General features: G+C 40.7%; 3 protein-coding genes across 5 annotated transcripts; 2 read left to right on the top strand and 1 right to left on the bottom strand.

Annotated features, from left to right (window-relative positions):
• The first annotated feature begins 51,319 nt into the window (after nt 1-51,319).
• Nucleotides 51,320-94,086, top strand: LOC148831527 (FERM domain-containing protein 5-like). Its single transcript, XM_088920033.1, has 16 exons — nt 51,320-51,389; nt 51,599-51,708; nt 54,921-55,025; nt 68,782-69,008; nt 69,320-69,417; nt 72,113-72,236; nt 75,481-75,568; nt 75,931-76,019; nt 77,274-77,337; nt 77,627-77,718; nt 80,361-80,435; nt 81,166-81,234; nt 81,968-82,074; nt 82,919-82,977; nt 83,714-84,080; nt 86,796-94,086. The coding sequence occupies exons 1-16, from the start codon at nt 51,320-51,322 to the stop codon at nt 87,392-87,394; spliced, it is 2,343 nt and encodes a 780-aa protein (XP_088776159.1). The 3' UTR covers nt 87,395-94,086.
• A 1,580-nt stretch (nt 94,087-95,666) lies between these two features.
• Nucleotides 95,667-106,507, bottom strand: wdr76 (WD repeat domain 76). Of its 2 annotated transcripts, XM_088921186.1 has the most exons (15): nt 106,343-106,507; nt 104,947-105,093; nt 103,498-103,590; nt 102,833-102,925; nt 102,420-102,466; nt 101,918-102,044; nt 101,283-101,378; nt 100,785-100,825; nt 100,075-100,228; nt 98,711-98,869; nt 98,176-98,291; nt 97,872-97,970; nt 97,251-97,406; nt 96,657-96,710; nt 95,667-96,033 (listed from the first exon to the last, which is right to left on the bottom strand). In XM_088921186.1, the coding sequence occupies exons 1-15, from the start codon at nt 106,424-106,426 to the stop codon at nt 95,778-95,780; spliced, it is 1,722 nt and encodes a 573-aa protein (XP_088777312.1). In that variant the 5' UTR covers nt 106,427-106,507; the 3' UTR covers nt 95,667-95,777. The 2 variants fall into 2 exon arrangements, with proteins under 2 accessions (XP_088777312.1, XP_088777313.1); XM_088921187.1 differs by lacking the exon at nt 104,947-105,093.
• A 7,811-nt stretch (nt 106,508-114,318) lies between these two features.
• LOC148831525 (uncharacterized) lies at nt 114,319-137,946 on the top strand. 2 transcript variants are annotated; one of them, XM_088920885.1, is made up of 5 exons: nt 114,319-114,463; nt 128,645-129,657; nt 133,674-133,842; nt 135,000-135,166; nt 136,140-137,946. In XM_088920885.1, the coding sequence occupies exons 1-5, from the start codon at nt 114,319-114,321 to the stop codon at nt 136,287-136,289; spliced, it is 1,644 nt and encodes a 547-aa protein (XP_088777011.1). In that variant the 3' UTR covers nt 136,290-137,946. The 2 variants fall into 2 exon arrangements, with proteins under 2 accessions (XP_088777011.1, XP_088777012.1); XM_088920886.1 differs by lacking the exon at nt 114,319-114,463 and adding an exon at nt 122,349-122,691.
• The last annotated feature ends 6,233 nt before the right edge of the window (nt 137,947-144,179 follow it).

The raw sequence follows: 144,179 nt of genomic DNA, 5'->3' as shown, positions 1-144,179 counted from the left end.
TGATTTCACATTATTTCCACATTTTTCTGTAAGTGTGTCAGTTTCTTAAATGCAGACATTTCATGCAGATTTACAGTCCTCATCGTCCATAGGCCACCCTACCGTCTGTGTTTATGCCTTCATGTTGTAACCCAAGGTTCTCATAAGCATGACAAGATAAAAGAAACAGTGAAAACCCCTTGTCTGGGGAGCGCCACACCATTTCTGGCAGCATCCAATTCAGAAACAAATGAGAAAAATTGAACCCTCCCTTCCCCGACTTGTAAATACCAAGTGTGATTGTTTTAGAATAGAACTCGTCTGTTTTGAGATTTCTTCTTTCAAGTTCTTCTTATTAGTTGGACTAGCCTGCCTGTACATGTACCATCCATTTGCAGTGCCTGGTATCATGAAGTTTTTATGGGTGTTAATTACACAATTCACTGTACAGTTTAATTCTTCTCTTACATGTCATTTTCTAATCAGCCAGGGTATTTAAGATTTGCCATGATAACTGTTAATGTTTTCTTCCTTGGTTTGCATGACAATGTATTTTCATGAGCACGTGACGCCCGGCATTCTCAGGGCCACAGTCTGTAAACTCTATTACCAGAGATGTGCCTCTATCACATTTTCTTAATTACGTCACATGCATAAAACATGCCCAGTAATTTCCCGACACTGAGATTGGAAATAGTCCTTAAATGTGCAAAAGACCTGAGAGTGTGTGAGAACAAACAACAGTGGAGTGGTGTGAAAACACAGGGAGGCGGAGAAGCAGGACAGTATTCAAGCTGGTGTGTTTTATAATGTAAGAGTGGTTTGACCTTATCACAGAAACTTTTCATTGCAAAAATATCTATGTGTGGGATTCACTTGGCTAAGTCATATGAAAAAGAGGACTTAGAATCTAAGCATTTGGAAATAATTACAATTCAATATAATGTGATTAACTGGGTGAAAAATACGCAGGTGTATTGTATTCATTTAACAGCTGATTGATAGCACTCGCTGTTTTGATAGCTCTCTGATTGATAGCTCTCACATATTTGCTTAAATATTTAATTTAATTAAATTAACTTGCAAATTTGTTAAACCTCCAGTCTCATGTTGTTCATGCTTTCTGCATTCACTGTTTTTGCCTAAATGTCAGCTCTTGATTTAAATGAACTGTGTAACAAAGAATCTTGAGAAGCAGACTTATTTGCTTGTATAATATTTCACTGAACTTTTAAATTGGTGGCAGTTGGATTCAATTAATTAAAACACAATACAATGCAATTAATTGTTTAAGAATGCTCAAATACTGGTTTTCTGACTGGCTGTCTCGCTGGCTGTAATTACTTCACCTTTCCTGAGTCTTTGATACATGTTTTTTTTATATAAGTACATTCTTTCTTGAATAATGTTGTTGTGCTTATATGTTGAGTTCTGTATGGCTTAAAAACATTTTAATGAAAGTTTTCTTAAAGGTGCATAATAAGTACATAATTTTGATATGACTTAATTAAGTACATCCAGTTAATGCAGTGCCTTGCAAAATTATTCACACCCTTTTAATAGTAGTTCTTTTTCTTGAATTTCAAAGGATTTACGCAATCCAGGAGAATATTGTCAAACAGAAATGCTCGGACTGAACAGTTATGACAAAATAATTTGTCAGCAAAACTACAAAGACAAATTAAAAACTAATATACATGTATGTTGATGGCATACATATTCACCACCCTATGTCAATAGTCTGTAAAAACCCCTTTGGCAACAAGTAAAACTAAAAGTCTTTTTGGATATGTCTCTTCCAGCTTTGCATGTTTTACTTTGTTTCGTTTATCGTTTATCCTTCCTTTGTGATAAAAAATATCTTTATGGCTTTTTGGGGGGGGGCTACAGTTGTTTCACTGTTGCAGATCCATTAGCAAAGCAGTTAGGAATTACACAGTTGTACAATAATACAGTTACAATGGAAGCTGAATACTTTCTCTGTGGGCAGATTGTCAAACTGCACACTTGCAATTTGCTTATAGGTTGCCGGGAGCACAAAAAAAGATAAGTTACTCGAATGAATCATGTTTGTGGTGTAATGGTAAATTAAAACGTATCACTTGAGAAGAAGAATACAAATCCTATGCTAAAAATATTTTTTCTTCTATCTTGGATATTGCTTAGCGACACAGTATTTTTGCAGGTGTAGAGTGTCTTTAAAAATACACCAGAACTTCCTTGTCAGCTCTCTGTTATGTTGAAAATGCATTTATTGCAGGGTGCCTTTGTGGTAGGGCATGCTATGATCTGGCCCTGGTTTTGTGCTGTTGAGTTGTGGAAGAAGCAGCTCTTGGCTGAGTGTCTGTCAGATCCTTGTCCTTGGGGGTGCTTGTGCTAGCAGGCAGTGATTTCTGTCTTCTTCAGCAAGAGAGGGAGTCCAGGAGAGTGTTTTGCATCACTGTGGACAAGGAGCAGCTGGCTAAATGCTCTCACTTTGTATTGGTACCATCTGTGGATGTACGTATGTGTATTTCTGTGCTGTGGGAATGCCTTATCAGGGTTTTAGCTACTGTGTCCCACTGGTTAACGTGAGCAGGGTATTGCAAGATAGTTTGGATTGCTGCAGATTTACAGTAGGTTATTGTCATTACAAATAATAACAAGATTTGTCAATGAAAAATGACCCATTAGTAAAGAGCATGCATTCAAGAGTTATCAAGCCCTTTGCCCTTGGACAGCACTGCTCTCAGTTATTTACTTTCCTATTTCCGGGAAATGGAGGACTCTCAATGTGTAGCAGTTCAATCCATTTCTGATTTTCTGAGCAGGTGGCTGTTATGTAAGCCAGTGACAGATGCTGGATATTACAAGCTTGTGACTGTATGTTTGATTAATTCTAACATGGACACATGAAGTTAGAGTAAATGTTAATATTAGGCTTCGTTTCATCATCAGCCCAATTTGTACATGAGTCTGGGAACTCCTAAAACACAGCAGTCGCATGGGCATCTGAGCCCATCTGTAGAGAAACTGGGGTGGGCAGGAGATGGTTTCATGACATCTTTTCATCTCTTCCTCTTTCTGCCTCCCTCCCTCCCTCCTTCCCCAGCTTAGATCCTCTTTTCATCCAAGGGTGCAGGCTCAGAGATTGTCCAGACTAGTGTCCCCAGAAACAAAGGAACGCAATCTCGGGTCTAGCTGTGAGTGAAATCATAGCTGTCACACTGTAAATGTATTCCGGTATTGCTGAAAGTGTGGCCTGTTAACATGTAGTTTTGGTTCTAATATTCTGTAGTAAAGAACAGTTAATAATAGATCCCAAATTGAGGGTCCTTTTGAGAGGCATTTTATAACCCCCCATCAAGTCAGAAAGGGCAGAGATCTTGCTCTGTATAAGAAGAAACATCAGGGGTCAAATGCTTCCCTCCAGTCTCTGATGAATGCTGGGGAAAGAAACAATTTTCTTTTGGTTTTTCATTTTATCTTTTCATTTCTCAAGCACTTGTTGGAAAGCCTCGTGCTCTGTGACAGGAATGATAAAGACCCGGGGAGGCCATTTTGGAGGTGAGCGGCACCACTGCTGCTTGTTTTCTGGCAGAGCACTAAAGCAAGGCTGTCATTCTCGTTCGATAACGCACGACGGAAAAAACGTGAAACGTATCGTTTTCAGATTGGCAGCGGCAGAGGGGCTGCAGCAGTCAGGATGGAATTGATTCACGTTTCAGTTATTGTTAAATGGTGTGTATTAATTTGTTTTTGTGAGATGAAGACTCCTGTTAGCACTGCACAACGGGTTTCAATAACCTGTCTCTTGGCTGAGGGAGTTACATGCTATCGATAACTAAGGAATTAACATGCTTTTTCCTGTTTGCTTCTAGACAGTAATTTTCAATACTGAAGGTATTATTTCAGTAATAGAATACTTCAGTCTGTATTGAGGCAATAGCTTCACACCTGGGTTTTGCAGCTAGTATTTTGCAGACTAACGCTTTGATCCTGTGTAGCTTGTGAATGAAAAACCAGCAAAGAAATCCATTAGCAGGTGCACAATGCAGAGAAACACGTTTTCCTTAGCACGTTTTTGCTATTAATGAAGTCTTCTTTAATAGTAAGAAACTCGTTTTGCTTTGTATAGACGCGAAAGGAGGTGGAGAAAGCTTTTCATGACACATTGAATACACTTCATGACAAACTCCCCTAATCCATCCATCCATTTTCTAACAGCTTTGTCCAATTCGGGGTCACAGGGGAGCCAGAGCCTTTTCCAGCTAGCAGCCATCGCAGAGCGCACACTCACACCAGGGCTAGTTTTCCTAGAAGCCAGTTAAGCTACCAGGTTGTCTTTGGAGTCAGGGATGAAACCAGAGCACCCAGAGGAAACTCAAGCGAGCATGGGGAGAACATACAAACTCCTTGCAGACAGCACCCCAGGCCCAGAATTGAACCCAGGACCATAGCACTGTGGGGCAGCAATGCTTACCACTGCACAAGCATGCCTCCCAGCACCCCAGATAAATTTGAAAAGTTGGCACCTGTGTTTGCATTCTTTCGTTTACTGGCCTAATTAGTGCCTCGAGAATATGGGAGGAAGCTGTATAACTTATTTACTCTTGATGGCGCTGTATCTTTGATTGTCCCACACAGAATACGTTTAGCAGCTTTTTGGATGTGCTTTGTGTGTACATTGGTGTTTTTGAGAGGCACAAATTAATGGAGAAATAAGCTGAGCGAACCGCACGAACTGCGAGATTTCCCCTCTGTGCTGCGGGCCTGGCGCCTGTTTTCTGAGACGTGTCATCCAGAATCATTTAATACACAACAGAGAGAAACAAATTATTTGAAATATAAAGCAGAGAGCCGTAGATCTGAAATGCAGCAGAGCAACCCTTCCCGTCCTTTACCTTAGACACACCCGCGTTGAGATGCTGAAGGCCTCAGTGGGCCAGTGTGTAATTCTGTAGAACAGGAGGGCATTTTATTTTTCCCAGCAGCCCTCACAGCTGGCCGTTTTCCTTTCTTTTACAAAACCGAGCTTTTCCCCAAACCAACACCCAGCTAGTTGCAGCAGGGTAGTGAACCAAATTTGAACACGTACTTATTCAAATTAGACTTATTTGGTTGCTGCTTATGGTAGTGTTGGTGATGTGCACTGGGATGCTGGGTATTTAATGGAATGGTTTGAGAAAACCTTCTGCCTACATAAGTATGCAAATCAGCTTCAGTATGGAAAGCATTAGTGTGTTGTTGTTGTTTTTTCTCCTGGGAGGATTACCTTAAAGTAATGCAGCATTTAAATAAATGCTTTCAGAAGTGTCCTATAAGTAGGTTGTAGCAGAATTTCTATAACATCACAGTGCTTTGCATTTTTCTTCTTTTTAGGTGCAAAGTGCAATTGACTAAAATAGCAGTTACATTATCAGAACAGCAGACATCCCACATAATTCCAGAAAAATTCACTTCTTCAATTTTCCACAGATATCTTACACATCTCAGTGCTGCAGACTCGGCTTGCTCTCTATACATTGATGTGAGTTTATGTGGAAAAACGGATTTCCCTTCATGATTTTGTAGCCATACAGTATGCAATTAATATACTTGCTTTTTTTGGTAATGCTATGTGTTATTTATGGGACATAAATAACCTTGTACTCAAATGATTATGTGTGGGCAGTTACCCATGAATAATCATATTGCATAGTAAGTGTGGTATAATTGTGACTATTTTTGTTCCTTAATTTAGCTAAATGGTGACACCATTGTTGAAGGTGCTTAAAATAAACAATTTCCCAGTGCCACATAAAAGCCTAAATAAAATAACAAAAGGGTTGATATGCTCCACTACTAACTTCAGCCGATATTTTATTAGACTTTTATTTCCCTAGTAGCAAGAACCTTAAAGTGTGGTGTTAGGTGTGATTGTGTTTTGCTGTCCTTGATTTCTCTTTTTTTTGCCCAGCTTAATCAGAAATAGTCTTGACTTCATTTAGCTTAGCGCCATATGTTAAGACTGGGAAAGAGGGTGGTTTTCAGACACCCCTTGAGCCTGGGCATTTTGTTCTTGCTCTCAGAAGGCTTTGACACTGACACAGAATTCATTTGTTCTTGTCCTTCAACGCCTCGAGAGTTTGTTCTGGTGAATGAAGAAAGTGATAATGGAGAAGATGCATAAAGTCACCCAACTGGGACTTTCATTTCCCTGCTGATTGTCTATAGCTGAAACCTCTGATTGATGGCTTCCTCAGCTTGCCCCAATTTAGCCTCTACTTGTGTGCAGACCTCAGTCTGACTCTTCTATTCTGTGCTGCAAATTGCTCCAAATAAATCATACCTTTAGCTGTCGAAATATCTCGTCTTCAAAGAAAAAGAAAACAGCATTTGTATCCTTATCAAGAAAGAGTAATTCCTCTTGGAATGCTTAATGTATTCTGTATGTCAAGTTGTCTGAGTTCTTCTTTGTAAGCGTCTTAAACTTGTGCCCTGATTTTACCTAAATGAAAAGGCACGGACTTGCACAGTCTCTGTTGTAAGCTTAGTAATGAATCATGGTATTGCTACAGTGATCACTGACATCACCACAGCATCAGGCATCAGCCTTCAGCAGTGTTGGAGACTGAGAGCAGTACCAAGGAATCTGCTTTGATTTCTGCAACTTTTATTTGAAGCCATCAATGGATTTTTACATGTCTTGTTGTATGAAGCATGCTGCACAGAGGGCTGAATTGCTTCTCTCCTGTGGCTAAATTAGACAGTGTTGTAAAATTTACTTCCACACTGTGTTTGGTCATGTGAAAGTGTCCTTAGGTCACATGAGCTTGTTTTTGCATTGCGTGCAAACTGGGGAATTAAAGAATTCAATGGAAAGAGTTCAACTTTCTCTGTTTGAGCTAACGAGAGCAGCCATCACTGATCCTTGCAGTACAAAACTGAAATACTCACTAATGGAATTTAACAAGCTCAGATGATGGTGTCCTTAATGGAAAGGGACTTGCTTTCTCATTTGATGAGCTATTGTGTGCAGTTAGCCGTGCTGTCTGGAGATACACAAGCCTTTCCACTGGGAGTGCAGAAACCTGCAGAAAAGCTGAAGAGAGTTACCCCACCTCACCCTGTGCTTACAATCAGATTCCAATCAGCAAGTATTGAACAAGAATCCGGAGAACATTTTGTCCCTCATGAAAGTAGATAGAATCGCCTTGCATCTGCATAGTCATTGCACTAATGTACCCTGTTTCCTCTGTGTTTCTCTCCTCTGTCCTTTACTACACTAGGCTGTTGCAATACCTTGATTTACTATAGTAAATGTTCAAAAGAGTAGTATTGCCTAATACTGTCACATCCTGGTACAGTGTCACTACAGTCTGGTATAGTAGTGCACATAAAAAAATGCAGTGGGAAAAAAATGATAGTGTAGAGGAAAACAATAATAAAATGGCAGAAGTGCACTGCAGTTTTTCAGGGTATCCCTTTCACTAGGGATAGCCAATGGTAATGCGGTAACTCTTACTGTACACTGGCACTGCCTCTAAATCATTTTGTTGAACTTCATTTCAGGAGCTGTGGTGACAGAATAGTGTGTTAAGTCAGGCACCACTGACGTCTAATTCTGATTGCTGCTGCAAAGCGCTGATAGCTGCAGCCCGGCAGGGAGCTGAGCCACACAGCAAGCGCCAAGAGTGATCCCCCCGCTGATGGTGCAGTGGCAGTGACATCATCACTCCGAGACTGCCAGGCAGCGAGCTGGGACAGGAGCTGGAGGCTGCAGCATAACACTTCCTCAGACACTGCTGTCCAGGGCCCACTTTCTTAAGCTGAAGAAACTGACTCTCCTCCCTGCACAAATAAGCCTCAAGAATAATGTTTTGGTCCTGCACTTTAAACTCACCGTGCTGCTGTTGGGTACATTCAGCCTCTGAGTATAAGTATTGTAGTGTTTAGTGCTTGACCAGTCAGGCTCTTTTTTTCCTTCTGTGCTATGAGCGCTCTTTCTCTGCTCCTGCTTATCCTGTTGGGTTGAGTTCAGATCGACTCCCTGTGCTACCAAGGACAGGGGAATCAATTAGTTAAAACTAATTAAAAGACGTTGGACACAGTTGCAACCCTAGGGAGGGGAACAGACCTTAAAATAATACAAACACATATGCTGAGCATCCCTGTTGGAATTGATTTGTCAAAAATAAAGGGTGCTACCTTGAGCTGTGCAGTTACGTTGAGGGCAGAGGAACTGTTTGTCCAAAAAAACAGCAGAACTAAGAGAGTGAGCAGCAGTAGAGAAGAAGAAAGGACAGTATTTTCCCTGAGCTCTGACCTTGTCTGCAGTTGGCACAGGTGCTCCAGGGGCTCAGTCATATGGGCTTTTTATGGGGCTTATTCAGTTATGCATGCTATTTCTAATCAGCAGACTCAGGCTGCAGGCCCCTCTCTGAATTTATCACCTTGTTCTGTTTGAGCAGAACAAAACGTCATGAGAAAGCCAGGGACACGGTTAATAAAGGTAAACAATTTTTTTATAATCCAACAAGCTACACAAAGAGAAAAATCACAGAACGTCATTTCTCGGTGCACTCCAAAGATGATTTGTAAACTATAAATACATACTGTATTTACATGTACTAACAGAGAAGAGAAATGAACAAGACAGCAGAAAAAATAGCTGCAGAGAAGACTGGAAGGATGATATTTGAAGAAATTCTGAAGGACTGCCAGGAGGCACATCTCTAGCTAATTCTTTGCAAAAGGTTTTATTGGCTACAAAATGATCCGGTGACATCTGAAAAGGGGGAGAAATCAAGGAGTGAAAGCAGCCTGGATTTCTAAAAAGCTCTCCTAACGTAGTCAATTACCATAAACTTCACATTTTTCATCAGAGAAGAGTGGAATGAATTATTAACTGCTCTGGGGCTCTTTATTTTGTGAAGATGCAGCGTCTGAACAAAGTGCTTTATGTACTTGATTTTTTTAAAAAGCATGGAGCATGTATCTTTGACAGCAATGTTTGTTTCTCAGATTGATGGAGTTAATTGCTCAGGTTATCTGGAAATAAAATACATTTATGTTTCACTGGCAGGTTTATAGGTAAAATGAGCTTTAAGCCCCACTGGCAGTTTTCTACATAAGATCTATTTGCTTGTGCAGTGAATGCACATGATCTAGGTTTGTGCTGTGATCTGTTCAGATTTCCCAAGATACAAAAGACAGATTTGTGAGTTTCTGCTTTGATTTTTTAAAAATTTTGCCTAGAAACTCTTGTTTTAAAATATTGAGTGTACGTTTTCCCTCCCCATGTCTTTTCCCTGTGTCATCTTTGCACTTACAAAATACTCACACTTAGAGTAGAGAATAATAAGAGAGCAAACTGCAGGTGTGACATCACTTGAAGAGTGAAGAAACTAAAATGCCAATTGGCTGGACACACAGAAAGGTCCCTGGACTGGGGCCAAGTGTTGGACCAAGAAAAGCCTGCATTCGATTGAATCCAAGGGGTCAAGAGAGCATGCAGAGCCTCATGGGAGAAGGCCAAGAGGAGGCCAGGCTAGTTGTGGATTGAAAAGCACTGTTGAAGTGTTTGTAAAAGATATACTCCATCCTTGTGCCTAGTAGCTCATCGGGTTAGAGCTCATTCTCCTTTATGTAGTATTTAGAGGACTGGGAATGGGTTGGACACTGCTGCCTGTATTAACAACAGTGTGGGTTTCATTTCACAACAATAGTGAGGAGCCTTGTGCCCCGAACACTAGTGTTTGCTAGATCTGGTAGTGAGAATTACAATGACAGAGCAGCAACAAGAGCATAGTGTAATATAGCACAGTTAAACTGTGGTAAAAGCATGGTATAGTGCGGTGTAAGCCATGGCAAACAGCAGAGTGCATAGACTGAGCAATGGTGAAAAACCGCTGGAAAAACCTAGAAATACCTGGAAACCTGGAAATACCTGGAAATACCAGGACCCTCTTGCAACACACAACTTAATGGTGATGACTTCCACCTTCTCGCCACTGTGTGCTCGAAGTTGTATTTCTCTAGTTTGCAGAATGGCATGTATAAAAAAACCCTGACTTAGCTGAATGCTAATTTGCCAGGAGATTTTGCTGAGGAGACTATTAAAAATGATACAATGATAAGATTTTAAGTGTTGAAATCAGAACAAGGTGCCTTAAATTAGCGAGAGATGCACTGAAGTGGAGATGAAAAAAAAAGAGAGATGAGGGTTATTTTATCGCCTCTGCCTGTAACACATTCAGAAGTTCCTCGGTATGCCTTGCTTGTTTTGGAAAAACACTGGAAACAGGTGATCAAGCCCACCTCTATCAAACAGTGAAATTTCTCTTTTTGTTGTTGTCATTGAAATGACGTGTTCTCAAAAAACCAGTGAAGAGTCAGACCTCATCTTCCACCTATTCTGGCTTTGACATTAGTTTAGGTCCGGAAGCAGGAATCTACAATCCGGCAGATTTGTAGGTCTCCATTGTGATCAAATAAACAGGTGATTTTAAAATTAAGTAATTTAGAACGATTTAGAGCTAAAATCTGAGTGTTCTTCAGCCCTCAAGGAACAGAGTTCACTTAATTGAATAGAAGACGAATCTGATTCATCAACAGGACACAGGTGTTGCACACCTTTAAAAACAGGTAAGACTAACTGGACTTGGGCTGTCCAGGACCAGTGTGGAGAGCCCTGCCCTTGCGAAACGTTTCCCCAATTCCAGCCTTCATAGCTCATGAGTGTGGCTGCTTTCCATTCCAGCTGAATGCTTAACGTCCTTGATTGAAACTTTTATTAAAGTAATGAGTTACTACAGTCATTGTTTCAGCTGCTAAAAGATAATGTATTTCAAATATCATAAAATTCTACGGGTGTCCAGAAAATGTCAATAGTTTAAGGCCTGGAAACAGTCCTAATTAAACAAATGATAATTTGGTTATAGGTCAACTTAAATGACACTCTGAATGAAGCAGGAATGGGGTGTCTTCCAGAGATTGATATGATTTTTTTTCTCTATAATGGTGGTACGTTTTTCAGACATAAATGTTTTGGGAGGCATTTCTAGGTATCCTGCTGACAAAATTAATTTTAAATATGGCTCTCCATGAAACTGGGTGGGGGACAGAATTGAAACTATCCAGTCGGACTTCAAACCTCACCCGGCACCTCGTGGAGCAGGGCTCTTCCCGGAATGGGCTTGGAGGCGAAATGAGAAACCTGGTGCAGGGGCGAGACGAGAAGTAATTATAAATAAGTACCTTATGGAGGAAGAACGATGATGTGGCGGCGCTCGTTCATGCTGTTAACTTCCGCCACCTCCTCGAGTCTATTTATTGCAGAGCCACTGCCGAAAACCTTCTTAAAATGCCTGCAGCTCCAGTATTTCCAATCTGTTTTCAAGCAAATTCACACTCCAATATGGCCTGCAGTTTAGAGACTTGATTATGATTACAAGATTAGCGGCATAGAAAAGGACAGAAGAAATAATTCTATAACTCTAAGACAGAAGAAATAACTTGCCGCAGATTTCTGTGCTTTCTTTCACCGTTCCGTCCTTTGTATTTTTTTAAGAATAATTATGGCATTTAAAATCATCTCAATTATATTCTGATAAAAGATAAAACAGATTTCTGGAATGAGATGAAGAGGGAATTTATTCTAGCATTAACTTTGTTTTTTATTGCTATCGTCATAATCTATTCACAATCAGATTCCTCCAGGAGGCAAACGTATGCAAAGCATTTCGCAAGATAACTAGGATGTAGCAGCCAATATTGTTTTTTCAAGCGGTTTTGTGGTACAGTTTATTGAATATGATGAACTGTTGTAAGACAGATATAGGTATATTATTAGGCTAAAGCATGAATTGTGATTTTTCTAAATTAAATAAGCCAAGTACAGTTAATGATATTCTTCTTTAATGAAATACAACAGTGAAGAATATGGTTTCTATGGATTTAAAGAGATGGAGTCAGAATACCACTTAGACTTAATTACTTCTGTGCATACAGTGGAACTGCCTAACTACTTTGCAGATTTCAGTTTTATCTGAATTTCTGTCATAGCAAATTTAGTGCTCTTTTATTATTTAAGTTTGTCATGTAACTTTCATATTCTCGATTCAACATTCAAACCAACTCTGGCTGATCATCCATGTTTCTCTTAGAGTTTCGAGAATGACAGAACAATGATTTTCTTTGTACATTGAGCGTCACATTGGAGGGTTAGTTTCAAACCTACAAGGAAGCACAAACCAGTTTATGGAACCAGAGTAGCTTGAACCTATTTGTATTGACTTCATGAGATTGTCTAGTTTGTTTCCTGTCAGATGACAAAAACTGATAAGGTCCCTTCCACTAAACAGCTGGTGAGCAGCTGGTGTGTTGCCTGTTGTTTTGGGTAGAGTTGCAAACAAGAAGGATGTATTACTTCTCAAAAGAAGACAGGGAAGGCATGATACAGTTACCAGCAAGCATTATTATTATAAATAATGAATAGAAATATTTTCAATGTGAATTTTACTTTTTCAAATACCACTGAATTTCAGAGCTACTTTGTAATAATAGTACTGTATATGTTTAGCAAATTTGGTATAAGTCTAATTTTAACAAGATAATCAAACCTCATCAAAAGTCCCATGTAGTCCGCACCAGTGCAAATCATCTGGGTCATGTGGAGCCGCACTGCTTGGAGTCCAAGTCTGGCTGGGGAACCTGGATTGGTCAGATCTTAACACATACTTGTTCAGGAGCCTAGTGCATAAGGAATGTTCCATGCTCAGAAATGTTGGTGTAGGGCAAATGTAGTTTTTTAGACCACATGACATACAGGGGTTAATGCTAGTATCCCTCAGATGATCTTTAGGTTATGATAGAGTGGGTGCAAACCACAAAAATACCCCATTGCACCCCATACCCCAAGAAGAAGCGATTCTCATCTTTACAATCCCATCAAATTGATGTCGGTGAAATTGGTCCATTGCTTTAAAAGCATTGCAATGCGCACATATGCGGGAGCTTTTTAATGTGAGCACATCAACATGAGTCTCTTTTGAAGGAATTTAGCTTTATCGCCATCCACAGAAGGGCCACTTACAGACTCCTGGTACCTGTATATAGTCATCTCACAGAATGAAATGATTAAGCCCGAGGAGTGGATGAGCACAAGAAGAAGGGAATTTTGAAGTCAAGATTGCTTGAATAATGCTGTGAGGATGTAGCCTAATCAATAGCACAGCAGAAGCATTTTTAATTTTTCTTATAGGCATTTTGCCTATAACTCATTGTCTCATTAAAGAGTCATTTTTGGAGTCAATCTGAAAAGTTCCCTCAGTTAAATATTGCCAATCCAATTAAATAAATGCAAGAAGTTTCTAAAACCTATGAAATGAGTTTGTTTGTCCAAGTACCATGCATCGTAGCCAGCTGATGTGTTGGGTGTAAATGTACTGTACACTAACTGGAGCAGTTTTCTTTGTTATTGCAATTCCACACTTCATAGACAAGTTGAATGTTCTTCATGGCTGAAGAAGACATAGATGCAGGGGTGTTGCTCTATAGCAGTTTGCTAGAAAAGTAATCTACCAGTGAGAGATTGTGAAATCTGAAAACAGCACGAGGAAAGGTCTTCAGTCAAGCTATGCACTGTGCTATTAATGGCAGTGATGCTGTTTTCACTGGTGCATTTTAATTTTGGTTATTGTTGTTATTGGGGCATGCTACTGTATATACAGTACAGCACATACCAGATGTTACACATGAGAAAGATTATATAAATTGTGTAGGAGGCTTTTGCAAGTTTGATCTGTAATGGAAACTTTTGCTGAAGGCAAGGAATGCCCTTCCATGCCCTTCAATGAGGTGCACGATACATGCAGGACTTTATCCTACTGTAGAGATAAGGGACAGTCTTTGATTAGTAAGAAAGCAGCACATTTTCTTTCCCTAAGCAGCCTCTCCTATAGATTGCTGGTGGGCAGAGAATCTGCGCAAAACTTCACTGTAATAAGGAATATAAGAAATTGCTGTGACAGTCAGCAGCAATTGGCCCAAATGATCATCCCCCAGGGCATTTCCACTCACCGTTTTGTCAGGTTGAAAGAAGTGGTTAAAAAAAAATGTTTTCAAAATGTTCTCCTGTTGTGGAGGTTTGCCTCGAGTTACAGTCAAGGTGTGTAGCAGTGTGCCGGAATGCGCTTCGGTTCCGCAGGGCCCTCACAAGCCTGCCCCGTGTGAATCAGCATCACAACCTCCAGTTCTTGTGTTCTGGTGTGTCGGGTCCAGACTGTACTGAGATCTGGGGCATCCGTGTCGATCTCCCAAAGTCCTACAATTACCTTTAGAAGTGCGTGTCAGGAAAATGATCCAACTCATGTCGGTGATGTTTGAGTGTTTCTGTAGAGACTACTGTATGTTTCTGCCTGAACACCTGGCTGAAAACAGGTGCCGCAGACAAAGCACAAGGCATGATGTAGCCATTATCTGGCACTTCTTCCGTGTTGGATCCGTGTGGATCCAAATACTGACTGATATTTATTTCAGATGTTTGCTTTTGCCTTGTCACATTTTATGTTCTCTTTCTGCCAGTGCGAACATTCCCCAAAAAAACGACCATGCTTTGAGCCAATGCCAGGGATTATTATTAGCTTTATTTTATATAACACCTTTAAAAGTTTAAAAGTTAAAGGTACTGTAAGTTCTCAAAGAGCTTTACAGTTAGAGAAAAAAAGTTAACAAGGAGAAGAATAACAAAATTAGCACAATTAACAATTGACTGCGTGTAAAAAGATGTTGCAACTGGAGGAATCTTAATTTGATCATCTTGTAGGCTGATTTGGAGAATCAGTGTATCACATTGCAGTGTTGCGATGTTATAACCTACATGTGTACATCACACACACGTGCTGCACAGTATGAGCTGGCTGTTAAAGGTTTCTTCCTTTTTTCTTGACTAAAACTTTAAACTGCATGGAAGATTCATGCTAATGGAAGTGTGGCAGTCAGGGAATATCATGCATTAACCACTGTGACTCTGAAGTATTGCTAATCCCAGGAGAAATTCCTGACTTTAATAACACATGCTGTAGAAAAATGGAACGGACAAAAGTCTTCTCAAAATAAAAATAAATAAAATAAAGGCTAATTCAGGGTGACAACCACCACCCGAAACTAAAAGAAAGGGAGGGCTACCACCACCTCTCCCTTAAACAAACAAACTCGTGTGCATTCAGACATATTCAATTACTTTGTAATTCTATGATGCACAACAGCACTATTGTATTTCTGAAACACTTGCGGCCGTCTCCACAGCAGCCACTAGTGGGGGTCTCATTGTCATTGCTCCCCTCAACCCCCACAGAAGTAACACCACTGTGACAGAGCTGTTTCTCTGAGAAATAGACAGAATGATGTGGAGGACAAGGGCAGGAGGAGTGTTTGGGGGGCCTTGCTGCGTTTCTACAGAGTCTCTTAATATCTGCTTTGAATTTAATGAACTGGAAAGGGCTGTAAACTATCACGTGTTTCATCTCTCCTTTCTTGAGCACACATTGTGTTTTTGCTGTTACTTGACACCATCTGCCCCAGACATAAATCAGAACAAGTTATACTATGAGATAATCCCCATTTCCCACATATCCTGTGTCTGTGTTCTGCAGAGAACTACATTTTGAGAGCAGTATACTTGGTTCCCAGAGAATGAAGGGGGTCGTTTTTCTGTGGTTCTGTGGAGTAAATCCAGATCCATTGTCCCAGCTACAGTAATTTATGTTCAAAAACAGGTTTAATGAGCTGCAAAATAATTGCTAACTATTTTTTTTTGTTTTAACCACAAAATGTTTTTCTCTGCGTTTTTAAAGTCGATATGTGTGGGAAGCGGCCCACAAAATCTGTCAGTATCACTGATGTTCCTCATATTTCAGAGCTCACTTTAATTCTTATGGACAGATGTAAAACTTTCAGCTGATGGATATGTGTGGAAGACTCTGCTTTTCAATACTGAACAGAGAGAAACACAGATATCCAGGAAACACTATATGGGGATCTGAGGAAATCATGAGGATTTGGAGTAGAAAATGATGTGCAGTACAAAATAGGGCTGTGTCAGGCTAAGCTTTTTATACTATCTGTATTGATGAGTCAGAGACTGAGGTTTCTCATCCCTGCAGTGCATAGACACCACTCTCCTTCGTCCTGGATCCTCTGACAGGGTCAATTGTCTGTTGCTGATTTGAACTGTAGTGCTGCCTCTGCTACTCTGCCTCTGGACTGAACTGAACTAGTTTTCAAAATTGTGTCTGTCTTGGCTTTTCGAAGCTTTTTCCTTAAAAACCTGCAAGGCGCCAGCAGGACAGGTTTCCTTGCTCATGTGAGTAGTGATGAGGGGTTGCAATAGAAAGGATGTCATTATCCAGTGCCATCATAGCTTTAGCCTTCATGAGAGGTGTGTGCTCTACTATAAAGATAGTAACTAAGCTCAATTCAGGACATGACTCCTGGAGATGAAGATGCCCTGTATTTACTATTGTCAGATGCAGAGGTACTGTAGCTGGACCTAGGAGAAGCTTCTGTATTTGCATATGTATTTACCTATGTACTGTTCAAAGCTTATTTGCCTGGGTGATCGTGACAGAAATTGCAGTCATTTTGTATGTTATTTCGTGACATATATTCACTCGCTACCAGGTGCAAGACAGCAACCTTGTCTTGTAGACGAAGTCGAGAATAAAATAAAAAGAAGATGCTACACTTCCTCTTCTTTCTTTCTTATTCACAAAAAGAGCATCCCTTACCTCAATCAAAGCTCCCTAGAGAACGTAATATTAAATGCATGGGAAAGACCAGGGCTGCATTGATGACAATGTAAATCACTGATGTTTGCTTCCTTGATTTAAAATGAATATCTTGTACTTCATGCATTAGGTGTTACTATAGGTTAAATGCTACTGCAAGGTTCACAAAGAAACCCCACAGAGAGCTATGTAATAACAAATCGTTCAAGATGCTTCCCAGGTAGAATGGCGTTTTCCCAGTGTCATTTATGGATGTAACTCGTATCCGTTTCTCTAATGCTTATAGCGAAGGATTTAAGGTAGAGCTTGAGAAGTTTCGAAACTAAAAATACCCGATTGACTTCCCACACTTGAGCTGTAATTTCATACGATGAATGTCAGTGTGTTAGCTACCCATGGCTGTGTACAGTAATGTTCACTAAAACAAACATAAAATCAAAACAAAACAAGACCTCCGGGTTATGGGTTATCAAACTGGACTGATTTGAAAGGTGGATATACAGTGGAGTGCTAAAATTATCAGCATGCATGACAGTAGTCGAGGTTATCAGCACTAACTGATTTATTTAAACACATGGCATCAACAGCAAGGAGGCAGAGTCCTAAATCAAATAACTGATGGCAAACACCAAACAGAATTGGCTCCTTATTTGCTGAAGGTACAGTAATTATGAAAGTATAAAGATGATGTACCAAAACATAATGTAGGTTTGGGGAACAGGAAAAAAGTACTCTTTTCTTAACCCTGTGGATATTTAGGTGGGTTTCTGTTGCATGTAAAACAAAGTCCTGAAAAGGGTATTGTAGAAATTTTGTATTTTGCAGGCATGAACTCTAGTAGAAAATTTCCCCCTATCTTATGATCAAAACATGTAAGGATCAAAACTCTGGAGAATTATAAAAGTCCACTTCCACTGACTTTTAGATCCAAACTAATTACATACCTGCACGAACGTGGTTACTTTGCATTCTTATAGTGCGTTTTTTTCACATTGTAATTGTGTTTTTGCTGGTTTGCATTTTTATTCTAAAAGTTGTGTGTATGTGGGGGGGGGGACGTACTCCCAACATTTGCAGATCAGTCAAATGATGATAATGAAAGCTGAACTGTTAGCTCTAATTTCTAATGTCACCATCAAACTACAAATGCACAATCTGCTTTTAATGGCCATTATCTTATCATGGGCTGTCTAGCTTTAGGGTAGTGTGAAGTTAAATGAAAAGGATTTTGAAAATGATTAAAGTTAAAATTATAGAGCTGAGTCATCATGGGGGAATGAGGACGGGTGGGGGCTGTTGTTTTGAAAGATCTTAAAACTTGTGATGAATTCAGTACGATAGGAAGGTGTTTCAGACATTTTTAAAAGTGCATAGATTCACTGCATGAGGCATGCATGAGGCATGCATAAGGCAGACATTGTATTCTGTTGGTCTGTGTGTGTGGCTGAGTACTTCATATTAGTGTCTAGCGCAGGTGCTTGAAAGGAGAAATCTTCTGCAGGCTGAGACGAGGGAAATGTTTCTCTGTGAGAAGAGGGGGAAGGCAGCTCTTTCTCCAGTTCATCAGAAAATCGGGATTAGTTCCATCTCCCTGCTCACGGACTGGGTCACTCCAGTGTCTGTGTGGAACCCAGAAGCCCTGCACTCACAGCCCGCTTTGTGCCACAACCGTTTGTGCAGGAATCATCGCAGCCAGGGGTATAGAGCCATTAGAAGGAAAGCAGTCCCTCTGGAAGACAGGGCAGCGTCCCCGAATGGCTTTTGAATTATAAATAAGATCGATCAGATCGATCTATTGAGCTGTCCAAACCTGCCCTTTTGGTTATTATGGCTACAGAGTGACAACATATTATGTTTTCACTTAAAAAAACACCACAAATCCATGTTATCCATATTGTTTTGTCCTAGTTCAGCACAGAGCTTTCATCCTCTGCTGTCACTAGCTTGACAACAACAGGACGTTCAAGTTCAAGTTTATTTGTCATTCCAGCCATATACAAGTAAACAGAGGAGTGAGTTATCATTCTCCAGGTCTACGCTGCGAATACAGACAAGGCACTGACTAGCCAATACTATCGACAATGTAGACATAGACATTTCTGACATAAAGTGCAATGTGCATAGTGCAATTTACTTTACAGGATTGTGCAAAGAATTGTGCAAAGAATACATCAGACAGTATGCCTGACATTAGGCAAAAAAGAACTAGCTTTCCAGATTTGGAGTAGATAGATAATACTTTATTAATCCCGTAGGGAAATTGATGAAGTAGGTATAGTAGGTATAGTAGGCACCAGGAGCTTGTTGAGGAGCCTGACAGCCTGTGGAAAAAAGCTGTTACGAACTCTGGTGGAGCTGGCCCGTATACTGGGGTACCTTTGACCAGATAGTAGGAGGGCAAAGAGGTTGCAGGAGGGGTGGGAGGGATCGTCCACAATACTGGAGGCCTGGTGTGTGCAGTGTTTGTGGTAGACGTCCTGAATGGACGGAAGGGAGGCTCCAATGATGTTTCCTGCCATATTGACAATTTGTTGCGGGGACTTGGGATCTGAGACAATTCCCAAACCAAACAATGATGCAGTTTGTCAAGATGCTCTCGATGGTGCCTCTATAGATGTGGAGACAAAGTCAACATCCTGTACTGTTCCCAATAAAACATGTTGAGTTCTGCAGTGGATCTGAAATCCACTTTAACAGTCTTGTAGCTTGGTGGCAATATAGACTTCACCAGACACACCACCACTGTATGGAGTGATGTGAAAATCAAGAGGTGGAAAGGATTTATACACTATAATGTCATAGAATTACATTTATTTTCTGTTTTAAATGGCAAAATATTCCAGAAAAACTATACATTTAAAAAGAAGTTCATAGCTAATGTTAAATCATCAAATGTATTGGAGCATATTTCTTAATTTTTTGGTGAATTTTTGAGTTAAATATATATAGTTTGGAGGAATGTGATCTTGGAAGCACAGGGAACAAAAGGAGATGGTGTGCCAGTCCATCACAGAGCACACAAGCACATATAGAAACACACAGAGGGGAATTTCTAGATGTTAATTTATCAGTGTCTTTAGGAAGCAGGTGGAAACTGAAGTGCCTGTCAAACCCGTTAACATGTGGAGAACGGGTATTAATTAGTCAGGAAATAAAGGCCGCGATCTAATTTACTGTTGATGTAAAATTGCTGGATTATAATTTCCAAACCTTAAAGTAAACTAGAGCTACAACACCTAAAGACTTCTATAATGAATTGCACTTCTACAAATCTCCTAACCTCAGTGCTATGTACTGCCCGGCAACTAACTTAATTGTTTTGTAAAACATCCCCTGGGCATTTAATGAAGATGTATACCACTGCAAGGGATCTCTACCAGGGAACAGCTAGGCTCTCTGCCTCATTACTCAAGCATTCATATCTGCCACAGTGGATCAACAAAGACCGTAGAAGAAGGAGAGCCCCGCTTTTGGATTCTTTCAGTTTGTTCAAATTACTTTCAAGGTCCCTAGCAACTAACTTAGAGGCAGAAGTATAAAAAAGGCTGGAGCCTAATCCATCCATCCATTTTCTAACTACTTCTCCTAATTCAAGGTTGCGGGGGAGCTAAAGCCTATCTGGGCAAGCAGCGGACACAAAGCAGGGTACACCCTGAATGGGATGGCTTGTCCATCTCAGTGAAGACACACAGACAAACACACACACTCACAACTAAGGACAGTTTTTTCAAGAAGTCTACCTACCAGTAGGGCTTTGGACTGTGGGAGGAAACTGGAGCACCCAGAGGAAACCTGTGTGAACACAGGGAGAATATTCAAACTCCACACAGTTAGCAACCCTGACCCAGGGTTGAACTCAGGCCCCCAGCACTGTGAGCAGTGCTAACCACTGCGGCACTGTGCCACCTTATTCAAATTTGTAAATTTCTCCTAAGCTATAACCTGGGCCATATCAACGAAAGCTCACCTGTATACCAATGAAAGATTAAGTTTGTGCCTTTTAATGATATAACTCTGATGGATCTCGGTGTTGTCACTGTGGCGTGATGATGGCTGTAGCTCACCCTTCTTTTATTGTGTCATGCAATGATTTGGCTTCCTCTCCAGGATGGATCCCATGAGCCAGTGCTTCCTTCCTGGGATAGGCTTTGGGCACCACAACCCTGAATTGGATAGGCGGATATTGAAAGCAATGCGATTGACCTTCCTTTTACAGGTGTGCTGTAGATATGTCAGAATATATGGAAAACAGTGGTGCAGTAATTTGCATGGCACACAGAGCAGGTTGTCTTCTTTCCACTTACAAGGCTAGAAAGATAGGGTGCAGGACTTAAGTGGACATACAAACAGACGTAGCCATGTGCAACAGACCTTCAGGAAGTACTGCAGTAGTGCCCATGGTATCCCCATCACGTGAAACAAACTGAACAAATCAGTTGCACACCATCGCCCTGTTTGATTCTGCAGGACTGCACTTTGTATTGAAGAGACACTTCTTACACTTGTATGGATTTTGGATGTGAAGTCCTGAAGACTTGCTTATGCAGTCCAAACTTTTCAGAGAGCATTGTGGGAGCTCTGTAGACTGGCGGGGAGGCTGATGGAAGGCATCCGATGTTATCTGCCATCTGGCAGCCTGTACTCTTATCAGCAAGTGCTGGAAAGCCATTTCTCATCTTGTGTTCTCTCATCCTTTTAAGAAAGGTCTGTTTATTTGTGTGTTTCACAGGCCGTGTGCTTGTAAAATCTTTTAATAGATTGACAGCGAAAATCACAGATGAATTGGCCATGCTTTATGAACATGTCAAAAAACAACACTTTACATACACACTCATCTTAAGTATCAGGGGAAAAAAATCACATAGTAATTTTCTATATAATTAATTTTATATATAATTAAAGTACATTAATTAGTTTGTATATTAATCTATGTTATATGTTAATATATGCTTATATATTAACACTATTATTCATTTATAAAATGTGCAGTTTTAATACCTGATGTCACTAAATAATTGATCTGTACCTGTACCTAGGAATAATCATTTTGTATTATAGGCTTATAAAAATGATTAACTAGGCAAAAGTACAATTTTCTGTTTTTATCAGAACGTATAAGTTCAATACTAAACTAAGCCATGTTTGAATGGGAAAAATAAAAATATGGGTACTGCAATATCCTGTATTGTTTTAGAATAAATTGTATTTTGTCCTCCAGGACAAAATACTCATACCTACCTAACGAGTAGGTATCAATGAAGTGAAGCCTCTCTTTAGAAAGGTCTTCACAGAAATACATTTGACAGTCATAGTTATGAATGTCTGTGCTGTGTGCAGGAAGTGAGTTCACTTTGAAGCAGTGTTATTTGATTATCTATTGTAGTGTCATAAAGACAGAAGCAGACATAATGGATGCAAAAACAAAGAAAAACCCCTAGAAAATGAAAGCCTGGAAGGCCTTATTTGGTCTTGAAAATGTCAGTTGGTTTTAGTTTTACTGCAAAGTGCCAGTTGCAAAGAAGGAGCACTGTCCTCATAGTAGAGCATACACTGCCTGTGCATTAACACAGCTTTGCTTGATTTTTTTAACAACATTGCATGTTAAGCTAGCTGGACGTGTGATATGGGAGAGGCTTAATGTTATGAAGCAGATGACAAATCGTGTTTCATTTTCACCGAGTTGCCTTGTCTCTTAGAATTTAGCAACCTGACGTAAATTTCCCTTGGTTGTTATCAAAGAGGGCACAGTTTCCGAAAACAAAGCAAAAACAAAATCTGGGCCATTAAACTGGCCTTTTTTGTTTCGTAGGACTAAATCCTTTTGTGTGTGACCAATGAGATAATTTCATAATTTCACAAGCACCAAAAACAAAAAGCGCCAAGCAGCCTTGCATGGTAAATTCAAAGCTGATCTGTGGAGAGAGCAAGCAATTGTTAAAGGTCACTTGGTTTAAAAAGCATTCCTTTGCACAAAAAAAGGTCTTTCTTTGTCATTGTTCTGGCAATCAAACACACATGACAGCATGCGTAAAAAATGTCAACTCAGCAAGAGGTCATTTGGGTTTCTCTTGGCTTGGCATCAAGAACTGTTCAATAATTTTCTGTACGTGGGTTCGTGTGGTGGTATAATCTTTCTTTTTTTTTACTTGACACCCAAAGAAGGCTCCACAGCCGAAATGTTGTGTTTCCTTTCTTCTCTTTTCAGCATGGAGTAAACCTATTACTTGTTCCTTTGCGGCCTACGCATGCTGACGCAGCTCCCTACTTGGTTTACTTTTTTGTTTCGTTGTAATGGACCCTCCTCGCAGATGGACGGAACAATGGAATACAAATAAATAACGACTGTATTGTTGGTGCACTGATGTGTTTCGAGCTCTTTGATACTCTCACTGAAGAGGTCTATCCTTTTTGCTCCTTTGTTTTGCCTTATAGTCAAAAGGTCCTTGAAACCAATAATTGCAAGCTGTTTGATTCGGGTTAGGCCTTAGTTCGTCTGATTGTCTTGCAGTTGTCAAGCCTGTTGTGCAGTAAAACTCTTTCCATTTCCCCTCTGTGTCACTGCAGACCTCCAGCAAGACCAGTGCCTCCAGTATATTATTTTTTGTCCTTTTTTATGTTTTGGACAGAGATTTCAAATGATCCCCACTTTCTGCAAATATATTTCAGGTCCTGAACTATATACATGTGACTTAATATGCCTGGCAGTTAAAATGCAGTGCTTTATTGATAAATGTTTTCTTCATCTGAAACTATTACTCCTATTATTTAAACTAGATGGTAGTGTATGATGTGAATGGACCTGTGCAGCAAATCAGCTGAACCAAGAACCATTTTTATCTATGATCAAGATCGGTTTTTCATCCTCATTTCTTTTAACTTGGAGGGCATCTCCTATTTGGTAATTAATTCTGTTTCTTCTTCCTTTGTGGGGGTGTGGGGTGTGTAGCATTGACACTGATTAGTGTCCTTTGTCGTTTGAGTAGACAGATTTTATTAATGCAAAGGAACTATGTCAAGACAGCTGTGTACTTACTAGGATTTTTGTTCAGTATATTAATGATGGTGTTTAGCCAAAAGTCTGTCCAGGCTTCAGGGTTGAGTATACAATAATCGCAGTTTTCCTTGAGCAAGACAGTGGATTATGACAAATTCCCAATGAGATTCCAGGAGTCTCTTGAAGATATTTAAATGGGGTTTCCTAAGATATTTTTATTTGCTGGCAATGAATAATAATAAATATCCTGAATGGACGATCTTTCTGTCCAGGGTGTATCCTGTGCATTAACACAGCTTTGCATGATTGTTTGCACCCAGTTGTTGCCGGGATAGGCTCTAGTTTACCTGCGACCCTTGTATTGGTTAGAAAATCATCTCACCATTGGCAAACTCCATAGCGGACCGTAGCGGTGTCCATGATGCGTCGCCAGCCGCCCCCATCAGCCGCCTTTCTCCAAGCCGTGTACAGGCCCATGTTCGGAGGTTTCAGGTTGTCCTCAGCAGTGTGAAGCCAGGTCCGGCTGGGTCTGCCCCTTGGTCTCTTCCAGCTGGCTGGGGTTTCTGAAGTGCCGCAGCTGTCGCGCGATGATGAAGATCCTGACACGGGGCAGCTCCTGCCATGTGGCCGAAGAAGCAGAGTCGCCTCGCATCGATCAACTGGGAGACTGGTTGACAACCGGTGGTGCGTCGAACTTCTGCATGCGTTGCGTGTCTGCTGGTATAGGGGATCTGCAGGATCTTCCGCAGGCACCACATGTCGCATGCGTCCAGCCGAGCGCATAAAAACTTTGGTCAGCGACCACGTCTCGCATCCATAGAGCAGTACTGGGACCATGCAGGTCTTATATAAACACACCGTACTGTCGACCCTGATGCGGGATCTCCAGTCGTGTCTTTCAAGCTGCTGCGCACAATCGCCAGTCGTCATAGTACTTCCATGCTGGAACTCCCAGATTCGTGAATGGTGCCACCAAGGTAGACGAACGACTCAACAATCTCCACACTCTGGTCCTCCACACTAACACTGGGGGCAAACTGCAGTCACCTCCAAACTGCTGGATTTTCGTTTCTGCCAATTGATGTACAGACTGAACTTGGCAGCTTCATAACGCATGTACCACAGTGACAGCCTCAGCCAGTCCAACGTTTCCGCCAGTAGCGCCACGTCGTCAGCAAAGTCCAGGTGGGTCAACACTTGATCACTGAGGGTCGCTCCAGCCATTCCCTGATGGACATGACGCGGTCCACGGGCACCAGAAACAGGTCTGGAGCGACCATGCAGCCCCGTCTAACTCCGCTGCGCACCGGAAACCAGACTGATCTCACGCCGTCTGCTTGAACACACCTCCATGTATCCGTATACAGAGGTCGACCGAAGTGTCTGGCATTGAGCTGGGCGGTCAACTGAACCAAATGCAGCTTTAAGGTCAGGAAATGGATATTAATAATAACTGAATATTCTAGAAAGTTTTTGTCACTTTCGAAAACTTTTTTGTTAAATCTTAATCTGCTGGTTTCAAAGAATAATCCACAGGAAACTGTATTTATTCATCTGTAGTTTTAATTCTCTTTCTCCTGCAGAAAGCCTTGCACCACTTGAAAGATATCCCTATCTTTGCCAGGAATTCAGATTACCTTGATTAATTCATTCACACTTCCTATTTGAGCAAGAATTAATAAGGAAACTGCAAAGCAGAGCAACACAAATACGTGCTGAAAATAACTGTGTGTCCTGCACTGATGTACTGTCCAGGGTGTAGTCCCACTTTGTGTCGTGTGCATTCAGGACAGGCCCTTGCCAGGAATAATCGTCTCTCAGATAATGGATGGATGGAATATCTTACTTAAAACAAAAATGAGTTTTAGGGGTGCACTCTAGCCCTGCTTTTTATTAAAGAAGATTAGCTCATTATTCTCCCTGGCAGGCCTCCAAATGCTGGTGTAAGACTGACACAACATGAAATTTGCAGAATGAAGGCGGTAAAGAAAAGTTGGAAGGAGTCGAGGAATGGCAGGAAAGGAGAGGTGTGCATATCACAGCTCACGCAGCATCTCTCCAGAAGGCTCTGTGAGACAGCTAGGGTCATGGGAAATGAATATGGGTTTTCATGAAGCTTTTTCTGAGTAGTAAGTCCTTGAAGCCAACAGTGAAGGGTGTCTTAGGTGAGCATAGCTCTAAAATCTTTTTCTGCTATATAGGTGTATAGTATGGAAATGATCATTTGTAAATGGATTATGTACAGTAATTAAGGGTACGCTCTTGTGATACAGTGCTGTTGGAATGGATCGAAGGTAAGTCTTGCTGACTCCACTTGTCACCTGCTTCATCTGTTTGACTTGGCGATGCTTGTATTCATTCATCTCAATCTGGGAAGTGCCTACAGCTCACCTCTTTACCTTTAGCAACTAGCTGAACGCCTGCGAAGAAGTGAACCCCCTCCTTTCTTCATCCAGTGTTTGTTTTCCGTTTTCAAAAAACGTCTTTCTTTTCTCTTTTGCTATTAATGTGAGATATAATCTCTTGTCCCAGGTTCCCTTTGAACCATGCCAAACCAGATGGTCTTTCAAGCTGTTCTTTACGTGAATAAAATATATGACCATCGTGTGCTTTTTAAATATATGTGATTAATAACTGATGGGCTGTTCTGACTTTGGTCATCCAAACATTCAATGGCCAGAAGTGAAGAAGCTGCACAGTTCAAGCCTGGAGACCCAGCCCTGCCTTTCAATGAATGGGCCTCAGGCTGTGACAGCACATCCAGAGTTTAACAGTTTAACAGATTGATTGTACTGATTGTACAAGTCTTTTGGACAGATTCTGAGGTAATAACTGAAAGTAATAGGGGCCAGCTTAAAACCCAGAGCAAACCAGGCATTCAGTCATTAAACCAACCACTGTTTCTAGGACTTGAGCACTTTTCTTTGGCAGTCCTGCAATTAGGCTCTGCTTGCTTGACAACCCAAGAAAATGGCCTCATTTTGTAGTAATGGGTTTGTTTAGTCAGTTGTGATGGGCCGAGATGTATCCTTTAAAGTTTTTACCGTATTTTACACGTCTTGACTTGTGGCCTTATTATATGTTAGATGTAACACATACTGTAATGACCTCTATAAAATAAAAATAAAAAATGAATGCAAGCAAATCTGTGGCTAGACAAATAAAAGTGGCAAAACAACAGAAAGGACAAGATTAAATTGGACTTCATAGCGATGTTTTCTTGTTCATCTCTGCGGTTGTGTGCTGTCACTTTGCTGTGGTGTTTGAAATGCCCGGCAGGATGTATAGTGTGGATTTTTGGTTCTGAAAATAGTGCATCTGAGTGCCGATCTTTATGAGATTGCAGAGGAGGAGAGCCCTTTCAGTACTCTAGTTAGAGCATTTCATTTCACCAAGAGTCATGCACAATATCCCAAGCATGTTCTCTGAAATTGAGAAGGGAAGGGGAAATAGAGATGACCAGAACAGTAAATAACATTTTAAATTCAGGGCTGAATACAAAACACGAGACATTAATGTCATTTCCATCTAGGAAACAAACATTAACCCTGAGGTATCTGCTCACATAATAGTGTGCCGATATCCGTATTAGTATGCTAATGTAAAATTATTTAGTTCAGCACATCAGGCCATAGGCAGTGACTAAATGTCTTTAATGGGCCCCAAAGACGTTTGTGCTTGAATAATTGTGTGTTCAGACTATAAAGCACAATGTGAATTCTGTTCCTATTTCCATGTTCAGGCTTGATAAATCACAAAATTATGAACAGCATGTTAAATAACCAGCTCTTCTGCAGTAGATACATAAAGGCAATTCTGTGCCATGCGGTCTCAGTGTTTTGAAATACTATTTCACAGTAACGTAAGGCCGATTCTCTTTTGGGTCACATTGACCAAGCTGTAGCTGTTTAATGAAGAACGTTTGGTTTAATGAATAAATATATTAACTGTATGTTGGAGGATGCTATGCATAACATGATCTTTTAAAACAGACATCACGCATCACCTGAGGAAGTGACTTTTCTCAAAGAGACAGTGGATGGTGCACTGTGAGAAGCATGAAAGATCATTCTTCCATTGATTTATGTCACATTACATAGAAATGTGTTAACTTGCTATAGTCCTGTTGCACAACACACCTGTGTTTCCTGTGTTTCAGTCTGAAAAAAGGTGGTTTCCTTGTTTCATTTGATTGTGTCTTGTGTAGTGAGAAGGCAGCGGACCGCTGAGAAGGTCCAGCCAGGTCTGAGAGGCTGTGAAGTGAAAGTCGAGGAGAGAGGAGGGACCCGGGCAAGGATTGTCACTTGGGTTGGTGAACTATGCTGCTGGGGCAGAAAATGCTTTTTTTCTGTTCTTTTCCCTACCCGAGAAACTCCATTCCTCTTTTTTTAAGTTGGTTGTGGTGTTTCTCAAAGCATGATACTTACACTGTGTTGCCTACACGTGTCTGTGTGTGTGCTGTATAGTGCATTTGCCAAGGGGCCTCATAAGAACATCAGAGTAAATGCGCCCAAATTCAGCCATTTTGAGATCGTTTGGATTTTAGTAGCTAAGAACATCTGGCTCTTGAAGGAAGTAAAGTTATACAACGTGGCTGTGTAGCTTGTTCCAGGCTCCTACAGCTCTTTGCTCATGAAAGAGTAAAATAACCCCTGCCCACACACACAATCACAGGCGGATACAGAGTACAGAGCTCGTTGAAATGACCCCTTTATCCTAAAGATGTTAGACACAGCACTATATATAGGTACTAAAAACAACATGTGCCATGGGTAGGGCACTTTGCTTGAGGTGTTTATTTTTAATCATCTGACGTCTTTTGAAACTTGCCATAAGTCGATTCTGTGTGGGCAAACTCATAACAGGAGCTCTTTTTTCATTCACACAAAGTAAAAACTTTGCAGAGTCTGCACCTTGAATGTGGCCCAAATCTTATTGTCACACAATTCACATCTGGCTGGCATTCTGGGAGACAAACTCTGGCCAGCATCCATCTCCGATTCAGTAATCTTTTGTCTTTTGACATGACTCTGCTGTCCTGCCGTGCCTGAAGTCCACATTCAGAATTTGTAGACCTTTTCTGTTGGTAGGGCCTTCATGTCCTAACAGGCTACAAAGGATTAAGTTAAAAAATGGAGTTGTACTGTATGTGGAGTACAGTGGTCCCAGTTACAAGGTTTAAAATATTTCTAGTTTGTAGTAATAAATCAACCTAAACATAGAGGACAATGAACACTGTAGCTAAATTATGGATCTATGGTTGTTAATTGTCATTTAAAAGCAGTGGGAAAATAAACAGTGGAAATGACAAGCCCTAACTATGAAATAACTATGAGGAACCACATCAAGGTAAAGTAAATGCAAAACCACACTAAATCATGAAAATACTATGCAAATATCCTATGGTAAATGGCCTGTTTACACTCTTTGACTTGGTCCACAAATTTAAGTGACTCCTAACCACTGCTTTGATGCACATGTGAGATCAGTACAAGAATGAGACTGCAGTCGAAACTCCTGTTAAATTTCAGCACAAAGACCAGTGAAGTGCAGGCTGAATTACATTAAACGTCACACAGAGATACCAATATCAGAAAAGCAATTGTTTCCCCAGTTTCCTTTCAACAGGAGAACAAAAAATATTTCTTCATCCTGAAGGCAGAGTCAGAACCTCTCTTTGATCCTGCAAGTGTCTGTGTGCTTGAATGCAGATGCTCAAACTTTTATTCCTGAAAGCAGTTCTCTGGTCACCTTTGTGCTGTGTGAGCTGCGTGGAAAAGGAGAGAAAGAACACTGTTTTCTGAACCTGCAGCCCTTGTCTTCTTTAGATTTCTGTTTTTGTACCTTTGTTTCAGTTGCACGGTAGCTGCTGTCTGCAGAGAGGCTGCTTTCCAGTTCTTAATCTGCCTCTTGTTTTTAAAATATGCACCGACACCCACTGTGGTTAATTGTTCCAGCGCCACGTCTCATTCTGCCTTGCATGATTGCAGATCTTGCTCTGCAGTTGATCTGATAATCCCCCAGTGAGTCTGCATATATTCTTCTCTGCTTCTGAGCTGAATGGTACCTCTCCATTCATAAATTGCCTTTATGTCTGGCATAGTCAGTTTTTTAAAGGCCACGTTTTCCATGTGAAAAGCTGTCTTCTTTTAAGGAAAAAGCAAGCAAGGTAAATGGAAATTGGCCGACTTTAGATTTCCTCTGAGGAAGGCTTGTAGGATGATGTGTTGAAGATGCCTGTTGTACCCTTGGTGTTGTTCCAAAAGTTGCAAAAAGTGTGAAAAGTCTTCAGTTTTTTTCTAGGAGATGGATATTGAGATAAATTGGGATGCATGATTAAGAAAGTATTTTTATATTTGGGTAAGCACAAAAACGTTTGAGCTGTTAGGATGCTCCAGAGGTGTCCATGTTGGTGTGCTAGATCTGTGCTTTGATTGATAATCTGGACCTCTGGAATGCCTGTGTTCAAATCCGTCAGGGGTTGATAGTCTCATTGTACCCCGCAGACATCAATCAATTTGATACAGTGACTCCAACTAGGGCATGTTTGCTTTAGAATGACATGATGGCAGGAAATAGTTTGGCTCAATGGGGTGGGTGACGTCTTAGCCATGGTATTATCTCGCGGTATCCCACAGTGCACAGCTACAAGCCTTATCAGAAGTAAACACAGTGTGGCTCCTCTGGGGATTTGGACGTTTCTGTAACGTTTCTTTGAGATTGTTCAAATCGAGCAGCACCATTGTGTTAGCCATGCGCTGCTTTCAAAGTTGAGCTTAACTGAGTTGTGCTTCAATGTTTGAAAAAGAACAGCATATCTTATTGTTATTATTTTTATTTATTGCTGGATTAGGCTCAGACTTCCCCTGCGACTCGGACTGAATAAGGAAGTTTAGAAAATGGCCGGATGGATTATTAAGATTTTTGTAAATGACTTGGAATCCCCAGTTTTATTTCGTACCCTTTCTGCTTGGCACCATCTGATCTCAGTCTTTGCCTCAAGGCTGTGATTCCTGTAGTCAAGTACTCTTCTAGTATGACCATGCTTCTTTTGACACTTTGCAAGCTCCACAATGCCTTGCGGGAGAGTTAGTGCTGACTGGAGGAGTGATATGTCTCCTGCTGATGTCACTGCAAGCCTACTGATGCCAGACAAGCTGCAGGCAGGGGTTTGTAGTTTTTGAAAGCCAAAATGAATCTGGTCAACTAAATCCCATCGTGCCCTGTTAGTACTTGCTACTTGTGGCTTTTGAGTGGCTATTATAGAAGTGCAGTGTGGCACTCTGGGACATGTTGTTTTGGCCTATCACTCATTTTTGGGAGCCTTTTGTCTCATGACTCGCAGTTTTCCTAAAACTTGGAGGTGTCACATAACAAACCACAAATGTGTTCTTTCACATCTTGTCAAATCTCTGTTGTAGCGGTCATGACCAAAAGAGAGAGGTTTTTTTTTGTTTTGCTTCAGCTCCATTCAAGTATTGAACAGAATTATTTACTGAATGAACTAAAGAGACCAAGGATTCCAGACCCTGGCTACATACAGTAAAACACCACACCTTCAAACACCTTAAGTATTAAATATACAGGTTGACCTCAGCATGTTTCACACCCAGAAACGTAAGGGATATATAAGGAGACATCTAAGGGGAAACTTAATTTGGGGTGTTATAAACCAACAGGGCTGTGGCCTTCAGGGTCAGAGTTGGCTGCCGCTGATGTTGTTTATGAAAACATGGTGAAAGCACAACTCTAAAACACATGGTAGAGCTCACTGGGGTCTAGAGTATCTGTGCTTACTATGGTAGCAGTAAAGGAGGAGCTTGTGTCTGCCTCACTGGAGAAGTGCAAAACCTCCATCAGCTTTCTACTGGAATGATATTCACAAGCACTTGACAAACAAAACTAAACAACACAAACACTGAAATCTAATTAGAAATGTAAGCAGTAGCGGAGAGCTACTTGACTGGAAGAGCTATTACATTGCTAATTTAATTCAAACTGCTTGTGAAATTTTGGTTGCTCTGAATTAATTTGAAGTTAAATGCCCTTTTAGTGGTCATGATGATCATACTGTTTTTATTTTGTTTTCTGTTAAAATGCATTACCTTTGTCAGTAAATGACAGAACACTAGATAAAAGAACAGCTTTTCACAATACTTCAGACAATTTAATTGCGGGATTTCTGATTGCATGGCATTGTAGATCACAAAGGAACACCTGCAGAGTAACACTGGACTGTATGTCCAGCTGCTCTCCCTGTCCACCATGTCTCTCAACAGGGTCTCTGTTGGTTAGTTAATGGCCAAAGAAAGGAGAACAGCATTTCCTACCTTATTGGAAATAAGGGGCGATATCAACTGGGGCTAGTATCTTATTTTCCTGGGAAAGGATTTAATTAATCCTGTCCCTATACAACACATTAAGGGAGCTTGCAAACAGAGGGAAATTAATCTATAATTTTGTAGGTGGCCTTCATGCTTTAGAATCGATTTGGAAAGGGCTATCTTGATGACTTGAAAGCTGTGTTCTATTGTTTCAGTCATACATAAGGCTTCTTATTGTCTTGTGGGAGCTGTCTGCCTTTCCTTGGTCCTCTACATATTGTCAGCCCAGCCCCAGCTGGTGTAACCTTGTCCTTATCTGAAACAGCAGCGCTGCAGTAAAGCAGGATGACAGTGGAGAAAAGTAGGGATCCACATTGCTTCAGATGCCTGTGAAAGAGAGATTTGATGCAGTTTGGTTCCCTCTGCTAAACATGTCCTTGGGTCTTACCACCGAGCATTTTATTACAGAGTATTTTCCTCCTCCCTGTCACGCAGAGTTACTAAGCACAGCAATAAAATGTGGCTCCTTCAAACAAAATAGGCCTGCGGTAGGCTTCTGCTCTTCCCCGTGAGGTTAAAAAAACAAAAATCCCCAAACATTTCCTGCAATATTCTGACAAATGTCATTAGGTGACTGCGTGCTGCCTGAGATGAGACAGCCTCACATGGTTCTCTTGGTCCTGAGTTTGTAGTTTTGAGTTTTCCCTGGAATTTATGACCATTTTTTCCAGATTTCACAGACAAGGATGTAGTTTCGCCTTCAAATGTAAAACAGCATATGGTTGTGTTGGATACAACTAATGCTGACAAAGAAGTAATAACCTGCATTTATCAGGACTTGCATTTGCTTTTTTGTCCATTTTCCTTATCTGCAGGAGAACAAGCAATGACATTATGTTTACAGCTCTTCTGAAGATGTTCAGCACTGTGGAGTCTTGACGGTGAGATGCTCTGTCATTGTCATGTTACACCTACACAGAAGGCTTTGTGCTTCTTAGGATCACTAGATATGATGTGACCTGACAGCATTTCACTCGTATGAGATTTAAGCATGTCTGCAACGCAAAACCAAAAAGACTCTCTGTCAGACCCCTCTGCTCTGAAGCCAAGAGATGCACATATCTGCGTGATTGGGACCAAAACTCAGACCTCATTATATGCCCTTGAGTTTCTACGCTCAGATAGCCACTGAGCTGAGCATTTTGAATTTACAGGATGAGAGTATTCCCATGTAAATTGCCTGGATAAATGGATACAGCACTCAAGGACAAAAAGAAGATGTCTGTAAGCACGAATGATGCAATAATTCTAGGAGGGGAGAAGCTGGTCTTTTTGGGTCAGAGTTAGTTTTTAGATATTTAATAAGCAAAGCATAGCTAAATTCAAAGCTCTTTAAAACAATAAAAACTATTACAAACTCAAGTGTTATGTCAACAGAACAGGCTGGTGAGAAATTTCTGAAGACATATAGGGCTGACATACAACTGTTAGCTTTCAGAAAGCCACTTGTTCTCAGCTTGGGTTGCAGCAAGCTGGAGCCTTCCTGGGCAGTGCAGAGCAGAAGGGAGGAATCCATCCTAGGCAGGACACCAGTTTCTCTCAGCCCAGTGCAAACCCAAATGTGCACAAGCGCACAGAGTCAGCTTAGAGAGCCAGTCTAGCCACGGGAGGAAACATGATTGTGGGTAGCAAGTAGAGCACCTGGCAAGAACAAGGAGAACTGGAGAACTCCACATAGAAGGGCCCAGGACACAAGAGCTGTGAGCTGACCAATACTGCACCGTGCAGCCCTGTTGTATAAACAATGATAGGTAAATAGGGATTTGAGTTCGGGAGTGCTGTCTCCATGTGCTGGAACCTTGTTCAAGAGCCTCATGAAGCAAGAGGAGAACAGAGAGAGATCTATAGAGTGAGAGCCAGGGCGGGGAAGTATGTGCATTTGATAACCATGACATTTTAGCTTACAGGTAGGAACCAGTGATTCAGAAATTGGATAAAGACGAAGGCAGTTCATTCATTATCTCATTCCTCGATTTACGTAAACGGTCCCCCTCCAAAGTGGATAATTCCCGATTTTTATGCAAGTCAGAAGCGACCTTTTCTTAGCCATTGCGTGAATAGAGAATCACCATCCGTGTCATTTATAGATACAACTATTTCCCTCTATAAAAAACATTTTAAAACCATATCATTAGAATAATCTGTGACGGACTGGCATCCCATCCAGGGTGTATCCTGACTTGCGCCTGTTGCTAGCCGGGATAGGCACCGGCTCCCTGTGACCCTGTGCTGAGTACACCGGTTTGGGAAACGGGTGGAGGGATAATTTAGTATAATTAAACGACAAATATAAACTTAAAAATAACTATTAAATAATAAATGAAGTATTGGACAGAGAGACGATTTGCAGAGGATGCAGAATGTGCTCGTGACCACAAGCAGGACTAAGATGGCGACTGTTTTACACTTGCTGCATGCCGCTCATCCACGGAAAGACCCCCACCCCCCCGCTGCCTGATCTTTTCATATCTAACATGAGCCTTCCGTGTTACGGGACCTACAGGATGTGTGACGTAAAGGCAAAGTATGCCTAATCACATGTAAGCTGGGGAGGGGTGGTAGTTAAATTCTAACTGAACCATCGAGGTCCACTCCTGCCCGTCGCTGTCCTTTTCGTGTGCTTTATCAAGTAGCCGCTTTCCCTGGATGATAAAAATGAACTCGTCCACTGTGACTCCTCATCTCGTGGGGCGTAAAGGCTACTCTTGTTCCTTTTTTACATAATGAAGAGCCCTTGGGCCCTTCTATTGGAGGAGCACCTGTGGGTGAAATGCCTTTGTGAGCTGCGTGAAGCAGAATCAAATTTTTCATTCACATCATCCATATGTATAAAGTAAATGCCATCAGAACACATTGTATTCTTACCAGACAGCTATAGCATGAAATCTATTGCTTCATTGTATTAAAAAGCAGGTACGTCTTAAGCAGGGCAGCTTTTGCTGAAGTTTCAGGTGGCTGACGGTAGATTCACATGTTCTGTGGCTTTGTGCAGATACACTCCTGGATCCTTTGAAACACATCTACACTCAGATATACTTCTACATCCTTAAATAAACATGCAAAAGGCAACTCAGTCATATTTGCTTATGCATGGTGCACAGTTGTTTGCCAGATATGCTTTAGTGTGGTATTTAAGCTCCTTGAATCTTAAACATCGGGTGTGTGTCCTGGTATCTTAAGTGCTGAGAGCTGGGTAAAAATACTGCCAGAATATATTTTTATTCTTCAGTATAGGAGAGTATGTTGAATGCAAAGGGCTGACTGCAGGGTAACTGTTCCATGCAATTTTAATATGCGTGTGTGCTTCATGCTGCCAGGTGTACTAGGGGCTAATCTTGGCATCCTCTCAAGAGACAGTGGTGTGGACATTGGCAATAAAGGATATTCTGAAGCATGTGGGATTTTCGCAGGCAGCTTTCATTCTTTACTTTCCAAGAAGACAGTTTCTGCACATGCAGTAGAGTTTCCAGGGTGTGTTTCCATTCACTGTCTGAATGAGCACGCACATGAGCGAGTTCCCCTTTCTTCTCATGCTTTTATAGTCCAGCGGGATGTTGCTTTCTTACACATATTTTTCTGTGGTATTACACACGCTGTGTATTGTGTCCCAGCATACACTTGGTGGATCCATGTTTTTTTATACACTACATGATATTACGTTTACACTTATTCGTTCGGCAGATGCTTTTATTCAAAGTGACTGACAATTGCATCAAAAAATGATTATGAATAAAACAAAAAACAGTCGGTGCAGCATGAATTAAGTGATTATATTCTGCCTAGTGTAATTCTGCTAGTGTATTATTAGACATTATATAGATAGACTGGATCTTGGTTCCAGGAAATTTAAGTATGTTGTCTTTGTATGTTTTACTGTTGTTTATTGACCTTGGCATATTTGACCTCAGCTTTGCATGCCTGCAGGACACTATTATGAGGAGTAGAACTGGTCTTCAATGACCCATATACCCAAGGACTTCTTTTTACTTTTATGTGTTCAGTGAAGAGCAGAAATAACATGCTTTTGAACATTCACAAAATAATCCATCCACAACTGGATTATCCATCCAGTTGAAAAAATATATGATTTCATCTTACTGGACAAGGTTCTTCTGATGGAAATGGGACCTGAACAGGCCTTTGTTAATAAATGCCTCTATTTACACTAATGTTATGGTTATCATATTTTTAACATGCTTTTAAAACAGAAATTCACGTCATGATCAAGAACACAGGCAATACAACATACTGTACACAAATATACATTTTTTCCTTAATCAAAGAAAGAATGCAACCCCAATGTGTACTGTACAGTGTAATGTTTTAAAATATTGTTCATAATAATTAAGCTACATTTTAATTTGTAATAGTTTAAAATGCCTTAAGAATGCAAATAAATCTTTTGGGTGGCTGAAGAGAAATCATAAGCGTTTTTATTTAGCTAGAAAATCAGTGGCTGTAGAGTTTGAGATTTTTAATGGTTCGAGCATCATTAAAGCTCCAGCAACATTAATATTGAAACTTTCTGAGTTATGCTTTGCAGTGCAGGTTATTTGATTTCAGTTTCATATGTACATAAGGCTTACAGTGATTCTGTAATGCTTTTGTGGTTATTATTTCAAATATCCCAGGTTTTTAGCTTGTCTGGATGTGTATAGTATGTCATTCATGACAACCAGTTGAGCCATAGACTATAAAGCCTAGCTGCAACCTCGACAATGGCACCTCCTTTTATAAATACTGTAATGAACATTTCTTTCATTTTAAACTTATCGGTTACAGGAATTCACAGCACTCTGAAAAACATTTAATACGTCCGACACCTAACGTTAAAAAGCAGTTTTAAAGAGCTGTGGAACAGAGAATTAGACAAGAAGAAATGCAAAATGCATTTGCCTTCTTTGATTGACTCTCAAAGTGCACACTGATAAGAATTTGCAAGTGAAATAAAAATAAAACTTTTCTCTTAGATCAAAGTACTCCAAAAGAATTCATAAAGATAAAATGCTGTCCTTTTTCAGGCAGGCAGCTTAATCCATTGAGTGGGTAATGCCGGGCTAATTCCTCACGTATGCAACTTGTATTCAGTGACTCACTTGAAACACAATGAGACAGACTCAGCAAGGCCAAGCAAGCACAAAGCTCTTGTGAAATCTATTAACTCAGTGAAGGATATTACCTTTTAAACCTCATAAACTTTAAAGAGAGAGAGAATATAACAAAGAAGGTAAAGAATGGACTGCATCTTTTTCCAGACATGATCAGTGTGCGAATTATGAACAGAGCATTCAGTGTACTTGTGAAAAAGTACCTTTATTCTAAACATGAATTCATGCCATTCTTGGTACCAGCACATTACTAACAGGTGGTGTACTATTTAACAGCCTAGGAATCAGCTCTGTAAATAAGAATTTCCTGGTTTTGAAATTCAATTATATTAGTGAGACTGCAGTGTAAACCTTTATATTCTCAAATTAGATGTTTAATGTTAAAATCAACACAAAAGGATCAATGAATACAGAGGTTTGAGCAAGGAACTGTGCTCATTGTGCATTGGCTACAAAGGAACAAATAAAGGTTAATTCCACACTAAAAACAGTTGACAAAAAGAAGACAGCTAGGGTAAATTAGGGTAAATGAGGTAATTTGAATGAGAACAAACATTACAAGTGTGAAAGGAACAAGTAATAGGTGTATTCAATCCTGAAAAGAGAAGAAAAGAAACACAACGTTTCAGCTGTGGAGCCTTCTTCGTGTGTGAAGAAGGGGTGTCCTGTGAGCCCAGATGACTGATATTATTACAAACAAAGGGTTACTGATGTAGAGAATATCAGAAATTGACCAAGTGGATTAATCAGCTAGGTTAATTAAATAGCCTCAACTTGAAATGATTTTGCCATTTCTGTAAGCACTTTTATATTCCAGACTTCACTGGAGTACAGCCCCAGTCAATTTACACTTCGTGATCCATGGGATATATCAATGTCATTGCAGGTTTCTAATACCAACACAGAAACCAGAGACAAGTCGCACAGACAGTAATCAACAAGGAGCAGAGTCATTACCGGGCAGGAGTTGCATTACCAATATTTAAAGAATAAGTACCACATCACTTACGAATTTAAAGAACTATCCACTACGTGGATAGTAGTCGACTGTGATCCTTATGAAAATGGATTGAGGTGGACTTCAGATCAGTAATTTACAAAAATGAAAAAGATGGATAAGCAAGACAGAACATGGAGCCTGACCAGTGCACACTCTGCTAGTGGTGACAGTCTAGAGATGAGTTAGCCCTGGCTAGGGCTCTGAGCCTCCGACCACTGGGATGTGGGGATAATGCTGTTGTACGCTTAAACAAACAAGACACTTCACACATATTGCTCTAGCAAGATCAAAACTTGCATGTTAAACTGTAGATTTCTTTTTTGATAACCATATCAACAACACGGCTTAGCCAGGATTGTGCGATGAACCAATGTAGCTAGGCAAGACACCAGGGACAGACATGGCTATGATCTATTGATTCTTGAAAACAGCTTTTCTTTTCTTTTGGTGTGTGTATATAACTACTTTATTCCACACTGCTGCTTCTGTTTTGAGTAAATACAAGTATGTCATTTACAGTAGCGCACAGCTGACCATGGTACAGCCTGCACACACTCCTTTTTTCCAGGCACATCTATCCTTGAGGTTCTCCTGTATGACTCTCTTCTGGTCACACACGTCTGTGGCTCAGCACACATGCCTGTGTGCACAGCACAGGTGATCTGAGGCCAAGAAGCTTTCTTTGTTCCTTTGTTTTCTTGGCAGGATTCAGAAACAATAAGTGATCTCGGACAAACGACAGAAAGAAAAAACAGTACCAGGGAATTCCTCAAGTAGCTCAGCCCTGAATCTATTCCATTTAGTAATTAGCTTTTCCACTGAATTGCATAGCTCTGATCATTACCGTTTTTCCAGGTTTTTCTAGTTTTTCCAACTGTTCTCAGTTTTTCAAACTGGACTCTCCAACCCCGATCCTCGTGACTCCAGTGTCTTCTGGTTGTGGTTCCATAGATATACACAGTGCACAGCACAGGAAGCAAGCAAGGAGAATTCATAATCAGGTCAGGTACAGTAGGATGATTAACAGAACAGATACAGCGGCTTTGTTCCGTCAGTGAGATATTTAACCTTTAACAGGAGAAAAAGTGTTTATGAATCACACATACTGCTTTTTTTCTATTCATGAACAAGCTGCCCAGCCACAGTGTTGAAGCTGAAACCCTGGAGGCCTTCAAGAACTGGCTGGAGGAAATTCTCAAATCAGTAACTGTAACTGTAGCTACGAGCAATCAATTGACCTAGATTGGACAAATGGCTTCCTCTTGTCTGTAACGGATCTTACTTTCTTATTTATGTAGAAACTGGTCCTGAGGCTCGTGAGGCCTGGATATTGGCCAGTATGAATGAAGATGGATCTGACCTAATGGTGAAGAATGTGATCATTAAGCCTGAACATAAGAAAGATTGCAAATAAGAGGAAACTATTTGGTCCATCAAGTTCATCTTATTTCTATCAGCTAAGACTGAAAGGATTAGATAAATTCCTTTTATCACTGATGGATAGTTTATAACTTTGTCAAACTGTGTCCAAAGCAAAAATGATAAATATTCCAAACTTTTTCACAGCTTCTTGAAGTTTCATGTCCTGTATCTATATAGTTATATCAATATAGATACAGGACAATATAGATCAAAGTATATCTATAATTCCAATTTTTGTTACCTGAATGTAACACATTACATATTACCTCCTTAGGGTTTTCTGTATTTTTTAATTTCTTTTGCAGTTTCAACAGTGCTAATCCTTGTATTTCAAAATAATCTATAAATTTGTTACTAACCATACTGTACCTGAATCAAGATCATTGAGGTAAAATTAAAAATGCAGTGGTCCTAATGCAGATTTCAACCCTTAACTACACATTCTGCTTTCTATCTATTAATCAGTTCCTAATCTGGAGACACGCACCATCTGCAATTTAAGGATTAATATTTTATGAAGATCTTAATCAAAGTATTTCTGAACATCTAAGTATATATCATTTCTCGTGCTCTTTTTCTACTATTGCTGCTGCTTGTTCAAAGAACTTTAACTCTTGTTAGTGAAGCAAGGTCTGTCTTAGAATCTTACTGCCTTATAGATGATCCTCTAGGTTAGTTGTAGTTGTTGTTTATAAACTTTACATCAGTCATAAAAGTATTACCTACCAGTCTATAATTACTTTGCTTGGTTTTGTCATCCTTATTATGGATGGGAGGTACTGTACATTAGCAACTTCCCAGTCGATGTGTACAGTATTACCCCTATTTGAGTGCCTGCTGGAGTAGTTACAGTAACAGTCTATGAGTAACATTTCTTATTTCCTTATGAACAATTGATGTAATAAATCCCAGCATTACTAAGGATCTGAGCAATTAAGAACAGCTTTGTATGAACGTTTGTTTTTTTTCTTGTTTATCGTGAGGTTAAGATGTTGTAACTGTCAAAGTAGAAACTGTCACTGGCGCTTTCTGTTTCTACAAAATGTGTGACTTGTGCAGACACTCCCACTGTGGCTTCCACCCTTTACTAAGGCTTACCAAATACTTGGAAAGCTGAGCTGTTGTTTCTGGGGCAAATCCGGTCTGAATTCTATTCTTGCCTTCTGTAGATGACCCAGTTACTCTGTGGAGAAGCTCGACAGTCTCTGTTTATGAAGCATATGACACTGTTTCTGGGAATCCTCCCTTCTCCCCAGAGAAACACCAAGCTGCTGTAATGTAGGAAAGCTTATGTGTTCCTTTTATTCGGGCACTATGTTATTTTGTCCAGGGGTGGAAATATGGAGCACTGACAGATGATCATGAGTTCAAATCGCAGGTGGGGACACTGCTGCTACAGACTTGAAGCACAGTGTCAGCCCAATTGCTCCAACAAACCCAGCTGTAGAAATGGGCATTGTACCTTGTATGTCAAAAACTAGCTAACTGCATTCTCTGCAGGTCAATTGTGGGTCAAATCAGTATTAAGTGAGTTGCTGAAGGTGTTATTTCCTTCCAGGACTGTTACAAGTCTTGTGTGTTCCACACCAGCCATATGTTCTAATATTCGTATCTTATCTGTATGATCGTCATTTCTTGTGCTGCACAGGGTGATTCAGAGTTACATGCCTTGGCATGTTCCCAAGTAGCACGATTAATCTGGGAAGCGAAGAGGGTCCAGTCAGAGAAGCGTTTTGTGAAAATGAGAAATGTATGCGTTCACTACAGAGATACATGTGCTTGTGCCAGTGAGGGGAAGAAGGTGATGCAGGTGATCTGGAGCTACCCTTCAGATTTCTTTGCACCAACTCCACACGCGCATGTTCTGGCTGTGTCCGTGCAGCTCTGCCTCACTGTGTGTCTGCGTTCTGCTGCAGGAGGCTGTGCTGCTGCAGCCCCTCTCCGAGCCATCTGCTCAGGGAGCTAATTCCCCAGGCCAGGCCTCTTCCTGCTCTCGGTGTCCCCCGGGTTTGAGCACTCGCCAGCATGCTGACATGCCTAATCACCTCCCCTCATGAGCCTCTTCAGGAGATGCTGCCATTATTCTTCTCAAACCAGGAACATAAGAGGGCGACAGATTCCGATTTGCTCTGGCGAGGCAGTGAAACCTCAATTTTAAATGTTTGCTTTTATATTCCTCATTCTTTTTAAATCTTATTTTCATTATGCAAGAAACAGATGGAATTTTTTGGCATTTCTGTTTTAAAATAAGGGCCATAAAATGGGTGCTCAGTTAAGAATAACTTTCCCCATATACTTGAATTTGATATACTATAAAATTGCAAAAGCAAACATGCCTTTCTTCTTTAAATAAGTTTTTCTTTCAGTGTTTTGAGATGAATGTAGGCAATATTAGATTTGAGTTAGATTTCCCATTGACAGAAAGGTCTTCTGCAAATCTGAGCTGCAAGTACAGATGCAATAATGAAATGCTATACCTGAGTACTGAAGAGGAGATACCACTCTGTTTCTTCCTGTATATTAGTCTGTTGCAGCTGATATTTCTGAATGAATTTCATATCTTAGAGGTAGATATCTAAGAAATGTCACATAGTGTATCATCCCCACTAGCTTCCCATTCCCAGGCTTTGGGTTCACATTTTCTGTGTTAGGAATCCCTGGTGGGAAGATCCAAGGATCCTGTGCAGACGCAGGCACGGGTAGTAGATGAGGCAGGCGAACAATCCAAAACGAGAGGCAAGGTCGTGGTCAATAGGCGTAAGGTAAATCGTAATCCAGGGAGAACACCGGTGGCAAACAGTCCGAGGCGAGAGGCGAGGTCCAAAGTCGAAAAGGCAGAAGGGGAGTCCGATATCCAGAATAAACGAGGTACGGGGAAAAACGCCAGGTAGAGCTCTCTAGGAGTAGACTCAATACCGAGCAGCGGGAAGCAGGTAAAGATGGTAGAAATAGCACTGCGCACCGCACGGTGGAGCGTGTGCAGGTGGTTTAACTCGTGCGGCGGCGTTTGTTAATAATCACCCTCTGCTGGTGCTGATTAGATCGCTTAAGAGTTGGTCTTGACTGCCTGGCGGTCGTGACATTCTTTAGCTTAATTATTCATGGAAACCCCCCAGTGATCTTAAGCATAAGCCCACCCTATATGCTGACAGAGTACTGCAAAAGCTTTGCTTTCAACAAAATGTCAGTGACCTTGAACAGAAGTTACTCAGCTATTATTGAGTTAATAGCCCAGAGCAAATTAAATATTCCAGCCACACATTTAGGCTCTGATGCTCTGTGTGCAGAGAAAGGAGAAGTACATTGATTTTAATGTAATGATCCATTCCAGGATCTGGGCTGAGTTAAGGCATGCTTAGGGCATGATCTTCTGCGCATGTATTGGATTGTGTAGAAACACCGTGCAGTGTTAATGCTGTCAAGGCCTACAGAAAGTTTCATTTTAAACTGAAAAAAATAATAATAGTGAAAAGACTGCATTTTTATTTTGCTTTTAGATGGCAACAGAAACCTGCATGCTGTAATAGGTGTGCAGTGTGGTCTGGATACAACCAAAATGCTGGTTTAATATTGATTTACAGACTAATTTAAAATCAATACAAACACAAGAAGCAGTCATTAGATAGATTTCTAACTGCTCTGTGTTAAGAATGGGTTATCCTTCTGAAGATCCTGCTGTGTGATTTCTGTGATACATTTCCATTAAAGATCTTTCTAAATGACCTCTCACCAAATGAGTTTTTCTACCCCATTATGCTTCAAATCGTGGATTCCTGAAGTGTCTCAGCTGTCCTTTTTTAAATCTTGACTTACAGTATTTAAAACTCACTGCAGTATCCAGTTCTATGAAATAATCCCATGAATGATTTCACAATGCAGAACATTTTACAAAGAGCACATTCTCACAATCCTTCTGTTAGTATTATCTTAAGGTATTTTTGTTGAAAACCTAATACAAGGCATCAATCGTTTTATTAATACAGGCATAACATAAGGTCAATGCATTTTGTTCACTAGTGTGCTTACGGTACTTCCTTTTATTTTCCCAGATAGGAAATGTGCTTTTCTGGCAGGTAGGAGACATACATGTAGAGAAAGAAAAATAAAATATATATGTAAAGTAAAATATACAATCGGTTGTCAAAATGAAGCAGGTTCATTGCTATGGGCATACAGATAACCTAGTTCTATTGCACTTGAATCTGGGTATTGTAATATTAAGTTAACACCCAGATAGAAGGAGCTCAGGCTCACTGTGCAAGGGGTGGTCATGACAGTCAGTGATTATATTGACCTTCTGCATTGTTTGTTAGATGTAGATGTCTGTCAGCTGTAGTTGTTGTGCATCAATAACTTTGCTGGCTGCCTTCAATATCCTGTTCAATGTGTTTTTGCTGTGTGTATGTTGTAAATATCAAACATGCCAACCGAAGAATGGATATACACATGATGGATATTCTGTTGATATTTCCTTCCTTCCTTCACTATCATCACTCCTTTTATCCTGTGGAGGGTCAGAGCAAGGAAGAGCATTTCCCAGAAGCACAGGCACGATGTGGGACCAAGAGCCTACAACACGCAGCACAATCAGACAGCTGCACCCCGGGCCACACACCTGCAGAGAAAGGAACAGTTTAAAACAGCCAACAAAACTGAACCATTGAGTTTTGGGGAGATAAGAGGAACCCAGAAGCAACAGCGCGCATAGACATGGAGAGAACATACAAAAACTCCCACACAGACAAAAGCCAGAATGGACCCCAGCTGTACGGCAGAGTTGCGGACCACCACTTGCCACTAGTAGGGAGCTGCGTCAGCAATGCTTAGACTGTAAAGGAACAGCTGAAGGCTCATCCTGTGCTGAAAAGTACAGAAAAGAAACACAATGTTTCGGCTGTGGAGCCTTCTTCAAGTGTGAGGGAGAGAGGGAATGTAGCAGATAAATAAGGCATAGGAGAATAAAAAAGGAGGTCAGTCGGGGAGGGGAGCAGGTGAGAATGAGTGTCCAGACCCAGGGAGTTGTGGGAAGCCGAGACCTGCAGATGAATGGACAGAGGTGCTGTCCAGTTCTGCCAGCTGTGCTCTCTGCGTTGGTGTGCCAGTCAGCTCTGAGGCGGCTCCCCTGTGCTCCCGGAGTGAGGGATAGCCAGCTCTGCCTGGATGATGGAGTGGGCTGCCAGAGCAAGGGACAGCACACTGCTGCTGCTGCTGCATGTGTGATGAAGCTGCAGTTGCCGCCCCAGTGCTGGAAGCACTTGAGCCCTCGAAAATAATCTTGCGGGCTGCTGCTCCTGCTGGCTCTCCGAGATGTTGGCCCTTTGAATACCGCTGACGTTCATGCCATGAAAAGTCATCCAGCCCTTTTTGCTTCTCCCAATGAGTGCCTCATGTCTCCCAGACACACTTCAGGACATTATAAACACTGGCCAGATCCAGACTGCCTTGCTCCAGTGTCCTGCAGGTATCCCAGGGGTTCAATTGTTTATTACCCGAAGGAAAACAGCTGTTTTGACTACATTTTGACCGAGGACTGTGTTCAGAACTTTGGACCAAAGGGTAGTAGGAATGCCACAGACATCTAAACTTCGTATCTGAACGTGATTTTTTAATCCAAAATCGCTCCAAAATTTTATCTAAAAAAGCTAAAAAAGTTTTAAGTAAAAGCATAGTAAGATGCGTACTTGGCAAGTGGCTTTGGATAAAAATGTCACCCCCATAGACGAATACTGCCTAACAGAGTGAATTCATTAAGTAAAGGTGTTATAAAAACAAAATGTACAGTATATGATCTTTGAGATTCTAGGACGATGGCTGGCTCTCTCTGCTTTCAAAAATGTTTAGGATAGGTCTAACTTATTTTACCCTCCTCTGTACTACATTAGTAGGACTTTAAAAATGACAGCTCTTGTTCATTAAGCTATTATCAACTGGTTAAGGGGGATGAACTATATGTCCTTATTAAAATAGTTACATTACAGTTTTCTCTACCACTTAGTTTTTTATTCACAAACACAGACATGAAGAGCATGCAATTAGCTTACTGCTGTCATCTAATGATAGCTGCTGGCTTGATATTATCTTTCGAAAGATATTTTACAAGAATGGCATTACCATTACTGCTAATGTATTATAGTGCAATGTAGTGCATTACTGCTACATGCATTACCAATACTTCTGAAAATTGTTAGAACAAGCCCATATGAACTGCCAAGCTGACAAAACGTACCGTCAATGTGATCTGTGATTTGAGCATGTGTTCTTGTGTTCATTATGGTTTTGTCAGACAGGACTTACTGTAACAATTGGTCTTCTGACCATTTGACACTTACAGTACATCTCTGGATCATAGGAATCATCTGCTAATAAATCCACAAGCTGCTGAAGTTCATACTGCTCTAATCTATGCATTCATGACAACATTTGCATTTTGGGTTGACCATCATACTTTTTGTCAAGTTGTCTCAAACTCCACTGTTCCCTTCACAATATAAATGACTTACTGTACTTGTCCAAAATGAAGGCTTATGAAGAGAACAGGAGAGTCATGATGCAATGTCCACAGTGCTTCTTTGCTCTTTATGGCTAAGCATTACTGCTTCTCCCTCTGCTAAACGTAACATTTTGGAGAGACTCCGTAAACTCATTAAATTTTAATTACGTGAAATGTTAGAAAGGCCTATCTCCCCAGGGATTCTTTTTGTAGCACCCTTTTAAACATGAAATTGTGAAGTGTGAATAAGTTAAAGCGCGCTATTTAAAAAAAATCCCACTACTTTCTTCGCAGTTATTACTCTATAATTGCATATCATTTATATTCGTTTACATGACCTCTTAATAAAGTATTTATTGTATTAACTATCTTCATTTTGTTGTTTGACAGTTAAGTATCACAGTTAAATGAGAAATTCACAATGAGGAGAATGAAATGAGACTGAAAATAGATTCTCCTGTAGCTGTATTCAAAGCTGCAGTTTGTCAGAATTCAATATTCAGAATCTTTCCCTATACTTGTACTCTGACCAAGTACCATGTGGTCACATTGAATATATACATACACACTGACTAGATACAGGGACTCCTTTTAAATTCTCAGTGTCCTGGCTCCTCAGGATTCAGCTCAGTCTTTGTTTTTGCTAGTTTTTTAGTTGAAACCATATAAAATGTCTTCTCCTTGAAAGAACACGTAATGTAATTGCTACTTTGGGATATTTTCTAAACTTGTTTTTCTATAGTTCACAGAGGAGCTTCTCCTTGTGTTCCAGGTCGATATCAGCATTCTGTGCAAGAGAAAGACTTTCTAAATGGCACAGGGGAACAGGAAAGACTGTCATCATTTGAATTGAATTAACTCTCTGCAGTTGGGCTTTTAATTACAACACCAACACAAAATATTGTTCCACGTTGCTGTGTTTGTTCACTGAGTTGATGTAATTTCCCATAAGCTTTATCCCATCTCTACAAACGTAATTGAATTGTGTCTTTGATGGATGTTTCTTGAATATTCCTCTTCTCCCTGTTGGGGAAAAAAGCATGATGAAAGATTCATAAAATCAACAGTACACAAGACCCAAGGCCTGTTTGCTCCATTGGAAGTAAAGTGACTCCGTGGACCCTAAATTTACTTAGTTTTTAATCAAGCTAAAATTGTAATCAGAATTAGGAACTTCACAATGGTACTCTGACATGAGCAAAGCTTGTATTACACACCACAACAGAGTATAACTACACACGGTGTAATCAATGAATTGTCCTGAGGCTTGGTATTCACATTTCAGCTTCTGCTGACTTTGATGGGATAAATCAGCTGTTATTTTGCTTGATTTATTGGTGAATTTTAACATACGTGGGCAGACCTGGTGGTATTACCACTAGAAAAACCCCTTTTCATTTTTTCTCTGCTTGTTAAAAGATGTTCTTTGATTCTGTGTCACATTCGTTTTTTTTCCCTTCTGTCATTTTATAGAGCTCCTGTGCCACACTCAAATCTTCAGCCTTTTAGAAATACAAACACACAATCAGAGAAATTAAAAACCACATGTATCAAATAGAATTTGACTTCCCTTCTTTTGACTCGTTGAAATGACTCCTTCTTTCTTTGACTTTTAATCAGAGACTCAGCAGACGGATTTGTTCTATGTTATATTACCCCACATACCTCTGAGACCCTGCAATCAGATTTGATTGATATTGAAACAATCGCCACTGCCTGTGGGGGAAGTGTGACGAAGCTTGGTTAGAGAGGAGCTCGGGAAAGTGAAATCAAAGGAAGGCAAAAACAAGACCCCAAATTAGAATCGGGCTGACTCTGAACATCTCCTCTTCCCATAAATCAACGTCTTCTCGCACCTATCTTCACGTCAACCAGCTCTTCTAGTCTGGCACGGACCTGCACGTTCAGAACGTTGTCTGCGGTCGGCTCAGAGCTGATTGATACACCCATCTTCGTGTTGCTGTGCGTCAGTTTTACCTCAGAGAGATACCTAAGGGGCAAAAATTGAATCGAGAAATACATTTAAAATTTTTGAAAATTTGAAAGTGCGAGTGGTCAGAATAACAATATAATTCTCAGCGTACCTATTTAACACACTATAATTAACCAAACACCCCTTTTAAACTAATGCCGGAGGGAGCTCTATATTATCATCTTAGAAAATTCCCAGAAATACTGTTATTGACTTATGCATCTGGGACCGTAATTCAGCAACAGGTTATACAGTATGTGTCTCCCTAGGGCCATCGTGGCTGACATTCATAGAACAGACACACTGCTAACAAGGGCAGCAGAAGAGCAGCATAGGCATTAGTGCACTTTTTTGACATTACAAATGCAGAGACCTTGGAAACAAGCTGGAAGACCACCAAATCTGTGGTCTTGTCTGCATAATACTGTACAGAGGTAAACAACTGCTAACAGGAAAGATAACATTGGGACAGTAATAGCAATTTAAAAGGCAAATTGAATGTTATGACAAATACATAAAAACATAGAATTGAAATCAAATTGTGCAGTGCAAGTAAGAACTCATTTAGAATGTGGTACCCAATTTTGGCCGTCACGTTACAGAAAATATATCACTGCTCTGTAATCAGTCAGTGGTCAGGCACACACCTGGGCATGAATGAATGGCCTTCTGTGATCTTTATAGTCTTGACCAGAGACGCATATAGTATGAGAGGACCTGATTCAAGTACATAGAATCCTCAGAGGCATTGACATGTTGCTGAAACCCTGTCTTCTTTCAAGAAACGCCTGGATCAGAATTAGCTGCTAGAAACCCAATGAGCTAGATTTCTCTCATGGCTTCCTCTTGTTAGTAACATTTCATATATTCTCATTTCTGGCAGCAACAGCACTACGAAGGGTGATGCATTCACGACCTCAGCAAGGCTTGGCCTGTTTAGTACTTCAGAAGCACTTTCACTGGATGTTGATGTAGTGAACCAGTGGGTGGCATCTTTCTGTCTGCACCCGGAAGTCCAAACTGATAGTTATTGTGGTACAGTATAGTGGTGAGCACTGTACAGTAATTGGTGCTATCTTTCGGATGAGAGTCTCAGGACATTAAAGACCCCACAACACCTTTTGAAGAATTGATGTTTTAATTCCAATTCTGTGGTCCAAGTCAAAAATATTCTGTAAAATCTGTTCCACATGTTTATTGTCAGCATTAGTATGAGGGCTTATACAAACCCATCAACATACTGTAATATTAAATACCTTTACATACTTGTCAAGTTCCTCAGATGACTGGACATGATTTGACCGTTTGCACCACATTTGATCAACTTCAGAAAGTTATGTTCTCATGACATGTTTGAATTTCCAGGAAGAGCAAGTACTGTAAGTGTCCATAGGCTCCAGAAAGTGAGGCACACTTCTACAGTAAATTGTTTTAAATTGCCTTCCAGAGTGCAAGTGTTTGGAATATGACTGAATTAGACTAAATGATAGGGTATTTATTGTTGTATCAATAGGTTTATATGGAGCCTTTAATATTGAATTTTGCTTCCTTTGCCTTCTTCATCACTAAAGACTCCCTTGAAACACTTCAAATTTTTAGTTAAATAAAAAATACATAGGATAAATTGTGCCTCTCCAATGGCACAATTGTTCCACCCAGGGGAACTTCCTAATTTAGGAAAACCTCGATGTTCTTAAATCTGTCATTGCATTCTGAGTTCTAATCATATCAAACCAGACAAGTAAAGGAATAGATGTGTCTTTGTTTCCAGTGGGTAAATGGCTATTTAAAAGATTATCATAAATAATAATTTGCGATGTTTGTGGTGAATGATTTATGAGGTCTGGTGTTTGAATTTCTGCAACCGTCTGAGGTTTTAGCATTTTACTCTTTTGATTAATGTTCCACTGCAGTCTAAGGAGGGGATCAGGAGAGAAGAGATCAAGCAGAGAGAATGTGAGAATCTGTCCTGATTATTTCTGCATTTTTACCATGCTTATATCATGTTTTTAGTTTGTTTAGCTTTTGCTTCTGATAGTTTGTATCATACAGTTCCTTGCTGCCTATAATTTGCTGTGCTTCTGTCATTGTTGTAATATAGTACACTTTACTGCCATGTTTGCAATAGTAATTTGTTCTAATAGTAATTATTATTATTAAGAAAAAATATAATATTACAATATGTACTTCTGGTACACAGTTCTAATTAGGTCTGAATTATTATTAATAACAATTTAATAATTCCATATTTTGGTCTAGACTGTGGTATAGTTAGTACACTCATCAAGTTTATACTGTGGATGATTAGGAAGAATAGCACATGCGGCAGAAGCAGAAAATGAAATACCCCACAGGTGATGTGTTAATGCAGACAGGGGCAGGGATTTGCAGGAAGGTAGCAAAAACATCAATTATAATTACGGCTACATACAAAATGAAAAAGATGTTTAGCTCTTTTTCTTGAGACAATGTGGGGAATAAATTGCAAAGTCGAATAAAGTGTTAAAATACTTAATAGTTAAGAGATGTTACTGTTTGCTAAAATTGTAGTATGGCATAATAAGGCTTAGTTTAGAATAGTGTGCAGGGTATTGGTCACCACGTTATAGAAAAGACATACCTGCTCTGGAATCAGTTCAGAGAACAGCAACCAGGCAGACTGAAGCAACTAAACTGTTTCAGTGTAGAACACAGGAGATTCTAAGGGGACCTAATACAAGTATTCAAAATACTCAAAGTCAAACCAGTGGGTTTTGATCATTGAAGACGATGCCCCGGCGTCTCTCAAGAAACAGCTGGATGAGATCCTTGGATCAATTAACTAACTTCCAAGTGGGCTAGATATACCCAGAGAGGCTTTTGTCCTGTTAATGTTCCTACAGTATGTACTGTGCCGTGGTATTGTATACCTTAAGCTTAAATAAAGCAAGATCAAGTAAAATCCCAGCTGAGTCCTCAGGATGTAGGAAAACCCCACTGGATTGAACAGTTTTCACTTTAACTGGGAAAATAGGTTGGGTCACTCTTTGGTGAAAATTGCCACCTTCCTCCCTACAGCTACAGTACAACTTGATGGTCCAGGTAAAGAAGTGAATATGTAAAATCCCTTCCTTACACGCCTACGCTACGCAGTTGTGTGTACTTGCTTTTCTTCCTTCCTGCAGTGCAGGGCTCGCCAAGGTCTGATTTGGTGTGACTCAGGTGGGAGGGGGTGTGCGGATGTCAGGAGGCAGCACGTGTGCTGGAAAAGCGCAGTGGCCCGTGCAGAGCTATTTTTACACAGGGGGCAGTAAGCAAACCTGTCGGAGAGGATCGGGGAGCCGCGTTGACATGGCCACTCCAAACTGACGTGGCCAGAGCTCGTGGAGGGGCCCCGAGACAAAATCGTCATCTCAGAAAGGTCAGGCAGCTCCAGCAGCTATTAACAAAGCTGGGCCAAGAAAGTGCCAGTGCGACAGTCTTGAAGGCCTTTTCCCCATCCCGCGCTCTTTCTTTAAGCAAAGAAACTGAAGAATCACCTCACAGCGGCGTCACTGGAGAGATTTCGAAGTTACCGGGAAGCCTGCCGCTCAGCACTGCAGAACTGCAGTGGCAGTATCTCAGCCTGCGTAATAACTGAAAACTGGAGGCTTTGAAAAATAAGGAAATATTTAAAAATAAAATCTCTTGGAAGGATGGTTTTCTTAGGGAATTCAACTTCTGCTGCTGGATTACAAAATGGACATCCTGTAGCAGAAATATAGGTGATTGCTTTGGAGGAGGGACTGAGTGAAATACAGTTAAGGACAAAAGTCTGCCCACAGTTGTAAATCAGGAGCTAAGGTCAGCACATTGAATTAATTGGTGTAAGAATTATTTTAAATGACTAAAACATAACAACATTATAAATAAAGACATGTTTTAGCAATATTTGAAGTGGCTCAATATGTCTTTCATTCTCAAGTCTGATAAAAGCTTTGCATATTTGAAGAGTTCTAGAATTTTTTTTTATATGGGGTCAGGTGCTGCTGATTTCCTGACTTTGTGCAGTTCCAGGTACTGTTGGGATACTTTTTTTTCTTGCTTTGGTATCATCTGTCGTACTTCTTCTATCAGTTTCTGCATGGGTTCAGGTACAGGGGTGACTAGATCAGTGATGAGAAGACATGTGGTTTCTCCACCTTCTCTGCATAATAATTTCGATGTGTGCTTTGGGTCTGCTTGTCCTGTTGTGCTTTTCTTCATTTCTTAAATCATTTTTTACCTTCAATGCACATATAAAAGGCTTCATCTCGAAGGCCAAAACAAAACATTATAAAAACCACATGTGTATTGCATGTCAAACTAATGCAGGGTGTTTCATCATATGCCATACAGTATCTCGATGTTCTGTGTGGGCGGTGCCCACAAAAGTAAATGGATATAGAATCATCGATAGAGCATTTTGAATTGTGTACAGGCAACATGACAAACAATGTTTGTACTTTGTACATATATTTTATTTCTCCTCTATACTGGTGTTAATTTCTTGCTCTGGACAAATCCCATGTGCTATACGTACTTTAATGGAAAATGGGGGGTCAGTAGTCACAAACAGGTGATGTTAATAAGTGCAGCTCAGACCTGACCAGAAACACATTGTTCCAGCAGCCCTCTGCCAGGAGAAACTTGCCAGATTCGTATTCTATGATGGTGATTAATGTCCTCTGGGGTCTGAGTCAAGACCACTAAATGGATTTCAATTGTCACCTGAGCCAAGTTTCAAACCCAGGCCTCTAGGGCTGCATGCGGTTTGCAGAGTACGTCTAACAACCCAGTGCTTTAATTTATCATTCCTCCTCTTTTCAGCCATAAATGAGTGTGGCAAAGATACACAACTTTCACAGTCAGGTGGAGCAAGAACAATCATGAGTGTTATTTTCCACTGTGTTTCATCACAGTGACAGCGCTGTATCCTCTTGTCCCTTCTGTTTGTATGACTGGATGAGGAAACACACCTGTGCTGTCTGGTTTTTTGTTTTGTTTTTTCTTGTTTGACTTCCTACTTTCATTGAGAAGAACTCTTATAATAAAGAAACCGGCAACTTTTGACAGGCTGCTTTTGCTTAACTGCAATAGAGCACCAACTGTCTCACCTCTGGTGCAAGAAGGTGCATCGTTTTTATCACACCATGCAATGGACTTACAATGGGCTTTGAGTCCTGTCTTTCACCCACTGATTTATTGTTATATGGCTGATATCCCAGGGCACATAATCCAAAAACACCATTAACATCAGACACTTAAACGATAGCCATAGGGAAGATAGAATAAGGCCTTTTTAAGGTGTAAGGTGAAGGGTGTTTGAAATTATTTTTACACCATCAAAGGGTTTTGAGAAGTTGCACAGTCTATAAATTCTACTGTTAACTTTCTTTGCTGTTTCCTTTTATAAAATTATTATATGTTAATAAATCACTAAAATATGAGGCTCCAGATAAAATCCTTTAAGACATATTTTGCCCATTACTCCCGTAAATATGCTGCAAATAATTGTGTTTTGTTGTCCTCTGTTACGCTAAATTTCCTCAATGTGATTTATCGTGTGAGGAAAAAAATGCAAATCTTGCCTTAGGATGTGGGAATAAGCTATGGCATATCATTTTGTCTTGAAGGGATTCTAGAGATAATATTAAAACAAGTTGAAATACATAAAAAAATTCAGACTTCAGACTGACTGGGCGAGAGGCATATGTTTCTCAGCTTTCATGCTAAATTGCCAAACTGTCATATTAGAGAACTCTGATTATTCCAGGTGTGTGTGTTTGTAAGTGATGATGCTAAGCAGTCGTGGATATTATAAGCAAAGACACATTTAACAATGACAAATCATAGACTTAACAGCTTTATAAAAGCAGAGATAGAAAGTAATAATGCAAGTCTACTGAAAGGCATTTCTATATTCAGTGCAAAAACAATGCAGAGGAGAGGAGGAATCTAGGAATTTTGTTCCTTGAATTTTGTACTCTTAAAATGACTAGTTAGTGATTTTCCCAGTTAAAATGACTGTGGGGAAGCCACATCATCTGATAAAAAGGCACATACTAGTTACTTCCATTGCTGGTTTCCAAGAGAATATGTGTACTGTGTTCATAAAGTGTAAAGTCACCAGCACACCTGTTCAGGTGGCACCCGCTGGTGAATTGCTGTCCATGGGAATGTATTCTAGAAAGTCATCTGAGCAAGCCCACTCAATTTATAAGCACTCTTCAATTAAATTGGACTTAGAGCTACTTGCCGTTACAGATATCTGTAGGCAAGGTGTCGTGGTATTGTGGTGGTAACACCACAGCGCAGTTTAGTGAAATCGGTGTTTGTGTTTTTACACTTAGTAAAAGTGCAAGCCGTGCAATTTCTGCACCCTGGCAGGAGGCAAGAGGCACTCTCTTCATAGTGTCACATTGACAGTATAGTGGTAAGGAGGAATGGGCCAAGTCTCCTGAGAACCATTTGCTTTCTCCTGCTGGTAGCAAGGCTTTTCAGTTTTTCAGTCATTTTTCTGTAGCAGAGATTTTGCAAAAACATTACAGATGCCTGTCGCCATGAATTAATTATTGATTAAACCAAGATATCTCCAGAGGTTGTCAAAATATTAATCCATTCTGCTGTTGGTGATTACAATCTACATCCCTATGGCTATAAATAGGTTTGCTACCCCGAGCAAACCTACATAAGGCAGGAGCTTTTGAACAAAAATAACCCCAGATTTGGCAATCATAGGGTCTTCAGTGACTGTCACTAGATCTGGTTGTTTTCAGACCATCGAACTGTGTGTGATTGCAGTTTTGTCCTTGTCTTTTAGCGGGATGCGAAGGGACAGTATCTGTTTGACCTCATCTGCCACCACTTGAACTTACTGGAGAAGGACTACTTTGGAATACGATATGTGGACCCTGACAAGCAAAGAGTGAGTTCCTGCTCAGAACTTCCTATTGTGCTAATGTAGAAAGTCCGTACTTCATTTTATGTCTTTTATCTTTTAAGATACTGTACAGGGACCAGCATTATCCCCGTTGTAGCACAGGACTGTATAAAATGTACCTCAAGCGCTAAGACGTTTGAGGGTGATGGAAAATTAATAAATGATTAATTATTAAAAATTATACAAAAGTTTACCAAACTGGAGTTTCTTCATTATTCTGTACGTACTGTAAAACAACATTTATGTTCACTATAGTTATTTAAGGAACTCTAGGAATATTTTAATAATTGTAGTAGTGTCCCTGTTTAACAGATTCCTCTTTATTGTTTTCTTTTCCAGTTGTCTCCTTCTCTCTAACAAATAGAGAGGTCACCTGTTCTCAGCTTAACTGTTGATTATACCAGTGAATTTCTCAGTGCCCTGTTGAACTAGCAAGCGTTCATGAAAAATGTATATGTTCCTTGAGTGAGACCTTGGTCTTCCCACTATGGCCATTAAGGTCCATTGCTGCAATGTCACGCTTAAGTTAAATTTTGTTTAAGTGTCTCTGAGGAAGTAGCCTTCTGTGGTACTGTATAAACTTTCAAAAAACAACAAGTCGAATTAATCATCCGTTAAGAGATATCTCAGTGCCCTTCGCTGTTGTGAAAATCTTAGGGGAGAGGCGATGAGCTGCAAGGTTTCCTCTAAAGCCTGGCTGGGATTTAGCATTCCCCAGGAAAGACTGTGCCCACAGATGAGCACAATTTCAAGGGAACAAACTGCCTTATTAGATTCAGCACCAAGGTCAGCGTGGCGCTACAGGGAGCTGTGCAGCGTTGCACACAAAACCGCTGTGCAAGGCTTCCTTGCTTTCTTCATAGAGCAAAGGGTCTACCCTCTCAAAGAACAGAAGGCTCGATAAAGCAGGTGTGTGCGCTACAGTGGGAGGGCTGATGTTACAGTCCCTTCACGTGGGAAGCAACAGACGAAACTGTCTATAGTTGCATCGCAGTAACCAATAATGTTCTATCCGGTATCATTCTGTTGAAAGTACTTTTAAGAGTAACGAACTGGCTCTGGTTTGCTATGACAATGTACCACATGGGTATCGGGTGAGAATATGGCACTTAGATGAGTAGCACAGTCCGATCTGCCTTTCTCCACTGATTCCAATACAAAATGTACGTACTGCTACCCCCCCCCCCCCAATGGCAGGTAACTTGCCAGAAAACAACATTTGAAAAAAGGTATCTTTAAAAACACTTCCTTTCACGTTTGTCTGAGAAGCTCTTGATCAAGAAAAATCACATCAGTGCGACATAAATAAATTTGAGGGTGGTGCAGTAGAAGCTGAGTAAGAGTGGCCTGCATTCACAGATAAGGGCATTAATCAACCTGTGCTTTTGTGTAGTGCACTCTCTGATTTTTATGTCGCCAGCATGTGGTGCTCCAGTAGGATTTGTATGCGTTAAACAAAACTCCACATGCAAACTGCATTTGAAAGGCAACTGAATGAGAATCAGCTATTGTGCGAACGATTATTCCAGTACCAGAATACACAGGGTAATCAGAAAAACCATAGGAGACGAAAAAAGAAAAATGCAAGACAGATTTCAATGCAATGTTTATACTGGTTATGTGGAAACAGATAACATTTGCACTAAAGAGAGCAGCTGTTTAACTCAATTTAATTCAAAAGAATCAAGTCCGATTGGCTTGAAACGTTGAGGAATTTTTTGGACGCTGTGGTAGGATCAATATAGAGTAGGAATGACAGATATTAAATAGCAGAAGTAATGACTCTGAGGACCAGATACACTATGTGGATTTTCAGTGCAATTTGCAGTGCATTACGCAGTTAGAGAAAAGCTAAGCATATAAATAAGCCAGCGTTGCTGTCAGTTTCAGGTTTATAGCTTTGATTAATATACCGGTCAGACTATTGTGCTTCTGGTGGTAAGTTGTTAATGATATCAGTCCTCACGTGTTTCTTTCATTTTGATTACTGTTGTGCTTTGCAAGTGTTGCATCCACTGAGGCATATCTACAGTGCTGATCTTACTCATTTTTTATTTTGCAGCACTGGTTGGAGTTCACAAAGTCAATTGCCAAACAAATGAAATGTAAGTCGTCTTTGTTCATATCAATTAACTATCATTATTATTTTTTATGACAACTACTGAAAAAGTTAAAAAATAATGAAACCTGACTTATTTAGACCTTGAAGTATATAGGGATTTTTTATATTTGCAATCATTAGAAATTATGCTGGTAGCCTTATTAGGAAGATTTCTTTGCCTTCTTCAGTTTCAGAAGGAGTGTCAGAGGTATCCTCTGTTTATTAAGAGCCTATTTACAATTAAAACTGAAATCAGTCTTCATTAGGGAATCAATATTCCTTTTGTGAAGTAGTCTGTTAATAATGAAGTATATAGTGTTTAAAGTAGATTTGTGGTGTAGCTTATATAAGGTCAGTTTTACAGTACACTTTGTATTATATCTGTATGACTCTGGTAAATGTTAGTCTCTGTAAAAAAACTCTTTACATGTGAAAATGATGCCTTGCTTTTTGCTTGCACACTGAATTGTTACAAAAAATGTCTTGTTCGACAATGAAGCAGGGAGACTTAATCTTGGACACAGTAAAGGCTTTCCTTTGTATAAAGGATCTGCAGAGGTTCAAAATTTATGAAATGTCAGAGTGTATATCAGCAAAAAATAATTGATGGGCCAACAGAGAGGGAGTTAAGAATCCCCTCTATTCTGTTTTGATATAGCTATGCCATTGCAGACTCTCATCTTAGACTAAGTCCGGGAAGAGGCAGCCTTATTCACCAGATATGTCAAGGCTCAGAACTGAGGCTTACTGTATTTCTGAACGTCAGCTCCTGAGTGGAGAATAAAAGAGGCGGGCAAAAGCTTCTTTGGCAGATCAGAGGTGAAATTGTTCAGCCATAAAACTAAGTCTCATCTTTTTTTTCCGGATATGGCTGGGTAGAGGAGCTGGATCAATTCCTTGTTCATCTTCCTAAAATTGTCACTCCCTGGCAGAGTCAGACGCTGATGCGAGTTTTATTATTTAATTGTTTAATTATTTAATTGTGGGCTGGGGATCAAGATGCTTTAAAGTTATGTGTGTAATTATCGGGTTTGTTGTTTAAAAAACAAAGCACAATGGGCCTCCAGCTCCCCACCACACTCAGACACCATGCTTGTGTGCTGTTTGCTCATCCTATCGTTGGATTAAAGAAGGGCAGCTTTGACACAGGGCCTCTGGAGGACTTTGTGAAATCTTTCAGCCATATTGATCTTTACTTTATGTCACAAGTCAGTGACACTTAGTCAGAGGTCAGTTGTTGTTGCAGTCTCTCCACAAGCATTCATACAAGAACTCTCTCTCTCCACTCTGCAGCTCAGCCACCATTCACCATGTGTTTCCGGGTTAAATTCTACCCCCCAGATCCCGCTGCGCTGAAAGAAGAAATCACTAGGTAAGACTGAGGGATTCCTCCTTGATACTGTACACACCAGCCTTTCACTTCAGCAGAATCAGATGCGGGAGACGGGTTTGTACGAGACATTTCTTCCACCTTCCTGTTGGTGCAAGGAATGAGTTTTAAAGTATTTGAAGATAATCTGAGAGTGATCTTCTACACTTATTTATCAAATTATATAGACCAATAACATTTTTTCCAATTACAGGAGGAATTTAAACTTTTTACATTCAAGTAAACACAGTCACCACAGACAAACATTCTTCAAAATACAGTTTTACAATTGTACACGAGTGCACACGTGCGTACTGTACATTCAAGTGTGCGAAGATTTGAGTGGTGGATTGCAACTATGGATCTTTTGACAGTCTTGGTCCAGTAATATCATTATCTGTTCCTAAGATGTGTTTCTGCAGTGATATTGGACAGGGTTGGTCCAGAAAAACACTGCCATCTCTTCTTTTCAGTGTTTGTCTTAAGTTAGGTCATGGTTGCAGTGGAGGTGCTTTATCTCTGGGTCCTGGACTGTGTAAATATTTCACAGTCACAGATGAAATACACCGTGCTGCAAAGCAGAGAGAGTATGTGTACAGTTCACATTCTGGGCAGGGGTAGCCTCACACCGGAAACTAAACAACGATGGGGACTTATCTCTGGGGCCTTGTGCTCAGCTAACTGCGTATATGTCAGTGAGCATGTGAATTGCTGTCAAAGTGGGCACAAAATCTGGAAAAATGGCCCAGCAAAAAGTACGTAACTCCTGGTGCTCACGTGAAGGAAATATGTGAATGAACCTTCAATATGGCCAGCAGCCATATCACCCTGCAACTCACCACTGGCAACCCACTGAGGCGAAGCAGGTGTGAGCCTGGTCAGTACCTGGAGGGGAGACCTCCTGGGAAAAACTAAGGTTGCTGCTGGAAGAGGTGTTAGTGAGGCCAGCAGGGGGCGCTCACCCTGTGGTCTGTGTAGGTCCTAATGCCCCAGTATAGTGATGGGGACACTTTACTGTAAACAGGTGCCATCCTTCAGATGCGATGTAAAACCGAGGTCCTGACTCTCTGTGGTCATTAAAAATCCCAGGGCGTTTCTCGAAAAGAGTAAGGGTGTAACCCTGGCATCCTGGCCAAATTGCCCATTAGCCCTTACCAATCATGGCCTCCTAATAATCCCCATCTATGAATTGGCTTCATCACTCTGCTCTCCTCCCCACTGAGAGCTGGTGTGTGGTGAGCGTTCTGGTGCACTATGGCTGCTGTCGCATCATCCAGGTGGACCTGCACACTGCTGGTGGCAGTGGAGGGGATCCCCATTACCTGTAAAGAGGGTTGAGTGGAGTGTCCAGAAAAGTGCTATATAAGTGTAAGCAATTATTATTATTAATATAAATGTTTTTTTTTTAATAAACCAGATGGAATCTACCTTTCAATCCTAAAGTAAACAAAAACTGTTTTGGATCATTTCACCCCTTGTGCAACTGAGGTTGGGTGGAAATTAAATAAGTTGTGAAAAGAAACAGAATAAATGTCTATGGTATGTCACCACAAAGATAGCGACTCAAATTTGTGTTGACAGGCATTTTTCAGGCATTAGGGAGCTCCAGAGATTTGCAATGTGTGTGTGTGTGAACAAGGCTTGAGATAATCTATGCTCCATACAAAGACTGGGATTCTGTCTTTAGTAAAGAAGATTTTGAAAGACTGTAGACCAACTAAACTGCTTTTTAGCTTTCAATTTGGAAATATCACTTCTTTCCTTTTTGATATGACCGTGTAGACAGTTTCTCCTTTTCTGGACTGTAAACACCCATGTTCAGACTTCAGCAAGCAAACAGTATTCTTTATTTGAAATCCAGGAAAGTGTCTAACATACAATGCCCAGCTCAGAATATATGTCTGGCCTGATGGAGTGATCCTAAAAGGCTGTCTCTCTCTGCTGTGCTTTGCTGCAATTTTCTGTAAATTAACACCACTGTTCTCATAGGGTATAGCCCAGAGCCCATCAAAATGAAGCTCAGCTCTCAGAGGCAATGAATGTCTTGCTGAGATAGGTTCTGGAAGCCAGACCAGATAGCACTTACTTGTTCTTTGTGGTTCACTGCTCTTATTTTGTTGTTTTCCATTTTTTTCCACCTTTAACCTCCTCCAAAAGGTGTTTTATTCATTTTTCCATCAGTGGGTTAAAGGTCCGAGTTTGACAAAGCAAGCCACATCCGCTGACAAGGTAATAAAAAAGATGGAGGAGCTGTGATAGCAGTAAAAGTAACCCCTGTGTCTATGTATGAAGAGCCATCAGCTGCCCCTTAATGGGTTTTCCAGGGGATATTTAATGGGTTTCCCTGTAGATATTTATCACGTATTCAAAAATCCAGTGTTTTGACAAAAAAACAAAGAACTATACAGTATTTCAAGCTCAGCAGTTAATCAAGGACTGAGACAAACAAACTGCTATTGAAGCATGGATGAATTTAGAAATTAACATAGGAGTCACTTCTTCACACAAAGCATCTGAAACAGACTACCCAACTACAATGTTAAAGCTGGCTCTCTGAGGTCTTCCAAGACCCAGTTCAGTAAGATTTAGACTGAACTTACTGTCACGGTCACCATCCTCTCCTCCAGAGGGCGCTCCAACCTCCTCACGTCAGTTTCTTTTAATTATTACCTGTATTATTTCCTGGTGTGCCTTGTTTTAGTTTCCCAATTTAAGTCGACTCCTTCCTGCCTTCGGCGCTCAGCTTTGGTACACGGTAGCTCGATGGCCCGCCTAGTACCAGGTCGCCCCACGTCCGTGGCCTGAGGGCACAGGCCTGTTAATGCTCCCCGACCCACTGAGCCCGGGGCCTGGAAGAGAGCCCCATATTCCCTGGATTCCTGTCGTCTCGTCTGTGTTTCCTGTTTGTCTGCATCTCCCGATGGATCTCCCGGCCTTGGACTTAAGGACTGCTTCCTGACTACCCTTTGGACTTCCCTGGATATGTTTGCCTACAGATTTTCCCCGCACGTCTGCATGAACCTCCCTACTTCACTATGAGCAATAAATAAACCCATAAACCCCGTGTGTCTTCCCTGCACCCAGCCTATCGTCCTTTTTCCGGAATTGCCGCCTCGCATAGGGTCGAAAACACCACGCTCCATGGGAGACCAGCCCGGCTTCCGTGACACTTACCAATTGGTGAATATCATTTTCGACACATAAATGTGTAGCTCTGTATCAGTTTTACTGCTCTTGTACAATTCAAAATGGCTTTTTAAACATTTTCATTTCAGAGCAGAACTAACATTCAATATATTTCCTTACGCTTTGAAAAAGAACCTGAAACTTTGAGCTGTACAGGGCTTTGCAAATAGCTTGACACAATGGCTTCTCAGACGAATGCCTCTTTCCTTACCTGAAGAACAAGACACAAACTTCCACATATCAGTGTATCAATAGCAGATCACAGCGATGTTCTCATCACATTACAACACATACAGTATGGACAAATATGCTCCTCCAGCGACTTAATCCTAACTTTGTTACTCATGGGTGATACGGTATGAATAGATATCAAAGATTTATTGTGACTGACTTCATTTTCTGTCCCAGTTTTTTTTTAATGGCATAAAAGGTAATATTTACAGAATAGACAAGGGGAGAAAACAATTTGTTGTTTTTTTTTTCATTTTATTTCATGGGACCTTGCTGATTTGACCTGACAAGGTTGTACCAATTGCATTTGTTGTGTAGTGACTGGAGCTCTGCACAATTGTAGCAAGCACAGAGACTATGGAGGAAACCACAAATGAGCAGGATTTTCAATAAGAGCACAGGCAAAGAGCAGCAAAACATAATGCATCTCGTCTTCTGACAGGAAACTAGTCATGAGATGCTGAGCATTCTTGCCATGAAGATGGCAAGGCGCAAGCATGTCCTAACACTGGATTGGTGCAACTGCCAAAAGCTATCATGCTAATGCCTTTTTATAAATTAGGCTCCAAAGAACTGAAGTAAAAAAAAGCAATTGGAAAGTTTGTCAAGCACAAATGCATGCATTCCAATGTGGGCATGATTGTCTTTTGAACTTTGAAAGCTGGTTAATTAGAAGAAAATGAGAAGAAAGGGACAAGAGAAGTCTGAAAGGCTGTCTGCCTCACTCGTCCATGTTGCTTTCCCTCTGGGAGGGATGAGGAGCCTACTAGGTCAGTGCAAACTGAAGGATCCATTTAAGTTTTACATGATTAGCTTTCAGATGGTCAAAAGACATTAGCATTTGACAGCCTGCTTCTTCTTCCAAACTGTCTGAAATCAGGTCATGTGTAAAAACTCCCAATACCCCAAGGCACTGTCTACTTACTCGCTCGACATATCGAGAAGAGATTTGATCCACTTTCTGACCGTGCGTTATTAGTACAGAGCACAACTGTTAAAAAAGGCAGTAAGATTTTTTTTAAAAAAAACTATTAACGTGAAATAAATGAAGCTCCTCTGAACTTTACAAGACTATGTCAGAGTGATTAATTGAATTGTTCTTATGTGTTGTCACCTCAGTTCCTGCTGTGTCAATGTCACGTTTTTGCTAGAGCAAATTCAGGGTGAGATGTGACATCTAACGTTAATTTTCCATAATAAGGAAGTTACTCTGAAGCGTGTCATAAACTCCAGCTCACCTGCTTACTGAATTGCATGTTTGTGTATGCAGTAAATATGAGCAGGGCTTTTGAAGGGTATGGGTTCAATATCATTTGCCAGTTCAAATCTTTGTTCGCGTTGGCCAATAGTCCCAGGGAGAAAATTTACATTAAGTTTGGAGATGTTTTAGTAAAGTTTATGAGTAAAATAAATTACACCCAATGTGCATAGGACAGTGTAAAACCTTGTTTTAACATACTGTAGCTTTACTATAACTGTCTAGACTTCTAGGTAAAATACCACACTGCAGGCAAAATGCACTGCTCACCTTTTCCAGCACTTTCACTGATAAGTTCATTAGAACCAATTGCAATGAACGAAGACAGAAGGGTATTTTCTTGAGTTTTTTAGTGGGCGGGGGCTGGAGGTTCAGTGTCCTTTGGGGCTCTTTTCCAGCAGCAGAGCTCGGCTAGCGCTGGCTGCCTGTGATTCTCCTCCTGTGTCTCTCAGTCATGCAGGTTGGTGTGGCCTGTGTGAAGGAGTGCAAGGCAAGGAGCTGTGAGCGCTACGCTGCCATTAATTACTATTCGGAGAGGAAGCTTCATTTATTGTGGTGTGAAATTAATTCAGGGCACAAGGAATGAATTAGAATGTGAGTAGAAAAGGAGCAGGGACTGCTAAGGAGAGGCTGAGATGCACAGGGGGGGATTCTCTCAATTGGACGTTTTGGGAGGGAGAAGAGAGGGGGATCATTTGATAATAATCACTGGGGTGCATCCAATCAGTCTTAATGCACTCAACAAGTACAAGCATAATGAAGTGGATTCCAGTTTAAATTTGTGCCACTCCCAACTGGAAGATACATGTACAGTATCTCTGTGCCCCAAGGTGTAAGGTTATAGACTACCTCCTTTATCTCCTCTGCAATTGACTTTCAGGTATTTCATTAACATTGTATTTCTTTTCTTTTACGTTCTCTTTATCATTATCTTCTACATTTTATATTACTATTGTAGTTTTTTTTTTAGCATGTTACAGGTTTCTGGGTTCAGTTCCAGACCTGGAGTGCTATCTGTCTGGGCTTTGTGTGGGTTTTCGCCAGATTTTCCGCTTGCCTCCCACAGTCCAAAGACATACTGGTCTGTTAATGGGCCTCTGGGAAATCTGGCCCTGGTGTGAATGTGTGTTTGTGTCCTGCGATGGAATTTTGTCCTGTCCAGGGTGTATCCAGCCTTGCGTCCGTCACTTGCCAGGCTACGGCTCCCCTGTGGCTCTGTATTGGATAAAGCAGCTAGATAATGGATGGATGGAGATGATGCAGTTTCTCATGGTATATGGTCCTCAAAAGGGAATATTATTAGTTCTGATCTCCTTATTGATGATGGTTGTTATGCGGAATTCTGTTGTGTTGGGCTTGGCTGCAAAACTAATTTTTCCCCCTATAGGGGATCAAAATAAACTGAATTTCACCTTGACTCTTCATGACTCTTGTCTGATCCTGGCCAAGACAGAGATGCAGTAAGTGAAAGCACACTGCCAATGAAGACAAATCATCTCCTATACCCCATCAAATTAACGGGAAAGGAGATTAAATGCACCTGTATTTTTACAGTTTTTACACCTGTCCTCCTCCAGAGGAGCAGCAGAGGGGATCTCAACAGTATCATCCTTCTATTTCCCCTTTTCTAAACACTGTTATCCGTGCAGCACTGCTGTCATGTGAACAGGGTTGAAATGAGTGGTTGTGACATTGCTAAATGTTAGCAGCAGGGTGGAGGGCAGGTTAGGGCTCGTGACGTGTAACTAGAAGGTTGTGTGTTCGAATCCCGTGTGGGTCACTGCTGTTTTATCCCTCGAGCGAGGTACATTGTGTCTGTAAATGTCCACCACGTACGGCTCTTGGGATGAGAGCATCTACCACAAACAATCACCACAGCTCTCAGCAGGGGGGGTTCTGGAAGGGTGATGGGGGGTACAGATGAAAAAGCCTGCAGCCGAAAAACTTGTGCCATGTACAGTACCAGGGGCAGGGCTTTTGTGTGCCAGGATAGGTATGTGCACCATCCCTATAAACTGCAGTTCTACATAACATGCTGACATGTTTTTTTACGATGTTCACAAACAAGGAGAGGCCATCAATCCATGGTGGCTGTTCGATTGCCACAACTTTTCCATCCTACAGGATGATCCCTCCATTGGGGCCCTCTTTTCTGATCACCCCATCATCTCATATCGCCGACCACCTAATCTGCGTAACCTCCTTGTTCACAGCTCCCTTGACCGCCCTCAGCAACCATCCACACCAGGCACTTTCCCTTGCAACAGAGCTCGCTGTATCACCTGCAAATACACAGCCACCACCACACTCATTCAAGGCCCCTCAGGACAATTCCGGATCACCCAGACAGCATCTTGTACCTCCAGCAACCTTATTTACTGTATCTCTTGCAGTAAATGCCCAGCCATCTACATTGGAGAAACAGGAAGGAGACTCGGAGACCGTTTCAGAGAACACGTCAGGGCTGTAAAGATTAAAGATCTCTCCAAGCCCATTGTTTCTCATTTCACCTCTGACGGCCACGACCACTCTAATCTCTCCGTCTGTGTTCTCAAAGACGGTTTTCCAAACTCATACATCAGAAAGACCACCGAAACTAAAATTATTCTGCAGCTAGGATCACACCTTCTCCCTTCCCTTAACGACAGACTAATGTTCTTTTAAATTTTCTCCATTCATTGGAAGTTTCATTTCACACCTCTCTGCACCCATTCTGACTTCACACCTCTTGATTGGCCTCTCTTTCTGTCCCCTGCTCCCGGCTCTCACTCCTCCTCCCTCCCAACCTTTGTTCTCCCGCTACTTTACCTTTGCCTACTGCCCTGCCTCTCTCACACCTGAAGAAGGCTCCACGGCCGAAACGTTGTGTTCTCTTTCTTCTTTTTTTCAGCATGGAATAAACCTATTACTTGTTCCTTTACTATTAGCCCTTCTGGTTGTGCCCTAGTTTTTAAAAATAAAGATGAGAATGTCTCCACATCAACATGGGATCGCTCGCGCTGCAGGTGATGCAAAGCTCCGGCCTGGAAGTGGCCAGGATAGGAAGAAGGACTCTCTTTCTCATTTTGTGACGGAGACAGAGCTGGTCTCTCTCGGGGGGTTACCCTCAGTCTCTGTAATGAACTGGAATGCAGTGTCTACTGTGACAATTGTCTTGTAGCTGGTGGTTATAGCAGTACGTGGTCATGCTTTAGATTATAATTTAGAAATGCAGGTTTAACTGATATTCTGTTAATGATCCATTTGCTATAAATGCATTCATAATTACTCAGTTATGATGTAGGGTGAAGGTAGTGTCCTCCCCACAGTGCATCTATAAATATTTTCATCCACAGAACCTCAGTTTGTTTATTCAATTGATAAGTAAGAGTCTAAATGAAATAAATTGTTCATACAGCTTAATCAAAAGTGTTACCCAATAAACCAATAAACCATGCTCTAGAATAGGCTGTGGAGATATGGTCTATGTCTGATTTCTGGGTGTTCTATTGTTTTGGAGGTTTGTCTCTGTGGCTGAAAGCATGTCACAGCTTTAGGGCTTTCTTGTGCTGTTTGATTCCTTTGGTTTGGCTCCAGGGCCATAAAGCATGTGTTTCCCGCATTAGGAATTAAATATACAAGGATCCTTAATTTATTCTGGTCACAGACTCACCACATCTGATCATTAACACGGGAGCCAGGAGCACCATAAAGAATGGCTCACAGTGTGACTATATCCAGGGCTGGCACCTTCGCCTTTAGCTCATAAGTTACTTTGGATACATCTGCAATGTACAGGGCCTGATATATTGCTTCATCACTATAGAGGCAGGTACATTTGGAGCTTTGAAATAAACAGCACAATTAGTCAGGGCTGACAGAAGCTTGCAGCATCCCTTTTTAATCTTTTTTGTTTGTGTGTGAGCACATTCCTGGGCCATATACACTCATATACACCATAATTTATATGTACTGTATGTATAAATGATAACAATAATTGCATTTATATAGTGCTTTTATCCCATAGTGGTTCATATAAAGTAGGGACCCACCATTGAAGTGTAGCCCCTTCCTTCCACAGCAGCCTCGCTACACAGCAGGTCAGGTGGTGAGAAATTGCTTCAGCAGCTAGGTTAAGGGGGCACATTAGGGAGGTCTGATTGTATAGACCCAGAGTAGAATTTATCCAGGACCCCTTGGTCAGCAGCCCACCTATTATGATCCGTGTCATGAGACCTAAAGTTAGGAGCCTTAGAGTTCAGGTTTTTTACTTCTTACCCGAAGGACTGGGCCTCAAACAGCACAGTACCTGCCACCAAACAGGGGCATCGGTTTGGAAATTATGGTCAGGAGAGAAGAGCGCCACCTACTCGTTCATCAACAACACTTACAGCAGTTACCTGGTTCTCCTTAGATCTAGTCTTGCTCAGCTTCTGAGATCTGACAGTGGTGGTAACGCTGCTGTCAATATGTATATTTATTCATAGGTATCTTATTCATAGATATATCGATTATGCTTTTTTGGACATCCAGCATATTTGCTAGAATAGATTCTGAACAATTGCCTTCCTGACTGTGATGTAATGGTTTTTTTGTCTGCAAATAATCAACTATAAAACTGCTTGTAAACTAGAAAAGAAATAATGTATTCTGAGTTCTGTCTTCTTCAGTCCTATCTGTTTCCTGTAAATTAGTTTTCTTTATCTTTTAAAAATGTCAGTCAGCTAGTTTGCTGCAGCAGTTTTATTAGACCTAAACAAGCTGTATGCATTGTTGTAAACACCCAGTGCTGGGGATGACTGACAGCTGAGAAACCTGGCTGTCACCTGCTCCTGTGAGCCTTAGTCTCCTTCACCAGCTCAGCCCTCAGCAACAGGAGGATTTCCAGAGCCATTTGTTTAACCTGAAGGACTGCTCCCCGTTTTCCTAACCGCCATATTAAATGCAGACAGAGACCAGACATGAGATAGATCAATTACTTGTTTTTTCTCTCTTCTTATGAGAAGAGAACTTGTGGAACAATGGGTGAAGATAGTTTGGAATTAAACTGAAGACTGGATTTTTGCAGAAGAGTGTAAGAAGGCAGCCTTTGTCCAGCAGGCTGTGGGGAGAAGATAATTGGAAACAATTGACAATGTGTGACATTTGAAAAACCAGGAAGCACGGGCTTTGTACCTTCTGTCTGGAGATGGAGAGCAGAAAAATCACCAGAGTAGCAGTGACCAAATGTGGAACTTTACTCACACTGGGTTAATTCTATCATATTTGTGAGAAACTTTGGAAAATTCTAAAAGCAGAGACTGAAGTCTAAGATGCATCTTATGGAGACTCTCAGTTTTTATTTTTGAAAACCAGTAAGCAGCTGAGCTGCCCAGTGTCAGGATTGTAATCCCTCCTCTTAAGGGCGCTCCGGCCCTTTCGTATTTTAGCTGATTACATGCACCTGCCCCCTGTTCAGTCTCCATATTTAAGCCTGGCGCGCTCACTATTCCTGGCTCAGCACTGGGAGATGGACGCCCAGAAGTCCGCCTACCAGCGGGTCCAGGAGACACCCGACGGCACAGGCTTCATCACGGCGTCCTGACCATCCTGGTTTTATTCCCTGTCCGTGTTCCAGATCCCATTCTGGATTTTAACTGTGTTTGTTTCGTCTTGGATGGGTCCCCCGGTTTTGGACTTTGGACCGCGCCCCGGATTCCCCCTTTTGCGCTGCCTGGACCTGTTTGCTCCTGCCACCCCCCCTGAGCACTGGATCACCATCGTCATGCCCCCCTGTCTGTCTACCCGTCCAATCCTGCTGTACCTTCCCCAGATGTCCTTCTCCACTTACTTCCTGATCATAGGGTCCTGAACCACGCTTTGCAGGAGCCTGGACCGGCTCCTGTTACACCCAGTATTCATAGTTAAGCTTTCTGTTATTGTCTAAGCTAAGACAGCAGCTTTCTGTTGAAAGTGATCCAGACAAGGGCTGCCCTCTTACAAGAGCAAAAAGAATTTGAAAGTTTTCCCATGTGTCTGAAATTCTGGTGAGGAGGGAAAAGCACAACCTACAAGTTCATCAACAAGACGACACTCACAGCACAGACCTGTTTTTCCTCTCTGTACTGAGGAGATCAAGGAGTTTTTTTACAAGAACTCTTCTTCCCTTGTTTCAGGTATCTAGTCTTCCTGCAGATCAAGAGAGATCTGTACCATGGTCGCCTGCTGTGCAAGACATCAGACGCTGCGATCCTGGCTGCTTACATCTTACAAGGTAATCAGATTTGACAAAGACAAATATGTCTTTCTTGAAGAACTTATTAGTTCTCAAAGTACATTATTCTATCTGCAACAGGGCACTGTGATGCCAACATAAATACTTCTTTACTGAAGCCCAATTTATTTCTCCAAGATAAATAAAGTACAGAGGGGTCATTAACACGTGATAAAAAAGAATAGGAGAAAATATATTTTGACATGTCGCAGAGTATGCAACAGAAACTTTCACAGTTACATGCATATGTTTATTTTGAAGTCTAAATGTGCAGTTTTCTGTATATCGAAGCAAGTGACTTGTGCAGTGCATGTGCTGCATAGTAAAACAGAAAATGATTATGACAGGTCTGTGTGGTAACACAGCTAGCACCAAAATTCATCAGACTTAAACACAGAAGGGTGCATAGCTGGATGTTTTGACATGTTCACAGTTGTGAATCATATTTTTTTTCTAAAAAACTTTAAATAGATGTATGGTAAGAGTGTCTGCTTCAGTTGATTAGGAGAGGCTTAACATTGACTCCCACCTGAAGGGTTACGGTGTGCTAGTCATGGAAATGCTGCTATAATTGGGCCAGGCATGCTCAGTGCAGTGGAGGGAAAGATTGGTGTGTTAAAAGCATGTTACGGGATCAATTCTGGATAATGAGCCATTCCCACAGCCCCGGGTAAGCGGCCAGAGAGAGACAGGAGGGAAATTAAACTGTGATGTGGAGAGAAAGCAGTTAGAGGCATGGCAGTCTCCTCATTTGTTACCGAAAATACCAGGTAGGCATGCCAGTTAGTACTGATGGAGTACTAACTGTCGCTGTTTCAGACATGGCGACATTGACCACGAAGGGAGTAAAAGGCTGTTCTGATATGTTCTGGAAATTAAAAGAAATGCTGACCTTCTTCAACCATGGTTTTCCCTGCACAGAGAACGAGCACCTACCTGTAGCAATGTTGTGCTTAAAGACGTTCCTATAGTGGGGAAAACTGCTGCAGCTGCCTTCACAGGTTTTGCCAAGAGGGCTCCTGTGCCCCTCGTGGCCTTGTTCTGATTGAATTAAAGATGTGTTGTCAGTTAATTGGAGAATGTTAGCGCAGTGAGACCATTCCTCCCCAGCAAATACGCAAAGTAAAGCCAGTTTCACTTTGCAAGTGCTGTGACGAGTAAACCCCAGACTAACCATTGCACATCTTTGCAAATTTAAAACCCCACCTGGGCTTGGTTCTGTTTCATTATGTATTACGGGTAGGAATTTAAGAACTCTGTTTTTATGCTCTTCAAGCGTTTTTTATACAATTATATGCTTTCTGCAGGCACGCGGGACTTGAGCTGCTCTAGAACAAAGGCAAATGTGCTTCTCTCTATTGGACGTAGTTACTCTAATTTTTTATTGACATGTTAAACCCTTTCAGATTTGTCTAGAAAAATTTTAGGTTATTTGAATTGTCTAATTTTGGTTGCTTTGGTTGGTTTTGATTGCCTAATTTTCCTTTTAATGACCCTAATTTCAGGACAAAGAAAAGTCATCTTATGTGTCCATTTTAGAACAGATCTGCTGCCCCTTGTGTGTTAAGAGTCTACAGTCATTTGTAAATTACTTTTTATTGATTTGAATTGATTTTGTTTGTGCCAAGATTCCTGTATGATGGTCCAGTAGCAAGGTTTTGTTGTATTTTGTAAAAAACTACTGTATGATGTCTCATAAACTGGGACAGTAGCCTCATTTCAGCTGAGCCTGCATCTCTACAAACTAACATGGATTTACTCTGGGTTGTAGTTCTGTTAATAATGCTAAAGGGGACTGGCACAGTCATACTGCAGTAAGCCTTGTGTCTCCTAGTTGTTGGGTCCTGAATTCATTTCCATACCAGAATGCATTCAGTATACAGTTGCATATTCTGCCCATGTTTGCTGGTTTGTTTCCAGGTGATCCAATGTGGTGTTGGCTAAGTTAACTGGTGTACCTAAACTTGTCCCCTAGTATATGGTCTGTTATGACCTGGAATTGTCACGCAGCAGTTCTTTCCGGGCCCTCTGCAGACGACGCGATCCGGAATTGTGAAGATACACTAGGGAGAAAGTCATGCAGGAAAGGGTCTGGATACAGGGGGGCGTGTCCGAGGTGAGCAGGTGTCCTAGGGAAGTGAGTCCGGGCGAACAAACAAAGCCAAAGTCCGAACGGGGAATCCAAACGGAAGAGTAGAGTCCAAAGCCAGGAGATCCATCCAAGGGTTAAAAGCATGAGCCGGGTCAGGACCGGCGGGGCAGGGAATCAGGAACAGAAGGTTAAAACCATAACGGAGCCAGACGCAGCAGGACCCCCGGGCTCTCATGAAGCGGAAATCAATGAGGAACCTGGAGTGAAGTCTGCGTCTGGCTTTTAAGGGGGAGCGGGAATAGGGAACAGGTGCAGACAATGGGAGAAAACAAGGAAGGGCTGGAGCGCCCTTAAGAGGAGGGGTTAGCGATCGTGACAGGAATCCCATCCAGGGTGAAGTCCCACTTTGTGCCCTAGGTATCTGTGAGAGGCCCTGTGCTGCTGCAGGTCATACAGTACATAAATGATAAATGTACTTATTGGGCATCCACCTAGATCCTTCTAGCAGATACGTTCTGGTCTTCTCATGTACCAGTGCATCAGGTCTTTGAAACACATGCCTCTCATTTGCAGGTTTAAATGGGGCATATTTTTCTTTTCTAGCTGAAATTGGGGACTACGACCCTGGCAAGCACCCTGAAGGCTACAGCTCCAAGTTCCAGTTCTTCCCCAAACACTCAGAGAAGCTGGAGCGCAGGATTGCAGAGATTCATAAGACTGAGCTGAGGTGAGGCATACCTTTCTGTCCATCATGGCTGTCAACATCACGATATCAGTAATACTAGCAGGGAGCTGGCTGACTTGGGTGTATAGTGGTGCATAAAATGCTGTATGTCCCCGGCTTCAGTGTGATCCCCACTGATTTTTAAAACGAACACATGCTGAATTGAAAAATGCTCCCAAATGCATTGTCTTCTAGAGACAGCCTTTCCACAGACCTACAGAGCTTTGCAATGTCCAAGTCAGTTTCATGAGATTTCAGTAATGCCCCCTGTAAATGTATACTGTACCTTCAATGGTTAGTCTTCTTCTCTGGTGTTTTTTACAGTTAGAGAACCGGAACTAAAGCTAAGCTCCCTGTGTGGAGTCATTGACCCAAGAAGGGATCCGGGGGGGCTTCTCTTGATTCTCTTACTCTAAATCCCTTCACTTAAGCCCTTCATTCTGGAAAAGTATGGTATTACCATTGTATAGCCTAGGAGAACATGGTGTAACTTAGAATATTAGAAAACCTGAGTAAATGTGCAGAAAGAATAGAAAGTGTCCTGGGAAAAGTGTGATCTTACACTGCAGATGTAATGTGGCTTAAAGTGGTTACTGCAAGCGCTGACAGTTTTTTCTCCGAGTGTTAGATTTCTAACACGCGTTGGTATTGATAAGGGCAGGCAGGAGCATGAATCATGTTGTCCCAAACCGGGTCCGGACTCGGTTCATGACATGATTGATGGCAGTGCCAGGGCAGGACTGATGCCACAAGCCTGTGGCTTTTCTGGAGCTGTGGTGTTCACAGAAACATTTATTAGAGAGACTTCACAATCCATTATCTAAATGCCAGCTACTTGCAGTAGGATACAAGCTTCAAAATCTACAGCTTTCCAACTGTTCTTGCAGTGTTCAAGGTACAGTAGGTGCTTGAGGTTTTTATTAGCGTGTTCAGTGTTACAGTGGATTTTAAAACTTTGTAAAATCGTTCAGCTGGATAGAGTCACTGTGCTTCATCAGCCTTTTTCTGTGTCATTTCTGTTTTCTTTATTGCATAAGCATAACTTCATCATGCACCACCCTGCCAGTATTGCGGTGTTTTTGCAGACAAATAGGACAATTCCATTAGCAAGGGTTGTCTGTTTAGAAATTATAATACGGTCCAAAGCCACCCTATTATTGAAGGAATTGAATAAGGAATATCTACATATTTCTCATTTAATTCCTACATATATTTGTCTGTATATACTGTACCATATACTGTAAATGTAATGCCTGCACAATATAAAATGGAATATCCCTAAATAACTAATGTGTGGAAGATTTGTGAGTGCTGAGGTTCAGTAGGTGTAGGCTTCCCCTGATGTGCTGTGTGTCCTTGTGATCAAGTAGCACAGTGTCTGTCTCTGTTATAAAGTCGAGGGGAAGACCTTCTCCTTTTATAGTAACCAGAAAGCAACAAAATCTACCATATGAAAATTAAGGAAAAAAATTGAGTACTTGTATCATTGTCAAATTCATTGAATCATTGAAAAGAGCAGAACAGTGTACCAACGCATCAACCTGAACAGACTCCATCTTCTACCTCCTTGTTAAATACCAACTGAAACCACAGAATACACTTCTACTCTCTCCATATAATGTTGACACAAACCTCTGGCTCAGGGCTTATATCCCATCTGTTCATTTTCTAACAGCTTTATCCAACTCAGAGGTGTGGAGGAGCCTGAGCCTATCCTGGAAGGAATAGGATCAAGGCAGGGTACACCCTGGATGGGACACCCATCTATAGCAAGGCACACACAGACATAAACACGAACACACACTCACTCCAGGGCTCATTTTCCCAGAAGCTAATTAACCTGCCAGTGTGTTTTTGAACTGTGGGAGGAAACTGGAGCACCAGAGGAATCACATGCAAACACAAGTAAACTCTGTGCAAAGAGCACTGAGCCACTGTGCTGGTACTTGTTTCCTCATGATAAGAATGACTGTGTCCAGATGTAGGCTCACGGAGTCACCAGGACCAGTTCCTTTATGAAAACAGAAGGAAAAAAGTGGTTTGGTTTGTTTCAAAGCATTGTATCTGAGTGCACAGAAATGGAAACACATGGCATTTGAGCGAGATTTCTAAGAAGTATCTCTCTCTCACCAACTCCTTTGAATGTTTTACAAATAGGACAGGCTTATTTGCATAATATGACATCACTCACAGGACAATGACAGCCATTCTGGAAATATGATATAGTTCTTTATGCAGATAGAGACTTGGGGTGAAACTGATAGAATCAGTGTCTTACAACAGCCCCTGACACATTGCTAAAACCTTCACTCAAAATCAGAATGCAGCTGTTTTCCTTAAAGCAGCTCACACATCTCTAGAGTAATGCTGTATCCATTTCTTCAGCGAAGTCGTCTGATTTTCATTGTCCAAAGGAGCATTGCTCTCTGTTGCCCTCTTGTGGCAGGATTGGGGTGACTGCAGAAGGTGCTGTGTGATTGTCAACAGGGGTGGTTTCCCTTATTCTTGACCTTCTGGCTTTCCACTTGGAAAGATCAACTGCAACACCGACAAGCAAACAAGCTGATAATTCCAGGAACATCTGAGGAAGTGAAGTAAAACTAAATTGAGTTTTCACAGGCATCAGAATTTATAGAAAGAAATTCTATATTTCTTTCTTTGTTCTTTGTTCAACATCTTTGTTTCAAACATGTTATATGGTGAAAGAAAGAAATAAAGAATTCAATTTTTAGTCTAAAAAAAAGCATTATAATAGACAAATCTATAACAAGGATCATTGTGCAGCATTGTTGATCCTGTCTATTACCTATCACAGTTAGTGTCAGTTGGTTTTGATTGATTTAACTATTGACTCCTAAACACAGTGGTATCTTCTGGGGTAAGACAGGTGTTTATAGTCAAGTTCAGTAAACCCATTGACCACCTGTCTGGATTCACCATACCTAAGATGGATCAGGCTAGCCCATTAACTCAGGGCACATCCACTGATCCTCACTTCTTCTCCGTTTACAGTACAAAGTAAAATAATGCAAAGGCAAACACAACGTAGGCAGAAAAATGAACAGAACAGATCCAGAGAATGAGGGGTTGTAGTCAAGCAATTCACAAGGGAAGTGGGGAAGTGATGGAAAAGAATGGGAGGCCTCGTTCGGAAGCACCGGGTGTTTGTTTCCTCCGCTGGCTCGCCTGATCGCCCTGTTGTGAGGATGGTATGTTCGACCTGTCCTAAAAACTGTGTGCTTTCCAGCGGACAGTCACCCGACACGTCAGAGCTGAACTTCCTGCAGAAAGCCCAGATGCTGGAGACGTACGGAGTGGATCCTCATCCTTGCAAGGTGAAGGGGAGTTGATCCTTTGTAGGATCAAGACTCTGAGGAAAGATCTGGGAAGATCGAATCCCAGGAAAGGCAGGAAGTTAGAGGAGGAGAATAGGGCTGTGTCAGTCGTCTGGCTGATAGCTACTCATTTTTCCAGGAAGCTCATTTCTGGAAGGATCTTTCTAAATTAGCATTAGTAAGTAGTGTTGTTGGCCTCTCCCCCATAAAACCTGTAACTATAATGTATTTTGTTTCCATGCAATGTTGTTTTGAAGTAGACTAGTCTTCTTTTTAAATATGGCCATTGCTACTCATTTAGAAATAAAAGAATGTGACAAAACGATAATTGAACAGTGCCTGTTTCTCCACGTCTTCATCAGGATGTGTCAGGAAATCCTGCCTTCCTTGCCTTCACCCCGTTCGGCTTCGTGGTGCTTCAGGGAAACAAGAGGATCCATTTTCTCAAGTGGTGAGTGGAGCCCTGCCTTGCTGAACGTCCCTCAGTGTCTGCTCTTCTTAAAGCCCAGCAACAGCATGGCGACGCCCATCCAGTCACAGGAGCATCGGAAACCAGCAAAAACCTCTGGTTACAGAATGGGAAAACAATTCAGATTTAAACACTATACTCATGATGGTGCCTCCTCCCTGCGCTACTCTTACTGTCTGTATGTGACACATCATTGTTTCTCCCAATACAAGAATCGGTGGCTTCAGCTTGTGTACAACAGACATTATTAACACATGGAGAGTTAGGTTTGTGCCAGACAAAAGCAGTATAATACTGTGCGTATACTTCCTGGACCAACATGTGAAGGTGGAATAGTTTTCTGTGCTGTTCATTTAGAAACCACCACAGTTGAAACTTGGGCTATGTCAGTAAAGACAAGGCTGGGCAGCAGAGGTGAAGGAGCTCCAAGGCAGTGTGGTACAGGGTGCCTTCTGGAGTGCTGACAGTCCCTGTGGTGTAGGAGTGTGGTAGAGTGTCTGTGATGGCTACCCCAGGCAGGGCCCTGCCTTTGTGTGTGGATCCAGAGGCCAGGAGGACAGGCTGGCTTCAGTCTGCAGTTTGCCCAGGCTGGATGTTTGTTCCTGTTCGTTCAGATCCCTCAGTTTAAACAAAGTGAATCGGGCATATCTGTGTAATTGTTAGGGGTGGGTTTTGATTTCGGCATCTTTTTTTTTGGTCTTTGTTGCCCAGCTCGGCACCCTGTGTGCAGTCATTCTGGAATCCCCATGAGATTCAATACCAATCTGTTTCTTCAATCATGAGTCCTAGGAATCTTGTCCTACCTTATATTCAGCCTCTGTCTGTGTTTATACCATTGTGCAAACCATGTAACATTTATGGAAGCAAAATAGCAAAAAGGCTTCTGTTGTTTCTAAAAACTGCTCCACAGTACTACAGTACATCTCTCTCTCCTATTTTTATCAGCACTTTTCTCGTTCTGTAGCAATACTGCACAAAGTGCCCACAACGGATTTGTTTTTTTTTTCCACTGTGCCTATAGCCAAATCCAGACGTCTCATTTTCAGAATCATATGTATTTCTTAACGGTATATTGAGTAACATTTGAGTTTCTTTGACGTGTCAGCGGGCGATGGTAAATTTTTAAAGATGTACTGTAAGATGGAATAAAGAGTTGCTCCGTTGCTGCTGTTGGGCACTCTGTCTGCATTGGCTGCAGCAGCTGAGAAGTAATTTTCCTCTCCTTGTTCTGTGTAGGAATGAGGTGACAAAGCTGAAGTTTGAAGGAAAGACATTCCATATATATGCAAATCAGAAGGAGGTAAGAGCTTGCATTATTAAAAAGATTCATATTTATTAAAGCTTTCTTTTAGAAGATATATACATAGAGAAAAACAGTATTCAACATATTGTAATATTTAGAAATGCAGCACAGCTACTGATGATGTTTTTCATTACCTTGTCAGTAGGATTGAGCACACCGACAGTAAAAGCATTTATTGGTAGAAGCAGACTGTCAGTGGAGGCATCTGATCAGTATTATGTATTTTCTCAGAGAGACTGTTGATCGTGATAATTGCTGTTGTTACTTATTTATTTTGTGTTTGCAGGATAAAAAGATCATTTTGACATACTTTGCACCTACGCCTGAAGCCTGCAAACATCTCTGGAAGTGTGGAGTAGAAAACCAGGCCTTCTACAAGTGAGTGGTCACTGTGTCTCCTATTTTTCTTTTCGTCTTATCCAAGAGCTCAGTTACTTAATTAGGTTAATTATTTGATTCTACTGAAAGATGGGACTCTTGCATCCAGAACAACTTTTCTAGCCACTAGTTTTTGAATGAAAATAATCACATAGTAATTAGGTCTATTAAGATAAATGTGAAACTACACTTGGAACCTAGACCAATATACACTTTACCCTTTGAGGGAACCGTATTTGGCACCCCGATTCTGAGCTTTTATTAAAATTAAAATGCCAAGTGATTTTTTTTTTTCATTTGCCTTACCATTGCAATTTATTGTATTTGAATCTAACTTTTTTGCATACAGTCATTTGCTTTGTAAATAAGTGAGTACAAAACATTAGATGTAACATTTCCCAGAGATTTAAGACTTGGTGGATCTTTTTTAAAAAAAAACCCCAACTGGCTCTTTAGTTTAGGATAGGCACCCTGAACTCTCTAATGGAGGGAAAAAGGGCAGAATAAATTTTCAGAGGTAATGTCCCTCCTTGGATATTGGATATTTCAAAATAGTTCAGATACTGTTGTTAAGTTGTATTACACTAGCATGTAGTCATGCCTCTTTATAAAGGATCAATTTCCATCCTCCTCTTCGCCTGGACCCTCCTGCCTGAGCTGAGAGATTTTCAATACCCAAGAGGCTGTGGCTTCAGGGCGAGGGTTGTGCGCCTTGGTCACTTTGCACTTGGCCGGCTGGCAATAACAAGCTCTGTTGCTGTTTCCTCCGGATCAAAGAATGAGGCCCCAGAGGTGCACTAAATAAACACGGGGAGGTTATGGGAATGCAGGGATACGGTGATAAACGGCGTAAGCCGATAAGTGAAATGAGAATAAAGCCTGCCCCAGTCGCAGATGTTCCACAGAAGGTCCATACCTCCTCATTTGTGTCAAAGGTGCCCACGGAGACTGCATGGGCACTGCAATGCAAGCGCATTACAGGAGCAGCCCGCCTCTGGATAACAAGCTGAGCCTCGCTGCCTTGGCAGCTCTCCGCGGTCCTCAAGCTCGGATGCGCACTGTCAGTGACACACGGGAAATATTTACCTCCCCGGGACAGGAGAGGGAGGACTGTGTCTTTGTGACTAATGAATTGTTTGCGGCTGGGGAGGCCTCATTACCCCAAGGTCCCTTCGGAATTCAGACTTTTTTCATTCTTTCGTGCCTTTGCATATTCCAATAGGAAGCTTAAGCAAAATTTAAACTTTTAAATTCATTAAATTTAAGGAATTAAATCTAGTGATGGTGCTATTTCTTCTTATGATTGTTATGTGACGAGCACTCCACTTCAGTCAGTGAGTTAGTACAGGTATCTTATCCAGAATGGTACAATATTGTGACACAATCTGAGAAGTGACTTCATTTCCAGATGGTCTTGATCAAATGCATTTCATCTGCAGAAACGTACACTGCAGTATAACTTTAAAAAAAAAAAGCCAGCTGGCGTTGTACAGCTGTGTGTTGAAATCAGTACATGCATCGATAAAAGAAAGTTGCGTCAGGACGGAAAGCCATTAATTTAAACTTCGGGAAGCCAGGCAGCAGAGGTGACCACTTATGGAGGATTGTATTAAATCAGTAGTGTTCAGATGCAAGCTGCTAGATCAGTCAGATAAGGCTTAGAAAACACGATCACATTAGGACTGAATGTATAAAAAGACATTTTAAAGGTATATAAAAGATTAATAATAAAAAGCCCCCTGTGGATTTTGATGCACAAATAAAAAAGTGGGGAAACAGAATGAAAAGCTAAAGGATCATGTTGGCTCGATGGCTTGTAAGGAAACAAGCTCACCCTGTCTGTAAATTAAACATGACCTCCCGTCTGCTCGACAATATAGCCCTGTCTCCAGCATGAAATTCTACACTTAAATGTGAATGTTCCCTCAAGTGTGCTAAACAAGTTTAGCTTCCCTTTTATGAAAAGAACTATATAGTAAAAGCTTTTCTTCCTGTAGTGGAAGCCTGTGAGTAATACTGTATGTACTAGATAAAACCATAACAAAAAAAGAAGTTTGGTACCCTGTACAACTAAGACAAGTCTGTTCCTCTCTTTCCTGCTTTAACTCTTTATGGTCTTTTTAATAAAAATGGAGCTCATATTCTAGGAATGTTTTCTTTGTTAGAAAAATAACTCAAGAAGTGTTTTCTTTGATGTGCAGCAGTATTTACAGGCAGTGGGACCCAGAAGTCCCCAAAGGTTTCACTGGATCTATGTTGAATATTCTGATGTTATTAGGTTCTCAAAGATTCGTTTTCTGCAAAGTGTGCATGTATTGTTTTATTGGGTGTGTAAAATGTTTTATTCATTTTTCTAGGATGATGGTTTAGATACATCATACAATAATGATTTAGCTACAAACAATGATTCAAGAGTAGAAAGAAAAAACTTGTATGTGGTGTTTATATGTGGTGAAACTTTTTTTTTCTTTCACGCAATTGGAAGCTTTGCAGATTGAGCACCTTGAATGTGGCTGAGATTCCATTTTTTTGTATCGGCACACTATTCACATCAGTCTCTATTGGAGATTAACTTTGGCCAGTATGACCATCACCTACCACATTTTTCTAACTCTGTCCCCTTGTTGTTCTGCTTGCTGTAGGTTAGAGAAGTCAAGCCAGGTACGCACTGTGTCCAGCAGTAACCTGTTCTTTAAAGGGAGCCGGTTCCGATTCAGGTAAATAACGACAGTAAGTAGAGTGAAAATATTTTACGGTTAAAGGAGAACTTCAAATGGAAAGAAAGTAGTCACCTTGTGAAAATAGTCAATTCTGAGAAAACACAGTATGAACTGAAGGTGGTCGACGGACCTTTACAATTTAGGGTATATAAAACTGTTTGGTCTCAGTACTGTTCTTCAGATTGTGGGCTGGCACCATCAACCGAGGGCCTAGTGCAGTTGAAGTAAGATTGCACATAATTTTATAGCGTGCACAAACAATTCACCAAAGGCTGTTTTTTGCCAGATTCAATAAACCAACAATAGGAGAGGAGCTGAGCCTTTGCATAAGTGGCTGGAATTGAGTCAAAGCATTACAAGGCAGAATGAAACTAAAATGTGGGAAGTTTAAAACATTCTCTTCCCTTCCTCTTCTACTCTTGTCTCTTCCCTGATGGATCAGATATGCAAATCTGAAGGGGAAGACTGAAGTTTCCATTGCTCTGCACACACTCTATTTGCTGTTTAGGTTGCATTTTGTTTTCTGAAGGGATGTGATTGAATTTGGAGGTAATGAGTTCAGGAGGTTAATGAAATCAAAATGTTCCAGGCCGACACTAGTGCAGCGAGTTCAAAATGTCCTATGTTGAAGGAAACACTTGTCTTGCACTTCACCAGACCTTCAGACAAGTACATTGCAGTGCAGGTTTTGTAGTCTGAGTTTTTTTTTCTTTGCCCTTTATTTTAGCGGTAGAGTAGCAAAAGAAGTGATGGAGCAAAGTGCAAAAATCAAACGAGAACCTCCTGAAATACACAGGTAAGAAGAGTGGAGTTTTATCAGCTTTTTTTCAACTGAGCAATAACTACACATGTGAACTAGAAGTTTACTTGATTTACTGAACACTGCAAGGTCTTTGATAATGTGTTTGTGCCCTTGAAACTGAAGTCAGTAGTTTTCAAAGCACCGAGGAGAAAAGGCACAGTCAGATTTAAAAAAGCACATTATATCAGTCGTGCTGCATGACATTCAGTCAAATCAATTATTTTATCTTCCCACATTACAAGACTGATGGGGAGGTACACAGACAATGTTAATGATGGTCAGCAGTAGAACCACTACAGGATAATATAAGCAAATGCAAAGCCTTATAGAACAGAGGAAGTTGTAGATCTTATTTTAGTGCTTTTGTTGTTTGGCTTCGTGTTTTTCTCAATGACCTATAAAGGTAAGAACTGAGAAGAACCTAAGAAGAATAATCTAAGAACCTATAAAGACTATTGAGGCAAGAACCTTCTCTAGAAGCTTTATTGAACAATTCCAACTACATTGCTAGATACCTACATTTCTACGTGAAGTGTTTCCTAACTTTCTGGTCTAATTGCACACACTCAGGTCAGGGTATTGTTGATTTTACAGTGAGCGAAGCCAGCATGCATCGCTTTGAAAAAGATCAGCCTCTAAGCCCTACTTCCAACACCATCCAGAAGAGAGGCCTGCAGGAAGTTCAGAATCCCTCTCCTACATAACTCTGGGGTTTCTGTCCTCACAGGGCTGGCCTGGTGCCCAGCAGGAGTTGCCCGTCCATAACGCATGGCCCGCGCCTGAGCAGTGTGCCGCGCACGCGTCGGAGAGCAGTCCACATCTCCATCATGGAAGGTAAGGTCCCACTCCTTCGCTTAGTCCCTCTCACTTTATTACATCGCACAGCGTCGCCACCAGCCCTGCGCGTAAGCAGTGACAAAGCAGCGAGTTGGGTACGTATTCTTTACCCCAAGGGTCCTGGATAGTGTGGAAAAAGATAGCCAGCCATGTGGTTAAAGCCGACAAACGAGCTTCCTTCATGGCACAGCTGGATGGGATCCTGAGATCGATAAGCTACTCAACACCAGATGGGCCAAATGTAACCTATCTTGTGCTATTAAATGGATTACAGAAGGCAAGGGCTCTTGCCCTGTTTTCCTCTATCTCATGTTTTGAGCTCTAGCATATCTGTCATCAGGGCATCTTCCGTTTTCCTTCTGAATTGTATTCCTGGTGAACAAAAAGTAGTTATTGTGTTGGATGAAAGTCAGACACACAGTTCCGTTGTACAAGCAGCCCTGCCTGAGTCAACGGGGCATTGTGTGTGGTAAATACACAATCTCTCTGGCAGCCCCCATCTAACCCCTAACCTTAGCAATGCCCAGCCTGTGTTATGCCCTATCGCATGGTCCTTTTGGCCACAGATGGAGAATTGACTCTTACATTTTCCAACCTGCAGACTGTGGAAGTTGTTCTCAGGCTGTAGGAAGCAGGTCGACTGGTCATATTAATATCCATCTTTGCTGTTGCTTTTTTCTGCAGCCAGCCACCTCCCTTGCCTAATGCCAACGGGCAGTGCACTTAAGGATTTCTTTTAAGCACTCTTGTTATTTGAAATAGTCTTCCTTAAGGGTTGAGGCCCTACAGTAATCCTCTTATTCACTACCCGTGAACAGAAAGAACTGGGCTCTGTCATTAGGACGCTCATCAGGATCTCTCCTGCTAGAGGCTGGTAACCTGACTCTGGTGTGGGAGGAGGTGTGTTTCTGGATTGGGTCCTTGGACTGCAGAGCCTGTTCCCAGGCGTCTCTGTCACTCAGAGCAGAGTGGAGCTCCAGGCTCATTCTGTTCTTTGTACTAAGTGGCGCTCAAGCCTGCAGGGGCAAAAAGAAGCAATTAGAGTGCCAAGTGCCCATCAGGAGTCAGCTCTTTGCTATTGTGTGTAGGTTGACATCACACCTTGAGGATTTTTGCCTCTTATATTATTGCTAAAAATTAAACACTTTAGCTACAGCAATGCAGAGGATTACTGTTTTCTTCTATAGAAACAATTAAATAGGAAAAATATTATTTTGTTGAGAGCATGGGGATATGATTCTGAGCCTGTCAGTTAAAGAAAAGCAGGCTAGTTTTACTTTTCTAATTGTCATGCATCTGCCAGGATTGGTTTCTCGATTCAAGCTAAAGCCTTTTGTGAGGGTAACAGGACGGTTGAGTTCAAAGAGTGAATGCTGTATGCTCAGAATCTGGGTGTGAGATTTTTGCAGTTCAACCTGCTGTTTAATTTATTAAAATACTGCAGCCCATGTTGACAAATGCCCCAGCTGTCCTTGTGTCGGCCTGGGTATTAATATTGCTTCTGAAAATAGCCGACCCTGTCAGGACTGAAGTCATGCGTCCTTCCTCACCATTTATGTCACTGCTGTGAGGCTGGGGAAAGGTTTCTGGGTAAGCGACAGGACGCGTTCCTGCTCTGCTGTGCGGGACGGCTTAGGCTGTGTGCGTGCAAGAGAGGGACAGAGAGGCAGCGATCGAGAGGGCTGAACGCTCCAGGGGGACCACCATGGTGAAGTGCTTGATCAAGATCAAAACGAAGGTGAATGTTCACCTGAGGATGATCAACCACTGCTATCGGGATGTGAGGGTACGCGTGCTAAGTCTGGGGCCCCGAATCTTTGGGAATGCCCTGGGGGCACTGCCGCTTTTCCCAGCGCTGACCGGTTACGGCCCGTCCGACCAGCCCCAGGCGTCCTCTCTGCTGGGCTTCCCTCAGACCTACTTGCAGCCTGGCAGCTCTGCTGAAAGATTGCCCATCATCTCTCCTGGCCTCTATGCTGATACCTACGGCAGCACCTCTGCAGGTAACGTGCTGACTGACATCACGGCACTGACACATTTTGGAATGACATTGTTTTATTGTGCTGGAGCACTTGTGCTGCTCTTGTGTGGTAGATACTCCTTCGTCGCATTAAAAGCAAAGGGCTCGTGCAGGTCGTTCTTTACTCGCAGAAGTCTGTGGTTAAGGGTTTGATGTGTTTTTTGGCTCACCTGGCACTTTTTTCTTTATGCCACTTCTGACATCCCACATGCTAGCTTGGTTCATGGTTCTGGGGTTTGAAAGCCTGTGTAAGTCAGCATTTTCTGGTGGGATTTGTACTGTTTGGGATATCTAGTAATTCAGGGCCTGTTGGGCTGCAGTTTTTGTCTTGGATCCTTGGAATTTGCTGACCTCACAGGGCTTCAGAAAACAGTAACATAAACAAGTTGCTTAGTACCCAGAAATACTGACTGATGGCAAAAAGGACTTTATGAGGAATGATTGTGCTGTTTGTCAATTTTTAACAGTAGCATTTTTTTCTGAAGTTATATGTCTTCTAGCCTGTAGTGACTCTAGTGATTAACAAACCCATAACATAACACTTGGATTTCACTCCAGATAACTGCAGTGTGCTGTCAGGCGAGTATTATTATGGGCTATTCAAGAATTAGTGATGAGCTGAATGTGTCCCTCCACACACACACACACAGCTCTATCCATTCACTTATACTGTAGATATATAGTACCTCTTCATAAGTTTGTGCCGAGTGCTTTCTAAAATTCCCTGAGTCAGGGTCTGCCTTCTCAGAGCTAAATTCATTCCTGCCTTACTGAGTGTGCCTTTTATAGAGATTTATTTAATCATGAATCCCCCCTAAATAAATAAATAACTCAAAGCATTAGAAGATGCCATGTCTTCAAGAGTTTGAATCTAAATCCTATCTTCCCGGTCAAAGGAAACCCATGATTTATGCATTCTCACTGTTCAGAGAATTTAATAACTCAGCAACAACTCTTCTTTTTTATTGCTGCAGTGCCTTTTCTGTTGAATTTCTCTCAAAACAAATATTCATGCTTAAAATATAGGCCTCAATTTATGTCAGTAGGAGTTAAGAATGCTCCTTTGTCTAACACATCTCCTGTGCTGACTGTTATTTGCCACAATTAGAACATCTGTGTATTAGTAACCCCCTTCTCCTATTTATTTTACCAGGCATTCAGATTCTACTTGGAAATAAATAAACAGGGTTTGTACTCTGTGAGAAGAAAGAGTAAAAATATTACCACCCGAAAAAAAATCACATCAGCTCATGAATTCCACAGTCATCTTTTTATAGACCGGACCAATGCTGCTGACATCTAGAAGCTTGCTGTAGCCTGGGCAGTATAATTCAAAGGCGTGATGCAGCCAGCTCTGTGACAGGCTTTGACCAACGCTGTTAACGTTTTAATTTTGGAGACTCTGATCACTGCATCTCAGTGCAGGTCTTAGTTAAACACGCAGTGAATGACATGTACAGTTCAACAGATGTGCAGAGTTATGGAAAAACTCCTGCTTTTCTTCAAGAATGACCCAACTTTGAAGATGGCAAATTAGCATGTAGAAAGTAATGCCAGTAGAACACATGGACATCCACGCATTTTTCCTGGAAGGCAGCAGAGATCTGCTTTCACACATGACCTTTTTACACACATTTGTATTCCTACTATTGCCTTGGAACAGCTGGTCCCTCTGCTCTGGGAAGTCCCTGACCAAATTCTCTATGATTACTAGAGCTTTATCTCCTCAGCCCTGGGACAGTCCTGCCAGAAAGCTAAGCCTCCCCAAACTCAGGCCGACCAGCATAGTGCTGCCTTCGGCTGTGTGATGGGTCTCGTCCCTATGTCTGGGATTTCCGAGAAAAATCTTCCAGCAGTTACTGGAAGAAACTGCCCTACTGCAAAGAAAAGGAAAGTGAGGGAATCCTTCCTGTCTCGCAAAACACAAAATCCTTTTTATTTGTCCAAAAAAATACCTGTGTTGACATCACAAAGTTATACCTACTGTCTTTGTCCTAATGTGTTTTTCCCTCATGAAAAACGGAATCGGTTATTAATCTTCTATCGACCTTTGTCTTCTTTTGGGCTTTTATGCCGGACTTACACCCAGTGCATTGCACTTGCTCCCCGACCCACTCAAAAGTAACTGGAAGGAGACAGATTTTAGACAGAAGAAGAAAGTTGTATAGCAAGACTTTGTCTCATGTCCTTCATACTTGGGGCGTTCCGCAGGGTTCTGCATGGGGACCCGTATTATTTTGTGTTTTTACATGTTGCCTCTTGGACGGATTATTCAAGACCAAGTCAGAAAACTAATAAATAAATCAACTAAAAATATTTATTGACATATCACGAGTTGGAAATCTAGATTTTAATTGTGCAGTGTGTCAATGTATTTTTATCAGGGAAAATGTATGAAAGCATTATCTTTTTGCTGCACAGGTGAAATGGAAGCATTACACAGTCTTCCCTATTTCCAAACTAAAACCAGGTTTTAGAATGTTTTTTGCTCAAATTGCAGTGCTATTAGGGATGCATGAGCACTCTTTGCCATGAAAAGTAGAATAAGAACACGTTTGAGGCTTTGGTTCTTGTTTGCTTTGTTGGGCAACTGAACTAACGGCCAAATTCCTGTCAGACGAATAATAATCAGGAAACTTGCCCCGGTGGGATACCTAACACCCTCTCTTTCTTTCCCCGTCTCCCTCCGCTTGGGCAGGTCTGGAGTCCCTGCGTGACAGCGCCCACTCCACGCCAGTGCGCTCCGCCTCGCACGGAGACTCCTTTGTGCCCCGGTCCCGCAGCCTGGCGGCCGACGCCTGCGAGGGGGGCAGCGCCGTCATCGCGGACGAGGCCTACAGCCCGTCGGACAGCGTGCTGCCCACCCCCGTGGCCGAGCACAGCCTGGAACTGGCCATCTCGCGGCAGATCAATGGAGCCCCCTGCAGCATCGAAGAGGAAAAGGAGTCGGAGGCCGGCACCCCCACAGCTGGGGAGGTGGCCGAATTCGGGGCCGACGGCAAAGCCCTGAGCCCCGAGCACGCCGGCGAGGCGGGGGCCTCACCGCTGGGCGAAGTGGAACAGGTGAATAAGTTTGTTTTAAGTGTCCTCCGTTTACTCCTTGTGACCATTGGACTCCTCTTTGTCTTGCTCCTCCTCCTCATCGTTCTTACCGAGTCTGACCTTGACGTTGCATTTTTACGTGATATTCGTCAGACCCCCGAGTTTGAGCAGTTCCATTACGAATACTTTTGTCCCCTCAGGCGATGGTTTGCCTGCAAGTTCCGCTGGCTGGTGGGCCTGCTCATTGACACGTGAAACAAACAGGGGAAAGGGCTGTTCACACGGCTGCCCCCCTCCTCTCCCCCCTTGGGGATTTGAGAAGATGCTAACACAACTACCGTTGCTGTTTCCGCCACAGAATGATGGAGTGCAGCACCATGCGAACATGAACCCAGCTTCTCTCATGAAACCACAACAGACACTACGCCATGGAGGAGTCTAGGATGGTTTCTGAAGATTTTGCTTTTTTTCCTCTTTTCGTTCATTTTTTCGATTTTTTTTTTCAAAGAAAATCGGATAGACTGAGTTTTTTTTTCTCTCTCTTTCTCTCTCTCTCCAGAATTTCAGGTCATTTCAGGAATTTTTATTTTTACAAAAAAGACAAACTGAAACAAAATGGTGCGCGCATTTCCTTTTTGAGGAAAAAAACAACCAACAACAACATTTGTTACAAATGGAGAAATAAATATGCCTTCTTTATTTTCTATTTATCTATTTATTTTGATGTCGGTTGTAATTTAGGTTAAAAAAACATCTCAAGCATATAAATCAGATGTGTTTACTACCGGTATTCCATTATGTTGTAACAATGGTATTGAATACAGGAAATCACAGCAAAGGGACGTTTCAAGTAGGGCACATTTTCAGTTTCAGTGGAATTGGCAGAACATCCATACTAGTCATTACACTTTTGCCGTTTCCTTTGGGGAGACAAAGGAAGAAAAAATAGGGGTCTGATGTCACATAACGAACTGGAGCGACACGAGACAGGCGCATTTCAGTAGGGGCCATCGCCGAAATTTTAAAATCACTGTTCGCGACATTTGAAATCTGACGTCTGTTTGAAATTTTCCATTTTTCGGAACCGATGCAGATGTCACTGGAAGACTGGCAGAGGGAGGGGGCAGATTTTGTAAAAGCAGTTCTTGAATTTGCTGACTGATTTTAAAGAGCTTAAAGTATACTTTCATAGAAATACAATTATGTGTAAGCAGTAGCAAGCTGTGTAGTAGAGTTCAGATTTTTTTTAACTAAAAAAAGACAATAATAACTAGATACAATGGTGTACTGTTATGTGACCTAGCAGTGTCAGTAACTGGTAGAAAAGTGTTCATGGTCAACCCCTTGAAGAAACTCATTAGCTCCTTTTAGATCCAGTTTAGCTAGTTGTGTGATATAGTAAAGCTATGGTTTTACCTAAAAAAAAGTTTCAAGCCTTTTGTTTTTGTTTGAAAGTGTGCGTTTGTTAGTGCAGTTGTTTTTTTTTCATTTGTTTTTGATGATAACCTCACCCAGGTTTATTCCAAGTATAATGCTAAGAAGTGGAGAAAAAAAAATCAATGTGTTTTTTTCAGTGGTAACGATCTGGGGTTTTACATCAGTGTTGCCTATGCTTTTAAGTTTTTATTTGTGAATATAATAATAATATTAATAATAATAATACTGTACTTTTGTACAAAGTAATTTGTTTCCTAAAATATATATTTACTGACTGTTTTTCCTTGTATATTTTAACAGAACCGAAATGTTATTTTGTTATTCAAAATTAAATTATACCTTTTTTAGCTCAGTGGATCAGGTGTGACAGTCTAGGACAGGGACTCCCCAAGTCTGGCCCTGAAGGATTTTATTCCAGCACAACCCTTATTGACCAAACTGGAGAAGTTGAACAGACTTTCCCAGTTCGTCGAGTACCTTTAAAAGTTGCTGGAATGTTGACCTCCAGGACCGGAATTGCAAAGTCCTGTTCTAGTGTTTTGGGAGTAATGGGAATGAAAGCAGAAGCAAGAACAAGGTTTTCTCCAGGTTCAAAGGCAAATCGCCAAAAATTCTACTATTTCACCCTCAGCCAAGCTTGCCTGAGGTTTTAACTCAGTTACAATGTTCTTCCTTTAGGCTGTGCAGAAGGCTAGTGTTTGAACTTCGTGAGCTTATGAATTGCTTAATTTGCCAGGGCAGGTTTCTACGTGTGGTTAAGTACTAAATGTGTGTTAAAAATATTACAGTGCTGTTGATTAGCATACTATTTCTAAGCTGCATTAATGATACAGTATGTTTTTGCGCCCCCAAAATCAAAGGCCAGAGCATGAAATGAAATTTAAAAAGCTCAAACAAAAGCTCAGTACAATATTTTTCCTCTCATGGTTAGAAAACCTCATCAAGAACAAGCAACCAAAAGCACCTATGGGTAAAATAAAATCAAACTTCACAAGCATGGGTACCTACTGTACCGTAGCTGAACTGTAAAAGTCAGTTTAGGAGCGAAAGGGGAACCTGTCTGGCTGCAGACAAGGGCAGACGTGGCTGTGCTGGTGCTCGGTGTTTCTATGGCCTGTTGGAATTCATGTTTCACAGCTGTATTGTACAGTTGTACGGCCGTATTGTTTTTTTTATAGAGTGAGGGAGCAATAACTGTGGATTTTCGACTGTTGAATGCTGGATACACCCTGTTTTGTTTCTGCTTTTGTCATTCCCCCCTTCAAAATGTGCGTGGATGTGTAAATAATGAAACAAAGCTGGGTAATGTGAATTTCTAAAAATTCATATTCCTATTTTAAGATTTCTTTTAAAAAAAAAAATACAGGAAAGCAGAGCAGAGTAAAACAAAAATGCAGACAGTGTAAGAGCTCATGGAAGAAACCCGAGGCTGGGTCTCGTCTTGCAGACAATGGTGTGGACTTGCACTGTGCACTTGCTGCTCGTAATTCCTTGTGTTGTTAATTCCTGCACAGCCCTGGTCAGCTCCAAGGTGAATCTCTGCAGTGATGAAGCTGTTCTTGGATCCCTGGGTTGCTGTGTTAGCTCCACAGTTTAAATCGTAGCAAGAAAGACTAGAAATGGCGAAGCTTGGACATCACAGCCGAAATAAAAGGGATCCTATGCCTTTTTTTCCCCCAGTTCAGCTGATATTCCTCTAGCAACCTACAGTTTCAGTAAGGAGTCACATTCACAACCTGCCCTTCAATCAAACTGCTGGCTGTACAACACAACAAAAAAATGAGCAGGTGTTTTAGGGATTCATATGGAAGTGAACAATGTGCTGAGTCAAACTCATTTGGAAGAGGGAATAAGTACGGTTCCAGCCAAAAACTCACCCATGCAGCGAGTGGAATATTGATCTGCTGCTGTATATGGGCTTTTCTATTTTTATGAAGTTAGTTCCAATTCTTACTGCCTTGGCGGCAGTGGCATTCATTTTAATTGGCTGCCACTGTCTGCACACTCCACGCTGCTGGCTGATTGGACACCAACACTTCCCAGTGAGCACAAACTGTGCAGAAGGCCATTTGGATGAATTGAATTGTCCATCGAATGACACTGCCATGTCTTGTGGATGGTGTTCGCAATTTCCTGGGTCATTCTCAAATACAGTAGCTGATCCCCTGTGCCGTCTTACACGCTGCAGTACAACAGGCTGTGAGCAACCTTTTTCTCTTAAAGTGATGGAGCAGAGACCTATTGGAATTATGATCAGCAAGTGAACTGGATTGCATCTGAATTTGTTTTTAAATGATTTCCTATGGGCAGTCATAGAAAAACTTCCAAAAACAGAGCTCTTTAATTGGAACCAAAAATTATCAGCACATAGAATAATTGATAGCCAGCTGTTATTCTAAGCTATTTTAAAATACTGCTAGGCTGTGGGGTTTCCAGTGGGTGCGTTTCAGTGGTATTTCATTTTGAGTTTAAAGACTGGGCAATTTTGAAAACGCTTTGCTTCATGTCAAAACTTTCATCCCCATTTTAAGAAAGTAAAAAAATGAAGGTGCATCACAAGCAACAACACACACATGTGGTGGCAAGAAGAAATTAAATCCTGCACTGTTTGCACTTGTTACTCCCTGCGAATTGCTTATTGTAAAAATGCACTGTTGAACTATCAATGCATCAGTTCCGAATGAACAATAGGATGTTACCTTTTATGAGCATTGTAAAAACAGTATTAAAAAAACAACTGGAAAGAGAACCAGGTACATTAACTCCTTGTTCAAGCTCGATTGTTATTTAAGTAATAGTGTGTCTTCAAAAAGAAAAGAAGTTAAAATACTGAAGAGTGTTGGTCTACATTTTTACAGCATAATGTAGCTTCAGTGTAACGATTCTCTTATGTGCTGTGCCAAATGTGAAAGAGCTCAAATAAGGCAGCACTATTCAATAAGCAATAAAATTGTGATATAAAAAATAACCTGTGGTAGCCACAGGCTGTAAAAAATATTGGGCGCAGTTTTGAGCGCAGAATAACAAAGCATTCTGACCTTTATTTTCATTTATCATGCAGAGGTAATTTTTTTATGAAAGCAATGTTACAGAACGGAACTGAATTCAGCACAGCTGGTTCACTCCTTAATTTATTGTTATTTTTAAGAAGAGGTATGTATCTGGTTTTAAATTCTACGTGGCGGTTGGTATTTTGCCAGACAATGTATGCAACAAGTTTACTATTGTTTGTGCTATTTTAGAAATTACAGGTATCAGTGTTGTGGTCTTTACCTACAGTGGTGTGAAGGGGATTTTCATTCTGTGCAATGAGGGAAAATTCCCCAGTGAACTGTTTCACACTTAATTACAAGGTCAGGTGAGAACTGAAATAGAAAAGCTGCAGTGGTTCTTTAGCTAGCTTTCCTATATATGTAAAAAATGATATAAAATGCCATTATTTTATTATTTTGATTCTTTTGAAAGCTAGCAGAGCACACTGCTTCCCTTTCACTGGTGGATTGTGGTATTTGCACAGGAAGGATCAACTCAAAAATAACTCTGTATATCTTGTGTCCTGTAGTGCATCTCATTCCACTTTGACATTTACAGATTAATCAATTGGATTTTGCAACATTTGACCAAAGTTTGCTTGTGGTAGATGACAAAGCAGGTTCTGTTTATTACCGAGCTCTAGCATGATTGTCAAACAGCATTCTCAACACAACCTGGACAATCATTCTGTGAAACAAAAAAGACTGCACGTTTCAACTGCTCAAAATTAGCTGCTACTTCAGGATATAGTTACCATTAATTTCTTCTATTTAACGCATGGAATGCAAAGCAAAGTATTAAATATTTCTGATCTCTCCCCATCTCACCAAATGAATTTAATTTCAAAACTGGTTTGGCAAAAAAAAGGTTTATCTGCAGGAGACCTAATTACTGCAAAGATGTGTTCATAGATCATTAGTACAAAATGCTTGTTGATACTGTATTTTTAAAACTTCCCCATTTGAAAAAAACAAAATGATACAAGCTTTTTACACTTACAAAACTGATCTCTTCTCCAGACTACCTTTTAGGACGTGTTCATCTTTTTTGAAATGATAAAAATTGTGTATTACTTTCATTTAGAGATTTAATGTTGAATGACAAAGCATTCAAAACAATAAGATGATAGTAAGAATTCAGAGTTCAGGTAGCTAAAATTTATAAATTAGTCAGTATTTATGTTTTGGTCCCATTGGCCTGTAAGAGATGTCACAGAGCTTCAAATTAAATGCATTTTCTGTCATCTATCAGAAAAGATATGGCCCCATTTTTTTGTCATCTTCATATAAGCTCTGTGACTGGTCAGAATCTGATGGATTTTGAGCTCTTTTCCCTCTTGGCTTAAAGATAAATATTCCCTAAGGATCTGGAGTTCTTTCCTAGCTGTTTTCAGGTTATACATATGTGAATTTAAGATTGATATGCTCATGCCCAAGGAATGCTCTCAGACATAACAACAAAAGAATAAATCAGGCCTGTTTGTCAAACCCATTTGCTCTCTTCTGCTCTTTGCTGGCCATAATTCCATGCAGTGTTGTATAAATATTTTAGGAAGAATAGAGTGACTGAAGTTAATTCCATATTCCTGATAGGAAGTAGCCTGTTTACTTGTATATCATACAGAGAATGGGTAGGGTGTGTAAAACATTACGGCTACACATACTGTAGTCTAGATTAATTGTGGAACTTGTCTAATACAGGGGTTCACTAAATCTCTCATAATTTTGGTAGCAGCATATCATTTTTAAAAGACAGCTGATAGCCATAATAGGCATAACTTATCATTTTTTCAGCCAGTCTGTGAGGTTCATATCCAAGTAAATTACATCCACAATCTTTCCAAAGAATACACATCGGATGTGGCTAACGACATACTGTATGGACTAATCCCCCAGAGTCCAAGTTAGTTTCTACAACATTTCTGACATGCTCAGTTTTAATCTAAGTGCAGTGGTGTGACGGCGTCAAAGATTCACACGGAACAAGACACTTGAGCTGCGCGGACTGTGAGCGGTACAGCTCATGTTTGCTCAAAGCTGCACTGCCTATAAGAACTCATACAGACCCACATTTGTCCTGCAGCGATAGCTCTCCCCATTCCTTCAGATCTGTTTCCTTCCAATTTGTTTGCCAGTGAAGTTCCCAGTAGTGCCAAGGAACACAGTCAGATTAAATTAAAATGTCTTACCCAGCCTGCATCAGTCCCACCAACATCCTCTCCACATAGATGCAAACACGTTTGTATTTGTTCATCTTGAGTCCTGGGACTGCATCTTTTAACATGAGATTTGAGGTTGTAGTTAATATTAAAAAATGTGCCAAATCCAGATTTCTGTTCAGCCTTACTCATTCCACTACCATCTTTGTACTGTGAAGGTAACTTTACATAGGAAACAGTATGAAATATTGTTTCTTTCTGATAGCCCCTTGTAACTGGTGCCATGAAAATATTAAAACTTGAAATAAACTGAAATAATATTTGAAGGTGTCTGCTGTTTTTTTTTAAACAATTCCATTTTAAAAGTACAATTGTTTTCTACAGTATTTAATAAAAACTTTGGTGTTCTGAAAACTGAACTACGCAAGATAGCTTACCACACCACAATATGTTGGTATCAATTACAGTAGATAGGTATAAATCTGCAATGAGATTAAAGATCTCTCTCCTGCTTAAAGCACCTATTGATAATTTATTTTGGAATGCTATCAGAGCTTTGCAGTATCACTCTATTTAATTATAAGTATGCTTGTATACACATTTTGAAGCACAATGTAAATAAAAATAATCCTACCAGCAGTAAAAAAGTACAGTACTTTCCTGCCACCTAGTGGAGTTAAGGTTCCAGTGCAAGCTTACAGCTCTATTGCACACATAAAAGACACCCTGTGAACACAAACACTCCTAAGCAATTATTTTTAGTAATGATTAAGAACGCACTTGATCATTTCTAAAAATCGTACTATTCTTATTTCTATATTTAACGTGACTTTTGTTTTATACAAAGTCAACTACATACTGTAGCATTACACCAATTCCTACAGATGGGCATTGTACTGGAACAACCTGAGTGCAGCACCTTGCTCAATGGTGCAACAGCTTTGCCCTTCTTGGGATTTGAACCTTCAACCATCCAATCAGGAGTCCAGAGCCCTAACTACTCCTCCATATTCATGAAAAGTCCATTTAACATCTGCTGAAATAAATGTACTGTACCTGTGGTATACACAATAATAAGCAGTAGCACCAGTATGCATGTACTATCTGTGAATCTCCATGTCTTATATTAAACATTGTGCAACTGTAATACTGCTAAAGACTGGACCTCAGTCTCCCACATGAAAACTTTCGTTACCTGGCCAGATTCCCTATTAACTCATTTGCCTAACAGACAGAGGTCTGCCCAAACTTGCACATGCTTTAATGTACCACAATTCATATACAGATTACAACTCCAAATACAACAGCCAGCAATAAAACAGCCTGCAGAGCAGATTAGTTTGTATGACAAATAATATGCTTAGAAATGCCCAGGCACTCACTATAGGGGCGGAGCAGTGGCACTGTGGCTAAGGATCTGCACCTATGGCTGGAAGGTTGCCGGTTCTGATCCCTACTCTGTTGGGCTCCTGAGCAAGGCCCTTAACCCCAACTGCTCCAGGGGTGCTGTACAATGGCTGACCCTGCGCTCTGACCCCAAGCTTCTCTCTCCCTGTCTGTGTGTCTCAAGGAGAGCAAGCTGGGGTATGCATAAAGACTAATCCAAGAAATTGTATAGGGCTAATAAAGTGATCTTATAAGGAAGCCTAACTGTGTGAACCCCTATCCTTACATGTGATCAAAGCAGACAGTTAGACCTGAATGGCAGAGCAGATGGTGCATTAACATTCAGATTTCTTCCCTTCCTGCACAGCCAGTCTCAGTTCTGTTCTGTGCAGGACCTGCTCTAGACTCAAGTTCTTTTTCATTGTGTTGTGACCTGCAGTACTTCAGACCAAATAAAGTATTCTCTCCTGACTGTTACAAGTTTACAAGAAGCATCCAAGGACAGCAACTGAATATAGTCTATAAGTGTATTTAATAAATTCTATAAACATACATACATATAAACACATCAAAAAAACATCTGTATCAACAATAAAAAGGTTCCTCTCTTGGCGAAGTAAGCCCTCAGTCCAGGAAGACGTGCACGCGCCCGCTGGCGTTGCCCCCTGCCAGGGCGTTCCGGTGGGGGTGGAAGACTGCGACGGAGCAGATGGTGGTGAGGCACTGGGGCTCCTGGAAGGTGTGGACGCGGCGGCCGCTCTCCTGGAGGACCTCGATCCTGCGCGGGTACTGCATGCTGCCCACCGCGAAGCAGTCCTCCTGCTTGGGGTCCCACACGGCGCGCAGCTTGGTCAGCCAGCGGCCCGTGTGCATGTTGTGTCTGCGCCGGGAGCACGGGACAAACACGCCATCAGGTGCCAGACAACCAGCTGCCTATTCTTTTCCCTGCGAGACTCCAGAGCACCCAGCTTGCTAAATCTCCCCTAGTTCATCAAAACAGCTCTTATCTTCAGGGGCCGCATAATCTGCAGCTTTTCAATCCAAATGTACTGACTAGACAGAACTACATAGGGTAACTGGATTAATCTGACATGTTTTTAAAGGTTTTCAACCCTGGATAATCCCAACAGTCTCTACAACCTGCTGGATTGTGGCCCCCTAGCAGTAAGGTTGTATCCCAGCGATACAGTTCAGCTACAGTACAATATACAGATCGATGTGTCAAAGACCTGGACTGAAATACACTAAAGGTATCCAATTCCGTGTGCAGGTGGCTCTCTGCCTTACTTTACCCATCCTTCTCCCAAGTGCAGCTAAATCTTTTGTTTTGTTTTACAGACGTGCTGTCCATCATCCTTTCATACTCTGGAGATTGGCCTCTTTTACTTAAGACAAATCATTAATTCTAAACTAGTACCTGAAAAACAAAACTCTGCACTGTTGTAGAATGAACGCTGTGGCTGGTGCTGTACATGAAGAACACATATACTGCAAGTCCCCTACCTTACGAACTGCAAGAGAGGGGCGTCACCGCTGAGCGAAGCAGTATCAAACACCCTGGAAATTCAGAAAGGCATGTGTGATATTCCCCTTCGTTGCAACAAAAAAAAAAATCAATGACTGTAACACAGCGAAAAGGTTACAAAATACTTAAAGTAATTTTTAAGAAGAACTCCCGACTGATGAGAAATCACTGTCATTTCTTCTGTGAAAGCCTGTCCTTCAGTCTCCACTCGAGGAGATGGCTGTTCCCCACTGTTCTCGAGAAGGACCTGGCTCTGCTCCTGTCAAGTATCGAACGGTTTGCACCAGCCCATAGGATCTTCCAAGACGACACCAGAATGCATCCATCCTGTTTCGCTGCAGCTCTCCATAGACAATTTAGGAGTCAATAAACTACTGCATATACTAGAACAACAAACCCTTCCAATCTGCCATTGTTTAGCACACTTCTGTCCTGAAGGGGAGTTCTCACCATAGTATAAGAATCTTTTAGGCTATAGCTGTTCTCATTTACATATCTTTAGTGAAGTGGTGTGTGAAAGCTGTACAGATGTAGCTCTGCACAGTGGTTTGAAGGAAGTCAGGAAGACTCACCGGATGGTATTGTCAAGGCAGGAGGTCAGCACTCGGTGTCCAGTGTTGGGGGAGAAGTACGCCGAATTTACACTCAGGTTGTGACCCGAAAGAGAAGACACTGCACAACTGGTCTTACTCTTCTTCAAGTATCGGACATCGTAAATGCTTACATTGCTAAAGAAAAAAAAAATTAAATGTATTTTATGTCTGTCAGCTGCTTGACAGTCTGGTCAGATGAAAAAAAAAGGCTAGATTTTCTGAAATGTAGTGTCTCACAGCAAGTTAAACAATGTGTTTGTTTATGCAACAACCTAGAGCTGAAGGCCAGCTGGAAATGTAATAGTTATTAAGTGCACATGCTTCTTACAAAAAGTGTAAGGTGTGGGGCTAAAACAGTCACTGAAACTCTTACTATCCTACTACTCACAATACTTCATCACAGCATCACACAAAATAGACTTGAAACAGGAGAGAACTGGTATTAGATTTTGTACCAGCAAATAATGTCAAACCCTTCTACAATCCTTCATGTATGAGTTCCCTCTGTCATACCAGGACCTCTCAGTCATAATACAGTTGTATCACCCCAAAAGGATCATAATGTCTTTGTATGTGTATTACGGTAGATACAGTACATACCCCTTCCCTGCAGTCACAAAATACTGCTTCTTCACAGGATGGACATGGACTGTCTGGAGAGACCTGGTGTCCAGCGCAAACAATGACTCATGGGAAGTCCTAAGCAAACAAGTGCACACACGGTGAAGCAACGCCAATAGAAAAATCTGGGTTTCACACAACTCACACAGCTACTTTTTAACCAACAGGCAACCTCTTCACGAAAGGCACTACCTTAAAGATCTTGAAATGATTAAATCATACGCGAGACAGGAAAGGAAAAGATTTAAAGAGGTAAAGGAGTGGACGCGAGAATGTTGTTTACCCTGGAGTCCTCCTGTCTACGACAGCGACATTCCCCTCCCACTGACCGACAACCAAGCTGGAGCAGTCTTCACTGAGAAAATCAAAGCTTGATAAGCTTTTGTCGGGGACATACACCTGGCAAAGTTCAAAAAGACAGGGTGACCCTTCAGTTGCTGCTTTTTAATTTGTACTTAGTCGTGTCCTTACATCCTAGGTTACTGCAAGCCGTGCACATTGTTATCCTCGTACATGAGGACAGTCTGCCAATGAGGGAAAGAAGGTGCCCAGAAAACCCAGAAACGCCCAGAAACGCATGGGACACTTTGGGCAGCTGGCAAGTAAGCGTGGATCTCTCTGGCAAGGTGGCAAAGACAAGGAGCAGTTTGAATGCTCAGTGTGTGTGGGAAACCCCAATGCATACAGTATCTTTGGCAAGCAGTTATGCAGACATAAAAGGCTTCGGTGTCGCTTGGGCTTTGTTTAGATTACGAGTGCCAAGCAGAACAAGCCCTGCGGAAGAATGCCTTATTCTCCATCAAAATCAAGTCCCGCACCTCATCAAAGACGGCCCTGCTGATGTCTGCCGCGCGCAGGCTGCAGTCGTAGCTGGCGGAGAGCAGGTGGGCGGGGTGAGTGGTGGAAAAGGCCATGCAGCAGACTGGGCTGGAGTGGGGCTCGAAGAGGAGAACCCCATCATCGCCCAGGTCGCTGCCCTGAAAGACATGAGACAACAGCTCAGTCCCGCAGGGATCTCCACACTAGTGCCATATGAAACTAGTGTTAACAAAGTTAACAAAATGTACAGTGCAGTATATCCCAATATGACTCTACTTGTTTCAGGTAGTAACTCACACAAACTACTCAAAATCATTCATATACTGTATTTCTTTCTGAAACAGAAAGCCCATGTCACATTATGGCTCAATATGACCTTTGTGACATGGACATTTGTTCACAACAAAATAATAGTACGCAAGGTGCAGTATGCCATGAAAAAACATGGACACTAGTTATTATTTATTCTTTCTTCCAGAAATCAAATACATTTAGAAAAACTGTCCATATTGCTTTGTGTTCTCTTCTTAAACTAAATCACAGATGATCAAGGTTTCCTTCTGTTTTAGTCTTGTGGCATTTCAAAGCTGCCCTGTTTAAACCAAAACACCCAGACTGAATATCCCTCGTCTTCCCAACATTTCTAGCTACGCAGGCATCAACTGATGGTGCCCTCTACTGTGGGATTGGGCAATACTTCTCTTCCATAAATGCTAGGTGAACAGACATACTGTTTTGTTTAGACATTTTGGAAACAAGACAACGTAGGTAAAAAAATAAAATAGCGCAACAGCATCACAAAGCCGGCTCAGCACAAGCCACTTCCACATGAACGTTTAGGCCATTTCTCACATTACTACAGTATTTGTTACTGCTACATGTACCTATATATATATATTCACACAACTGTAAACTTATAAGTCTGTCAAAAAGCAAATCCCCCCTTTTCCTGCACCAAACTGATTCACAGAATCGTGGCAATTAAGATACTGCACATCCACTCTCCTGTTGCTTATTTCAAACTCCGCATGCAGATTTTGGGGGATGACCTCGAGCCCCTGCTTGCCCTGTACAGGCAGTTTCAAGCCGGGCGTCTGACAATCACCCCCTCAGAATGTCATCATCACATGGCATTTTTCCCCCCCAAAGGACAGCTTTCTCTAAAAGTGGGACAGAACTTCGCCACCCGATAACATGGATAGAGTGTACACAATGGAACAGCCGACATCACTGAGAACAAAACAGTAATTCATTATACTTAGAGTCATGCCAAATTCTAGATATGCGAAAACTCAGGAAAAAATACCACTAAAGAGTATGGAAGGTTTGCTAAACTGAGGAAACGCTCCAGGTAAGTACTGACCAGGGCCCAGAGTCCTACATGGCCAGATTTATCGCCGCTGGCAATCAGCAGCCTGCTGGTGCTGGGGTGAACGGCCATGGAGAACACACGATGCTTCACAGCCTTCACCACGCGTTCCTCGTTCAAGGTCATGCTCTCCAGGACCGACTTGTACCTACAAAACAAGCGACAGAGAAAAGGCACTTCCGAAAAAACCCCACTGCGGAGGCGTGGAAGGCTGTGGGCTCCAATCCCAGGTGAGGCCATACATTGTGCTACTTCCAGAACCTATGGTCCACTCACAACGTCCCAGAAACAAATGCCACAATGTACAGGTTTTTTTCTGAACATTTGGATTAAAGCTGAACTTGAAGTGCATGTAAGAATCTAGGTTCTCTCTCATTCCATTTGCTAAAAGATGAGACATTAAATTTTAAACTTATACATGACCAAAACACCATTCTTTCTCTCATGTGAAAGACAAAGTCTTCCAGACCTAAGGTTAGTTCTAACTAAAACCTGTCTGAATAAGAGCTGCGCATACAGTAACTCAACTACCCATCTACTCTGATAAAACAGCAAACATCTGCACAGACAGGGTCACCAGACCTATGCACAAATTAGACAGCTGTAGTAGGGCTTTTTCCCATCTGGGACCAGACAGCTGAAGCTATGTTCTATTTAAGCATTAATTATGAGAGAGTTTAAGAATGTAAGTAAAAAATACTTACTGCTTTAAATCTAATTTCTGCTTTGTCTCAAGGGCAATGGGCTGTTCAAGGAAAAAAAAAAAAGTGCGTTGGAAACAAATTAAAACTGTTACTAAAAACAAAAAATGCTTTACAACGTACAGTACATGTCTTTCGACAGCAAAATGACACTGATGAAATACCAAAACGTTTAAGACTGAGACATTAACCTCAGACTGGACTGAAACTGATTAATGGATGTACCAAACCCACGGACTGAGGCGTCTCTAATCTTCTACAATGTCCGTGTGGCAGGGACGGAGCCGAAGACACAGGGAGTTTAAACATCAACACTGTTGCACATGCAGACCAGAAAAGTACAATCCTGCCGGTTCTCGGTTCTTGTCAAGTAATGCCATCTTTACACAAAGCACTGAAAGGCTCTTTTCTTGGTAAAGACTAGCTGAGACACCTGAGGACAAGTACATATTTGGCTTAAAATTGTAATAAAAAAGGCACATCCCAGGACTCGTTCCCCACCTCGTTCCAGAGCCGCACAAGACCAGAAGGAAGCCCACCGCCTTCGAACAGGTTTGCTGGCTCCATCGCTATCGGACCTTCTTTCGGGGGCGGACGCTAAAGTAAGAAGATACAGACGCAAAACATAAACACGCAGATTTTGCTTAAGAAACGGAAAAGGTGTCTTTTGGGAGCATACGCCAGAACAGAAAATGTCATTCTGCGTGTGCATAATTAATCTAGACATTACCAATGCTAACATTTCTCTCAAGTAAGATCCAGATCTAGTAAAACAGATAAGCTGGCATGTAAAAGCAGTATTACCGTGTCCTCTACAATTTCAGTAATACACTGAAAATGACCCCAGCTAACACGTCTAACAGCATTCAAACTGTAACAACAGGATAGGTGAGATCATGGCCCAAGCCCTTGCAGGGATAGCAAAACTATTCCCAGAAACACATTTTCATAACCTCCTCAAATCTGTCTCCGCAACTTTAACCCACCTAAACAGCACTACATATTCAGATTTTGGAGTTGTCTTGTACAAAAGACTGTGCTAGTAAAAAAAAAACAACAGAAAGGGTCCAAACTAGCATGCCATGAGGGTCTTGTGACCATGGCTGCCAATGTTCTGAAGGCGCTTCCTGACTCACCCAAGTTTCCACGGCGACGCTGGCCTTGGCCTGCTCGGGGAGGGGCGCGCCCACCGGGTCGAGCCGCTGCAGACGCATGGACTTGCGGACGGGCTGAACCTCCTCTGGGCTGCTCTTCTGTCTCTTGCTGCAAGGACGATGACCGGACCACAACACAAGACAGCTCCACTTACTTCAGCGCGACAATATTTTTTCCAATAGCACATTTACAGAAAAAAATAGTCATAAACTTTTGTTTTTATATAGCGTCTTAAAAGCGGCTTCTCAAAGCTCTTTACAGAACAACAAAAAATACACGGTGATAGGAGATGGTAGATGGGGGTTTGGAATACAGTAGGAAAGCAAAGGGCAGACAAAGGAACAGTTAAAGAAAAGCCCTTGTATAAAAGGAAGTTTTGAGTCTAGATTTGAAAAGAGCTCAGGGAAGGTGACTCTCTGAAATCCTCTGGATTCCAAAAAAAAAGTCAGAAAATATTGAAGAAATGCTTTAACACATCCTTACGTTTTGAGACCTCTTTGAGCAGGTTTGGCTTTCAAAGCCTGAGCAGTCTGCAAAACAACAACAAAGAATTTCAGCCAAATTACACCACAAAATTGATTTGATCAAAATAGTCTGAAATTGAAAACAAAACATCTTCTTGTTCAAAATTTCCACACAAAGTCTATAACTGAGACTACGAAACCCACCTGGGCTGTTGCTCATGAAACTACCTGAATGTTGCTCGTCAAAACAGATCCAACCCTCATAAGAACAGGCTAGCACCCACAAAATTAACAGGATGTAAAACCCCCGTTTGAACTAATTTCCACTTTCAGTAACTGAACATGCACTCGATTGCTTTTCCATGCTTTAGGCAGTTTTATCATTCTAAACAGTGAGTCCATAAGTATTCAGCAGACCAATCTCAAGGGTACCTCAGTAAAATTTAGAGATGACAGGAAAGCCTGGTTCTGTTTGATGTTCTGCAATCGCTTCAGTTCATATGAGGACAATTTTCCAGGCGTCACCTGCAAAAGGAATTACAAACGCAATACAGTCAGCGCAACTTTCACTGCTTGGTGAAGCTTTAACTTACAAACACTCCAGCTAATGCAGACACTCTCCCACGAAAGACGTTTTTCTCAGATCTGGCAGGAAAAACCATAGAATTCAAGAGCAGCATTTCGGATTACTTTCAGAAAGTGTCCTAAGTCTCTGAAGAGCTTGTTCTGCACCAGTGTGTATGTAGCATGCATTTGTTTGAATGAAAATTTTCAGATCCATCATGCGAAATTTAATCCAAGTGCTCAAGACTGCATCAAGGTCTCTGACTCTGGTTCTGGAGAGCTGGAATCCACTTATTCTCAGTATTAAGAACACCACACTGATACTGATTGATTAACCAAGTGACCTGTTCAATGAACAAAACTCTGGTTTTGAATTACCTAGCTAAACAATTGCCATTCGTAATTGGTCACAGTGTAATTATTCCAGGGCTTTAGAAATTGGTGATTTAGTGGTGACCTATAAGACCTTCTGGATCCAGGCTCTGCAGAACCAGGGTTCGAGAGCTCCGTTCTAGACTGTGCAGAAACCTCACCGGGCCTTCCCACTCGCTGTCACTGCTGCACTCGCTGTCAGACCTGGACCTGCTCCGTGACACGGCAGGCTCATCCGACGACGAATGTCTCTCCTGACAGACGACAAAGTGAACAATAAACATTTCGGCTATCATCTCTTCAAATGCTGTGATCAAGCACGAAATTATTTTTTGGTCTATTTATGATTATGTACTATTGCAAAAGGACATTTCCTACAGAATATTTTCTCCGTTTTTCTTTAATATCTAACACCAAAACATAATCAGCTTTAAAAAGAAAGGCTTGGGCCGTGCACCAAAGCATGAATTTGCAGAAGCTGAGCACGCCAACAAGCACGGGAGAGACAGAATCAGAGGGTTCCTGAGATATGATAACGAATAACAAAAACATCTGTTAGAAGACCGGCCTTTTTGTAGAAGGAACAGTTTTGGGACGCATAGAAGGTGTATGTAATCAGCTGCGTCTGCTTTCGATTTGTTTTGTGTGATGCTGGACTCACACTGGACGTCACTGTACAATCTCCCTTTAATCCCTGCAGATCGAGAAAAGCGGGCTCTGTTGAACACCCTCACTCAACTCTTCTGAGTCCTGATTTTTGATTCTAACCAAACCTACCATGACTGACCTGACTAGGCCCCAGATTTTTTCGAGGTTTCTATAACTGAGGACCGTGGGTGCCGATTCCCTGGGATCTTATACCTTTAAAGGATTTCATGCTAAAACTGTACAGTACACTAGTGTAGCGGAGCTAGTTCGGATACGGTGACGTCAGCGCCCTCCCTGCGCGTAGCAGGGACCTCAGCTGCCTGGGCTGAGGGAGGTCTCCTTTAGCTCATGCGGCTGGTTCCCTGTTGCGTTACGCCGGAGACCCGGGTTCTCTCCCCAGGTGCTGCGGGACAAAACGGGTGGCGGAGGGCACGAGCCCGCGCGGAACCGCATCAGTCACACTAGCACGGCCTCATGTAGAATATCCTGTAGGATTTTGGTCACCATGTAATAGAAAAGACGTTGCAGCTCTGGAATCAGTCCAGAGAAGAGCAGCCAGATACATCTGAGAGTTTAAGCGAACGTCCTACACTGACAGACTGAAGGAACTGGACCTTTTTTAATTTCTTTACCAGAGATGATCCGGGGGGGGGGGGGGCGCTGTCTGTACTGAAAATCCTCAAAGGTATTTGTCAAAGAGAACCAAGCCGGCTTCCTCAGAACGAACAGTTGAAACATGAACCAGGGGGAATAAGGGTAAAACACAGTACATGGAAGAGCACCTAAAAGAACTGAGAACACCCTCAGAGTTGTCGAGAGTCTGGAACGAGCCAATCCAGCCTTGTTGGTTAAACCCTGGCTTCTCCTCGGATCACTTAACTACTAACTCCCAGAAGGGCTGGATCAAGAAACAGCCGAATTAGATCAGCTACAGACTGGCCATCAAGGGCGAACGGGTCTACCTTTCTCTTGACGCCCTGCCCCGGGGTCGGGCGCGCTTTACCGGGCGACTTGTGCATCGGGCGCTTGCTGGGCAGGACCTCTCTCGGCACCGCGGCCCCGGTCTTTCCCGCAGCCGCGCCCATCGGGCTCTGAAGCAGAGTCTGCTCCTGTAAGACGTTTGCAGGCCAAAAACCGTTACTCCACTTGGTTAACAGGCTGGGGGGGGGGGGGGTGGATAATGGGAGGTCTGTTGCAGTTTTGCGCTTGTGGGGAGGTCTAAAAACAGCGTACCGATTTCAGATCTGATCCGCCAGCCTGAAGTTTTCGGCTGCTGCTACACTCAGGAGCACATTCCTAAATAAAATCCACCGTAAGGGATTTCAATCCCAGTTTCCCCACTAATAAAAAAAATGGGGCAGGTGGCAGGAATCCTCAAAAATAAGCACTTTTTAAACGCTAAAGCGGAATTAATCCAGGTTGGTTCTTTCCTAAACAGTCACGGTGCGGAGGCTTTTATTTTACATCATCTCACAAGGTAAACAATATTTAAATGAAAAATAAAAATGGCATAACGCTGCTCAATTTGATATACCGTACAGTAAGCTATCTCCCGAAACGGCTTTTTTCGAGGTGCAGCAGATTGTGCAGACGTCAGGATAAGTCTATAAAAAAAAAAGCGATGCTGAAATAAGTAACGGTGAGGTCACTATCGGAGAGCTCAGATCCCGCACGCCTCTGCGCTGCTGCATGACGTCACGCAGCCGTTCCAGAAGACCATCGGAACTCCGCGCAACACACACGAGCAGACGGCTTCTTTTTTATATTTAAAACATGAAATGTACCACTAAATAAAACTAGTTAAAATATGCAATGAGTTTGGCAGGGCTCACTGATGTCTACCACGATTGCCGAGATGCAAAAATAACTTTTTTTTTTCCCCCCCATTTAATCATGGCACCAAGACTTCTTACAGCGAGTTTACAACTCTCCCACAATACAGATCCAACAGTTCTGTACTCCGAAAGAAGACGGTCCTGACAAGACAGTAACTACATTTCCTCCTAAGCAGCGTCTTTCCTTGCGTCGGAGTTTCAAGTACAGACCAGCAGCCTTCTTGACTCAGACGTGTCTCAAGCAGACAGATTTGCATAGAACAAGACATGCAGCCAAATCCTTGCAGTGTTGTATTAGTCTACATCTAATCTACTACAGCTGCTGCGTGGTCTACATTGTGTAAAGTCTCAAGCAGCACTCTGCAACGTAATCGTCGAGAAGATAAACCTGACGCAGAAAAACACTTGTTCCGTGACTCGTCCCACACTCACAAGAAACAACAACCAAGGTTCAGTATGGGCGATAAATTCTCACGAACAAAACTAAAAACCCAGTGTAAGCGTTTGTAATGAGATAACTCACCTTCATTCGTTGTAATTTAACATAAGGAATACAACAGGAGTTAAATTTACTTTGTTCAGCTACAGACCTCACTGCCGTTGGCATTCTCAGATATTCCTGTCAAGGAGTAATGTGCTTTTAGGTAATGTATAAGCAACCTTTCCCTCCTCTCTGCGCCTGCAGCTCCGTTGTGTAAGTTTCTACTCTTCCCGCGGAGTTATGAAACAGTTCCCTCGCGCGCTGGCTCGGAAGCAACAGCTACGTCAGCGCATGACGTCACCGTCGGCGCAGCCCTATCGCGAACAGCTTTGTGCTGCAGGGGAACTGCCGTTCGACGAGGAAGTAGGCGTGCAGGCGTGTGTAATTGAATCCCCAAATACAACACCAGACCTCAGCTCTCGTGTGAAATGTTAGAAATATAGGAAAGCTGCAACGTGCTTTCCAAGGCTACGTGTTTGGAAACCTGCAGTATGTTTTCAATCCGTTGAGATTGGCTGTTTAAATTGTATTTATATGATGCTAGTATAACAGTGTTTGTCAGCTGGCTGAAAATTTTCCTACAGATGATTTTTTATTGAAGAATATATATTGAAGAATTATTGATTTTCCAAGAGCTTTTTTTTCCCATAGTTATGATTATTTTAGACTCCTATTTTTTGCTTTGAGGAATATTTTCTGACTGGAGGGCTTCAGAGACAGATTGCAGAATTGCTCATTTGAAACCCCAGCTAGGGTCGGGATTAGCATTCACACGCTACTTAGACAATTTTTACCTTTTGCTCTGGATTCTGGGGCCCAAGTCAGTGATAATTTGCTCTTATCTCCAACTTTTTGGAACTTTTGAAAGTGTTTACCCATTAGAACTGGCTTTCTTACAACCTTTGATCTGACTCAGTTTTGGAATACAATCCCTGAACCGTGCACTGCACCATCCAAGCGGCCAAAAGTCTTGAAAAAAAGAAAAAAAAAGGTTGGAGATAGGAGCAAATTATCAGCCTTCCTACAGTAGCACTGGCTTAGGTCGCAAAATCCAGCCCTGATGGTAAAAATGTTCTATGTAGTGTGTAATGCCTTATTCATAGCTGGGTTTCAACCGAGCAGTTCCAGAACCTGAGTCGTTCGTCTACCTTGGTAGCACCATTCATGAATTTGGGAGTTCCAGCATGGAAGTACTACGACGACTGGCGATTGCGCGCAGCTGCATGAAGCAGCTCGAAAGACATGACTGGAGATCCCGCATCAGGGTCGACAGTACGGTGTGTTTATATAAGACCTGCATGGTCCCAGTACTGCTCTATGGATGCGAGACGTGGTCTCTGACCAGAGTTTTTATGCGCTCGGCTGGACGCATGCGACATGTGGTGCCTGCGGAAGATCCTGCAGATCCCCTATACCAGCAGACACGCAACACATGCAGAAGTTCGACGCACCGCCGGTTGTCAACCAGTCTCCCAGTTGATCGATGCGAGGCGACTCTGCTTCTTCGGCCACATGGCAGGAGCTGCCCCGTGTCAGGATCTTCATCATCGCGCGACAGCTGCGGCACTTCAGAAACCCCAGCCGGCTGGAAGAGACCAAGGGGCAGACCCAGCCGGACCTGGCTTCACACTGCTGAGGACAACCTGAAACCTCCGAATATGGGCCTGTACACGGCTTGGAGATCATGATGATGATGATGATGAATCAACATTTTTGCGAAAGTTCCTCAAACCAAAAGATATGATTCTAAAACAATCAAAACTAATGAAAAAAGTTATTGCAAATTAATGGACTTCAATAGAACAGGTTATCATTATACTGTATCTTTTGATCTTACTCAGTTTTCAAATACAATTCCTGAGTGCTGCAATACAAAACAAAGGCAGCCAAAAGTCTCAGAAAAAAAAAATTCAGATAGGAGCAAATAATCACTCGTACTCATGTTCCCTTGGGACCCAAAATCCAGCACGGAGCATAAAAACTGTCTAAGTAGTGTGGAAATACTGACCCTGGTCCCAGCTGGGGCCTCAACAGAGCATTCCTGCAAACTGTCTCTGAAGACCTCCAGGTAACAGATTTAAAAAACATTCCTCAAACCAAAAAGCATGAGTCTAAAACAATCAAAACCATTGAAACAATCTCTTGGAAGAGAATGATTTTCAGTATAACTGATTTTCTTACAACTTTTGATCTGACTCAATTTTCGAATACAATTCCTGAGCACTGCAATATAAAATAAAAGGTATTCAAAAGTCTCCAATAAAAAGGCAGAAAGGAGCAAAATATCACTCGTCCTAAAGCTGTCTTGGGCCCCAGAATCTGGCGCTGAGCATAAAAATTGTCTAAGTAGTGTGTGAATGCTAACCCCAACTCTACCTGGGACCTCAAATGAGCAGTTTGGCAATCTGTCTATGAAGCACTTCAACTGAGCATTTCCGCGATCTATATCTGAGCCTCTCTGGGCATCGGATTCTGACATGTTCCCCAAAACAAAAAGTAAGAGTGAGAAACATTCAAGACCATTGATCAAAGCTCTTGCGAGTGAATCAGATTCAATAATGCTTGGATACAACTTTTTATCTGACCGAGTCAGTTTTGGGATACAAATATCTCGCTATGCAGCTCTCAATTCAGACCACAGCGAGTTTCTGAAAAAAAAAAATTCAGATAAGGACAAAAAAACACTCGTTCTAAACCTTACTTGGGCCCCAAAATACAGTGCTAAGCAAATAAATGATCTAAGTAGAGTGTAAAAGGTAACCCTAAACCTAGCTGGGGTTTCAACTGAGCATTTTGTGATCTACATCTGCACCTCTCTGGTCATGGGATTTTGACATATTCCCCAAATCAAAAGACACGAGAGGGACACATTCAAGACCGTTGATCAAAGCTCTTGGAGTTGAAAGTGATTCAGTAATGCTTGGTGAGAACTTTTGATCCGACCGACTCAGTTTCTTGATATAACTACCGCGCGGTATACCGCACCATCCAGGCCCCCCGGAGTTTCTGAAAAAAACATTTCAGATAAGGACAAAAAACCACTCGTTCTAAACCTTACTTGGGCCCCAAAATACAGTGCTAAGCAAAAAAGTTGTCTAAGTAGAGTGTAAAAGCAAACCCTAAACCTAGCTGGAGTGTTAACTGAGTATTTTGCTATTTACATCAGAGCCTCGCTGGTCATGGGATCTTGACATGTTCCCCAAATCAAAAGACACGAGTGGGACGCATTCAAGACCGTTAATCAAAGCTCTTTCCATTGAAAGTGATTCAGTAAGGCTTGGTGACGACTTTTGATCCGTTTCTTGATACATCGACCCCGCAGTGCACAGCGCCATCCAGGCCCCCAAGAGTTTCTGAAAAAAACATTTCAGATAAGGACAAAAAAACAACCATCCTAAACCTTATTAGATTAGAGTTACATAGAGTAACGTGTGTTGTATGTTTTGTTGTGTGCCATGTAGTTTGTGTCTTGTCATTAATAAGTATTTCTTTAACCAAGTGTACCTGGATTATACCGTTTGGGTATATTGCTAGAAAGCACTTACAAGTTGGGGGTTATGATGAGTTATTTCACTTATTGACTTGTTGACTAAAGAGCTCAGTCAACACCTGATTTTCACCATTTTTGTAATCCCCCATTTGTAACAATACAATAAAACCATGTATGAATCCATCTGTCCATTTTCTTACTGCGAATTCAGGTTCATGAGGGGAGTCAGAGCAAATCCCGGTAAGCAGGTGCCCAGGTACACCCTTATAAGATGCAGGGCAGACAGACACGCACACTCGGGCCAATTTTTCCTAGAAGCCAGTTAACCTCCCAGTATATATTTCTGTACTGTGACAGAAAACCCTCACAAACACAAGGAGAACATACAAACTCCACAGAGGTAGTACCCCAGATTTGGCATTAAACCCAGGGCCCCAGGACTATTACTGTTGGCAGCAGTGCCAGTCACTAAGTCATTGTGCTACCCATTCCATTTATAAATGTCAATTAAACAATTGATTATGAATTAAAGCTCACAGACACATAAAACCCAATAAACTAACAGTAACCCCACATCCTGTAAGGCTGTTAATCACTTTTTTTTTCAAATGTGATCTACTTGAAAAGTTGCAGAAACACAAGCTGACATTGAAATTACTTCCTGAATGAATTAATATTATGATGCCTATCTGTATCACAGTAATGTTGTATGTATATTTCCCATGTCACACTGTGCTGTTATAATAAGCCATGTTAATTCTGTGGTGTAGCTGGGAAACACATCAACTCTTTGAATGGAACCTGTATTCCAGGTCCAAACACTGACAGAAGTAAAACATGGTTTGAAATGGGCATGGTATAAAATGTCTCTGCAGTGCCTTACTATAAGTACTAAAGTACTATAAGTACTCAGACCTTTGCACAGTTGTCATTTTGAATTTTGCAGTTATGATGATTTAAAAAAGCATATATATATACACGTTTAAGTAGTTCAGGTGGGGAGCTGCGTCAGCACGCGTAGTCTGCAAAGGAACAAGTAATAGGTTTATTCCATGCTGAAAAGAGAAGAGAGAAAACACAACGTTTCGGCCGTGGAGCCTAAATACATTCAGGGAGTCAAAGAAAGGTTCTGCACTAATTTATTGAAGAAAATGAACCATTTTAGTCTTGAACATGCACTGAACTTCTTCAGAATGGCGAGTGAAATACCTAAAAAACTTACTTAAAAACATCAGAGTTCTGGAGTGTGTATCAAAGGAGACCCTAATAAAGCCCTGCTGCAGCTGATGTAGTCTGTGTAGTCAAGCATCCTTTTTCTCACACAGCTGCAGGAAAGAGAGGGAAATGGAGGGGGTTCTTTTAAATATTCGACTGGAACACGGGAGCAGCCACTTAATCCAGCAGCCATATCACCCTGCAACTCACAACTGACAGCCCACTCAAGCTAAGCAGGTGTGAGTCTGGTCAGTACCTGGATGGGAGACCTCCAGGGAAAAACTAAGGTTGCTGCTGGAAGAGGTGTTAGTGGGGCCAGCAGGGGGCGCTCACCCTGCGGTCCATGTGGGTCCTAATGCCCCAGTATAGTAACAGGCACACTATACTGTAAACAGGTGCTGTCCTTCGGATGAGACGTAAAACCGACGTCCTTACTCTCTGTGGTTATTAAAAATCCCAGGGCGTTTCTTGAAAAGAGTAGGGGTGTAACCCTGGCGTCCTGGCCAAATTTCCCATTGGCCCTTACCAATCATGGCCTCCTAATAATCCCCATCTATGAACTGGCTACATTACTCTGCTCTCCTCCCCACTGACAGCTGATGTGGGGTGAGTGTTCTGGTGCACTATGGCTGCTGTTGCATCATCCAGGTGGGGCTGCACATTGGTGGTGGAGGGGAGTCCCCATTACCTGTAAAGTGCTTTGAGTGGAGTGTCCAGAAAAATGCTATATAAGTGTAAGCAATTATTAATAATAATATTTTCTGTAATGAATTGCAATATAAACATTGAAACTAAGTTAATGTTAAATGTGCTTCACTACTGTTTTATAAATATAAATCATGGATTACTAATGTTCCTTTCCCAGACCTTGTATCTTAAGCATTCATACAGTAACGTAACATTTACTGTACTGTATGCGCTTCATTAGTGATTTCAAACGTTGTATTTCCTTGTAGTAACCTTGTGTATAACATGGTCACGATTTACATCTTACCACTAGGTGGCATTATGCAGCTGTCTCTTGAGTCCTCACGTCGCTGTGTACATTCTAACGAGAAAAAATCAGAAGGGAAAGCAAAAAAAATATCTTGGGTTAAGTTCCCATACTATGAAAAAAGTATTAGATATTCATAGCTTTCGATTATGTAAAGTCTATTGACTACCTATTGAACTAACAGCTTCAGCTTTCTGATAAATTCTTCAGGATCATGACCAGTAGATAAATTCCTAAAACTGTTAAAGGACATTTGGTAACAAGCAAATAAGTTTATATGCAATCCCTTCCACTTGTTTTGAAAACATAAACTATAGTGATATAGGGTCATTAAGAACTTGTTTACTGTTGATTTAATACTGTAGACCACCTCTTCTGAACAGTCATGAACACCATTTGACTTCTAAAACACAGGTCCACCAGCTTCCCCCAACATTAGACTATTGCATCTGTATTCACGTGGTAGTACTCAAAGTGTGCACATGCATCGCATAGATTGTGTCCACAGGTATTGCCTGTGAAATGAAAAGTGATTCTGGAATAAACTGCTTTTTACTTTATGTATGAATTGTCATACATCTAATTGTAAAGTTGGGGTGTGAGAGTGAAAAAACAGACAAACTGTAGAAGTTTCAAACCCCAACCCCAGAACAAACATTGCATCTTAGTTATCCAGATACCTGCTCAGGGCACTGTTTGCTCTAATAGTTGAAGAAAACAATATTCATTTTCAGTTTTTAAAGCCCAATTATTTGCACCAACATGACAGTTAATCCCCTCTGCAAACTCATTCTTAAATGTGAAATATTATCTCCTGATATATTGTTATCCTGATTTTTGTTTGCTTTTGTTGTATTGTTTTGGACTCTGTAGCAAAAAAAATCCCTTAGGCGTTAAAACATGAATAGTAAAAATAAAATAAAATTATTGCTTACAGTAATCATCCTGCAATTTTTAGTTCTGTCCAGTACCTCTGTTTCCTTTGGTTGCAGATTAAATAAAAAACCTTCAAGACCTTATGAACCTACAAGATTATCTGATGAGAAACATGATGAAACTCAAAGGTTGTGTTTTTGACTCTCTTTACATAATCAAATTTAATCTGATCCTTTGTTATTTTTACTGTAATCCACTGTCCAAATGTTAAATATCAGCTAGCCCATAGAGAACTGCATGAGAATAGGAGATAGGGCTACAGGGTCTACATCACAGACCCCACTTTTAATATACAGGTCTAATTGAAATAGCATCAGCTAGTTGAGAGACAAATACTAAAGAACTCGGATATTAGTAGGGAGAGAGGAAGACCTGTTATGAAGCAGTGTGACAGGTTTAGATCTTGCCTGTTGCCATTTGTTTCATGCATACATGGAAAAGTGTTAAGAGAAACATTTTCAAAAGCTGCGCTTAATTCTTCCAAGTTTTTAGCCTTTCAGTATGGATTGTCCCACTGAGAAACCACTTGTTCTCTGTATCATGTGAGTAAAGCCCTCTGGGGCCTGGCTGATTGGGAACCTGCAAATTAAAGGGACAGCTGGAGCTCAGTGAGGAAAAGGGAGGGGATCTACAGCGATCAAAGAGCAGCACTGGTGAGAGCTGAAAAGTGATAAGAGGACAGCAGTAAGCATCCCGTTTGAGGCATCACTGCAACACAATTCTTCACCTTCCAGCTACAAGGTACACTTGTATCCTGCTTTTCAGAGGAAAACTGTGCTGTCAAACAAGAGCAATAGGTGAATTGTAATATGGTTAAAAGCCAATACAAGTGAGGTTGGTTTTCCTAAAAGGAAAAGGCTGCTCTGAGTGTTTTACATGCCACATACATCTTACAGATATTTCATTTCTCCTGAACCTAAACATTTGTTTACAAGAATGACTTTAATCTCTGTGAAATGACAGTTTTTCTTCCTCTGAGGTTAAATTCAGTGATTGAAGCTGAGAGCAGCAACTGAAGAGATTCTGCTAATACTCTGCACTGGAGGAATAAAAAGAAAGTGGCCAGAGAGCTGGACATCTGAAGTGGCACAGGGAGGTATTTTGGGATGTGCAATAAGAAAGCAAGAGGGCAAGAAAACAGACAAGTGATGTAAAGAGCAGACAGAAATACAGCTGTAAATCAGAAAAAGAGAGACACGAAAGAAGGCTGGGAGAATCACAGTAGTAGACAGGCAAAGAGGATGAGGCATATTGCGGCAGGCAACTGAGAGAACATGGACAAAAACCCATCGTAAAAAGAATAAATAATAAAACTCATTCTACAGCAAGGTGTGGGCAGCTTGAGGAAGTGAGTTCACCATTTGTGTGGTGCCAGGCTACACGATGCCTTACTGGGATCCAGAATACCCTGCACAGCCACTTTGCCGGTCCGTCTTCTTCTTCTGCTGCAAGAGCATGATTGAAGGCATCATTGTCGTCCTCTTCATCTGGCTGCTCATTCAGGTTCTCCTCAACAAACACCTGGAAGGTATGGAATCTAGCAACTTATTTTGTTGTTTTCCTTTAGGTATGTGAGAAAGCACAACAGCAAAGTGTTTGCTGTATTTTAGTGCTCTGCAAAGACAGTAAAAGTCTAACCTTAATTCCATAATGTAAATGATTTTCTGACTGGCCCAAATGAGACGGCTAAGTTGTGTGCATTTTCTGAATGGTCTTGCTAATAGACCAATAAAAAAAATAAATGTTGTTAACTGAGAATTAGAATTTAAGGGAACTTGTGCCATGAAGATTTCTCCTGAATATAGCCGTTTTATCTGCTGCCTATTAGCTTATCTATCTTTTGAAATGATCAACACTTGCTGACTATTCGCTATGTACATTGAATGCTAACAGCAGAAGATTAATGTATTTTAGAAAAGTTAAAATGATTAGCATACAGGCTCTGAGCACAGAACAAGATGCTTTTCATTCATGGAAAATCAAGTTACAATATGCTGTCTCACAAAACAATACCAAAAATGAACAATTGTGTGGCTATTTAATTACAGTAGTATAGGAAACATGTTGTATTATATGTTTTACCAAGTAATCAAAAATGTATTTTATCTGATTAATACAAAACATAACAGAAGAGCTAAGTTACACTAAATCAAATGTCATACTGTAGGTGACTACAGATGACAAACGGTATTTTGCTTTCTGATTTAAAAAATGTTACTCTACTGTTTAGTTGGCACAGTCTCCTGACCCTGAGGGTTTTCCCCATGTAATCTGGATTCTTTTTTACCTCCTGAAGAGATGCTGGTCATAACAAAACAAAAAAAAAACACAACCATTTTGATCTTGAGGATATTGTTTATTTGATTCTGCTACAGAAAAAATGCTTGTAACCGTTTTTTAAAATCTGTCTATAACGTTATTTTAGTTCTTTTGACATGAATTTGTTGTAACTTCTACTATACCTATTTTTTTTGGTTGGTTTCTGAAAAAAAAAAATCTCAACTGTGCTTCTATATCAGCTTCTCACAAATGGTAGTTACTGTGTCCTTTGATATGTTGATATTTCATGTGCAACTTAAATCACCAGCAAGCTGACTGCTGGATAAGCTTACAGTACCTTTGGATTGCAAACAACCACTCTTTTGTATTCTCAGATTCCAACCATGCTACTTTTGATTTCTCCTAAAAGAATGCCTGTTCTCTCGGGTTCTGGAGCTGTATTCTTATTTAAAGGGCAGTGTAGACTCTTACAAAAGGGTATAGGGTCTCTTTGAACCAACCTAGGTAAAAATCCTGTAAAATATACAGTACCTGCTGTTAATTTGCCTTACAGGCATCCTCATACTTTGGATCTGCAAATTTATAAATATAGAGAGAATAAAGAAGAAAAGACAATAAACAGTAATCTCACTTTCACTAGTTTATAAAATGTTTACATTTTGTGTAGAAAGTTGTCAGATGTTTTTTTTTAATTCAAGATGGAAAACACATTAGTGACCTTTGCAAGAGAGATTTTAAGTATCCCTGGAAATATTTTATGAACCAAGGTGAGTGGAATAAAAAACAGAAGAAAGAAATTCATAGAAGAAAGCAATTTTCCCAGCAATTTGAACAACCAAGCATAGCGATCTTTAGGATGTATGTTCTCATTTCATTATGTGCTCAGTTGATAAAAAATCACCCCACACATTCAATGATTCCTTTATTAATATTTTGTATTATCCAAATTATATATTCAAAATAATGAATAACATATTCAAAACTAACAAGTATGGCTAATACAGAATGATCTACATGCTGACCACTTATGCAAGACAAGACATTTGGTACCAAATGATGGTACTTTTGACATGTTATTTATTATGATATGTCAAAGTGTTAAAGTCTTCTTTCATGATTATTTTTCATTCACGACAATTTCTGTGCTATTATGTGTTGATTGGAAAAATTCAGATGAATCACTTTTTGGGACTACCTATTGTTTGAGAAAATGTACTTATTCATATTCTAGTTCTAATTCTAATATTTAAATGTTATTTACAGTTTGCTTTTATTTAGCTTTTACCATCCTAAATCATAAACTTTATACAATAGGTAGTCACCATTCTGCACCCAGTAGCCACACAGTAGGTCAGGAAGAAAAGTGAGAAACTGCTTTACCAGTAGAATTAAAAAGAAAGATTAGGAAAACCATATTATACAAACATAAATTGGAGTCACACACTCTGTTGGGATTGACACATCTACTCTTATGAACAGTACCAGTATCTTTAATGAAGCAAGCAGGACCTCAGTTTTTTTAGGTTTTTACCTCCTTTGGTTCAAAGAGACTATAGCCTTTTGTAAGAGTCTACACTGCCCTTTAAATAAGAATACAGCTCCATAACCCGAGAGAAGAGTCATTCTTTTAGGAGAAATAAAAAAAGCATAGCTATAGGAATCTGAGAATACAAAAGAGTGGTTGTTTGCAATCCAAAGGTACTGTAAGCTTATCCAGCAGTCAGCTTGCTGGTGATTTAAGTTGCACATGAAATATCAACATATCAAAGGACACAGTAACTACCATTTGTGAGAAGCTGATATGGTTTTGAAAACCATATTATAAAAACCTAAATTGGATTCACACACTCTGTGGGGATTGATACATGAAGAAATCTAGGAGAGATGTGTGAAAAGCTAAACTCTGTAAAAATATGAAGAGGTTTAAAAATAAACTAATCTATCACTAACTGAGGTGGAGGGGATCTAGGTTTAAGGATATTCTTGGTTTGTGATGTTTTTGTGGAGTAGGAGTCCTAAACGTAAAAGGACACAGGCAGAAAGGTCAGCCAAATTGTCCATAAGAGTTCAAATGGGGAACTACCGACTTGGAGCAATCTTTAGCCTTCACTGGCCTTTATTCCCTGAAACAGTCAGGCAGTCTTCTTCCAATTTTGTTGATGTAAATGGCATGGCATTTTCTGCAGGACATGCAGTAAACCATGTTCTCTAGGTAATTAAAAAAAAAGTTAGCCCTTTTGCTGTAAAAGTCTAAAATGTCCCATTTGCTGTGACAGGAACTGCTGCATCACATTCAAATACAGTATATATCCATTATCATGTGTGTATGAGCCCCTTTCTGGTAACACATGCTGATGCAGCTCCCCACTCAAATTTCATATAAAAATAGAGAAAAACACAAGGTTCTAAGATATATAATCTACATTAGTTCTTGTATTCATACACCTGTATCTACAGTAAATGATGCAGCTATACATGTTCATACTGTATACCTCTGTGCACAAACAGACATACTGTATACAACATACTGTACACCCACATACCTATATCTAGGTGTACACTGCATGTGTACGCACAAAGAAACTTACACTTGCAAATATGTTGACCTGTTTGTACAATACCAAACAATAGTTGAACAGATTTGTAGGCAATGTCCTTGAGCCACCCTCACCAAGTTTAATGCAAATGCCCTTTTGACTGGGATGCGTGGAGTGAAAAGGTGCTACAGTAAGTAGAGACATGGGAGCTCAATGTTCATTGATTACACCTGTCCTCAAGTCATGTGGTCAGTGTATATAAGGGTGTAAAAAAAGTGGAGGGAGGAGCCTGTTAGAGATGTGCAGAACACTTGGGGTTTCAAAGAAAGAAACAAACCTTTTTCTGTTAAGAATATTAAACTGGAAAGACTTTTTTTTCTGAAATTAAAATCTGGGGAAACGTTTAGTCTGCGAAAATGAGTAGATTTTCTTTTTTATATATATATATTTCTGGCCTGTTTTCTCAAGCAATTCGGCTGTTATACATTATCAGATATTTTTAAACTCTAGTGATAAGGAAACACTAGAACCTTCACTTTGCACTAATAGAACACAAACATTACCAATGTACTAAAGGACAAGTCAGAAAGCCCAGGTGTGGTGACCAAAACTGCAAAGGTATCACATGTCATTGTTTTTGTCAAATGTCCTTCATACTAGGCCTGTCTGAAGAAGTTGAAGAAATAAGATCACAATGATTAGTCATCTGTAGAAGATTCCAACTGATCTGATTCACACAGATGTATCAACAGATAAGTAAACAAAGTGAGAAGGATGCTGATTTCATTTCAATATAAGACTTTAATATGAAATTCAAACAAGTCGGTAGGGCATAGGGTTTTTAAAAAATGTTTCGGACTAGAAGGATACCTATTTGTGATTAACTGACATAAAGCACTAGGTCACTAGTATTAAAATAAACTGTCTGGTAGTAGTTAATGAGTTATCATTTAGGTGCAGCTCTTCATAAATTAAAGATCTAAAGCACTTCACAAAATTACTCCCATCTTATCAATACTGCTATAATGAGAAACATTATATTAAATCTGAAATACAAATGCCCTTATGTAGAAGTGTACTGCACCACACAACTGTTTAACAAGTGGAACAGCTAAAAAATGTAGAGGAAGTAAAATGCCATTTTTAGATATATTTTGTTAATTGGTATGGGGTTTTCAACAACCAAAACTTTATTGTAATCATTCCAACCTCCTTCAGCAGTACTGCTATACTGCTATTGATTGTAACATGTAGTCATATTTTTTACCATAATTTTGCTACAATATATTAATTCACTCAATATAATAATATTGTCTTTGTATACATCTGTGGCATTAGTTATCATACGTTTTCACCCACAAAGTGCTGGCAGAAAAAAAAAATCTTCCTGTTAAAAAGGCACAAAGCTTCAAAATACTTTAGGATTTGTGCAGAGATGTTATTTTCAGTGCAAAATGAAAATGACCTCTGAGCAGTATTTGTATACAGATCTTTCCAGCAGATGAAACTGGATTTGATGGTTTTCTGGCAATAATTACGACTATTATTATTGTTCAGGAAGAACAATAAATAGTCATTACATATTTTCAGTACTTTTCCCAGTAATACTGTATGTACTGTATATCATAGGTAGTTGTCTAAATAAAGCTGTTGTATGACAGGTAATGACCATCCCATTGGTCAGCTTCCCAAGCTTATCCATGCTAAGGATTTTGATCCAAACTATTCAAACTGGTTTACCGATTGGAGCTTCTGTGGATTTTGACCTTTTCAGAATTTGTTGACATGGCAGCTTGCACCCATGGTGGTATACTGAGAGACTCGGAGTACAACATGAAGGGGTGGGTTTGGGCATCTTCTAACAATTTCTGTGTACCAGGTTTAGCTATGGGAACTCCAATAGAAATAGATTTAGTGAATTAATTAGTGATATCGATCATGAAGGGCGTAGGGATCAATTAATCTACCAACCTTAGGTGAAGTTTTTGCCAAATAGCAGCATTCTGAGAGACATCCACCACCAGTGTGCATCTTAGTGAAAATACTTCTTTTCAAGTGCAATGTCAGAAGACCTTAGTTGTGTGGTTGTGTGTGTGGGATGCTGCCAATGATGGGAGTTGACAGGAATCACTGAAACAGACAGTGTGGGTGGAATGCTTGCGCCTTCTAATAAAGAATAGAAGATTGAAAAAGACAGATGTAGCTGCATGCATTCAGAGACCAAAGTTGGTCTTATAATAGTATGAAAGAGCTCTTATAAAACAGCTGCTCTTATACAATGGATTGCATGGTTATAAACCATGAAATTTACATTAGTAATGTTTATCTATTTAGTTTTCATTTCAAATTACAGTTTTGATCTATGCCAGCAATGATGAAGAAAAGCATAGCTTTCAATTCAAGGTGTGACAATTTGCCAGAAGGATCTCCCCCCCGTTTTGCAATATCCAAACAGACCTGTAGAAGATTGTGGTAGACAGACAGATCTAATTTATAATTAATAATAATGCCTTACAATTATATAGTTCTTTTCTGGACACTCCACTCAGTGCTTTACAGGTGATGGGGATCCCCTCCACCACCACCAATGTGCAGCCCCACCTGGATGATGCAACGGCAGCCATAGTGCGCCAGTACACTCCCCACACACCAGCTATTAATGGGGAGGAGAACAGGGTGATGAAGCCACTTCATAGATGGGGATTATTAGGAGGCCATGGCTGGTAAAGGCCAGGGGGAAATTTGGCCAGGAAACCAAATGACACAGAGGTAACACCCCCGAGATACACCCTGGAATTTTAATGACCACTAAGACCTTGGTTTTACATCACATTTGAAGAGGGTGACTTTTTTAATTATAGTGTCCCCATCACACAAACCACCACACAGACCGCAGGGTGGGCTCTCTACTGGTTCCAGCAGCAACCTTAGCTTTCCCAGGAGGTCTCCCATCCAGGTACTGGCCAGGCTCACACCTGCTGAGCTTCAGTGGGCTTCCAGTTGTGAGTTACAGGTTGATTCTAGGTATCTTCTTTTTGTTTGAGAGCTCCAACTGTTCATGAATTTAAAATATAAGACTCACAGAAGAGCACTCACCCATTTTACTCACACCTGTCCTCTTTTCAATGAATTGTGCAATAATTATTTTTGTCTGAGTGAAGTTGCTAAGAAAAAGACCTTGTCTGGAACAAACTATCCAGTCATATTGTAGACGACTATTCTCTAGGATCCTTTAAGAAAAGGTCTTTATAAAATCTTAGTTACTAACCAATTAGTAACCAAACAAGCCAGATAAGCCAAATGCTCTCCTTTCATTCAGAACCCTCCTTACATTCTTAAAAGACAACTGGCAAGTCAATCAGGCTTCCAAGTATCAAAGGAACATGAGCTGGAGGAAATGTATTATTGTTTAGATTGTTAGGCTTCCTAACAGCAAAGTTGCTAGAGGTAAACTATTAAGGTTCGGATAATGTATTATACTATTACACCAAAATTTTCAAAACCATAAAATTGCTACATTCGACAAACACCTGAAACTTCACAGGACTGTAAAACCCTCCAGGAAGTTGCGCCAGAGTGAAAATGCTGCTAATAATTTATAAAGTTTGATCACTATACAGGATATTGAATTCTTCTTAGAGTTTGAGAAAGTTTCAGAAATCTACCCTGTAACCAATTACGGATGAGAAACCTGGTACAAAAGGTTATGCCAAAGATTTAGCCCTGTACAAGAGAGATCAGTTGATTTGGCTACCATATTGGATTTGTCAGGTACCATTTGACTACCTTCTGTTTGAATTATACTAGAACACTTGTTGTAGCTCCTTTAGAAATGTTACTGTCTCCTTCATAGTAATAATTATTAATAATTCCTTACACTTACAAAGCGTTAGTAGTAGAAACATTATTGTAGAACGTATATACAGTACATCAGCAATCCACACAGCAAACCAAGGCAATGAAAACTAACCAGCAGTTTGTAAGTCACACTCAGATTTAAATCTGCTGACCTCTCCTTATTCAGTCACTCAGCTTGGCATTTATCAGCTCTTGGCTGCGTCTACCCACTAACTCTGCAGTGTATTTAAAGACACTTATCCCACTTGTTAAGTGCATTGTTCTGCTGCAATGACGGATATGTGCTGTTTACAGAGTGAGGAAAAGATACGATTATACCTTGCATAGCTAGGAAAACTCTAATAAAAAAGTTAGGAGAGTTTAGCCCACAGAAATGGACATAGCCCACCCATAGAATTGACTTCTAATTTCACAATTCTGTTATGTAAATCTGTAAATGCCGTTTTTATATCTCTGGATATAGAGATTTTGCCTCCATCTACTATCTCTCATCTCCATGTCTGTTTAACAGGGGCTGTCTTTGCCGTTATAGATTCTTTGAAAGTATCATATTGAGATTTTGAAGCAAATGTCCCTCAAGTACAAAAGGCAAGATTGCAGTAGACCTAGTAGTAGGTATTTCTGTACGTATATCCGTAGACACAGCGTCAGTTAGACTCGCCACCACAGACTCTCTCAATGTAAATACATTCTATTTACTTAATTTCTTGATAAAACTGTCTGATGACACTATCATTTATGAGATGTATGTTTAATGCTGCTACCCAACAGTCTCCCCGCGTCTGCTCGGCGAGGGGTGTTGCCCCCACTGTGTCTCCCCTGTCGGCCCATCCCCCGCCTGCTGTTCGCGAGCAGTTGTGTGTGCTGGACTGCTTCGCCCGGCCGCTTTCTTATTGGCTGGACGGCTGTCAAAGGGTCTGTGCCCAAGAGCTGATGCTCACTTTCACAAGGCAATTCCTGCAGGCGGAGCGAGGAATGGGTTCCCTTGTGTCGCACTTTCCCTGGAGCTCTTAGCCTTATCAACACTGCGGGAACCCGGCACGCCAGCTTTGAACTAAAATGCCCGAATCAGCTTTAGAAGGTAGGAGAACTACTCTTTAATTATTCCTCATTGTGAGAATCGATCTAAAATTACAAATACATTTAAAGTTCTAATGCAAGTCATTTAATCTCGTTTAACAGAAATCTAGATTATTTTTTTTTCTTGGTTTTAAGGTGCCTTCTTTTCGAAATAGATTTAAATTGGATTAATGTTGATGTTCCTAAAAACAAAACCAGCAATCTAACCTTCATGCCAACTGGTACCTTGCAAATAATTACATTTCTGTTACTTAATCATTCTAATGTTAACTCTAAATAAAATGCTTAAAATAGACATCCATTACTCACAAGAATAGTATAGATCCCATTTAGATCTGTCTCTTTTCAATAAGTCACAATATTAATTTAAGTAAAATATATATTCACATTTAATGTATTCTGCTACATTTTTAAAGTTTCAAACTCAGGCAAATATGAAAAAAAAGTGAATAATAAGCATGTAGTACATTTTTTAATTTTTTACTTAATATAATAACTGAACAGCACCAGTTCCCTCCACTGTAATCCAAGGGTAGAGATTTTGCTGTAGTAGTGTAATGATTTTCTTGGGACATGACTCAGATAAATTGATCTAGTTAAAAATATGCAGCACGACTGTCTGAGAGTCTGTTGAGTATTTTGAACCTCAACTTGCAATTCAGAAATCCCTCGTTTTTATTTCTTCATCCATTACATGTCATGAGTTATTGAAAGTAGTCTTTATTAACTGTCCAATCTGTGGAATTGTTGTGAAGAGCAAAGTAAAGCAAATACCTTAATTTAGATGCGTTTAGTACTTCATACTCATCTTCAGTATCTGTACTATCACTGCGGCTTGGATGAGTCATGCGCATAAAGATGATAAGATGTGGAACTGTGCACAGCCCTTGTGAAAGTGTGAGAGATATGAACACCTTGCAGCAACACAGTTTATGGGTGAGGTTGGCAACCCTGCTTTGTCAGATATCATTCCAGGCACTGGGTTTACTGGAATGCTGTCGTAGGAGTTATATGAGGTATAACATCCTCATGCTCGGTAGGATTTTGATCTTATGATTGGCCACGCCACAGCATAGTCATAATTCTGTAAGTACTGTATATGTTGTCTTAAGAAGGTACTGTAGGTACTTTACATGAGGTATAACATCCTCATGGGGCGGAGTGGTGGCACTGTGGCTAAGGATCTGCACCTATGACTGGAAGGTTGCCGGTTCAAATCCCGTGGCTGGCAGAGGAATCCTACTCCATTGGGCCCCTGAGCAAGGTCATTGACCCCAGCTGTTCCAGGGGTGCTTTACAATGCCTGACCCTGCGCTCTGACCCCAAGCTTCTCTCCGTGTCTGTGTCTCATGGAGAGCAAGCTGGGGTATGGGAAAAAAGACAAATTCCTAATGCAAGAAATTGTACATGGCTAGGTATCTATTGCACATAAATAGATAAATTTTATTATTACTGAATATCAAATTGCCCATTCCCCTTCCACGTATTGCACTTCTATAAACCAGATGTAGACAGAACACCAGTAAAGCAGAGAACCAGTTGTTACAGAAGAATCAGGTTTCAGGTGTCACAACAGGTCTGTGTTGCCCCTGCCCAGACATACCGTGGTTGGGTTGTGTATAATAAAGCTTAAATAAAGGAGTCCAGCTTAATGCGATTACTTTGAGAAATGTTTTCTTTTCTTGTTTTAACTTATGAGGGACTTAATAATCCCCTTTATTCATTTGCAGTGCTTGGTTCTTTGTTTGTGTATGATAAAAGTGATTGACAGCAAAATGATATCTTAGTAGGGTCTACTGGCCGTGAATCAAAAGTGGAAAATGCCATTAAGAGATCAAAGGACAGCAAAAAAAATCTGCCATTACAAAGCTGTTTCATAATGACTAAAATTACTTAAGGTTAGCAATATATTACTGTATGGATACATGCATTTTACTTTTACAAACACTTTTTGTGCCAAATTCAACACTTAAAAATACTAATTGATTAGGTTTATAGATTAGAAAACAATGCATACAACATTTAATTACTTGGTACTTTTGCCATTCTGTTCTCATTTCTGAATCGATTTGATTGCTTTTTGCAATCTCTTATTTGGACTAAATTTGGACTAAATTTAGTCATTTATCCTGCATTGACTTTGTATGCCCTACTCATGCCCCTTATTCCTTTTCTATTATAATAAATAAATTCATTTTATTTTCCCACATTTTATAGAGAACCTTACCTTGATGTATAAATGGGGTTACATTTTTTTAGCTTTCGATTTTGATTTTCACTATTGCTCTTTTCCCTCATCCTCTCTATTTGTAAAAGCTGCTGAATGTTTTTGAATCATTTTGTGTTCATCCCAATACAAGTAAAAAAATCAAAATGTCAAAGTCAGCTTTACTGCCAAACCAACCCTTTGGGTTAGGACTTTTATGTGATGCACTTCAAATAACAGGATACAAAAAAAAACAGGTACAAGAAGAGAAAAAAAATCATAAATATTCCACACATATCAAAACACAATATAATGTCGCATTGCAGTGAAGGTAGAATCCACAAAGTTACCAATACATATTTTTTAACAGTTTTGAGTTAAGAGACTGCATAAACAGCAAAGTGAGTGTTCATCCAGAGCTTCTGTTCCAGATTTGACACATCTTAACCTTCTTCCCAGGGAAAGAAGCTCAGACAGGGGAGCGGCTGATAATCTTCAGAGTTTTTCGATTTTTACATAGTGTATATATAAAAACAAAGACAGGGAATGCATCAGGTATAATTTGTGATTGAAGATGAATTAATGAAGTTGAAGGTCCTGATGTTATGGTCTCTAACATAGCAGCTCTTCGGTCCTGGGTTCCATTTCAGACTGGGATTCCCCCGGTGCCTCTGTTGTTTTTTTACCAGGAATTCAGGGTGCTTCCCTGCTTCCAGAGATACATGTATGCCTACTATGCTGAATTTGTTCTTGGGTGTGTTTAGTACTTCATACTCATCTTCAGTATCTGCACTATCACTGCTGCCTGGACAAATCGTGTGCATAAAGATGATAATGCAGAACTGTGGAACTGTGCACAGCACTTGTGAAAGTGTGAGAGATCCAAATTAGGTTGCTTCTATGTACTGTATGTGCACTGCAATGGACTGGATAGCCATAGTTATGCCTTGCACCCTGTGCTTCAAGGATAGCCTCTGGGCTGTTTCAGTGCTTGCAAGGAATAAATGTCTTTCTGATAATGGAAGTATGGACCAAATACTGAAATGAACAAATGCTAATGATTGACACCTGAAGAGGGCTCCACAGCTGACATGTTGTTGCTCTCTGCTTTTCCTTTCGGCATTGAATAAAGCCTTTACCAGTTCCTAATGCTGATGAAAGCAGTTAGGACACTTTCAAGTTGACTCAGAACAGAGTTTTAAAACTTTGGTATAATTTTTCAATATATTAAATCTGAAATCAAATCAAATAAGCACACCCTGTAGAATTTTATATTTTATAAGTGCACATTTGTTTCAGTACTTTCAGACAGTTCTTCGATTCTCTTCAATCGGTTAATAAGTGAAAACCTTCTGAATTAGATTTTTTACTTGGACCGTTCCCATTTAAAGGGACAAACAACTTGACTGCCATCCAACTTAAGTTGCTGTTGAAATGCAGAAGTCAATGTTGGAGTTAAGTCAGTCTCAAGAGAAGTGGGTAGAGAAATGTTTGACTAATGTACAGGTCATGACATGGCTTTCTCAGTCAGGCCTCACTCCTACTTGCATCTCCTTACTCAGGCCTATCACTATCATTATTGGGCCTCCTCCCTCAGGCAGAGATGAATATGGAGGTGCACCAGTTTTCTTTTACACTTGATGCTTTATGAAACCGTCTGAAAGTACTGCTACAGTCCTCAGTTTAGCTTTGCTCTCTGGACCCAAATTTCCCAGATTTCCTCCAGGCAGGATAATGGTGACGGTGCATCCATTTGGCATTGGTCAATCCATCTCTGGTTTCTCATTCCTCTGGCAGTTAATGAGTGTGCATGGTGGGAGTAGAAAATAGTTTAGAAAGAGTTTTAAATAGAGTAGAAAAGAGTTTAAGGGTGAAGATGTGTGATTTCTTGTGTAAAAAATAAAAACTGACACTTCTTCTACTTTTGTCCTTGAAGACTCACTTTAAAATCATATTTACTTACATTTTTTACTTTCTTTGAGTCAAATGACTAAAAGTATAATATCTAAACAATAACTACTGTACTGTGGGGCCTCCAAGGATTCGGCCCAAATACTGTTAAACTGCATCATCGGGCACTGCAGGTGTAACATTAATGCTTCTCCCTTTAATTTTCTGGGTTGATGCACGACTTTATCGTATCCGTGTAGAATAAAACCTAGTTTCATACCATACTTAGCCCCCAAGGGTCCTTTGTGACAATGAGGAAATTTCCAGTCCCAGTCAAGCACTGAATAGACTGGTCATTACAATGTGTGATGGGTGCAGCTCTGCTCTGCCAATGCTGTGATTCAATTACAGTCACTCTCAGGCTCATTGCAGACTCAGAGCCACTCCCTAAACACTGGTGAACTCCATCGTGCCAAAAGATCGGGTCCCATGCTGCATTTGCTTAGGTTTCAAGGGTGATGTTACAAATAAAATCATGGGGGATCATACCAGTCACAAATGCAAGATGCACATTTAACCATTAATCATCCTTCTTTGGAACAAGCAAAGGTTTATTCCATGCTGAAAAGAGAAGAAAAGGAACACAAGGTTTCAGGTGTCTTCTCTTTTCAGCATGGAATAAACCTTTACTTGTTCCTTTGCAGCCTACGCATGCTGACACAGCTCTCTTCTTGAACTACATCACCATTCTTTCACAACCATGCATTAAACCCTCTTCCCTGTAGTAGGTTTTCAGGTTTATAAAGGCCCTTAACCCCAGCTGCTCCAGGGGTGCCGTATAAATGGCTGACCCTGCACTCTGACCCCCCAGCTTCTCTCCCTGTCTGTGTGTCTCATGGAGAGCAAGTTGGGGTATGTGAAAAGACAAATTCCTAATGCAAGAAATTGTATATGGCCAATAAAGTGATCTGATCTTATCTTTCGTGAAATAGCTGGATGAAGTCCTTAAGCCAATAAACTATCTTCCAAACAAGCCAAATGGACTGAGTGGCCTCCTCTCGTTTGCACTCTATGCTCTCAGCACAACAAAAATATAAGTAATTATGAAGAACATCATATCTTATTTTTTAATAACCCTAAAAATATTTAAAAAGTAGTTCTGAAAATGTGATTTTTTTTCCCCAATGGTCTCATTGAGAGTAAAAAAAAATGAAATAACATTCAGAAGCAGAGAAGGCTGTTGCAACACTAACGTGATCTGTTTTTTATCAAATGCAGGCCATGAACTGTTTCTAAAGCAGGTCAATTATTCTTCATTTGATACTGTAAATATTTCCTGTATAATTCAATAATGCATTCAAATGCAAATCTAGAAAAAATAACAAGCTAATGTCTTGGCTTTGTCAGGCTCAATACATGACTGTACGGAAGACGGAAAGCAATGAATTATTTACTTTACAACTTATTAAAAACACTATATTCGGATTGATTAGTGCTTAGTTATGATGCAATTTGGCAATCTGCTCTTATTGACAAAACAGAACTCTTTCACGTGTTGTATGCTTTCATCCAGGTCTGCTGAATGAGTTTTGAATATTGCTTTTCTTTCTAACAAAAATCCAAACCTTTGAATCAAAATAAAGTATTAAAATCTCCATCACTCAATATGCATTGTAAGTATAGGATCTTTAGTATCCAAAGACTAACTCAATTTGAAAGAAGCCAGATATGCAATTGAAATGTTTTTTTTGTATTAATAAAAGGGCTTAATTTCACAGAAGGCCATTTCTTTCTTGCTCATGTTGAACTACTGGTGTTTATGTGTCCTCTGATTTTCTCTTCTTGTACTCCTGCACAGTGCACTTGCAGATCCTTCTGGGTGTGGGCCTCGCCGTCTTCTGTTTCTGCATTATTTTGGGCTGCATCCTGTGTTGGAGGCGCAGGAAGTCCTTTCCAGAGGAAGACAAGGCCCCTCCAAAGACCGCTGATCATGTAGCAGTGGATCTTTCTTCCATCCTTTCTCCTGCCTCCAGTGCCAAAGCTAACACCACTCCCATCAAGCAGCAATACGAAGAGCTGGAGGGAGATGTCCTGGATTACCCGACTCAGGTGCCCTATAGTTGCTCAGCACCATCGGAGCACAATTTTATTGTGCCATCCAGCAGTCAGCACCCCAGGTCCGTTTCAGAGCTTACTAAGTCTATCTCCCCTTCGAGGCGCCTCAGCAGCCCCTCATATGAAGCAAGTCCACCCTGCCAGCCAAGTCTCCATGGAAGGGCCTCACTCCCTGCCATACCCAAACTTAGCCTGGTCTCCAAGACCAAGAGGGCTCTAGAGAGGCGCTGCACTGTCACAGGAGACACTTTCACCTATAACGAGCGCACAAAGCTCACCTGTCAAGGACCACAGCTCCTGCTACCCTCCACCGTGCGCCAGTCCCACACCCTCCCAGAGGAACTGTCTGAGATGAGCCCCAAGCTACACCCACGTCTCCACTTCAGCCTGCACTTCTCCCGAGCAAACGGGACCCTGACAGTGACTGTGTTAAGTTTATCCAGCACCCCACGCAAGCTGGGGGGTGTTTATGTATGCCTCAGTCTACTCCCTCGCTGTCCTGAACCTTTTCAGACGTCTGTGCGCCGGCGTAGCACAAGCCCTGAGTTCGGAGAGAGCTTCCTGTTCCAGGTGGGATCTGTTGAAGACCTGCAGGAGTGCTCTCTCCGGCTCACAGTTTTTGCAAAGGACTTCCCTGGACTGCGGGATGCCCTCCTGGGGCAGGTGGTACTGTCTTGTACGGATTTGGACTGGGAACCTGACCTGCCTGTCAGATATGCACGAGATCTGACCCTCCCCAAGGGCAAACTCAAAAAGGTATTGAAGAAACACTTTTTCCATATATTGTGTGCATGCAGACTGTTTTATTTTTCCTTTCCAATAAATTTAGTCTAGTCTCCACTTTCAATACTTTTATCAATTTTGTATTGCAGTAAATTATCTGCATTATACTGCATTAGGATTTTACATCAATATACAGTAATATAAAATCATTGACAAAGCTGATTGCATTTGTTGTATCTCATACATAGAGAGCCATTAAAAATCATCAGTTATAAAAGTTAGATAAATAGTGTCAAGATTCACAACTGGGAATCAAAGCCCTGGACCTTTTCGTCAACACCTTTCAGGATTTAAAAAGCTAGTGCCAGATCCTCTTATCGTGTCTGTCAGAAGCTGCAATATTGCTTATGTACAGTAAGTCTGATAATGAAATAATGTGGGGTATCCTCTGTTGATGGAAAAAAGAATGCATTTTGAGAGCTTGGTTTTAGAAATACATGTCGTCACTGCAAAGTTGTCAGGGGCCTGTGGAACTGTGAAAAAGGGAGAACATTTTTTGTGTGTATGGTTTATGCCTGTTTGCAAGTTGTTCATGAGAATTCACAAGGAATATGGGTATCTGAGAGACAAACATGATGTCCTCTGCGCCCCAGAGAACATCTGAGGTGGACGCAGAGAGAATGGAGTGAAATGTTATGTTAACCGATGAATGCACTTTTGCCTTTGTCAGACCTGATGGAAAACATTTTTTTCCAAGACCAAGAGGCAACCTGTAAATATTAAATATAGCAAGGGTCTCAGCACAGATCCCTATGGAACACCTTGAGTAGAAGAGGCAACGTGATTTCAAACAACCGAGATCTATGGATTGGTTCCTGGTATTAAGAACAAAATAAACATTGGCACTTCCTTCAACAAACAAATGAACTCATGCAATCCCCAATTAGTTTGGTTTGCATAGTTTATGGATCCCTTTTGACAAATCTCAGTCACTTTATCTTCCTGGTGAGAGTGTTTATCCCATTTTAATTCAAGCTCATTTTAATATAAGCTAGAAAACAAACCAATCAAGGGAAAAAACAGTGATACTTGCTGTATATGTTTTCGTTGTGATCTAGCACTATGCTAAGATTGACCTACAGCATTTAAAGCTGCACTAAATTCCAGCATGTGACCCATGAGAAGTCTTCTGGAAATCATCAAATCTCCATTAGCTCTGTGTCCTTGTATAATCCCTGACTAAAACGTTTGAAGAGCTTATTAGATGCAAAATGAAGTTGTAATTGAGCTGCCACCAACTCCCTGAAAGAAAAGGCAAATTGGAGATGGAATGGAAGTCTCTGGTAGTCCATGTGGGTCCTGGCCAGGTTTTTTAACATGTGAGAACAGAAGGCTTTGGATCTACCGGAACAAAACCAGATCCCATGTACTCATGTACTCTCATTGAGGAGGGTAGCAGCAAATGAACAAAGAGCAGATAAGCTAGCTTTGAGTAGTGTTTTAGCTACTGGTACATAGGCAGAAAAATGAGAAAATGAAAAAATCTCAAATAGATTTCATTATCCGATTTAGTTTCTTTAACTTTGCTCTTACTTTTAGTGTCCATTAGGAGTAAAGCTATCATGCTTCTGTCTGTGTACTCACTATACTCTAGGTATTAGACATACTGATACTGTACACTAAGGGCAGCTCATCTCCAATGTCAAATACATTTACCCCAGAAAGGGAATCTAGTCACGTTGACTAGCTCAGTACCTGCTTAAAGACTGATGTTTTTTTTTCCTTTCTGGAGGCGTGTTTATTTATTTCTCATTTATAGTCCCATCAAAACTCTTGGAGAATGGTTGTGAAACATGAGAGTAGAGCTTGTTCATCTAATTCAAAATGTCCTACTGTAGTGAAGAGTTTGTTAACAGAAAAACAAAATAAATTAAAAAAATGCAAAAACACTGGACTAAACCTTTCCAAATTAAAATGGACAGAAAGGGCCAGAAAAGGCTCCTTGGGGTAATTAAGCCTGTTCTTGGAAAGGGGATAACTGAGATGTCAACTCGACAATGAATTCCCCCTAATAAAGTTCATCCCTGGGTGTAAGATACCAACATATCACACATGACAGGGCTATGGGTCCACAGCGACACTATTACATATTAAACTGATTATTTCCAAACAAACATGCATGTGGATTTTACTGTAAATATTGAGATCTTATAACCAAATGAATGAATGAACAACAAGGTTGGGGAGCTCATGACAAACTCCCCCACCTTGCTGCAATGTATATGCTTCAAGTAATAGCCACACTAGAAAGCAAACTTTAAAAAGATGCTGATAACAGATACTGCTTAACAGCAAGGTGCACCTAAACCCATTGCAATGATACCATGCATTTACATATAAAAAATCTACAGGTTAGGAAGAAATAAATAGGTTTTGCCAAGTTGACAAACGCTTATATTTTATGGAACTCAATGAGGTGAGAACCAAGTCATTACAGTCTCTTGGATCAACTACTAACTATTAAAAGTTAAATGGGCTGACTGTTATTGCAAAGATTATTGTCTTCTTAAATCAAAAGACTAAAGTTAAAAAAGTGAAGTATACTGTAGAAACTATTTATATATTTAAACAGCAGCATATCACCCTGCAACTCACGACTGGCAACCCACTGAAGCTAAGCAGTACCTGGATGGGAGACCTCCTGGGAAAAACTAAGTTTGCTGCTGGAAGAGGTGTTAGAGGGGCCAGCAGGGGGTGCTCACCCTGCGGTCCATGTGGGTCCTAATGCCCCAGTATAGTGATGGGGACAATATATTGTAAACAGGTGCCGTCCTTCGGATGAGATGTAAAACCGAGGTCCTGACTCTCTGTGGTCATTAAAAATCCCAGGGCGTTTCTCGAAAAGAGTAGGGGTGTAACCCCGGTGTCCTGGCCAAATTTCCCATTGGCCCTTACCAATCATGGCCTCCTAATAATAATCCCCATCTATGAATTGGCTTCATTACTCTCTGCTCTCCTCCCCACTGATAGCTGGTGTGTGGTGAGCGTTCTGGCGCACTATGGCTGCCGTCGCATCATCCAGGTGGATGCTGCACATTGCTGGTGGTGGAGGGGAGTCCCCATTACCTGTAAAGCTCTTTGAGTGGAGTGTCAAGAAAAGCGCTATATAAGTGTAAGCAATTATTAATTATTATTATTTTTTTCTCAAGAGAACCAAGACTTTACTAATTTATTTTTTTTTATTTGGGCCATCAGTAATACAAGCATGAACAAAAAAGGTTTTGACTACAAATTCTCAAACTTTGATTCAAGCTTATTAGTTCCACCCAACTAACTGTATCGCCCAAGTCAGCACCCGCTGCATCCTATCAAGATTACACTCAGTCACTGTACTCATTTCTCTGACTAGGTCTTTCTCGAGACAGGCTAATACAAGAGGCTCAAACATACAGTCCTGAAACACTCCTTTATTAACATTCTCCCATACATCTCAAATTAATGTAATTGCAAGAATCAGCTGCGTCAATGTGACCCTATGCAACACCTGAATTGTCACTTTGACTTCTAATTCTAGAATATCTTCCAGTGTTACTGTACATTCCATTGTGTGCTGTCATCATCTTTTCAGCTACAGCCTGTGGATTCGATTTAGCTGTCATACCATAAATGTGTATTTTTTTCCATCTTATAAGTAATACATGTGAAAAAAAATAGCTGGAAAGTATAACTATACCAAAACTCAAAATAATATCATTGTAAAACACCTTTAAATGTCTGTTTTGCAGAAACTGAAATTCCTCCTTTCAGATAACCAGGAGCTAATAGGTTAACGAAGGAAAACATTTATTATTTGTTTGCTTTTCATGTTAGAAAGGTAAACATAATTTATTAAAAAAGCACATATTTTTACTTTTTGTTTACCTTGTTTCTAGACAAATGCTAAATCAGTAGCTTAAATTGTTGTAAACCATCAACAGTAAAACCATTGCTCTTCATTACTTCCCAACAGATGACATTGTGCGTGTTACAATTTATTTTCTGCGTTTCAGAGTCTAAGTTCTCAGGACACATATACCCGTAGGAGCTCCACTTCAAGCTTTAAACCCCTAGGCCAGCTTTTCATCCTGCTGCAGTATCAGACACTGGCTCATCGGATCAAGGTGATGGTCCGTAAAGCAGAGAACCTGACCAAGATCAACCGTATGCCAGGGGCACCAGGTACTGCAGTTCCTACCACCTCTTACTCTATGACTAGGAGGATCACATTTCCCCATTTTCCCCCAGTCCAGTCTAGGACAGTACAGCCTTTCAGAAAATGCTATGGGTCCTATGTTTCGCAAAGAGGAAAACCTTCAAACCTCTTCTTAATTGGAAAAAAGCTATGACTCTCTCTTCATAGTAGAACAACCCATACAACCTGGGTAGTGTGTTTGAGTCAGTAATTATAGGTGCTATATTGGAAAGTATGAATGTAGAAGGAAGAAAGAAGGCTAAATGCAAATGGGGTAGCTTGGATCAAGTCAGCATTTGCAGTGCTATAGTAAATAGTGAAATACAAAGAGGTTTTGTTTGTGTGGTATCTTGCAAAGTGACTATTAGTTTCTCTGAATGTCACAAATCGTGGATGGCATTGTGGAGTCGGAAGCATTGATTAGAAAACCACATGGCTCCACAGGATGTAATACTATGGATGAATTTAACTCCTGTGCTTGGAGCACTTAGCGTAATGCATAGGCGTTGGAGAAATTGTGTTGTTTGCAGCAGGATGAATTAGAGCTATCCAGCAGGAGGATTAAGAGGTTGCTTACAGATTCTGGAGACGACAGAGGATCATACAATTTTAATATGAGTGTATTTCAATCACAGTAACTGTATATAATCTCACAAGTGATTTGCAAACCCAAATCCTCAGAATTTACTAGATTCTCTCAGGTCATGTCTGTATGAATGAATGAATGTATGAATGTACTGTATTTGAGAATATTTATTAATTTACAAAATTGGCAGACTTGAATAAGACTAATTGGAAGCCAGTTGTTTTAGAAATAGAATGATAAACTGCAATAATGTACATCGTACAATCCATGTTTTTAAACAGAAAAAAAGATGTGTGAGGACATTTTTAATGATAAAGTCGTAAAAGACCTTTACTTGGATATAGTTTACCATTCATCCAGAATATGCTTTATAAAAATACAGATGAAAATAAAGTATCTTATTAATGAGCAGATCTGCACTCCTGAGTTATAAATGAGCATTTTACTGAAGTAATCTGGTTGAAGTGCTGCACCGTACTGAAACGCGCAAGAGAAGTGCCACCGGGACTCTCACCCACAACGTTCTTTTTATAATCCCTATTCTCCCCACGCTCCCAGATCACTATGTGGTGATTCATCTGCGGCAGAATGGTGTGGTGATCGGCACGAAGGAAACAAAGGTGGCCAGTGGATGCAACGCAGTTTGGAATGCTCCTTTCCTCTTTGACATGCCCCCTGGAGAGATCCAGAAGCTGCCGCTCTCCCTGGAGTTTGTCGTCATGCAGGTAGGGGGCACTGGCAGGAGAGAATCTCCAGTTGTCCACTAATATCCCATTATCCTTAATTAAACACCCAATTGTAAATATAATCATTTGTGAAGCACCCCATTCACTAAAGTAGGCAAAGTATGCTTTGTGTTATACAGTCTATGCATGAAATTTTCAGGCACATAATTATGTTAAAGAGAAAGAGAAATAGAGTTGCAAATCAAGCTGGAGTATTGCAATCGTGTTACTGTACATGAGAATAGCTATGGATACTGTACATCCAATCAGACAAACTCAAATTCAGTATTTGTAAATTTGTTCAATAGAAGATGCTGAAGATCCTGTGGCTCACACATCATAGGCTGCACACATTAACAAGAACATCTACAATTCCTAAATTAACAGAGATTCAGAAGTATCAGATTCCAAGGTTTTGAGAATTTGAGGAGGTGAACAATTTGAGAAAATTATTTGACCTTGCTCAGCCGAGGATGAGGATATCGGGGAACCAACGTTAAAATGGCCCAAAGGTGGCTTTAGGCAGAATTAAAGGACACAATGCAATATGTTGAGAAACAGTTAATGATATTTACAGTGTAATTGGCCATGGGTGATAGTTGAGTAATTTGTCTTTCTCTCCTAAAATTAAAGTAAACAAATACATATAATCTATAGCGTATCATTTTGATTAACTTTGTGCTTCAGTTTCTTAAATACAAGTATAGTACTTCTCCTAGTGAAAACCAAAGGAACTTATTAGCAATTAGTTTTGGTTTTTAAATAAACCATGTTTTGGATATTAAGTAAGTACTTTGGATGTCCTTTTGAGTAGTTGATCGTGACTGACCATGGTCTACCGGAGAGACTGTTGCATAAGCACTAAATCACCTCATTAGTGAGATTTCACAGGTGATGGGATACTCGTCTTTTTGTTTTTTATTGTCAGAGTAAGGCGTTTCTAACAGACACTGCAATGTTCTTTTTCAAACAGGGGCGTATTTACACAAAGAGTAGCGTTCTGGGCCATGTGCTGATTGGCCAGAATGCACCAGAAGCAGGACAAGTGCACTGGAAAGACATGTGCAGCAGGGGGCAGGTGGAATCGGCCCGCTGGCACGCCATCCAGCCTGACTGGCTGTAGAGCTCTCCCAGGACCCGCGCCTGCCTGCAGACACTATTCCACAGGAGCGAGGAGCGGCTCGCTTAGTAACACTGTTGGTGTAGCGTACTGAGTACAGGGAAAGTTGATACTGGGCTGTAAATAAAGGCCACCAGGTCAGAAATCTGTTTTCTCTAGGAGGTTTTATTTTGTGATAAATATTAATTTGTTTGCCGCATTGATCGTTTGTTAATCAATTTGAATGAAAAAAGTCTGTATAAAACAATGTGCAATGATTTTTTTCATTACACATTTATTAGACATGGAATTAACACTTTAATTATTTAAATAGGATATACCACATTAATATGTGAATTAACCCGAAGGAATGCTTGTAGTTAGACTCAACAAAGGATTTAATAGATTGTGTGGTCAAAAATTTGTTTTCCACAATTTAAAGGTCCTCCTGGCATTGTCAAAGTAATTAATAATATAATATAAAAGTAATTTAATTAGTTTTATGCACTGCTTTAATTATTCCCAAATGGAATATGATGTCATGTTTTTTATTACATGTATAGTGTGCAGCTAGACTGAGCTTTAACAGTACCTTTTAACCAGACATCAAGGTGCTTACATTAACCCTGTTAATAAAGGATGGACTGTTCCCAATTCAAATAGCATGGTTATAAACAGCTTTAGAGATGGTATTCAATTTTCCCCTCTGGCACTAAAGCTGTTCCTGATTTCAAGACAGAAGAAAAACTGGTCAGGCCCACAATCAGAGGGCCCACAAATTCATAGTACACGCCAAAGTGGTGTAAAAATGGCATTAATTAAAGGAAATTAAATTAATTTTGTTGTTTTTTGTTGCTTTTCTTACTTAGGAATGATTCAAATGAGGAGCTCATCTGGACTAACTAGTAACTACTGATAAAAAAATAATAATTATTTAAAAAACGAATGTGAACTGTAGCAAAAGTAATATACAAGTATATCAATATTCTCATGTTAGGCTGTCAAGAAAGCAATCCAACATACCTGTAGAAGCTGAGTGCTACTCAAAAATGATGAAGCTTCACAAATGAGGAGCAATCATGTCCATTAATATGGTACAGAAGTAGTATTAAAACTTCACTCAGTCTAAACAAAGGCACATTGATCTACAGGATTACCTCCAAAGTGTTCAAGCTATAAGAAATCAAAATGAAAATGCTTGCATTTATATGTGTAATGTGGGAGTGTGTATTAGATATGACCCCTGCCCAAATATGACCCCTTTTTTCATTTAGCTTGTGTGAAGTTATGGATGTCTTTTTTCTGCAGATAGTGGTGATGTTATCATTTTTGCTTGAAGGACGTTTAATGTAAAATATAATATGTTGTTCAGGAAACTAAGGTGATTTATCCCTAGTAGGTACAATAAACATCCCTCAATTGCTTTTTTTGTAATATTTAAGAAATGTTTATTTTCCTTGTGCTTTTTGTGTTTGACAGGTCTGTATTTTTGTTTATACTTTGTGAGTCAGCAATCTATTAGTCATTCTCCATAGAGTTTAATTGTGAACGGGATCTGTAGCTACTATAGAAACCTTTTTCTGTTTATGATGCACAAAATGTTTACCTTTCCTGTATCATAGAGGTCATCAATTATCTATTATCCTGTTTTATGATGGGCATTAAATACAATACAAATTGCCATGTGGTCTCTTTAGTTGTCTTCATTTAAGACAGGGGAGGCAGGTGGGGCTTGTGCGTTCCATAAAACGTTTTTCAATTACTCACCGAGGGAAAGTTGGTGTGTTGAATCCATACAAACATGGGATGGAGCAAGCTGAAGCTTAGTCAAAGCCTCTTCCTTCTCTGCAGTAAATTAGATGCACCTGCCTTGATTGACTAATTGGACTCCTGTGGGATGGAATTCCACAGGCAGAAAAGGGATGATCTGATTGCCCCTGTGCTTAATTGAGACATTCTTTAGGAGTAGCAGCAGTCACTATAACAGCAGTCAGGGGCAGTGTGTTTAAGTGCCTGCTGTTCAGGGAGGGAGAGTGTTGAAGTTGTGCCCTGAATTGCAGTTTAGATTGCACATGAGTATTTAACTTCTGTTTTAACATGAACAGCCAGCTGGCAGTTGTAGGTTCAGTTTAGGCTTTAAAGGTTAGAAAAAGACAATGAAGACTTGCAAAGATTTTTTTTTGTTATGGATTGGCTTTATAAAAGACAGATGGAGCAGAGAGAATTTAGCATTTGTTCTCTAGTTTACTGTATTCCTAGATTAACTTGAATTCTCTGTAGTCTTTATAGAGTAGTAAATTAGTAGTGTTTATAGTTGGGAAAGTGGGTACCAGAGGCTGAGGTGTGCCAGTAGGTCTCTGAAGAGATGGAGGAACAAGTACTGTACCTTCCAGTATAGGGAAGACTGGTTGTGGAAGGGTGAGCCCAGTGGAGTGTCCTAGGGGTTCTAGGGAATGAGAGGAAAGTTTTCTCTTGTAAGGAAGAGAAGTTGAGAATTTGAGTTCATCGGGAGTTTGTCTATTCCAGCTCTTCCATGTGAGAAGAGGAGCTGAAGATCTTTTGGGAACTAATACCTCTGTGAAGGACTGTTCAGTGATGTTAATAAACATATGCTAAGGTTCCTCACTCCTTACTGTATGTTTATTTCTGCCTTCAGCATATTCACAAATGCAAATTCTTAATTTCCCAGTTATTAGTGTTTATTGACTGGAGGTTCCCTCATAAGTGAATCATATTAATAAACCATGGTGGGAGACATTCATATGTTGGTATGATTAAACCATGAGAAGCAGAAAATAGATATTGTAGTTTGTTAAAGATACGCATCAAGAATTAGTTCTGAGTTTTTTGTACATTAACACCAAAACCACAGCTCATCCTCCAGACATGACAGCATCATCATCCAGGATTAATGGGTTTTGTTAAAAAAAGAATGTTTTCAGTGTCATGTTACCTGGTATCCAATACAGTTCTGGCTTTCTTGTCTGGCCTTAATGCATTTTCTTTTAGTGCCCTGAAACAATTTTATTATTGATCTTAAGAATAATTTATGAGAATTGACATTATGGCTATAAATTTAAATTAATATTTTTCAAGCGAGTGTAGAGAGTTGCATTACCATTATAGGGAAAGTATTCAAAATGTTGAAGCAGAAAACAGAAATGGTTTCCGTGTCTGACTTGACACACTAGATAAATAACTTTAAACCTAGATAGGAAGGACATTTCTTAAAAAAATGCATGAATGCAAAAATGGGTCTTAAATTGGGGTATGGTGTGGGTTTTGAAATATGTATTATTTTTAAAACGCAGTAACTCATAAACGTTTTTTATGATTGTTTTAAAATCAAAATTTAGGAGGCTGTATCTTTATCAGAAACAAATACGTGATGGGGTGTTCCAAATTAAATCTCGCAAATGTTTATTAAAAGTCTTGACTGTAGAGAATCCAATTATTAGACATAAAGAAAATGATTACAAAATTAATTTCAGGAGACAAGACTTTCACATGACTTCCAGAAGATAGATATACATAGCACATTACAAAAAGACATCGTAGATCATGCTTTGTGTGTAGTGCGATGCTTTGCCACAGTAAGTAAAATTCATAACCTTCATTTGTGAAGTCAAACCTTTAAAAAGCGTTATTGTAAAAGGAGTTTTCTTAGACAATTTTATACAGCACATACAGGAAGAACGTTTCAATTATCAAATGCTGCCAAGTTGATGCAATGAATCGGCATGTTCAGAAGCTCCAGGCTTGTGGGGCTGTATTTCTAATGGGCAGCAGTTACTCACCTTTATTTCTTCACCACGCACTTTCCTCCTGCAAGTAAGCAACCAAGCAACCTTGTTCATATCTTCACTGAGTAATGGCTTAATTCTTGATTAAATGATAACCAAGAAAGAATACAATCAATTCAGCACATAATTTAATTTGGATCATTCGCATTATTACTCAGTCACTTGAACTTTCACCTTAATACAGAAGGCAATTATACTGAAAAGGTTGCATTTTTAAAATCATATATTGGATATTTGTATTTTATTTATGGCATTTTACAGCATTTGTGAATTATAGAAAAAAGGCTAAAAATGTTTCCATGCAAATGACTAGATCAAATGGCACTGTTGTTTGAATAGGTCATTACTACAGTATATACTGCAAGCCTTGAGTCAAATGGCCTTGAAACTGTCTTTTAATCCACAGGGCTACTGCAGTTCAAATTTACCTGAATAAAACTGAAAAAAAGGATCAAAAATATCAAATCTCATTGCAGAGTCGCAAGCATCAGTTCACTGCAGTATATTTCATATAATTTAGAAATAAAGGGTTATCAGAACCTTATTTAGTAGTAATCAAGATTTGACACTGTGTGCAGGCATCAGCACGTACTGTACACCTTGCAGAGACTTATACAATACTAATATACTGTAAATAACATCTAATCACACACTTTTGTACATAAACATAAATACAGAGATCAGTACAACAGGAAGCAGTTTTGTACTTTGCTGCTTTGAGTAGTAAAATTCAGGTCATTCCAAATGTAGTGTCTTATAAGCGGATTTTCACTAATATCTGGAAATCTATTTGACCTTATTTGTAACTGAAATATGATACATTTTTAAATGTAGAAGTTTGACTAGTTTCAGCAGCAAATCCTCCTTTCTCTCCCACAGACCACCCTTCATTTGAACAAACTTTCTCACCCATGTGCCCATTCTTATCTGCTTTGTCCTATGTCTCCTGTGCTTCGTATGCCTGCCTCCTCACACCCTCTCCCTTGCTCCTGAGGACGGATCAACAGCCAACGCTTTCTTCTTTCTGCTCTTCAGCACAGAATTAACCTCTACATTGTTCCATGATGAAATTGATCTTTTTTGATCACTTTTCCTGATGAGATGTATTGAAGGCCCACAATACTACTAAAAGCATGACTTCTTAAGTTCTTAACTTTATTTAATTTAATTTATGATTTAGGAGGTCTTTCTCCACTTTCAACACATCAATGCAAATAATACATGGAATTAAAAGCTGAATACTTCTTTTCAAAGTACCCCGCCTCCCTTATCAAACTGCTTCTGAAACACTAGCCAGCTATTACTTCTGACAATGAAAATGGACTACTAGCATTGTTCCTACATAAACACTTCTTAAAATCATACGTCAGGTACTTACAGTATTACAGTATTAACAAAACATAAGTAAAAAATAAAAAACAAAAATTGAAATAAACACCAGTTACTGTATGTTTAGAAAAAAATGTAATGTTGAGTCATCCTCATACTGCAATGACATCAAGAAAAGAATGGTAAATCATCATTAAAAGTACTGGAACTATATCTGGATTATAAACAGTACAATTAAAGTAAGAAATACTGTAGCATGAATAATATAAATAAATCCTCAGTTAAAAAATACATCTATTGTAAAGCACATCTCTCTTTTGGAAAAAAAGAGATCTCAGAAAAATCTAGGTCAGACACAAAAATGAATAATCTGTCACTCTCAAAAAATAGATTAAAGTCATTTTGTATTTTTAAATTTAAAATTTCAAGCAGCTAACTTAGAAACCATACAGAGAACACTGTCTAAGAACAGTGATGCCTTTAGTGCTACGACAGGAAAAAAGTCAAGCATACTGTATGACACCATTATTGAAAAACATCCTTCAGCCTCTCACAGAATGTTTCGTGTACTAAATCAGAAATCAGGGGAACTGCTTTCCACCACCGTGACCAATCAAAGCAGAAGCCAGCATCCTTCCCTGTGTTGCTGCATTCAGGCCACAAGTGGGGTTCCCCTACTTCTCCCCAGACCTGAAGCTGTTCCTGAGGGTCTGAGTGCGGAAGGGCTGGGGGGACAGCAGCAGGGTGGGTTTGTCCGCGAGCGACTCCTGGGAGCTGGCCCAGCTTCGGGGTGTCAGGGGTGAGAGGTCTGGGGAGCACCTGCTAGAAAAGGGCTTTGCAGGAGTAGTGGGGACGCTGAGCTCGTTAGGGGTTTGGGGCAGCACGCCGGAGTTAAGCGGGACAGGAGAACTTGAGCTCCAGGAGCCTGGCCGTGAGTCCCTGACAGTCTCATGCTCTACTGCCTCCTCCCCAGGGAAATCTAGGACTTCAACCTGCCTGGCCAGAAATGTCCCATCTCTGCTAGGAGAGGAAGTTTCACTTCTGCCTTGGTGTTCTCCTTCAATAGGGTCTTCAGACAGCCAGGGCACTCCCTGCACCAAGCTTTTTTCTCTCCATTGTGGGCCAGAAGCCCGCAGGCCCTGGATCTGCTGCTGGAATCTCAGCTTGGCTGGAGTATAAAAAAGATATTCACTGTTGTTTCTGTAACACCTAAACTCACTAGTCTAGTATTAAGCAAGGTAAAGTCTTAAGTTACTAGTCTAGTATTAAGGTGTGAAAGCATGCAGTAGAAGCTCTAAAAGTTCTTATTTGCACTTGTAAAAGTCCTTACACTAACTTAAGTAAGGTAATAATACAGTACATTTTGCAGCAAATATGGCAATAGATTTTTCACAATATATTTTGGTTTTCACAGGGTGCTCCGGTTACCTCCCACACTCCAAAGACATGCGGCTAGGTTAATTAGCATCTGTAACAAATGGCTCAGGTGTGAGTGTGTGTATATAAAGTATTTGTATGTGTGTCCCGCAATGGCCTTGAGCCCACTGCAAATACACTGCAAATACACTGTACAAAATATCTGAACTCACTAGTCTAGCAATAGTATAAAGGCGTGAATGAGCAGCATTAATGCAGCGTTGAACACAAAGTATCATGTGCACCTACAACATAGAGATCCTCAAAGAGAAGGGCACTCAGTGAGGCAATCTGGAGTCAAGCACCCTGTACAACAACAGTATCCCACCTGGATTTGAGTCTCTACTTACTAGTCCTTATTGCTATCTTAATAGTCATGAAAGTACAGTAAGAGGTACATGTAAAGTAACTATAACACTAAATTCATGATTGAGTAAAAGAAAATTCAATTATGCTCCCAATGAAAGGGGTCTGATAGCAAGGAGTTTGCACTCTGTACACAAATTAACAAACAGAAAAAGACCAAACAATTTTGAGAAAACATCCCTATAACCCCTACCTTTGAGCAGATTCTCATTTCTCTCCTTCAAGTTCTCAATCTCCTTACCCATGGAAGACATCTGGAAAAAAGACATTTTGAAAAAAACGTATAATACTGTTACAAATGGGGGTTACGTAAATGGAGAAAATCAGGAATTGACCGAGCGGTTTAGTCAATAAGTAAAATAATTATTTATAACCCCCAACTTGTAAGTGATTACTAGCAATATACCCAAGGGCTGGTATAATTAGAGGCACATTAATTCTTTGTTCTCTGGCACAGCTTTGTTGAGAGGAGTAACAATCCAGACACACTTGGTTACACAAATATTTATTACAATGACCAAAACTCAGACTACACTACACTACACACAACATACAGCACACAAGTTACTTTATGTACAGCGTTTACAAACGAGGCGTTTCAGAGGCCTAACATTCTGGTCACCCGGAAAACCCCGGACTGCTACTAAGCATTAAACTCTTAATGCCTACAGAGGCCACACAAGAGATGAGCTGCCTTCTAACTCAATACAATGCAGTTAAATCTGTCTCTCTGCACCCCGGATGCCACAAAATAAGTGGGAGCCTATATCCCTATCCAGAAAAATGCACCCTAAGCAGGAAAGACGTTTCTAACTGAGGTGTCTTTTACACAGGAAACCCAAGTTCCCTAAAGTCACAGAATAACATGCTCTCTCTAGCAACGTTCAAATACTTAGCTCCAGTCAGATTTTGTCTGGATGATGATGAAGTAGGGGCTTTTGCCTGGCTCAAGTCACAACTACTCTAGACTCCTATCTTTTTTCCACTTCTCCTTGTTGCT

The sequence above is a fragment of the Atractosteus spatula genome, chromosome 7 (genome assembly GCF_055471065.1).
Source record: "Atractosteus spatula isolate fAtrSpa1 chromosome 7, fAtrSpa1.hap1, whole genome shotgun sequence".
Classification (NCBI taxonomy): Eukaryota; Metazoa; Chordata; class Actinopteri; order Semionotiformes; family Lepisosteidae; genus Atractosteus; species Atractosteus spatula.
The sequence above is the reverse complement of the archived record's forward strand: the minus strand, read 5'-3'. Positions and strand labels throughout refer to the sequence as shown.

Bases quoted from the DNA above. Each gene is read 5' to 3' on its own strand.
- LOC148831527 (XM_088920033.1), top strand. From the start codon at position 51,320: ATGTCAGGAGGCAGCACGTGTGCTGGAAAAGCGCAGTGGCCCGTGCAG. The intron at 51,390-51,598 runs GTAAGCAAACCT...TCTTTCTTTAAG, and splicing joins CTATTTTTACACAGGGGGCA to CAAAGAAACTGAAGAATCAC. The intron at 81,235-81,967 runs GTAAGAAGAGTG...CTGTCCTCACAG, and splicing joins GAACCTCCTGAAATACACAG to GGCTGGCCTGGTGCCCAGCA.
- wdr76 (XM_088921186.1), bottom strand. From the start codon at position 106,426: ATGCCAACGGCAGTGAGGTCTGTAGCTGAACAAAGTAAATTTAACTCC. The intron at 102,467-102,832 runs GTACCCTTGAGA...GTTGTTTTGCAG, and splicing joins CATCTCTAAATTTTACTGAG to ACTGCTCAGGCTTTGAAAGC. The intron at 100,229-100,784 runs GTAAGTATTTTT...CTTGTTTTGTAG, and splicing joins CAGAAATTAGATTTAAAGCA to GTACAAGTCGGTCCTGGAGA.
- LOC148831525 (XM_088920885.1), top strand. From the start codon at position 114,319: ATGCCTTACTGGGATCCAGAATACCCTGCACAGCCACTTTGCCGGTCC. The intron at 114,464-128,644 runs GTATGGAATCTA...ACTCCTGCACAG, and splicing joins CCTCAACAAACACCTGGAAG to TGCACTTGCAGATCCTTCTG. The intron at 133,843-134,999 runs GTACTGCAGTTC...CCACGCTCCCAG, and splicing joins CCGTATGCCAGGGGCACCAG to ATCACTATGTGGTGATTCAT.